Source organism: Aotus nancymaae, unplaced genomic scaffold, assembly GCF_030222135.1.
Source record: "Aotus nancymaae isolate 86718 unplaced genomic scaffold, 86718_ANA_hifiasm-v0.15.2.pri h1tg000057l, whole genome shotgun sequence".
Taxonomy (NCBI): Eukaryota; Metazoa; Chordata; class Mammalia; order Primates; family Aotidae; genus Aotus; species Aotus nancymaae.
Window position 1 is genome coordinate 36,363,191 of NW_026988471.1, and position 111,977 is coordinate 36,475,167.

At 38.7% G+C, this 111,977-nt stretch overlaps 2 long non-coding RNA genes across 4 annotated transcripts; one reads left to right on the plus strand and one right to left on the minus strand.

Moving 5' to 3' along the window:
* Positions 1–13,433: 13,433 nt before the first annotated feature.
* On the minus strand, positions 13,434–66,671 carry LOC135269672 (uncharacterized). The gene is made up of 3 exons (XR_010337918.1): positions 66,455–66,671; positions 19,700–19,824; positions 13,434–13,789 (listed from the first exon to the last, which is right to left on the minus strand). It is a non-coding gene; the product is annotated as an uncharacterized LOC135269672 (long non-coding RNA).
* On the plus strand, positions 51,299–100,333 carry LOC135269673 (uncharacterized). Of its 3 annotated transcripts, none has more exons than XR_010337921.1 (3): positions 51,299–51,432; positions 61,051–61,241; positions 99,415–100,333. It is a non-coding gene; the product is annotated as an uncharacterized LOC135269673 (long non-coding RNA). The 3 variants fall into 3 exon arrangements; XR_010337920.1 differs by lacking the exon at positions 99,415–100,333 and adding an exon at positions 91,591–91,740; XR_010337919.1 differs by lacking the exons at positions 61,051–61,241; positions 99,415–100,333 and adding exons at positions 90,683–90,789; positions 91,591–91,740.
* Positions 100,334–111,977: the final 11,644 nt, after the last annotated feature.

Consider the following 111,977-nt stretch of genomic DNA (forward strand, 5'->3'; position numbering starts at 1 on the left):
ACTTTCCTTTGAAATGCATCAAAAAATAAGATAGATTGATGAATAAAGTGTATATGTGAATTGATGTAAAGGCATGACCAGGTGCAGTGGCTTATGCCTGTAATCCTAGCACTTTGGGAAGACAAGGTGGCTGGATCACTTGAGGCCAAAAGTTTGAGACCAGCCTGAGCAACATGGTGAAACCCCAGCTCTACTAAATATACAAAAATTAGTTGGGCATGGTGGTATATGCTTATAGTTCCAGCTACTCAGAAGGCTGAGGTATGAGAATCACTGCAACCCAGGAGGTGAAGGTTGCAATGAGCCAAGGTTGCACCACTGCACTGCAGCTTGGCAACAGAGTGAGACTGTCAAAAAAAAAAAAAAAAAAGCTGTAAAGGCATGTAGCAAAACAATGATAGTAAAAAATTAGCTATACCATCTGGGTAGTGGGTATATGAATGTGCACTGTAAAATGCTTTCAACCTTGTTCTTTGAAAATTGGCCCAATACAATGTTGGGGTAAAAACATTTTGAGGTCCACTGGGGGAAGTTCAATAAGGACTCGGTATTATGTAATATTTGAGAATTATTTTTATTAGTTTTCTTTGGTGTTTTAATGGTATTTAATGATATTATGGTAAGAACTTATTCTTACGAGAAAAGAGTTAAAATATTTAGTAGTGAAGTGTCATGATGTCTGCAACTCACTTGAAAATGGCTCAACAAAAATTTAGATAATAGGGAAAATAAGGCAAAATGTTACAATTGTTAGTTGTAGACCATGGTTACTAGGGTGTTTACTGTCCTTTTCTTTTATTATAAAATATTGAAAAAGTAAGCAGTAGAAGTAATTAGATATTATGTCAAAGGGCAGAGACTATAAAGTCTGGAAATGCTGTACCTGAGATATTTACAATTTCCAGAATTTCTTTAAAAGGATCAACTTTGGGTTGGTAGCTACAGGGGACTACTGCTAGACCTGGTTCAGAAGGCCAAGTCATCAGCACCCTCTTCTTGCCTTCTGTATTAGTTTATTTCTCTAGAGAGTTCCTGTTTCAGAGTTTAAATGTGAACTTTTTTTTGAGACTGATCCTTTCTCTGTTTCCCAGACTGGAGTGTAGTGGCACCATCTTGGTTCACTGCAACCTCTGCCTCCCAGGTTCAAGGCATCTTGTGCCTCAGGCTTCTGAGTAGCTGGGACTACAGGTGCATGCCACCATGCTTGGCTAATTTGTGTATTTTTTAGTGAAGAGAGGGTTTCACCGTGTTGGCCAGGCTGGTCTCGAACTCCTAACCTCAAGTGATCTGCCTGCCTCGGCCTACCAAAGTGCTGGGATTACAGGCATAAGCCACTGTGTCTGGCCCCTGAATGTGAAATTCTGAGTTCATAATCTTGACTTTTTGTCCTTATTCTGAACTACATTGTTGATGAATCTGATGCTATATCTTTTTCACCACAGATTGAGATCTGGGTTTTTAGTGTCATCCTAGTCATTAAACATTAATGCCTGTACGTTGCTTCACTAGAGATTCGCTAGATGCTTAACAACAAATTTACTGCCAAAAATAAATATAGGTGGGACAGCAGATATAATATAACAAGGCATCTCTCGTTGTTCAGGCTTTTGTTTCTGTTCTGTTCAGTACCCTGAGAAGTGACATAGAAACAGACCGTCCACATGACACTCTGGGCCCAGGGATGAGGTTGGAGGGGACAGATGTACTCACAAAGACCAAGCAATATGGTCACAGTGCTGTGAATGTATTTGGAAAGCAGTATTTGGTATCATTTGATGTTTGTGTCTGTGTCTGGGTACACTTATGGCTATGTGGGTTTGCTCCAGGAACTGGAAGGCCTTTCTTGAAGGAATTATGCTTTGCTTCAATTCATTGAAAACTCCCTGGCTAACATATTTTCCTATTATGGAATCTAACTCTCCGAGGATTTTTGTGGGAAAAATAGATAAATTTCTTGATAAAATGTAAAGATAGTGCATCTCAGAGTATTTCAAGCTGCCTTCTTTTCACCACTCTGTGTGATTCCTGATGAAAAATCAAGTGCCTTCACAACGGACACTCCAGATAAGTTGGTCCCAAATCTAGTTGTCCTCAAGATTTCCTGGAAAGCTATTTTAAAATGTAAATTCCTGGGTCCACCTAAAATCCACAGAATCATGATTTCTGGACAATGGTCCTTGGAATCTGTATTTTTTAAAAAGGTACATGAGTTACTCAGATGGTAAGTAAGTTTGTGGAACTTCAGACCAGTGCCTCTCAAATTTTAGTGTGTGTATGCTTATTAGTCCATTCTTGCATTGCTATAAAGAACTACCTGAAACTGGGTAATTTATAAAGAACAGAGGGTTAATTGACTCACAGTTCTGCAGGCTATACAGGAAGCATGGCTGGGAGGCCTTAGGAAACTTAGAATCATAGTGGAAAGTGAAGGGAAAGCAGGCATGTCATAGTGGAAAGTGAAGGGAAAGCAGGCCAGAGAAGGAGGAATAGAGAAGGGGAAGGTGCTACACATTTTTAAACAACCAGATCTCCTGAGAACTCATTCACTATCACGAGAATAGCAAAAGGCAAGTCTACCGCCAAGATCCAATAGCTTCCCACCAGGCCCCTCCTCCAACATTGAGGATTACAATTTGACTTGAGATTTGGGAGGGGACATGAATCCGAAGCATATGAGTATGAATCACTGGGGTGTCTTGTTAAAATGCAGATTCCGATTCAGTAGCTCTGAGGTAGATTCAAGAGCCTGCATCTTTAACAAGCTCCCTGGTGCTGCTGCTGGTGTGCAGACCATACGTTGAGTAGTGAGGAACTTGATCAGGCCCTGAAATATTTTCCCTAAAATGGGAGTCACATCTTCCTCTGTAGAGAGCCTATTTGGCTAGTGTTCAGCATGTGACAAACTATTCTCACCCTGTTGCTTAATATCTCTTTGCTTTAAAATATTTTGCTTGAACAGCTGATGACTCAGATTAGTGACTATTCACCTTGGTTTGCCCAGCAAGTCCTGGTTTATACCTATTGTCTTGGCATATTAATAATAATAATATTTATTATTTTTTGAGACAGTCTCCATTTCCCAGCCTCAAGCAATCCTCCCACCTCAGCCTCACAAACAGCTGGGACTATGGACATGTGCCACCATGTATGGCTAATTTTAAAATATTTTGTAGAGACTAGTTCTCACTATATTGCCCAGGTTGGTCTTGAACTCCTGGGCTCAAGTGATCCTCCCATCTTGGTCTCCCAAAGTGCTGGGATTACAGATGTGAGCCACTGTGCCCAGCTCTGGCACAATTATTAAAGGACTCTCTGCAACTTGTACTCTTAGAAGTGTCTCCATCTGGAATATAAATTATAAAGTCATCCTTTCTAAATTCACAAATGTTGAGAAGTGACATGATATAATGTACAGAACATAGGTTGTATACCCAAAATCCTGCATAGCTTCATATTCTGGCTTCATTATCCCATATTACATGTACAACCTTGAGCAAGTCAGGCCTCAGTAATCTCATGTGTAACAAAGAAGTGGCTTACTATGAGAATTTATAGAAATGACATAGAAAGTTTCTATTAATAGCACAATAGCTAGCATATAATGGGCACCTATTTATTTAGATCCCTGCCTCTTTATAGGCCAATGAAGTGAACATCTACTCTGCTTTGAAATAGTGAAAATAGAGTGCTGTTATCAACTTAGTATCAGAAGCAGTTGTAATATTAAAATGATGTATTTGCTACACTTGTATTTCATTGAAACCCTCATTAACCTAATATGGAATCTATCTCTGAAACCAATAGTCATATGAGATTTCTATTTTATGTGCACTTCAGCTATGTTAATATACCTAAATCTTGAACTAGAGAAATAAAGATATTAGTATTTATTGAGTTTTAACTGTGTACTAGATGGAGTTGGTTCCAATTGGAACAGGTCACTATCATAGTTGAAAGACAAGATATAAACAAGTTCAATCCACTATAAACAGAAATAGTTAACATACTTCCTTGGGGAATATCTGTATCCAGCATTTTAGATCTAATCGCCTCATAAGAGGATTTAGATATGTCTACGAACAAGAGGATATGGATGGGGAAGGATAAAACTTGGTTATAGTCTTATTGCAATAAAGTCCCCATGAAAACACACCCAACAATTAAACAAATTCGAATAAGATATAATCAATGATTGGCTCCTTTAATGCACCCCACCTAGCTTTGTAGACTTGCCTGGGTAATTTCCTTAAACTTGTAGTAATTTTTTAAAGAATTAGAGTATTTGGGATACTATTTGAGTGTTACAGCAGTGTTTTAATTTATTAGGAAACTACTGGGCATGTGTTCTTACTGAATATTCAAAATAACTTAATGGAGTAAGTTGTACTATTATCTCCATTTTACAGATAAGGAAATTGAGACAAAAAATTCAGTTTCATGAGAGGTCACTTTGAAAGTGAGAGAGAGAGAACTGAGATTCAAACTTGGAGATGTTTAACTCTGAGATCCTTATTCTTAATCATCACATGTTGTTTCTCTGTGTTAATTAATACTTTCCACATTTCTAAAACTACATTTTATTACACCATAATCTCATGTGGTCAAACTTGGGAAATTGGCCCAGGAGCATGGGCTATGTGAGATACATCTAAATATGAAGCAAAGATAGCGATGCGTTGCATTGACTTGGATTTGGGGCAAATAGATTATATTAATTTATTTAACCATTTTATTGAGGTATAATTGAAGTACAATGTTTTAAAGTGTATAATTTTATCAGTTTTGACAAATCTATAAACCTATGAAACTGTCACCATAATCAAGTTAACAATGATTTCTCTCTCTTAAAATTTTTTTCCAACGCCTTTATAAATCCATCCCTTCCTCTGCCAAGATCCACAGGCAACTATTAATCTGCTTTCTGTTACTATAGGTTGGTTTACATTTTTAAGAATTTCCTATAAATAGAATCATGCAGTATATGTTTTTGGGGCCATGCTTCTTTCAATCAGCATAACAATTTTGAGATTCCTCTGAAATCTCAATTTGTTGTGCATATCAGTAGTTTGTTCCTTTTTATTGCTGAGTAGTTTTGCATTACATGGATATACTACAGATTGTGTTACAGGACATTGGAGCTGTTTATATAATATTATATGTAAGACTGGCTGCCTCACTGGGAGTTAAATGGAAACACACTTATCTCTCCCCATGCTGGCCTCTCTATGCTGGCTCCCCACACCCACTCCTATCTGTTCTCTCTATGCAGGCTCCACACAGCCACTCCTGCATTCCTCACTTGACCCCTTCAAAATTTAAAAAGCCCACCAAAGATTTGTCCAACGGCAGCTTAACATTGACCTCCCCAGCCGGTCAACCCACCAGTAGTCCCGCCTGGCAACCAATGGCAGCTCACCCCATCAGCACCTTGACTTTCCCTCACCAATGAAACTGTCTGCTCTTTGTTTCCCTAAAGACCAATCAATTACCTCCACTCCCTATAAAACCCCACACCCTGAGAAGCCCAGCGCGACTTCTCTGGCCCCTTCCTGGACCACAGAACCTCGCCTGGGAGCTGAATAAATTGGATTCTCATTTTCTCACACTGGCCTCAGTTTCCTCATTTTAACTTGGCAATATACCTTACAGCATATATATTAACATAATATATATAATATTAAATATTAGAATATATATTCTCTATATATTCTATATATATAGAATATATTAAAATATATATAGAAAAATATTATAATACATATAGAATATATATTATTGAATATTAGAATATACTAGAATATTCTAATATTCTAATATATCCTAATATTAGAATATTAGGATATACTAATATTCAACATATCTAATATTTAATATTAGATATATTTAAAATAAAATAATATAAATAAATAATATATCTAATATTTAATAATATTGTAGAATATTCTAATATAGAGAATATTAAAATATATTTATAGGATATATATTTTAGAATATATATCTTATATATATATAATAATAGGTGAATAATAGTATCTCATTGTAGTTTTAATTTGCACTTCTGATGACCAACAATATGAGCTCTTTTCATATGCTTCTGAGCCAACTATAGGTCCTTTTAGGTAAAGTATTTAAATGTTTTACTTACTTTAAAAATTAGATTGTTTGTCTTCTTACTGTTGAGTGATAAAATTTTCAAATATATTCTGTGTGCAAGAACTTGTTTGATATGTATTTAGTAAATATTCTCCCCAGGTCTGTGGCTTGCTGTTTTGTTTTCTTAGTGGTGTCTTTCAAATAGCAAAACACTTAAAAGTTGGTTGAAGATCAGTTATTTTTTTTCTTTTATGGCTCATGTGTTTGATTCTAGTCAAGAAATGTTTGCCTACCCCAAAATGTAATTCTTCTGCACTTTTTGTAAAAAATTTTAGTTTTAGGTTTCAAATTTAGGACTGTGATCACTTTGAGTTAACTTTTGTGGATGGTGTGAGATAATGGTCCATATTAACTTTCTTTTCTGAACAGTGTGTCTAGTATCATTTGTTGAAAATACTTTCCTTTTCCCATCGAATTGCCTTAGTATTTTTGTAAAAAAAAATTAATTGACCATATGTATGTGGTTTATTTCTCTACTCTCTATTCTTTTTTATAAATCTATATATCTATCTTTTCACCAGTATCACACTGTCTTTTATTTTATGTATTATTTATTTATTTTTAGAGACAGAGGCTGAAGTGTAGTGGTGCAATCATAGCTCACTGTAACCTCGAACTCCTGGGCTCAAGTTATCCTCCTGCTTTAGCCTTCTGAGTAGCTAGGACTACAGGCATGAACCACCTTGCTTGGCTAATTGAAAAAAAATTTTTTTTCTATAGAGACAGGACCTTATGATGTTGCCCAGGATGGTCTCAAACTCTTGGCCTCAAGCAATCCTCCTGCCATGGCCTCCCAAAGTGCTGGGATTACAGGCATAAGCCATTGTACCCAGCCCATATTGCTTTTATTATCAAATTTTTATAAAATATTTTTTGAAATCAGGCAAGTGTCCCAACCTTGTTCTTCTTTTAACAGATTGCTTTGGCCTTTTGTGTTTTCATGTATGTGTGTATATATATATATGTGTGTGTGTGTGTGTTTTCATATACATACATATATGTATGTATTAGAATCAGCATTTCAATTTCTAAAAAAATTGATAGTGCACTGAAACTATAGATCATTAGGGAAAATCATCATCTTAATGATATTGAATGTGATAGTTACTTTATGTGTCAGCTTGATTGGTTTAAGGGATGCTCAGATAGCTGGTAAACAACATCATTTCTGGGTGTATCTGTGATTGTGTTTCTGAAAGAGATTAGTGTTTAAATCAGTAGGCTGAATATAGAAGGTCTACCGTACCAACACTGGTAAGCATCATCCAATCCATTGAGGCAGCAAATAGAACAAAAAGGTGGAGGAAGGCGAATTCTTTCTCTCCTTGAGCTAGAATACCCATTTTCTTCAGCCCTTGGATATTGAAGCTTAGGATTCTTGGGCTTTTGGATTCTGGAACTTATACCAGAGGCCTCACCCTTCCTCTGGTTCTCAGACCTTCAAGGCTCAGACTGAATTACACCAGTGATTTTCCTGGTTTTTCAGCTTGTAGATAGCATATCATGGGAATTCTCAGCCTCCATACTTAAGTGAGCCAATTCCCATGGTAAATCTCCTCTTATATGTGTCCTGTTGGTTTTGTTTCTCTGGAGAACACTGACTAATACGTTGAGTATTTAAATCTGTGAATATGGCCTATCTTCCCTTTTATTTAGGTTTTCTTTACTTTCTCTCAGCAGTATTCTGTAGTTTTTGGTGTAGACATATTTAACTTGCTTAAAACAATTTTTTGTTGCTATTGTAAATGGAATTTTTAAAAATTTCAGTTTTGAATTGCTGTTTATACATTAGAATGCAATGGCTTAAAAATATCACCCATGTATCTTACTAAACGTGTTTATTAGTTCTAGTAATTATTTTGTGGATTCCCTGAGATTTCCTACATAAATAATTCTATTGTCTGTAAATACTATTTTACTTTCTTATTGATCTTTATTCTTTGTATTTCTTTCCCATCTTTTTTCGTTTTTCTTCCCTCTCCTCCTTTTAAAAATTATTGCAATGGTTTAGGCTCCCAGTATAATATTGAATAGAAGCAGTAAAAGTGGGTCCTCTTGACTTGTTACCAATCTTAGGGTGCTAATATTAAGAATGATGTTAGTTGTAGGTTTTGCATGGATGACTATTATCAGTTTGAGAAAATTTCCTAATATTTTTAGTTTTCTGAGAGTTTTTAAAAAATCACAAATGAGTGTTGAATTTTGTCAAATGTCTTTTCCCCATCTATTAAAATGATAACATGAATATTCTCCTTTAATCTGTTAATGAATGAATTATGTTTGATTGGTTTTCAAATGCTAAAACCAACATTAGTTCCTTGTAATAAATTCTACATGGTTATGATATATTGTCTGTATATTGTTGAACTCAATGTGCTAGTATTTTGTTAAAGATTTTTGAGTCTACTTTTCTCCTTACTTTCCTTCTGTATTTTTGGCCTTCTTGTGGTTATTTTATTTTTCTTTTTGAGAGGTTTTAGTTGATTCAGTGCGAAGGATGCTCTGGAGTGGGCCTTTGGTGCTACATAGTGGAAGCAAAATGTGTACCTTTTAAAAAAAGTAAAAATTTTAAAATGATTCTGTAGGTAAATGCGGGTTGCTTATTGGCCAATGTTCCCAGATAATTACCTTAAATGTTGAGGGGGAATAAACTCTTTACAAAATGTAGCATAAAATTTTTGATTTATCTGTCTAGTAGGATTCCAGTAGGACCATCCATTTCCTTTTATAGGTATTTAGAACAAAAGGCTTGTACAATCAGATTTTAATATGCTTTAGGAAGCTCAGCCTTTTTGTTGTTAGTTCATTGTTCATGATGGCTAATGAATGTTGAGATATATAAACTCTTCAACTTCCCAATTTCGGCTTTATTCTTATAAGGTATAAATTCCAGATTAGCACAGAAACTTGGTGTGTGATGAACATTGCTAAGCAAGTTGAGGTTCATTCCGTGCTAGCGTGCTTGTGGAATTATGAAACATCAGACTCTGTTGCTACTGGAGATGGGGTGTGGGGTTGTCTGAAGATTTCACTTACGGTTAAAAAGAAGTTTTTGGACTTTTAGATAATTATTCTAATCAGAGATAAAGGTATCAGCTAGAGAACCTTGTGTGCCTCCTTGTACACTGCTGAAAGAGAAGTCTGAAGCAATGTGAGCTTTTCAGCTAAGGTGCCAAAGATTAGTCAAGGAAATCAGGAGGTGTGGGGGGAAATGCATGGACTTTTAACTCAGATGAATGTGGATGTTATTATTGGTTTTATCACTTCTAGGCCATGTTTTTCTTTTGGACACTTCGACTTTAGAGCCTCTGTGTTCTTAATATCTACTTACAAAGATCTTTGTGAAAATTAAATAAAACACATGGAAAGCCCTTTGCATATAGTAGCAATGAAATAGATGCTAACTCCTTTATTTTTATAGGTCAATATTTAAAATATTGCAACAGTATATTCACCATTTTTTGAAAATTACTTTTAAAAAGTCAGACTTTTTTGACAGGTCATTTTTCTTCTATTTATGGTGTTGTTTAAGCAGTATTCTTAGTCTCTGTCTCTCTCTCCAGACTGGAAGCTTCAGGAAGACAACAGACTTGTTTGCCCAGCTTCTGGTTGTGTTCCCAGATATTAGCAGAGAAATTGGTACATCATAAGCAATAATGTTTATTCCCTAAGTGACGAAATGTTGTTTGCAAGTCATTCCTTTACAACTGCTGGTCTCTGGAAAGCTTCTTGATTGCTTGTTTTTCCCCAAGAGAGGCCAAGACACCAGAGTGCATTGCAATCAGCAAAGGCTACAAAAATGAAAAACACACAGATGGCCAGAGGTGATCCAACTCATTCTTCTTCATTCCGAGAAAGAACTCCCCAAATAGAATATTTTTTAGATTTAGGGATAGGGCTATTTTGCCTTGTGGAGTGGCTATTAGTTAAGCCAAAAACAAACAAACAAAAAAGTCTTGGTTTTGAATGTTGTGGCTCTCAGCTTTTATAACCCTATTTGCTTTATAAAGGAATTTCTTTCTTTGCTATACATTTCTTGAGGTTAGTGTCTGTTTACTTTGTAAAAATACCTGATGTACAATACAATTAAAGCTGAAGCCCCTTCTGAAAAGTTGACAGTTATTGAGATTCTGACTATTTAAAACATTCAAAAGAGGCTTTAAATAATCACATGTAAATCAGATCTCTACAACAGTGATACAAGAATAAAAAACTGCTTCTGTACAGTGAAACCAAGCGGTCCCCTTTGAGAGGCATGGAGGGATGATGATGGTTAGTTAGTGTAGCTAGCTGGCTTCTTGACTAGCATGGTAAGCCAATTAATAAAGATACACCTGGCATCTGAGTATTTTTCTTCCCATTTTTTTCTTTCGAGAACAAGTATGTTTAAGAAAGCTAGAAAGCAAAAAAAAAGGGGGGGAAAGAAAAAGCAAGGCAGCTCATTTTATTTTATATTTTTCATGATTTGTTCTTAAAGTTTTCTTTTTAGAAAATAAATGCAAGAATGTTTTTGAAACCATCTGAAAAACATGTGTTTCTATTTCCAGCAGGATTGAACCAGGTCTGAGATAATTTTAAGTTTAATTGACAGCTCTTAAGTAGAAAAGCTAAACCTTCAAATCCTCAGCCCTCTCTGCAAGTGGAGTTTTCTTTAAGACTGTCAAATAAATATGTTTGGGGAAGATGGTAATTAAGTGTGAACAGATGGTCGTTTTTAGTTGAGATATTAAGTCTCGGTGTTTAATAGAATGATTTGCCTGCTGGAATCAGTGGGTGTGATGTAGTTTACTGGTTGGCAAGACATCAAGTTTGTCAAAGCTAATTGGGAACCATGATAGAGATTCAAATTCCTTATATGGCTTTTAGGACTGGGGAAGTGTTAGAAGAAGATTACGACACTGCTACTCCATGCCAAAACATTACGCTGTGGCTCTGCAGACTAGAGATTGCCTCACAAGCAGAAATATACTACTTCCAACAAACGCTGTGGTGGAATGAAAAGGACACTGGATGCCTGCTTCCAGTTACTGCTTGCCCTTCCCTGACTTTGTGACCTGGGGCAAGTCTTTGAATCCCTCTGAGCCCCAGTGTCCTCATTTTTCAAATGGAAGAGGGTTAGAATTAAGATGCAATCTAGTTGTTTTCCAAAGCATTGTCCAGCTAGGGAGGTGGTAGCACGTGGTGACTCACAGATTCCCGGACCTTTTTAGATCAAAGAACACTTCTAAGCCTTTGTGCAGGACTGATGTGCTGTGGGTATAGGTACTTTTATGTCCTCTAGTTAGTGAGTGCAAAGTACTCCTGGAAGCTTCCAAGCACCCAGGGTTTCAGTCTGCATTCTTCTCCTTTATATGCACTTTATATTTCAGGTTTTATAGTTTGAGGATTTGAAAGGTAAGAAAGGTGTGAGCTACAGATTTTGGAAGAATCCAGGAGCTGAGCTCATAGCTAAGAATATGTCAGAGGTGTTAAGCAGCTCTGAGGTATGTAACAAAGGCCATTCAGGTGACAGGAGGCCGCGGCCAGAACACTCCCTTCCCCTCCAGCTTATGCCAGCCAGATGGGGGATACATGGAAAGATGGAGATGTGGACAGCATCAGAGATTTTTCAGCTTTCATATCCCAGCTACTCATGCTATGTTACACACACACACACACACACACACACACACACACACACTTAAATAAAGATTTTCTTAAAAATCTTGTGGTCAGAGTGTGCCTTAAAATTTTTGGTTAGCCCAAGGGATGGGTGCTGTTGTGAGGGAAATTTCACAGCAAAGAAAATATTTAATGAAACTCATTACCTGGGGAGCCCATAGAAAGAAGGGGATATGACCTTGGTGCACTAAAATACAAAACTTTACTATTTAGAAACAATTATATATAATTTTACTGAAGGAGAAGGTGGGTCATGTCTTCACAGGCCCAGGGTTTGCCAAGTGTGTAAATCATCTGGGAAAACAGTGCTTCTGATCATTTTTATCCCCAATGTCTGAGGCTCTTTATTGTGAAGTATACATTCCCTATAAGCATTGTCAGGAGCTAGGTCTGTTGTGTAATAAATGAGCACTCATGGACTTAGAGGCAGATGGCAGCTTCCCTGAGAGGAAGCAAGAGACTTGGGGGAGGACAGAAGCACAGCCTGACTCACAATCCCTCATTTTGGTAGGGGAAAGTGAGGGCTCTTCAGAGTGTTTTCCTACCTTCTCGTGGCTGAAATCAGATGAGGCATTGGATTGCTTCACCCAGAGTCTTTGGATACTTCTGTCTGTGTCTGAACAGTGGGCCAGATGGACTATCAGTCAGCCTCGGGTGTTGTTTCTTCTGGTTTCAATTAGACCTGAATCTATCAAGTGTATGGCAAATGCCCAGAATGGGGCAAGGACAAGACGCCTTTCCAGCAGGCAATTTCTGTCCTCATAATCAACGTCCAAACACTTCTTGCTTTGTATACAATCCATCTGACTAGTAACTGAACCTGAAGCTTAGAAGTTCCTCGCAGTTTACTTTAGAACAAGATTTCTCTATTCTACACGCTGTTAGCCCGTCCATGGGGTTGCACAGTAGCTTAGGTTAAGGGGGGATTACAAAGATTTTCCATTTGGAAATCCGAGATGATTGGAAAAATAAATGGCAAAAATCAGGCTTCCAGAATTTACTTTCTACTGAACAATCATCTATATAAATTATTCCCTGTGACTATATATCCAATGTATCAAAAGCATCCAGGTATGGTATGGAAACAGGATTGGCAATCTTACCAGTTAAAAAATAGATATAGGTAAAATATATGTTTTATCTGTATATCTCAAGGTGTGCTTTTTTATTGAGCTTATCTTAAATAATTACATATTTTAATTATTAAAAGAACAAAACCAAAAGCTGGGTGTGGCAGTAAGCGCCTATAGTCCCAGCTATTTGGGAGACTGAGGCGGGAGGGTAGTTTGTGTTCAGGAGCTTGAGACCATCCTGAGCAACATAGCAAGACCTCCATCTAAAGATAAATAAAATAAAAATAAATTTTAAAATGTTAATAAACAAAACTTTAGTTTGACACATACACGTGTCCACTGTCATCTTTATTCATGGATGGTTGCTGATGTTTTAATTTTCACATATATTCCATGACTCCATCCTTTGTGTCTTTCAAATCTCATATCAAATGTCCCTCCTCAGAGGTCTTCCCTGACTAGTTTACCTAACAAAACTTCATCTAAAAAATCTTCACCTCTAGTCCAGGGTACAACTGGACAATTATGGCAGAAGACTACAGTGTGTGTTTTTATTTCTTTATTATTAAAATAACAGAATGCTCCAATTTGTGTCAGGTGCCTAACTGCTCAAATAGATGCTACACTTCCCAGATGGCCTTGTAATTGTGTGCTCACGTGACTAAGTTTGGGCCAATGGAAAATGAGAGAAATGAAAACACATCACTTGCAGTCATCTTCTTATTGATGCATCATGTGTCATGGCTATCCTCTCTTGCTGGGTAGACGTGGTGCATGTGAATTGCTCCGGATGAGTGCATTGGATGAGTACACTACTCTGGGAGATGAACAGGGAGATGGATGACACTTTGGTCCTTGGAGACCCTTGTAGATTCAGCATCTTCCACTCCTGGACAGGTCACCTTTGGGAGCAAAAAATATATAACTTTTGTCTTGTTTGAGCACCAGTATTTTCAATCTCTCTGTTACCGAAATTCAGCTGTACTCTAAACAATTCATTCTCTATCACATCTATTTCATTTTCTTTGTAACAGTTACCCCATCTTTATTTCTCTCATTGATCTGTTTATTTGTTTATTGTCTGTCATCCTTCACTGAAATACAGTTTCCATTAGGACAGAAATTTTATGTTAACTTCTGCATCCCCAGTGGCTAGAACAATGCCTGACACATAATATTTGTTCAATAATTATTTATGAATTAATGAACGATTTAGTAATTAGGTGTATCTGTTATGGGTTATGGGAGAGTGCATGAGACTTCTTTGAGTAGATCCTCAGCAGGTTTATTAACCATGGCAGGTTTATTAACCACTGGGAGGCCACAGAAAGAGGAGCAGGATGCCATGGTAACTCTTATTTATCTTTCACGCCTGTTCTGGGAGAATTTTATATTCTAATAATCTGCCTGGCCATTATTTTGTCTTTACCTGGTTTGTTCTAAGAACTGCCTCCAATGTTTATGTGGTGAGATACCAGAGCAGTGGTATCCAGCTAGTCATTCATTCCATACATATTTATCGAGGGCCTACGATTGGCCAGGTCAAATGGTTGGGGGAAGTGTACCTTTTTATTCTAACATCAGGATCAATGTCAACACATGAAATGTACGAAAAGAGGGTTCGTGTTAATTCACACTTGACAAATCACAGAGTCATACAAATGAGGAACTCAGCCAAGAATGATGTTTACAACTAAATCTGTAACGACGGGAGTCCACAGAGGAGCAGGATGCCATGGTAACTCTTGTTTACCCAGCATGCCTGTTCTGGGAGCTTTTTATATTTTAGGTTGAGATGCATTCTCTCTCACAATGAATCAGGGACACAATCAGGCTCTTATAAGGGCCATATTCAAAAAGTGGTGACATATTTTATATCTGAACTGTACTGACTTGTGAAAGTCAGTAAAATCGTTTAAACTTTCACCATAATTGGTAAGGGAAATAACTAAGCAGGTGAGGTTTATTCAACTTTTTTTTTTTTTTGAGATGGGGTCTCCAGGCTCAAGTGCAGTGGTGCGATCATTGCACTGCTCACTGTAGCCTCGACCCCCACAGACTCAGGTAATCCTCCCACCTCAGCCTCCTGAGTAGCTGGGATTACAGGTGAATGCCACTAAGCCCAGCTAATTTTTGTATTTTTTGTAGAGACAGAGTTTTGCCATGTTGCCCTGGCTAGTCTTGAACTGCTGGGCTCCAGTGATCCACCCACCTCAGCCTCCCAAAGTGTTGGGATTACAGGCGTGAGCCACCAACTTTGAATAATAAATATCATTGGGAGAAAATTAGGGAAGGCAGATTGAGGTTTCTGGTTGAGGAAAATGCCACTTGATTTTAGGGGAAATGATTTATTTTAGAGTAGGCTGTAGATTATAGTGGTCCTCAAAATCTTGCTGTACATAAGAATGTGCTTAACTATAGAAAGGAATAATTACATCATAGGCATTTACTTTTTTAAACTTAAAAGCCTAGAATTTTCCAAGGAAGAAAATAGAAGACATTTCAAGGTAATTTGGTGTGGGTGCATATACTCTCAACAGAAAACCAGTGTTTGTGAATATCATGCCTCAGCACCGTCACTTTAAAAACCTGTCAGGATGTCACTATAAACTTGGAAATGGGCACTTCTAAGTTTTCAAGTTTGAAATGTAAAATATAAACTTTGGTCAATATTCAGGCTTATTGTGTTATACTATTTTCATAATGAGAAAAGTAATGGCAAGGCCTGTACTTTCAGGAAAGGATAGACCTACAGGTCAACAACTAGAAAGTCTTGATATCTTTAGCCCCAAGTTTACTTTTGAATGGAAGTCTTTACTCTGGTCGTGCTGATTTATTTACTTAGCTTTATATGGTGTACGTAAGTTAGGTCGAGGGATTGTTACCCACCTCCTTAATGGTCTGCTTTTACTCCATGTGGCTCTTGTCACAGGGAATGGAAAACAAGTAGAATAGGTGGCTTCTTAATTTTGAATTTTTTCATTAGAAGTGTTTGCAGAGTTATTACCTCAGTTTATAACCTACCTGGTCATTATTTTATTTTTATCTGGTTTGTTCTAAGAACTGCCTCCAATGTTTATATATTCATACCTAAACACACTGAGAGTGGGACATCATAAAAGTTGGTCAGATTTTTGCAGAGTCCTTATTTTATGTGTTTTGTGCACCTTTACTTTAGGTAATTATAGGGATTGCATTTACAGAGTCTGGTGTAATACCATGAAAACAGGCTTATTTCAAATACTAGCTATGTCAGTCAGTTGGAAAGCCAGCATCATTTGCCTTTTTGACAACACATAGGCATTCTTTCAAAACCAGACTGAAGCATTTTATTTTAGAGACTTATGTTGTGTTTTGTGTTCTGAAATCTAGCACCTCTGCGTAATTGAAAATAATGGGACATCTTTTATTGGATTTAGGGAAATCGTTCCCCATGGGATTCCTCACTACCAAATGAGTAAAAGCTTGGTTGAGAACTTTTTTTATATATTATCCTCCTTTAGAAGCAATCAGATAGTGATGAGAAGGACAGAAAGGATATTTTAAAATTGGACTGAAGGAGAAAAAAACAAGTTTGTTAGTTTCATTCTCCATTCTAGTTATTAGAACCAAGTTAAACCCTCACAATCTTATCTTCTAAGGTTTTAATTAAATATTGTACACATCTAAAGTCTTGTAATGGTACTTTAAGTGTCAATGGAGCATGTGAAAGTCTTTGTATAGACAGGTAAAATTTCCATTTCTGAGTGATGAAATGTGATATCACCCTTCACCTTTAACTTGAAGTTAAAACTATCAGATTTTATTTTTTTATAACTTAAGGAAGGTGAAGTTAAGGGACTAAAAGTCTTCTAAATTGTCTTCTACAGAGCCAGAGATTTAAATGTAACTAGTTTGTTGTGATTTATAGTTACAATTATATTTGTGTATATGTATTACTTATCTGTAAAGTGTAATAAATATATTTGCAATTTTAAGAAAAAGAATGTGCTTAAAATGCAGATGTCTGTGCTCACCCCTGGAGATTCAGATTTAGCGAGTTCAGGGCTGGGGGATTTTAAATAAGCTTCCCAGGTGATCTCTGAGCAAGTCATTCTTGGATTACACCTTGAAAAACACTGTCCCAGGAAAATCACTCCATTAGCTGGGAGCCTCTGATGGGACTGCAGAGACCCACTGCAGGTTTTTAGAAGCTTCCTGGCACAAGCTTTCAGGGGACAAGCAGCTGCTTTAGTTTTCCATCCTTCATTAATAGAATCTGGAGCCTACAGTAGCTGGCATGCGAGTTAGAGCTATTTTAAACAAAAGAAAACAAATGATGTGCAGCTGGAAACTGCTACCTTGCAACATAAATTCTGGGGCAGTTTGTATTCAGTTTCTTGCAGATGTGGCAGAGCAATGTGATCGCACTTTCTAAAGCCCATAGTGCTACAGTGGCGACCTACAAGAATCTGACAAGGCTAACGTGCCCTGGGGCATATGCGACCATATTATCTTTTTCTTAAAGTTATGACCATGTAAATATTCAGCATGAGCAAAGCTGAGTGTTTCAGCACTTTATTTCAGTAGAGGCTTTATATTTCTCTAACTGCAGGACAAAATTATCCCTAAATGGACTGTCTATATATTTTTATTTCTCTTCATAGGTAATATTATAGCTGCCATGTTGTATTAAAATTACATCACAGCAACTTTACCTTTCTGGCACTTGTTTGCTCTAGAGTGATACATGCATGTGGAGAAATCTGCAGAGAAGGGCTGTGGCTGATTTGTAATGCCTTCGGAGTCTCCAATCTTTGCCTTTGCTTTACCTCTGGAGCTGCTGAATATGCCCCTGTGGACATATTTATGGAGTGTATCCTCAAAATTCATAGACTGTATCATAATTCTTTGGGTGGTGGTATGGATTGAATGTTTGTATCCCTCCAAAATTCATGTTGAAACCCAATCCCCATTGTGATGGTATTAAGAGGTAGGGACTTAGGAGGTGATTAGGTCACAAGGGCTCTGCCCTCATGGATGGAATTAATGCCCTTATAAAAGAGGGTTGAGGGGGCCTGCTTGCCCCTTCTGCCATGTGAAGACACATAGAAGTTGCCACCTATGAGAAATGGGCTTCACTAGACATTACATTTGCTGATAACTTGATCTTGGACTTGCCAGCCTCCAGAACTGTGAGCAATAAATTTCTATTGTTTTGAAATGACCTAAAGTATTTTGTTACAGCAGCCTGAACAAACTAAGACAGGCTGTGTTTATTTATGGTGCAGCTTTCTGGGTCTTGAATACAGACATTTTGTTTCAGGCCTAGAGTGGGGTTAAAGTATGAACATGTTGACCAGCCATGGTGGCTCACACCTGTAATCCCAGCACTTTGGGAGGCCGAGATGGGTGGATCACCTGAGGTCAGGAGTTTGAGACCAGCCTGACCAATATGGTGAAACCTTGTCTCTACTAAAAAAAAAAAAAAAAAAAATACAAAAATTAGCCAGGCATGGTGGTGTACATCTGTAGTCCCAGCTACTGGGGAGGCTGAGACAGGAGAATTGCATGAACCTGGGAGGCAGAGATCGCAGTGAGCCGAGATCATGACACTGCACTCCACTCTGGCAAACAGAGCGAGACTCCATCTTAAAAAAAAAAAAACAAAAAAAAAACAAAAATGAATGAGCATGTTAAACAAGGCCCATAGATGATTCTGATTCTGGGACAAAGAGTCCACAGATCCCACTTTGTGTTGACACCTAGATTAACACAATAGGGAAATGCAAAGAAGTAGGAACTGTGGTCTCTGCAACTGACACACACAAACAGAGGCAAAAAGGCAAAGACATTCATTACATGCAAGTGATCAAAGAACCCTTAATAATGGCTAACAGTTAGTGAATGCATGTATTAACTCATTTAATGCTTAGAGCTAGCTTCTGTTACTATCCCCATTTATAATGAAGACATTGAGACAGAGATGTTAATTATCTTGCATAGAATTGCAGAGCTATTAAATTACAGGGTTACATTTATTAAGCCAAGTCTGCCCCCAAAGTACTTATTCTAACTCCAACACCATACAGCTTCCAGCTAGTGTGCTTTCTTTCAAAATCCAAATTGTCAAGTATATACTTAGCTGCTTCTTTAGTGAACATACGTATGTATGTATGATAATTCATGTGGCAAAAGCATTTTCTCAGTTTTCCCTTAAAAATGATTTTTTTAAATCCAAAGAATCAATTTATAATAATACATTTGTATTAAAAAAAAATCAAACATATGTTATAGTAAATTCCAGTCAGGTACTATACCTAAGCACTGAGAATATAGAGATTAAGACCCTTGGGGAGCTTACAGTGTAATGGGAAACAGAGCTGGTCACAGTCCAGGATAATACACTGGACAGTCTACAGTTTGGTATTGGTGACTGGTATGGTGGAGAGCAGCTCAGCTTTGGCAGAAGTTCAGGGCAGTAGCTGGAGGTATGTGGGTGGGAAGGCGTCATGAAGCCCATCCATGACTGGATTCAGATTAAAATGATTTAGGAGACTTCAAGGAAGAAGTAAGACCCAGGTGGGATTTGAAGAATGCATTAGAGAGTCCATGAAAATATGAGTGCCTGTTCTGTGCTCCATCCTTCTATCCATCCTCCTTGGATGGCACTTAGATTTCCACACAGCCTTTCCATGCTTCATGCCATGGGACTTTGTAACCCTGGCCACAACTGCCTAGACCAGGGATTACTACCCGACTCAAAGGCAACTGTTTAGAAAGAAGGTGAAAAATCATTCCATTCGTTTGGGGAGTATGAGTGGAAGATGTACCTTGGAAGCAACAGTCAACTGTGTTTGAGGCAGCAAGATGTTAAGCGCACTGCTGTCCAAAGCTTGATCCATGCGTCTGGGCCAAACCAGGAACTGTTTGTTACAGGTATTTGAAAAGGCAAGTACTGAAATGGAAACGAACAGTTTAGACATTTTTGTAGTGATTGAGCATTGTCAGAACATTCAAGCACATGGCTAATATCTATATTAGGGATCTACTGATGCAAAACAAATTATCCCAAAACTTAGTGGCTTTAAACAACAATAAACATTTATGATGTCACACGATTTCTGTAGTTCAGGAATTCAGGATATGATTAGTTGGTTGTTTCTGGCTAAGGATCTCTTCTGAGATTTCAGTCAAGACGCTGGCTGAAGCTGCAGTCATCTGAAGGGTAGATTGAGACAGGGGCGCTGGGGCAGAGGGGATATTTACTTTCAAGGTGACTCATTCAGATGCCAGGTGGTGGGATACCTCAGTTCTTTTCCACACAGACCCTTCCATTAAAGTGCAGGAGTATTCTCATAACATGATGATTGGCTTTTCCAGAGTGAGTAATCCAAGAGCGAGAGGACAAGAAAGAGGCTACAGTGCTTTTTATGACTAGTCTCAGAAGTCATGCACAGTGGCTTCTGTGGTATTCTATTTGTTAGAAGCAAGTAACTAAGTCCAATCACCAGTCAAGGGGAAGGAAGTTTGACTCCACCTTTTGAAGACAGGAGTGTCAAAAAAATTGTGGACATATTGAGCAAGGTCTAGACAAATTCATGTGTTGTGGAACTTGCACAATGAGACACATGGTGTGACTATGGGCATATGTACCACTTATTACTCTATGAAAGTTGAGAAAATTTAAGAAGTAGTCTCGGCCAGGCACAGTGGCTCACACCTGTAATCCCAGCACTTTGGGAGGCTGAGGTGGGCGGATCACCTGAGGTTGGGAGTTCCAGACCGGCCTGACCAACATGGAGAAAACTGTCTTTACTAAAAATACAAAATTAGCCAGGCATGGTGGCACATTCCTGTAATCCCAGCTACTCGGGAGGCTGAGGCAAGAGAATCACTTGAACCCAGGAAGCAGAGGTTGCAGTGAGCTGAGATCACACCATTGCACTCCACCCTGGGCAACAAGAGTGAAACTCCATCTCAAAACAAAAAAGAAAAGAAGAAGCAGTGGTACCTAAAAAACAAAAACAAATTAAAAAAAGAAGTGGTCCTTTATCAGGGAGTGGTTTAAAAGCACTTGCCTTGAATCCTAAAGCCATAGTCTCCTACATTTTTACTCAGAAACCAAGAGAATTTTGAAAATCTATGCACCATCCCTTACACATTTTAAAATGAACACCAGAAAAATTGTATTCTAAGTTTAAAACATATTAAATAATATAATTCTGATATATAAACAAATACTGATATTTGAAAACAAAGGATTACATTTCCCTTTTAAATATATTCAATTGAATCTAAATAACAATTATTTGATATTCATTATCTCCAGTAAAAAACACATGAATAAGCCTTTCTAACATTTGGAAATTGCATCTTTTTTTCTTTTAACTTAGTTTTCCACTTCACCCAGAAAAGATTATCTTACTAAAAACTATTTTTTATTGAAAACCTTTTCCCCATCACCCTATCATAGTTCTCTGCTAGAAAAATATGTATATAAATTGAAATCCTAAGATTACTTTTATTTTCTGTAGTTCAAGGCTCTCCATGTTAAAATTTTGGCCTGAATTGAGTTTCATAACAAGTATTATTAGTATACAATTGATCAAACTATTATAAACATACTGATAAATACTAAAGAAAAAGCAAAGTCTTATTGGAGTTGCATATCTACATGAGATGAGTAGAGCTTTTACTCTTTTTAGCTTGTGATTTTTGTGATTTCATTGGATGAAAATGACTTACTGCAAGAGAGTTGAGCATTAATTTTGTACCTATTTTTCATTTTTATAAATGTCTGTGCTAAGAAATCTTGTTCTCATAAACAAGTAGGTGTTAATATAAGTTTTCTTATTGTAATGGCACCCAAGTCTTTTACTATTTCTGGCTCATATAACCAAAATTACATAAGGAAACATCCCCATGTATCTATAAAATTAAAAATTGTTTTTAATGATCTAGTAGCTGATAACTCAGGTTTAATTTTGTGGAAAATAAAAATTTAAAACAACCCTGCCTTTCAGAGGGATGTGTTATGCAGTCCTTAGAATTATCCACTTTTCGGTTTCTGGGAAAATATTAAAAAATCATCCTTATCCTTGAAAAGTCTTCATCTAGTATGAAATGACTATTAATTTTGTTTGGTACTCTTAAACTTAAAGGTACTCCCTTTAATCCAATATGTTTAGAAAGTATTGGAAAATAGAAATATTGTTCATTTCAATACCATTTTACCAATATGATATTTTTTCAAATGCTTTTGACTTCTCACCTGTTTTAGAAATACACAATGAAAATTTAGCTGATTCAATTTATGAAACACATCTTCCATTTGCCCTAATTGCCAAAGCTAGTTCCCTTTGTTAAATAAATTTGCCAATTGGGCTTACATTTTGTTAGAAAAAGTTATATTTCATTTTTTATTTCAATAAATATAGTGATAAATTTATTATATTTCATACAATTTTATAAAATACATGAAAAATAAATTATATAGTTATCTTATAGATGACAAATATCCTGTCAAGATTAAACTGCTGTCACTAAAATTAGTTTTTACCTTATAAGAAAAAGATAAATCAATATTCTGTTTCACGGTACTTAATTTATTATAAAGCAATATAATGTTTAGCCAAATTTATTACATTTTAAAGGAAGTGATGAATATGATATAAAGCAGGAAATTCCTTCTGTGTATGGATATGTATTTAAGCTTGTTCTCATTATACTTTCAATTCCCTCATTTATTTTTTAAAATATTAAAACCACATTTATATTATGTGTTATATAATTCCACTATGTAATGAATTTGCACATCTCATCCTGTTTTATTTTTCTCTGACTCTTACTCATGTTATCTTACTTCTATTTATGTTTTGTGATTTTTTTATTGTGAGCCCATATTGGCTGTAATTCTATCAGTGGGAAATTTTTGAGGCTGAATTTGGGCATACATTCTCCTAGGAAGGATTTCTGATGCTTCTGCAAGGCACCTGTGGGGATTAACTCTGACTCCATTTTAAATTAGGCATTAGAGCATAGTCCATCTTAAATTGTAAGTCTCTATTTGCAATTTTCAGAATTATTGCAAATAGTATAGATCTAACATGTATATGAAGGCTGACTTGCAGTCATGTATTCACAGGGAATTAAAAAAAACAAAACAAAGCTCCCTCCACCTCCAGATCCCAGGCAACATTCCTTACTGTCTGCTTGTGCATGAAGGGGTTTTCCACCTTGTTCTCTGAAAGTATATTTCTTCCTGGGTCTCACTTTTTGTATATGGTAATCTTACTTATGGCCCCTCTTCCTGCCCTGTTCGAAGGCTGTTTTTTCAGCGCCCTCTACAGGCCAAAGACCTAATTCCTCTGGATTCACACATGCACCCAGATTGGTCTATTCCTGATCTGAGTGAATTTCCCTTTCATTCTTACAGGTTTGTGTAACTATTTGGAATGGACTTTAAAAAATTATCCTTGTATGTCAGGATCCCAAGTATGCCATATTGCCAGAATCAGAAATCTTAGATGTAAATTTTGTCAATGTTCAGACAGTAGCAAATGTTAGCATGATTCGTTTGACTCGTGGATTTTATTTTGCATGGTTTTTATTTTTATGTACAACTTTCCTCAATAACCTGGTTAAAATATTGTTAGGAAGAAAATAGAAGAATTAAAAGATTCCTGGAAGTGCAAAATGATGAGTTGAAAACTTTCTGATTTGGACTTGGGCCAATTATTTTAGTCCTAACTTCCTGTCTGGTCCAGGGATAGGCATGTGATTTAAGCAGGCCAAGCTGAGTCCTTCTGTGGAATTTTAGAAAGAACACTAGGAAAGAGAAAAAAAGTCTCCTTTTTCTTGCATGTTGAACTGCAAGGATGGACTTTTCAATTTTCAGGTGATTGCGTCCTTTGAAAGCCTATTTGTATAGCAGGCAATGAAGCTGAGCAGAGAAAAACAAGATGAGAGACAGATGGAGAAGGAGATCTGACAAGATTGCTTGAGTCTATGAATTCTGGTGTTCCCTAGGCCACATTGCCCCCATCCTTCCCAGGTATGTGAATCAATAATAACTTCCTCCATTTATTTTGTTTATAACTTTTTTTTCGCTTAAGCTATTTTGAATTGAGTTTCTGTGACTTGTAATCAAAAAGTCCTAACCAGTAGAACCGGTCCAATCTAGCAATTCACAGAATCACATATCGTGATTATTTATGCTACTTCACTCAGTTGTTCTCCCTTCTCATGTTTATTAGGTGTTTTTATCCATAAATAGGAGAATATATGCATTTGTTTAAGAAATTATTGAGCACTAATTATGTGCTTCAATCACGCTAGATGATAGTGTTATGAAAAAGAGATAAAACACAGCTTCTGTCCTTGTAGACCTCACTGTCAAAATATAGAATGGGGCATCTGCCTGTAGTCCCAAATACTTGGGAGGCTGAGGTGGGAAGATTGGTTGAGCCTGGGAGGTCGAGGCTACAGTGAACTATGATTACACTACTGCACTCCAGCCTGAGCAACAGAGTAAAACCTTGTCTTTATAAAAATCACCACACACACACACAACCGGATAGAGTGATATGCAATGGTGGGTTAAGTGCTAACATAGAGGTATTGGGAAAGGCCTGTGGCAACAGCTAGCCAGATGAGAGATTGGGGCTGGAGATACTGTTTGATATAATCTTGAAAGAAGACTCAGAGAGCTCCACACAGAATGCAAAGGTGGATTTTGAAGGCAGAGAAAAAGGTTGGGACAAAGGCCTCTAAATATAGACTGGTATGGTATATAAAAGATAGCACTGGTGGAGCATGGAAAATTTAGTATTTAGATTAGTTGAATAATCAGAACTTTTGATATCAAACGGTTGCTACTAGGAGAACCCAAAGTTGTTCTGAAGTATAAAGAATTTTCTCCACTCTGCTTCACGTTCTTCAAGGCGAGTATTTCTGGCAGTAAAGCAACTATGCAGAGTTGGTGCTAGGAGCTATACAGATGCCATTTCAAACTATAGGTGTTTGGCGCCTTGTTTAACAGTATTTTGGAACACAAAAGAAATCTAGTTAATTTCAAGGATTGTACAGGGGAAAAGGAATGATCTTGCAGGCATTTGGAACTGGTCCTAATCAGCCTTAGTATTTTCCTATATTGACCTTAAAATATCAAAGCAAAACAAGACGTGGCTTTATAACTGGTTGATTAAGAAATCACCTCTCAGTGGAATATAAATACAAAATGACTTTGTTCTAGCATTGACTTCATCCATGCTCCATTGAATTTCTTTTCCCATCATTTGATGATATCTTAGGCAAATTCTATAACTTTCCAGTTATCTTTTGTAAAAGCCCTAATCTCACTCCTGTTAAAGTCTCCCCTTGCTGCCTCCTCCCAGTGCAGGCTGTAACCATGGTTCCTAGGACTGGCCTGGGTATGGGGCATGCTCTGCTCACTCCCTTCTCATGGTGTTCCAGCACACACATTGTCCTGGTCTCTGTCAGGGCCACTTCCTCTGCCTCCCTCTTCTAGGATACAATAGCTCAGCTAATATGTGAAGAGAGAAGACTAGGGTAAAAGGGAAAATGTTGTTTTTCTTTTCCTCCAGATAATGTGGATGCCATCTCTCTCTGACGGTTTTGCTTTTTACAAGTGGAACTTATTCCAAAGCTGGTTTTCTATGGAGATCATGGCTGGGGCCCCCAAAATGACAATTTCTTGATGAGGGCGACCCAGCTTTTGCTTGAGCTTCTAAGTCTTCCTCAGCCCACTTGGTTGTATTCCTCAAAGCCTCTTTGGTGTGTCTCTTTGCCTCTCTGAAGTCTCTGAGAAGAAGGAGTGAGGGAGGCTTGGTATAGGACGCTTATATTTGGTAACCCTGGAATGTGGGACTTCTGTTTTCTATTATGAGTTCCAGTCACCAGTTTTAGCACAACACAACGAAAAGTCCAATTAAACATACTTTCACACTGTTGTATTTCAGAGCATATTGTCTTTGGGTTATGTGAATGGGATCCTCCAATTGAACTGGGTTGTTGTCAGTTCTGGTGCTATGTTTTAAAGGCGATATTAAAAAAGGCTTAATCCCCCAACCCACTAAAATTAGAGCAACTAATTAGGGTTGCTAGACAAACTAAGATTAGAATCTTCATCATGGATGTGACATTTAGTAGATTATTGAATACGCGTAGCCTGGAGAATAAAAGATTCAAATGTATGATGCATTTTCAAGTAGCATAAGGATTAGAATTTGTTTCCTGGTGATGTGGTTTGGCTGCGTCCCCACCCAAATCTCATCTTGAATTGTAGCTCCCATAATTCCTACATGTCATGGGAGGGACCCGATGGGAGATAATTGAACACAAGGGTGGGTTTTCCCCGTGCTGTTCTCCGGATAGTGAATAGCTGTCTCGAGAAATGATGGTTTTATAAAAGGGCAGCTCCCCTGCACATGCTCTCTTGCCTCTACCATGTAAGAAGTGACTTTGCTCCTCATTCACCTTTTATGATTGTGAGACCTCCCCAATCATGTGGAGCTGTGAGTCAGTTAAACCTCTTTCCTTTATAAATTACCCAGTCTTGGGTACGTCTTTATTAGCAGTGTAAGAACAGACTAATATACCTGGGAAGTTACAGGGCAATTAATTGTATTCTATGTAAGAATTTTTAAAAATCAGAGCTTTCTAAAATGAACAATCTTAGGAGGTGGAGCGCTTTCTATAATTATATTAAGCATTATCTAAATACCACTTGATAGGAATGTTGTCAAGGAGCTTCAATGATAGAATGGATCATAAATCATGAGTTGAACTTTAAATATCTCTTTCAAACTTTTGGTTCTTTTACTCCAGAGAATAACACAAAATAGCTAACTACTTTAGGCCATAGTCACAATTTGGAAGGTTGGGGGATCAACACTGATTAAGGTTCTGATTCTCAGCTTTTTTTTTTTTTTTCAGACAGTCTCATTCTGTTGCCAGTCTGGAGTGCATTGGTGTGATCTTGGCTCACTGCAACCTCCGTCTTCCAGGTTCAAGTGAGTCTCCGGCCTCAGCCTCCTGAGTAGCTGGGACTACAGGTACATGCCACCATGCTCAGCTAATTTTTGTATTTTTAGTAGAGACGGGGTTTCACCATGTTGGCCAGGATGGTCTCGATCTCTTTACCTCATGATCCGTCTGCCTCGGCCTCCCAAAGTGCTGGGATTACAGGTTGAGCCACTGCACCCAGCCGATTCTCAGCTTTTTATCTTTTCAGCCAAGAAAAAACAATATTTGCTGTTTTTCTTATTTGGTAAAGACAGAATATTTTGATTAGCAGGAATGTATATGTATTTATTTTTAATAGGCGATACACTTTTTCAGGAAATATGCTCACTTAGGTCTACTTTTTAGAGCATAATTTTACTAACATCAAGGCATTTTGGAAACTAGTTCATAATCAAAAGGTTTTATTGGACAAAGCCTCAAAACCAAGGTAATTTCATGGTTTCAGAAAGAGCACTGAGAATTATTGTTCTTCCAATATACACTATTCCTGCTCCTGGTATTTCAGTGCTAATTCTTGTGAAGCAGAGTATAATTAATATTCCATTTGGATTTTTTTGAATCTGAAAAGTTATTTTAAAGCTTAATTAAAATAAACTGGAGACAGTAAACAAACTTTTTGAAAACAGAGAGTTTATAGCCCTATTTATATTTGATTAAAATGCTCTAATAATTAAAACAGTATAACGCTGGTATAAATTGCAAGATGGACAGGAAAGAATAGCTAGCTCCCTTTTGTCTATTACGCAAAAGAACTGAATATACTCTTAAGGAAACATCACAAATCATACAGGAGAAGAGGACTTATTTGTAAATGCTAGTTGCATATACCTACATTGCTAAAAATACAAGAAAGTAGAAAGAAAAAGATTCAGATCCGTATTTCATATCATGTCTCAAAATACATCCTATGTGAATGCATTATTAAGACCCAACACAAATCTAGACTAAAACAGAATATTTTAAATCTGAGGATTAGGAAACCTTTTAAATTAAAAAGTCATAGAAGAGATGACATGGAAAAGAAAAATGTTTCATCATGTAGAAATACAAAACATAAAGAACTTATGCCATTAAGAGGAAAAACTGGTAAAAATAATTGGCAATATGTGTGACAAATAAAGCACTTAATTTCTTTACCACATAGAGATCATTGAAATTCATGAGAAAAATCACTAAAACTAACTAGACAGAAGGCATAGACACACAATTCGCAAAAGAGAAAAATCAAACAGCAAATAAACCATATGGAAAAATGTTCAGCCTCATTAAGTGATATGAATTAAAATGAGGTATAATTTTACCTTCTAAATTATCAAAGATTTAATCATTTTGAAGACTAATGACACCGATGAGAGAGAGAACAAAGGAAAGCAGTTTGGAAATACTTGTCAGGAGCTTTAAAATGTCAGTATTTGTTGGCTTTGTCTTTCGATTTTCAGAAATTATCCTGAGAAAATAATACAAAGCAGAGCAAATGTTTTGTATTTTTTTTGCAGAATATTGGCAATCACAAAAAATTACAAATGACTAAGAAATTAGGCAATAGTTGAGTAAATTATAGCATCTCCATATGACGGAATATTATGATGCCAATATGATTCTTTCTGTAAGCAGTTTTTAGTAATATGGGAAAATGCTTATATTATAAGGCTAAGCAAAAAAGATAATATTATGTAAGCATTTGCAATATGCTTTACAAAAAAGACTGGGGGAGAGTCATCAAAATATTAACAAAAAATTGTCATCAGTGCCAGAGACAATATCGCTCTACTTTGGACCATGTTGGATAAACCCAGCCAAATCCTTATTCTCTGGCTCTGTTTTCTCTCAACATCATGTGGCTTGCCACCCTTCTGTTAACTCATAATTTCCTCCTTCAGACGATAATAAATTTAATTTGATTACCTCTTTCTTTCCATTAATGATATCAGCAGGTAACCTTGATTATGTGTGAGACATTTTGGCTTCTTAATCAGTTTTAGGACTCTCTTTAGATTAAAAAAAAAAAAAAAAAAAAAACCCACACATTTGCAAACCCTATTTGGATGCATTTCTTCAGCATGTGACATTTTATTTTTGAGTTGGATCTACCAGCATTAGTTTTATAGACTATCACCCTCTTGATTGGTTCCCAAATTCTGGGGCTGTATTTATTTGGAGATCACATATTGCTTCGTGCTGTCGACACCACCTGGTATCTCTTGTTCCCCCTACTTACCCACACAACCTTGATTTTTCCTTGTATTGGCTATAGAGTTGAATTTGGCTATTTGGAGAGCTACATGTGTGGGAGGAAATTTTCAAGCAGTATGACCCAGTTTAAAAATTGGGCTTTCCAATCAGTAGTGCAGGTGGGAAGACATCCTTGCTGTTTGCTCATGGCATGCCATGGAATACACCACTTATCTTTTCCAAGACATTTCCTCTCCTAGGTGACATAGATAGGAATCATGGATACATAAGACCTGCCTCCATTTCCCTGATCCAAATAGTAGTGAGGTTAGTTTGGCATGTCTTTTTCTTTGGAAATTCATGCCGACTCCTGGTACTGTTTTCTTTCTGAGTGCTCATCAATTTCTGTTTATGGATCCTGTTTACTAACATTTACTCGGTTAGTTACTAAGATGCAATAGTACTGTTTCCTCATTTCTGAAAATCAAGACATCTGCTCATCTTCAGTTTTGTTCTTCATGTCTTACTCTTCAGGATTTCTCAAGGTTATCATAATCACACCTGAGAGTTATTTTAGCCTAATGAAATGAAATTAATCTGGGTGTAGAGAACTGAATTCATTTAGTGTGGTTAGGTGCTTCCTTTCAAATTTACCTCACATCTAGGTCTTTAGTTCTCTACTAATGATGCTTGTTCCATCTGTCAGATGGAAGATCATTCTTGATGGAAAAGATAAAGCCAAAGTGAATGAAGTAATTGTTTTCTTACGTAATCTGTTTACATTAAAATATATTCTCTAGTAGATTGAAGACCTATTATGTTCTTCTTAATCTAAACATAGTTTGACATTTTCTAGAAATCTTAGGTACTTAATGCTTCCCAGAGATTTATGACAACCTTTTTCTGTGACCTTAGACAAATTGTTTAACCTTGATTTCCTTATTCTTTAAAAAGGAAATAATAGTAGTATCTATATAATCAAGTTATTATATGAAGATTGAATGAGTCAATATTTGTGAAAGGCTTTGAGAGTAAGCACCACCTATTTTTTTTTTTTTTTTTTTTTGAGACAGAGTTTCGCTCTTGTTACCCAGGCTGGAATGCAATGGCGTGATCTCGGCTCACCGCAACCTCCGCCTCCTGGGTTCAGGCAATTCTCCTGCCTCAGCCTCCTGAGTAGCTGGGATTACAGGCACGCGCCACCATGCCCAGCTAATTTTTTGTATTTTTAGTAGAGACGAGGTTTCACCATGTTGACCAGGATGGTCTCGATCTCTTGACCTCGTGATCCATCCATCTCGGCCTCCCAAAGTGCTGGGATTACAGGCGTGAGTCACCGCGCCCGGCTGCTATTTGTTAAATAAATATTCTTAAAACAATAATATCTGTGTTCCCTAGAGAACCCTTGTCTCCATTTTGTGTATGCCATCCCCTATGTTCAGTCATTAAATTATAATAATTGAATGATCAGAATTTATTTCTTCATCAGTGAATGCTATAGAGTAGCCTCAGCTGTTTATGAAGCACATAAAATGTTTCGTTAATTCCTCATTAGTAAACTTTACATTGTTTAATCATTTTAATTGTAGCTCACTAAATTTTCAATGGTGTTTATGAATTACAACTTTTAAAAGTGTTTTTATAATCTTCATTTGTTCTGGCTTTTGAATACATTGTCTTTAAAAATTTTTTTAAATAAGTGATACCATTCTCATTCTTAGAGAAAACAATGTTTAGTATAGGGCTTTTAAAAATCTTCCCCACTGATATATATTTGAATGATAACAAAATGGTTTCACTTATATTTCCTAGGTTGCATATGATTTGTAGCCCTTATTTACAAAATGATTAGTAAGTTTATGTGCTAGAAAGTTCTGATTTTTTTCTGATTATGTAATGTCAATCAATTTCAACTTTTATGTGAAGCATGTTTTTTGTCTGACTTTGAAAAACTGTATATATATATTCCAAACTTTCATTCTTCTATGCCGATTCTCTAACCCTGATTAACTTTAATAACCAGCTGTCATTCCTTTATTATCAACTTAGAAAAATAAGCTAAAATGTATATATTTAGCATTTATATATTTATAATGTAATACCTACATGTCTAAATACAGAAAAATATATATTTTGTCTCTTTTTCCTTTATAGGGTATGTAAAACTCAATGCTGCTTCTGTAGAAGAATGTAAAAAATTTTTAGTGATTTAGAAAATTGTAGGTTTTCTTGAAGCCCTTCAGGCAGAATTTGGCCAAATGAAGAATAGAATATCATATAAACTACTTAGGAAATGAATCATTAGGCTCTATAAAAGTAGGGGAGATATGTCTAAATCTAGTTAGTATGACAACATGGGGCAAAAGGTGCCTGCTTTCTGCTGACATTTCAAGCCCATCTGAGTGAGCCACAAAGGGAAGGGTTAACGACACTTAATACTTAATGCTAACTGCATGGTAATGGCCTCTGTGGAGAATTTGTGCAAAAGTGATCTGGGAGCACATTTAAAGCCCTCCTTTTCTTACTCTAGTCTACCTTGCTAGTCTTATGTTCTGAGACCTCCTTGCAGGGGCCTGACATTTTGGCTAAATTGAAGTATTCTCTACTTTCTAAATCCATCCCATGCCTGCTGCTACCTATAACTTAATTAACAATGAAGCTTTACTAATTAGCAAACTGATGTCAAATTTTTTTTTAATTGGTGAAATTAAATTTGTTAATAAGCATAACAAATGATGGAAAAGAGAGCTTACTGGTGAAATTAAAAATATTTAATATATGTAGATTGGCTAAAATACTTTAAAGACACTGTCTCTACCCTTGCATGAATAGAGTTTCAGAATCTGGCAAGGTTTGTCCTGTCCCCTTTGAGATGGTGCCAAAGGCTTGCTCCCTAATTGCTTCTGTGTCCAGCCATTGGTTTGGGATAGGGTTTCTCAACCTCAGTACTATTGACATTTTGGACTACATAATTGTTTGTTGCAGGGGTGTTGTCCTGTGCTGTGTAGCATGTATAACAGTATTTCTGACTTCTACCCATTCGACACCAGTAGTATACTCCCTTTTCCTCCCTGTGACAATGAAGAATGTTTCCAGACATTGCCAAATATCTCCTGGGGAGCAAAGTCATCCCAGTTGGAAACCACTTGTTTAAGAGGAGTTCTGCTTGCATGATCCTGACTAGAAGAAATAGAATCTGGCCTAAGGTGTGTGGCTACCTTCCTGCAGGAATGTGCCACACAGGGATGGAGGACCTAAAGGATAGCTGTGACTTCCCAAGTAGCAAAGTAGGTCATCTGATTAGTTTGTGCCTGCTATGTTTATGGATTCTTGTGCAGACCATCTCTGTCTGGCATACTAGATCTGAGCCTTGATTTCATTATAACCTAGTAGTGAGGTTGATGGTAGCTAGCCAACCCTCTCCACCACAGACTTCTTTGGTGGCTTCTGTGATTTACCAAAAAAAAAAAAAAAAAAAACAAAAAAACTAAGAATATTGATCAAATTTGATTGATTCACCAAAGACTGTTAATATCTATACAAGAAGTAGATAAGCACTACTTTACTGGAAAGAAATCTTAGTGGAGGCATGCTAGGCCCTGGAGAGCCAATCAATGGTGTGTTGAGATTTAGTAAACCCCATTCTTACTCACAAGAAGTGAAGGCAGTACAAGGGGACTTCCAGTAGTGTCCTCCAGACCAGGGACTACACAAACCCAAACTTTGTAAATTCTGCAGATTTGATAACTTTCCATCTATATTAGTCCATTTTCAAGCTGCTGATAAAGATATACCCCAGATTGGGAAATTTTCTAAAGAAAGAGGTTTATTGAACTTACAGTTCCACGTGGCTGAGAAGGCTTCACAGTCATGGCAGAAGGTGAAAGGCATATCTCACATGGCAGCAGACAAGAGAAAATAGAGCTTGTGCAGGAGAACACTTCTTTTTAAAACCATCAGACCTCTTAAGACTTACTCACTATCATGAGAGTAGGACAGGAAAGACTTGACCCCATGATTCAGTTACCTCCCACTGGTTCCCTCCCACAACATGTGGGAATTCAAGATGAGATTTGAGTGGGGACAGATCCAAATGATATCATTCCACCCCTGGTCTCTCCCAAATCTCATGTCGTCACATTTCAATAACAATCATGCCTTCCCAACAATCCCCCAAAGTCTTAACTCATTTTAGTATTAACTCAAAAGTCCACAATCCAAAGTCTCATCCAAGACGAGGCAAGTCCCTTTCACCTATAAGCCTGTAAAATCAAATGCAAGTTAGTTGCTTCCTAGATACAATGGGGGTACAAGCATTGGATAAATACAGCCATTCCAAATAGGAGACATTGGCCAAAACAAAGGGGCCACAGGCCACATGCAAGTCTGAAATCCAGTGGGACAGTCAAATCTTAAAGCCCCAAAATGATGTTCTTTGATTCCATGCCTCATATCTAGGTCAAGCTGATGCAAGAGATGGGTTCCCATGGTCCTGGGCAGCTCCACTCCTGTGGCTTTGCAGGGTACAGCCTCCCTCCCCACTGCTTTCACGGGCTGGCACTGAGTGTCTGCAGCTTTTCCTGGCACATGGCACAAGCTGTCAGTGGATCTACCATTCTGGGGTCTGGAGGACAGTGACACTCTTCTCATAGCTCCACTAGGTGGTGCCCCAGTAGGGACTCTGTATGGGGGCTCTAACCCCAAATTTCCCTTCTGCACTGCCCTAGCAGAGATTCTCCATGAGAGCCCTGCCCCTATAGCAAACGTCTGCCTGGGCATCCAGGTGTTTCCATACATCTTCTGAAATCTAGATGGAGGTGCTCAAACCTCACTTCTTGACTTTTGTGCACCCACAGGCTCAAGACATTGTGGAAGCTGCCAATGCTTGGGGCTTCCACCCTCTGAAGCAACAGCCTGAGTTGTACCTTGGCCCCTTTTAGCTGTGGCTGGAGCAGCTGGGATGCAGAGCACCAAGTCCCTAGACTGCACAAAACAGAGGGACACTGGGGCTGGCCCACAAGACCATTCTTGCCTCCTAAGCCTCCAGGCCTGTGATGTGAAGGGCTGCTGTAAAGGTCTCTTATATGCCCTGGAGACATTTTCCCATTGTCTTGGTAATTAACATTCAGCTCCTTGTTACTTATGCAAATTTCTGCAACTGGCTTGAATTTCTCTTCAGAAAATGGGATTTTATTTTCTATTGCATTGTCAGGCTGCAAATTTTCCAAACTTTTGTGGTCTGTTTCCCTTTTAAAACTGAATGCCCTTAACAGCACCCAAGTCACATCTTGAGTGCTTTGCTACTTAGAAATTTCTTCTGCCAGATACCCTGAGTCATCTCCCTCAAGTTCAAATCTCTAGGGCAGGGGCAAAATGCCACCAGTCTCTTTGCTACAATATAACAATAGTCACTTTTGCTCCAGTTCGCGTTAAGTTCCTCATCTCCATCTGAGACCACCTTAGCCTGGAACTTATTGTTCATATCACTATCAGCATTTTCATCAAAACTGTTCAACAATTCTCTAGGAAGTTCCAAACTTTTCCACATTGTCCTGTCTTCTTCTGTGCACCTCCAAACTGTTCCAGCCTCTGCCTTTTACATAGTTCCAAAGTTGCTCTCACATTTTTAGATATCTTTTCAGCAGTGCCCCACTCTACTGGTACCAATTTACTATATTAGTCCATTTTCATGCTGCTGATAAAGACATACCTGAGATTGGCAATTTACAAAAGAAAGAGATTTATTGGACTTATGGTTCCATATGCCTGAGAAGGCCTTATAATCATGGTAGAAGGTGAAAGACATGTTTCACATGGAAGCAGACAAGAGAAAAGAGCTTGCACAGAGGAATTATTCTTTTTAAAACCATCAGAGTTCATGAGATGTATTCACTATCATGAGAATAGCATGGGAAAGACTTGCCTCTCATGATTCAATTACCTCCCACCAGGTCCCTCCCATAACACATAAGAATTCAAGATGAGATTTGGGTGGGTACACAGCCAAACCATATCACCAGTACTAGTAAATGAAAAGGACTTGTGTCTTTGAACAGGGCAAAGGGTCCTGGGAGCCAGCTGGCTGTGATTTGTAACTGGGAACAAGAGAAAAAGAATCCAAGGGAAAAGAGCTGGTGGGGCAGCAACAGAGAACTGGGCCCAGCTGAGAAAGGAAGAAATGCCAGAGTCCTCCTGGGTCTCCCCTCTAATTCTCCTCTGCCACACTTGAGATGGGCCCAGTGTCAATCTCCAAGTTCAGTGCTCAAGCAGACTGAGATGCCAGTTTCCTCTTCTTGCAGGTTCTCCCATTCCAAACCCCCCTCATATTGCCTGATGATGAAGGTTGAAGGACAAGGTAGGGAACAGCCTCAGCACTTCCCCCAAACCATCTGCCATTTGCTTGAGCTTCTCTCATTATCTGCTGGGTAGAGATGAGGGACAAACTGAGGTGGGGCTGGTCTGCTTCTCTCTATACCCTAGAGAATGAATCTGGACCTTCAAAGTTGAGAAAGTAAGGTAGTTAGCATCTCTTGGTACTTACTGTTTTAGGGCCAAGTTATGAATTTTAAGGTATCAGTTATATTCCATTCAACATCCTATTACAAAAATATCAGCGCAAAAGCTGAAATTCTCCTTCTTCACACACGCTCTCCAATCTTACCTTCTTTACTTAACTTTCTGTTCTAAAAATCTTTGAAAGAACTAAGCAATGCAGAAAGTAACATAGCAGGCACTGGTGTACCAATTACCCACTTCTACTCAGAATAACCACATGTAGTATATTTTCCCATTTTCTCCCAATTTTCAAAATAAAAGGAATATAACATTATAGAGAAAGATGAAATCTCTTTGTTCATCCCAAACCACATCATATACCTCTTCCTGAAGGCAATTACTATCATGAAGTTGGTGTATATCCTTTCAGTTTTTTAAACTATGTATTCATTAACCAGTAAGCCATACGTATTATTTACTTATATAAATTATATGCTATGTGTTTTGTTCCGCAAATTACTTTTATTCATTGCTATGCTTTTAAAATCTTTGTTAATATAAAAAAACTTCATTCAATTTAAATTCTATGTAGTAATCTATTGTATTAATATTTCAAATTTTGCTTAAGCATTCCCTATTGATGGGCAATTAGATTATTTGCAATTGTCATTGTTCTGCTATATGCAAAAGTACAGTGAACATATTTATGTGACCCTGAACATACATACAAGATTTTCGCTAGAACATATAGCTAAAAGTGAAATTATTTGGTCGTATACATGACCAATTGATTTCTATATTCCAGTATGCAAACTTGTCTTGAATAGGAGTTGTGTGTGTCTGTGTGTGTATCTTATTTCCACATGACCCATCTGGGTCCCCTGTGGTAAATCAGGTCTCCCACTGGTGACTGGAGGTTCTCCTGCAGATCTTGTTTGTGAGTCATTGGGCATCTTAGCTCACTTCATGGTAGGCTGACTGTCAATACTTCCTCCAGCCAACCTGGACAGCAGCTGTGTGCTGGGTGAGTTGGAGCACAAATTGCAGCTCTAGGATGATTTGTTTTCATTATCAGGGGAGTCCTTCTCAACTCTCATTTCTCACAGTGACACTGATTACTTCTCCTTTCCATAGCCTGACTTGAATTCCTGGCTGCTTTGACCATTTCCTGTTGGGAAACCTTTCTCACCTCTCTATATTTCTATCCCTTTTCTGAACCACAGGAATGTTTATCTTGTTCTTGACTACAGTCATGTCTTTTTAGTGCATTAAAGGTATTTGTCTATTAACACTGTGTGAATTTATTTTAAAGGGAGAGCAGCATATGTAGCTTATGGAGGTATTTTGGCCAGAAGTTTAACATAGCCATTTAAACATTTTTGAAGTCTGTCTTTCTAGACCTTTGTTTGTACATTTACACACATGCAGACACAAACATCAACACACACACACATACACATGATATATGTGTATATATAGTCTTAAATGGAATCATGTTATACATATTGTTGTCCAATTTATTTTAATAATATACATTCATTTGGTGCATCTTCTTGTCTCTTTCTTCTTTCCTTCATTTCTTACATAATATTTCTTGATATTAATATAATTAATTTAATCATTGCTTTATTTGTCAACACTTTGTTTTGAATACTTCACAAGTAAAAACTATGCTAATAGGGAATACATATTTTAAGTGTGTATTTGTGTATATACATTTTTTCTCTATATATACAAGTGAAAATGCTTTTGCCATGTAGATTCTCCAAAGTAGAACTTCTGACACAAAAGTCATGACTATTTTAAATTTGAGAAATCTACTAAACTGTCCTTTGTGAAGGTGGCACCGTCTCATTTTTCCAAACCCTAAACTAGCCCTACCCAGACTTTATTACAATGTGACATTCATATAAATAATATTTGTATAGCACCCTGGTATAAATAGATGTTTCTGCCCTAGGAAACAACTGTCTGGGAGCAATCTGGGCCACTGGCTCCTGCTCATTGCCCCAAGAGTGGAGAAAGAAATATCTCAGCACCTGCAACCCATTTGTGGCACAATCATGGGTGAGAAACTCTAGTATAGACAACATGTTAATGTACATCTTTTAACAAGTCCATTTGATGAGTAAAGATTATTTGTCAGTATTATTTTATTTTGCATTCTCCTCACCAGTGAGATTGAGAGTCTTTTCAAATGTCTTTCAGTTATTTGTATTTCTTTCTTTGTAATACCTACTTTGCCTTTTCTCCTTCCTTCCTTCCTTCCTTCCTTCCTTCCTTCCTTCCTTCCTTCCTTCCTTCTTTCTTTTCTTTTCTTTTCTTTTCTTCTTTTCTTTTCTTTGACAGGATATTGCCATTTTGCCCAGGCTGGTATCAAACTCCTGGGCTCAAGCAGTCCACCCACTCCAGTATCCAAAAGTGCTGGGATTATAGGCATGAGCCACCATGCTTGGCCCCTATTTTTTTTTTTTTTATTTCTGATTGATTTGTAGGAATGCATTTTCATATAATGTATATAACTCTTTAAGATATGTATTTTGTCTGATACTTCTTTTAAAATTTGCGCACAGCATATTTTGCGATAAAAATTTTGAATTTCTAAATCATCAAATCTTTCGATCTTTTATGTTTCTGGCTTTGTTTGGGGATTTGGAAACTTTCCTCTATCATCATATTATTTAAAACAATTGTCATTCTTTAACATTTTTATAGTTTTGGAACTTAAAGTCCAACTGAAATTTATTTTAGGGTCCAATTTGAAATTGAAATTTAAGTCAGCTTCTTTTGAAATGGATATCCCAAGATCATTTATCAGCCAATCTGAATTTTACCTTTATCATTCTAAATCTCAATAATTCAAGAGTCTGTTTTGGACTCCCTATTCTTTTCCATAATGCAACACCTATTTCTTCACCAAGACCCCTAATATTATAATATGTTTAGGAATCTCGTGACCACTAAGGCTTGTTTTTCTTCTGTTAAAACTGTAATGTACTTCCTCTATCTCATAACGACCAAGCTAAGCTGCAGAGAATAAAGGCAGCACACGAGCCCACTTTTGGGATTAAATGGACAGGAGAGATTTGGTGCATTGTGATTAAGCTGTAAATGTGATTGGTGAAGAGACCAGAGCACCCTTCTGAAATGAGAACTGATAATTGAGGACTGGTAAGTATAAGCCCTTCCTGGGGTTCCTGTCACATGGCATATGCCCACTGGAATGGCAAAATTGAGGACAAATGTTAAACAAAACAAAACAAAACTAAACTAAACTTTCTCCAGCACTAACAGCTGGTGGGCCTAAGGATTATTCAGGTTAAGTTGAATTGACTTCAAGTTTGAGCTGACTTGACCTGTGAAGTTGTATGGACATCTAATCACCAGAAATCCTCAGATCTGCCTTAATCTAAAATTACCCAGTCACTTCCCTTGAGTCAAGAAGATAAACCAAACTATTCTAGAAAAACCACCACCCCTCTAGGACCTCGTGCATTAATGTAGGGTATGGGCTAGGCTCTGACTCAAACAATGTATTTCTCTCCTGTGCAATAAGGCAAGTGGAAGCTTTGCCCCATGGGTTAATCCAGTCACTTAATTTCTTCTATTGCATCCTCCCTACACCACCCTGTGGAGCACCAAGTCTCTAATTCAGCTCACACACATAGGAAAGGGCAAAAAAAGAAGTGGGGAGTGAAAGCTTTCTTTGAAAAATGAGATGTGAAAGTTGCACATATCACTTCTGCTTCTATTCTTTTGCCAAAATTTAGTCATCAGGCCACCCCTTCATGCCAGGCATGCTGGGAAATGTACATTTAGCTGGGTAGTCACTGTCCTGCTAAAATCCAGTGGGGGAAGTGCTCCCTTGTTAAGATGAAGAAGAGGAAAATGTATTTTTGGAATATTTAGCAATCTCTGCCTCATCTAGCACTATATTTTAATACCTGCACAGGTAAGAAAAATCCATTCACATAATACAAAGTCAAACCATAACCTATATATTTAGATCTGTTTATGTAGAGCTATCTATATTTCATCAATTCTAACATACATGTTTTACACTATAGCAGCTCAGCTCTCAAATTGGAATGTGTCTTCACAATTGATGGTGTCTTATAGCCTGTCAGAAAGCAGTAATGGTGTGGTTGTCATTGCCTGCACATTCATAAACTTAGCCATTTAAAGGTAAGCTCTCCACAGGTGCAAAACCTTTCAAACATTTAAAGGCCATTTGAGAAAGGAATATGAGTATTGGCCTTGCCTTGTAATCTTCTGTTCACACCTGATAAAATCAAGGATATTCCAGCATCAAAAATTGCAGAATGGGTATCAGCTTCTTGGAAGAAAATTCCAGAGAAAAAGGAATGCTCAAAAGAAATGCTGCATCACTAATGCTCTTGATAGCATGAAGAACAGTAATACACAGAAAAAAGTATAAACTTTAATGACTCTGAGTTGAAAAATAAATTATAAGACTTTGAATGTAGATACACAGAATTCTCTATTTAGTGTATTTTTTATGCATGCACAAGACTGACATGTGCTAAAAGTCTATTCTAAATAAATCCAAAAGAGATTTTAGTAACATGAAAACATAGAGTCTATCAAAATAGTATCCCAAACTTGGAAATAGACAAGAGAAACTTTTTTTTTCAGTGCAGTGCTAGGTTTGATTTTCCATTTACTCGAATATTTTATAACTTTATAGAGGCAGAGTTTAGATTGTACATTTAGTCCAGTAGAAATGCAAATCATTTATATCCTGTGAAATGGATAATCCCAGTAATACGGCTATAGCTTTGTCTGATATTAACCAGTTTTTTGCTCTTTTTGTTCAAATTTAACCCAACAATCTAGTAAATCACCTCTATATACACCCAGCTTCTCAAATGCTCTTTGGACTGATTTAACTTCACGCTCATTCTCTCAATAATTTACAAGTTGAATAAAATATTTGATGCACTTACTTTAAATTTGCATGAGAGTTTTGTTCTTCCTTTGACAAATCATAGGACACCTGGCAGCATTTCTTTAGTGGTACATAAAATAATGGCATGACTCACAATTGATGGCATGCTAAGTTCTATGGATTATGGTATTGCTGCTGCATCAATTTGTATGTCATCAGCAAGCTAGTGAACAGGAAATTAGAGTGACCAAATCACAAATGTTGTAGGCATGACATCTCAAAATGTTTTGATGAAGCTTTAGTCTGGAAACATTCTGCAGTAGGCATATGCAATAGGCATATGTCATTATTTTGCCTGCTCAGCATCAGAAATGGATTCCTATGTCTGGGGAATTTCCTATCTGTGATATCCCCTACACATTGAGCTGCTTTCCCACTGCAGAAGGTAACCATGGCAGATACTTGCTTCCCCAGCCTCCTTTGACACTGGAACATAGGTATGTTTACACCATCCTAGACTATAAATTAGAAACTGGTGCCTCAGTCAAGCAGGTTCTTCAGGGAATCCTCTCTAGGGATGGCACGAGCTGTCATAGACAGGGGTTCTTAGGGTGGCCATCACTGAAGCTGGAGCATGGGGCAAATGCCTAGGGTGGGGTTGTGGAGACAGCATCAGTTTTTGACCTGATTTGATGACCTGAGTCCTCTGAGGTTGTGTGTCCTCTTAATCTGCTTCTGCAGCTACCTTGGAAATTCTGTGAGCCCCGCAATCTCCTTTAATAGCTTCTCAGTCTTCTTTAATCAATGAGTCATTTGTATGAAACCGTGAACACCAATGGAACAGATATTGAGACTTGGAGAGCCCACAGGAAGCAATGCTTCATGAATAAATTTGGTTTTCTACCTGCCCAGGTGTATTGATGACTCACACTAACTTTATATTTGAGATGACAGACATTTTAAATTTTAATGTAGTTAAAGGAGCCCAAAGACCTAGAGAGATAGGAATGTTGTAGACAATTTATCATGGGAGGCTGTTTTGTCATTCCCCAACTATGGCCCTCAAGGTGACCTGCAAGGCACTCCGTTACCAAAGCTTTGAGAGCTGTCCTAGCACCTTTAAAAAAACACTGCAGTGGGGGAGAAGATAGCTAATGTAGCCTGGCTGGGGCTAACGACAGTGAAAAAACACTAGTTTCCTAGAGTTTTTCCTGGTTCTCTAACTCTTCCTCTCCTTGATGGTGGCTCTCTGAAGGCCAGTGATGTAGGTGAAAGATAACTGTCTTTGAAGTGGCTTCTTGGTCTAAAAGGGGATATCAGGATCCCCATGGTTCTGGCCCTGAGCTAATGGATGATTCCTGGGGACTTGGAATGTTGCTGTATTTCCCTTAGTCAAGGAGTAAGGATTTATTTGGTCATGGAATAAATGGAATGTTCAGCCAAGCCCACCCCATAGTACACCCAGGGGAGGGGAGAAGGGCAGAGTCTAGATCTTTAGGGTATAACTGGATTAGGCGTCATCAACATCAGGCAGAATTTCCACATCAGCTCCATGACCTATGGTAAGAGCCACTGTGGTAGGAACGGCCAATGAAAAACCTCTGAAACTCCTCCTCCACAGAAAAATTATGAATCAAAAGGGATATTGCATCCCTGGGGAAAGGGCATGAGTTTATGTGGTTCTCCAGCCTTCCTGACAAGTCTTAAGCTGCCCTGTATCTTTTTTAAAAATTCTTGTTCTGCTTAAATCCTCTGAAGCCAGTTTCATTTGCAGTGCCCTAACTGATACTGATACATGATTATTTTGCCAATGACTTGTATAATTAAATCTAAACATAAGAAAAAAGAAGTTTTATTCTTGACAGTTGTGATATCAAAGCTAGGTAACTGAATTTTGAACAGAGAAAATTAGCTCCTGTGATAAAATAGTCATGAACTTCTGCAGGCACTTAGCAGTTTAAGAAGTAACTAAGAGATGGGTTGGACACCACCAGCATATTTTACTTATTTGGACAATGTGTGTGCACACCCATTTATTGGACCACAGGCAAAAGCCCTTAGGTTTAGTCAAAATCAGAATGCTACGTTATGATGGAACAAGAATCTGGGGAAACATAAACAAATCCAAAATCTCTAGGATTGCCCTACTACAAACAAATACTTGAGCTTTATGCTGCCATTCCTGGAAAAATAATAACTAGCTTCTAATAAGCAAATAGTTCTAGGAAAAACAGACATTTGGAAAATACGATTTGCAGACAGACCAGCAAGCATACATTTAGGGAACCATAAAACCCTCTATAATAAATGCAGTTTAATTTTTTTAAAAGGCAAAATCAAATTAGGCTAAAAGAATTAAATAAAGTCTCTTGCTGCAGAAAAGACACTGTTTGTCTTTGTTTGTATGATACTAATTTTTATATTCCTGGGTAAAAGCAAAAAATAAGCTACAGAGGTTTTATGTTTGTTTCTTTGACTGTTGTTTGTTTCAAATCAGTCACCAGCAATTATAGATTCTTTCATATTCACACATTTGTTCATCCAACAGTGTTTTTCAGTGCCTCTCTGTGCTGGGCTCAGGGAAAGTATGACAAAGGCTGGCATATGAGAAAAACATGGTATATTTGGGCAACTAAAAGCAGTCGTTGGAGCACAGAGAACATAAAGGGCTACAGATAAGAAAGGACCAGATGATAAAGTCCTTTGAGACGGCATTGGATAAACCTGACATACAGTGCGTAATGGAAAGACATTAAAATACTTTAAATAAGACATGGGTGCTATCAGCTTCAGGTTTTAGAAAGATCGCGGCTGCCACATGGAGAATGAATTAGAGGACTCAAGAGTAGGTGCACCCATATTGCAGGAGCTTAGGAGAAGGAATGAAGGCAATAATTGGAAGGATTCAAGAATAATGTAGACAGTGAAATTAACAGGAATTTATTAAGTAAGTGTCTGTATGGAGGAAGGTATGAGCTCAGATTCTGACTTGAGAAATAAAATCGTTGGTGGTACCAATCTCAATTGTGAATTATACAAGAGAAACAGTTGGGAGTGATGTAAATGATGAGTTCAGTACTAGGTGTGTTTTATTCCAAGTGCTTGCAGCATGTGAAGGTTAAAATGTCCAAAAGGCTGTTGGATACATAAATCACAAAGAAGAGATCTGAGCTGAAGGCATGGCCTTTGAAATCATCAGCATTATCCCACTGGTGGCTGAAACCAAGGGTTGATGAAAGAATAGCAAAGCATATGGAAGAAAACCTTGAGGAACAGTAAACATAAGTGCTGTGGATAGAAAAAGGGGACTACAAAGATGACTGGAAATCAGTCAGAACCAGAGGTGTCTTGGAGGCCGTGGAAAGAGACTTGCAGGAAGGGTGGGTATCAAGTACGTTACAGACTGAGAAGTAGCCAATGAATTGAGCAATTAGGCTCTTTTCTGTGAGGTTTTTCTGGGGAAGAGAGTCGTGCTGCCTACCATAACAAGGTAGTTTTTCTTTTCCTTTTCTTTCTTCTCTACCATCTCCTCTTTCTGCTTCTTCATCTTTCTCTTCCTCTTCCTTTCCCTTCTCCTCCTAATCCTCCCCTCCTCCTCACTCTTCTTTGCAGATCCTGCAAATTCTTAAGACCAATGGGGTGTTTAAAAATTAAACTATATTATTCACATCCTATAGTTTCTTTTAGTGGAAACACTTTCTCTAATATATCCAAGACAGATTTTTCTTATCTAAGATAATTTGCCCTATCATCTGTGGGTGGTTATTTGTTCCAGGGACAGGATTTAGCAGGGCAGGAAAGCTCCTGAATAACAGGAGTATGGGTGGGGAAAGAAAGAATTCTGTTGCAGTGTCCTAAATATGGGAGTTGGAGGGGATTCAGACATCAGGTTTGGGGAATAAAGAGTATTTGAGTATTGATTTGAGAAAGAAGAGGTGAGAGGAAATAGAGGAGATGAGATTAAGAGCCAGGCAACTGAACACATGCAAAAGAAAGATGAATGTGCAGAAGTCTAGATCTTGAGAGCAGGGGAGAAAGTTAAGTTTTGATGTTGCTAGAGCAGAAACACTTGAGAGTAGATGCCAGGCTGGTGGCCATGGTTGGGTAGAAACCAAGGACCATGGGCTTTTGCTCCCCAAGGGCACTGACTCAAACTTCTCTCGTCTCACCTAGTTTCTCTGATCTTTGCTATTTGGACTATCCGCCACCTAATTTTCAATTTGTTTATTCACTTATTTATTCAACAAATACTTATTGAACGTTTGTAATCGTTATGCATTAAGAAGTGGTTGTTGAACATTCACTATGCATTAAGTAGTAGATATACAGATGGAAAGACAGCATCCCTGGCCTCAAGCTATGCTGTTTAAAGTAGAAATTGAAAGACCCATGAACAGGCCTTCCCCCGACTGTGATGAGTGGTATAGGGGAATTCGGTATGAGTTCTGTTGAGATCCTGAACAGGAGGACACCTGTGTCTTTCTGGGTCATCAGAGAAGCCTTCAGAGAGGAATGAACTTCTGTAGATCCTTCTTCACAGTTTCAGTTGCCTCTTACTTTGAGTAGCCTCTGGGATGTCCTTGCCTGGAGAAATGATCTCTCCTCTCCGCTGCCCTCTTTGTCTTATTGAGGCTTTAGAGAGCATGTCTCTTGGAATTTTCATGTTGATTTTTTGACCTCTCATTCAGACCTCTCATTTTGGTATTTTGTTCTAGTTCTCTATTAGCAGGTTGCAGGTTTTAGATTAGATGATATCTGCTCTACACCTACTTCTTGTGTTACTCCATCTCAGAAACTCATTGCCTTACAACCAGAGAATGAATATTTCATCTTTTTAAGTCTGTTTCATACTCCTGTTGGTGGTGGGGAATTCTAACTTCCTTGTCTCTGGCCAAACCTAATGACATTGATGATAAAGGACTTGGAAATAATAAATGAAATACGGTCACTGTGTGAATGAGGATGATGTCCTCCTAGGAATGTCTTCCTCCAGTTACAGACAACAAGAATCTGGCTCTTAGAACTTCAAAATTAAACATCCAAGTCTACTGATAACAGAGCATTTTAAGTTAGTGGGAATAGTATTTTTGGAAACTAACCAAAATAGTTAGAAAATAAAATGGGTTTATTAGGTGCTTTCAAAAGGTGTACTACAGACATTATTATAAATGAGCTTGTACAAAAATCCACTCTATGTGTATATGTATGTTACTCCACACTATCCCTTTCTTTTTTGACAAGGAGATTTTGTTATAGATTCTGTCTAATGAGAAAATCAGGAAAAGAAAAGGAGATGATGTCCTTATCTCAAAGCTTAAAAACTATATTAATGCATTAGACAGAAAGTTATGTTAGTGCATTTTAATAGATTATATGTGATTCATTTACAGTTATGATTTTATTGTGAAAACTGATTTCTTCATAAAGTAGGTTTCTATGCATTTTTTCCCCAGGAAAAATGAAAATGCATGATAAAAATGATAAATACTATAAATTAGTGACAGCCTTCTGGATCATCAAAAGAAGATTATTTTAAATGTGTAGAAAATGCTAAAATGGGTCTTTTCCTCTTTCAATTTCAAGTGAGGCAACAATATGATAGACATTAGACACCAAAATGGGTGTGAAACAGATTGTCATATGCAGACTTTACAAAAGGAATGCTCAAAAAACAGTTTCACAACTCTGAAACTCTTGAGTGCTTGATTTACTTTGAGAATATAAAAGGGTAAAGAAAGAGGAGACAGGAGGGGCATTATCAGCTGATTTTCTTGGGAGAGAATTATGGCTGTCTGTGAGTTTCCACCTGTCTTCCTCACAGGAAAAAAAGGGGAGTGGAAGGGCTGTTTTCTAATGTCAGGTTGCAGGAGAGGGAGCTTCACAGGGTCATTTGGTGAGTTTTTGGTATAATCCCTTGAAGGGAACTGCAGTTGGAGGGGTCAGGGACTGGTGCCTGGGAAAGCTAAAGAGACCAGTGGCAGCTAGAAGGAGGTGGTCACTTCGTCTCAGCATTTGTCAGTAGGTGGGAAACACGAGTGTTTCTTGTGGACCATATGTAGAGAGAGATGAGGCCAAACTGTCTTAAGTCTGCATTAGGCAGCTTTCAAAAATGACCTATCATGATTCCTATCTTCTGGTATTCATGCCCTTGTGCAGTCCCTTAGAGTGTACGCTGGACCTAGTGGCTTCTTTCTAATGAAGAGAATATGACAAAAGTGATGGGATGTCTCTTTCATGGATAGGTTACAAAAGACTGATTTCTGTCTTGCTGGGCTCTCTATTCCCTTCTCAGCTTGCACGCTTTGATGAAGCAAACTGCCATTTTGGAGAGCCCTACCTGGCAAAGAACTGAGGGTAACCTCCAGCCAGAAGTCAGGAGGAGCTAAGGCCCTCTGTCCAGTAGTCTGTGAGGAGCTGAATCCTGATATTAACTGGGTGAGTGAACTGGGAAGCAGCTCCTTCTCAGTTCAGCTTTGTGATGACTGTGGCCCCAGCTGTATAAGAGACCCTGAAGCACGGTATGTAGCTAAGCCAGGCCTAGATTCCTGGCCTATAGAAAGTGTGAGATAGTAAGTGTGAATTGTTTTATTTTATTTTGTTTATTTATTTTTTTGAGACATGGTCTTGCTCTGTCACTCAGACTGGAGTACAGTGGCACAATCACGGCTCACTACAGCCTTGATCTCCCAGGCTCAAGCGATCCTCCCACCTCAGCCTCCTGACTAGCTGGGACTATAGGCGTGTACCACCACATTCAGCTAATTTTAATTTGTTTTTATAATTCTAGAAATGAGATATTGATCTGTTGCCCAGGCTGGTCTCAAACTTCCAGGCTCAAGTGATCCTCCTCCCTTGGCCTTCCAAAGTGTTGGGATTACAAGCATGAGCCACTATGCCTGGCTGATTGCTGTAAGCCATAATATGGTAATTTGTTACCCAGCCATAGCTAATACAAATTCCTATTCAAAAGGATACCCTGGGGAATGAGGAAGCTCTAACAGTAAGAGTCTGTGTAGAGTGGACCACTCAATAACCAGCACAGAGTGGGAAACAGCAGCGACGGGGACAGAAGGTGTCACTTATGTCAAGGAAGCCCAGCAGAGGAGCCTCCAATGAGTTCTTACAGGCACCCATGAGAGAAATGAGCAAAGTCATCAGCAAAGACTTCCCTTGGCCCTCTTTTCCTTCCTTCATCCCCCAAACCACCCCTAGAAGGGCTGAGGCCCTGGTCAGCAAAGGAGAAGAAAGAAAGAGGAAGTGAGTAGATGGCAACCACACCCCTGAACCCCTCTGCAAGTGGCCTGCTTAAAGCAGCTCCCAGATGAGGAAGGGAAGAAGATTTTGCTCTAACTTGAGTTTAGATATTAATATTTGGGGCTGGACAATTTCTGCTTGTGAATTGAGCTTGCCTTTTGTGACTTAAAATGTCCAGAAAAGCCAGTGTTTGCTTTCAGGGACTGGAGAAAATCATCCCCACTGAGTATATATTTAAAGTAAAGTTGTCTTTTGATACATCACTAATTGTGTCATATGACATGCTGGCTACAAATATATTTTAAGTCTTTGAAAATTGGTAGATTAGTTATGCTGTCTATAACAATATCCCTATCATTCAATTTTTCAATAATTTTAGGCAATAATTTACTATATTATTTTTTATTTTGTTTATGTACCAGGAACATATCAGAATTTTTTAAAGTTCAGGATACAATCTCTTGGGATTTTTAACATAATGCTTAAAAATTAAAATCTGGATGGATGGGTACAGAGAGAATTTTTAAAACAGTGAAACTTTTCTGTATGATGCTATAATGGTAGATGCAAGCAATTATAAATTTGTCAAAACCCATAAGCTGTACAATACCAAGAGTGAACCCCAATTAAAACTATGGGCTTTGGGTGATAATTGATGCAAGTCTATCAGTTGTAATAAATGAATCACTCCGGTGTAGGGTTTTGATAAGCTGTGCATGTGTGAGGGCAGAGAGTATATATGGACTCTCCGTAGTTTCTGCTCTGTTTTGCTGAAAACCTAAAACTGCTCTAAAAAAATAAAGCCGTAGCTGGGCGTAGTGGCTCAAGCCTGTAATGCCAGCACTTTGGGAGGCTGAGGTGGGTGGGTCACTTGAGTCTAGGAGTTCAAGACCAGCCTCAGCAACATGGTGAAACCCTGCTCTACAAAAAATTTTTTTAAAAATTAGCCAGGCATGGTGGCTCGTGCCTGTGGTTCCAGCTACTCAGGAGGCTGAGGTGGGAGGATCTCTTGAGTCTGGGAGCTTGAGGCTGCAGTGAGCCATGATCACACCACTGTACTCCAGCCTGAGTGATAAAGCAAGACCCTGTCTCAAAAAAAATTTTTTTTAATAAAATAAAACCATAAAAATAAATTAACATCTCTCCCTTTTTTGCTGTATATGGAATGAGTTACTAAATATGTAATAAACTTGTAATAATATCCCCAGAGAACAAAGAAAAAGCAGCTATTGAGATAGTTTGGATTCAGCAATGAAAGTAAAGAGAGTTGAAATCTCTGAGGGAGAGTACTTAGGAAAAAGTAAACAATATAACTAGCCTGACAAAATAGAGGAGAAAAGAGAAAACATTTACACAGTTACAGACAGCATTTTTTAATTAGGTGAGGTGGTATGCCAGCCAAATGCATTCTATGTCCTCCTCTGCTCTGTGTCTCAAGAGACTGGCCTCACTGGGCTCTCTTGCCAAGATCTCTTGCCCTTTGGTTTACAGTTGGGTTTGGCTAGTGGAGGAAGGGCACATGGTCATTTGTTGTCACACCTCCTTGCCCTGGCACTGTCTTAAGAGCAGCCATGTTCCTCTGTGGTCACACAGAGTCTGGTGGGCTTTCTTCTCCTATGGTGGCTGCTGTCACCAAGCTCTGATAATATTATTTCCTGTCCCCTGCCTCTTTAAGCCTAGTGATAGTAATGGCTTCTTGCCACTGGTAGTTTTGTGGTTCCTCAATATCCACTGTGGTTCCTTTAATCCTGCCCACACCTCTGTGAAGACTCCCAACACTAAAAATGTCTTTCAAATTCCCAGATGAATGTGCTGTTTCTTTCCTGCTAAGACCCTCATTGACACAGGAAGGAGCCAATTACATTCCTGAAAGATCCAGAAACTGCAATAGTTAATGGTTTTATTATGTAGAAAGTATTTGCTTTCTACATCTATCCACAGCTTAGAATTATACGACCTGCTTACTTTTTGCTTTTTCTATTATTTGATTGCAAGTGTTCCAATAACCTTTTTTCAAGACCTTTTGATTAGAGGAGATTATTTTCAGTTTTGTTGCCAGAGTGGACTCCGAACCATTCTTTCCTTGTTGGACTCTTGTTGAGCTGACGCTTGCTGCACACATTCCACGAAGGCCTTGAATCTGGCCTCTGACCTCCTGAGATCCTTGGCAGTGGCTACTTTTGTTTCACATGTACCTAACCCTGCCATGTCGGGGGAATTTTATGCTTTGAAGTCTGGATTCAGCAACTCTAAGGTGAGTGTGGGAAATTAATAATATGGAAATAAAGTTGAAACCACAAAATTACCTGCTAACCAAAATTTGCTAAAATGAAATTTCCTTAAAACACCAGTGTTAATTCATTCCTCAGATGAATGCCAGGTGTGACAAATGAATCCTCTGTACTGTGGAGGTTGACAGATTCAGACCTTATGGAAAGAGGAACTACAGCCAATCCCAAACCTGGGCCCTTTCCAGAAAAGAAAGCTGTGCCTTCTGGCACAAGACCAAATTACCCAACCTGGGATCTGCTTGTAGGATTTTGTCTTATTAATTTCTATGGCATTTTGCCTAAAATGAGGGGCACAAAATATATGTATTTGGTTGATGTTTCAGATGAATGGAAGTTTAAATTAATAGATCAAAATTCATACTTAGAATTTTAACACCATAAAGATGTGGCTGGTTAATAGCTAATTTAATATAGCTAAAAGAATAAAACTTGTTTAAAAACAGGAAGCTCTACTTTCCAAAACAAACTTTGGTGGTCACTAGTGTTAGTTACGAATTTTCTCTCTCTTTTTCAGGATTGCACTTCCTGCCTCTTTGAGATTAGGCATTGCCCCGTGGGTTGCTTTGGCCAATGAAATGTGAGAGAAAGTGTCAGGTGTCAGTCCTGGGTGAAAACTTTATGCATGAGTGTGCTATGCATCACACTTTGTTTCTGCTGTTATACCCAGCAAGGCTTGTAATAGTGGCCACTGCATTGGCCTGAACCCCTGAGTGAGGGCCAGGGAAGCAGAGTCCGTATCAACCCAGGGTGATCATGGAGCATGAATGAGCAATATAGCTTTGTTGTTTGAGGCCAGTGAAATTTGAGGCCCATGTAACTGAGCCCATGCAGAAGTGACGAGTTCCTGATAACTCCATGCTAAAACCCCAAAAATATAGTCTCATAAAAACACTACGTGAGGAATACAGTAGTCGCCCCTCTTCTGTGGGGGGTACATTTCAAGACCCCCTGTGGATGCCTGAAACCATGAGAGAACCCAACCCTGTATATACTATGTTTTTTTCTATACATACCTACCTATGATAAAGTTTAATTTATAAATCAGGCACAGAGTTTAAAAACTAATCATAAAATAGAACAGTTATAACAATATGCTACCATAATCACTCTTGTGCATTGGAGCCATTATTGAGTAAAATAAAGGTTCCTTGAAGACAAGCACTGCAATACAGTGACAGTTTATCTGATAGTCTAGATGGCTACAAAGTGTCTAATGGGTGGGGAGGCAGACAGTGTGGATCCCCTGGATTAAGAGATGATTCACATCCTTGGTGGGACAGAGCAGGATGACTGGAGATTTCATCAAGCTACTCACAGCAGCATGCAATTTAAAATTTATGAATTATTTATTTTTGGAATATTCTATTTAGTATTTTTGGAACACATTTGACCTCGGGTAGTTGAAACTGTAGGTAAGAGGGGACTACTGTATTATATTTGGGAGTTGCATTTCTGATCAAGAACTAAGCAGCAAATAAACCTAACAATAATAGATATAACCTGTAGGTCTTATAAAGAATTTTACGTGTGAATAGATACATTTATAAAATAGAAATTCAACAGCTATAAAATTTCATTATAATTTGAAAATCTTTTTTATTTTTTTGAGACAGAGTCTCACTCTGTTGCCCAGGCTGGAGTGCGATGGTGTGATCTCAGCTCACTGCAACCTCCGCCTCCTGGGTTCAAGTGATTCTCCTGCCTCAGTCTCCGAAGTCGTGTGCCACCATACCCAGCTAATTTTTGTATTTTCAGTAGAGATGGGGTTTCACCATGTTTGCCAGGCTGATCTCAAACTCTTGACCTCAAGTGATCCAGCCTCCTCTACCTCCCAGAGTGCTGGGATTACAGGCATGAGCCACCACACCTGGACATAATTTAAATAGTTTTATGCAAAGCACACTGATTCTGTAAGAAACCCCAACTCTGCTGTGTCTTTAGTTTTACCTACCATAAATAGAATTTTAGAAACTTGATTTTGTTGTTGTTGTTTCTTTTTGTTGTTTGCCTTGCATTCCTGAGCTTTGAGAAAGTTTGGTAGAGAGCAGGGAATGGAGCTGGCAGGAGGGGAAATGAGTTGATGCCTTCTTTATCTTACGATAAATATTCCTCTTAGGTTCTAAAATCATTCAAACTACTCTCAAAATTGCATTTGTCTGTTTCAAGAAGTCATGGCATCCAAATAGTTGAAGACCTCGTTGAGTATTTTAGTTCTGTACACCTGTGGGGCGGGGATTCTTGACTTGGATTTGGTTGGTCCACTTTCTTAGCAGGTTTATTTTCCTCTTTCTTCTTCCCATTAAACAACAGTGAGTTACGTTTAAGGTGAAGAAGTTGGACCACAGCATGTCCAAGTGCTGTGGGAAGGAGGGAGATAGTGGCCATTGCACCTCTGCTTTGAGGATAATTGTGGGTATTTATTGACAAACAGTTCTGTTTATTTTTTAGCACTAGATGATAAAGACTTAGCTCCCACAAGCCTCCCTGAGTTGGTTCCTAGTTCGGCAGCAGTGTCCTCTTGGAAAGTTACTAGAAACTTCAAAAAAGCCAAAAAAGAGGCCTGAGTGTTCTTCAGTGAAGTACTAGGTTTAATTTTCTATAGGTTCCCTATTTTAAAACTATGCAGACAAAGATTAACTTGTGGATATTTTTCCAAAAAATTATGCAAAAAAATTCTGTCTCATGGAAGAATTATCTCTGAAAAGTTTCTTGCCTGGTAAGACATGAATCAGTTATTTTTTTATTTTTTATTTTTAAAATAGATACCTAGCTTCTCAAAAAAAATTTTTTTAAATTAGTCCTAACATCTTACCGTTTACCTTATTAATTAGTAAGTTAAATAAAATATTTAATGGTATTCTTTTTCTATTTATCTGAGAGTCATGATACTTCATTCTTGCAAGTTATATTTGAAGAGGTCCTGTTTCTGTTATGGGCAATGGGAAGTGAAACACTGGAGCTGTGGGAATAGAAAGGAAGTGTAAACACGGATAGCATGTATTTAAATTTTGTTCTTCTTACAGGACCATGTTCTGCTATGTCATTAAAGCAGACATTCTCTCATTAAAATTTGCAGCCTAATTGTAAATTCTGACATTGGAAAGATACTGCAAATGTATATTGATTTTATTATCAGGGAGGCAGTTGTGGTCAGCATTCTGCTCAGCCCCAGCTCCCATGGCCATATGAGATAGCAAATTAGCAGCTGCTGGAGCCCAGGTAACACAAGGCTCAGGCTCTGCACATCCTGTCTATATCCCTCTTTTGCCACAGTGGACACATGTGTACGTTATGTGTGTTATGTGTATGTATCAGGTCAGTGCAAAAGTAATTGCGCTTTTTGTCATTAAAAGTAATGGCAAAAACCGCAATAACTTTTGCACTGACCTATACCTATGTTATATATCTAATCGACAGAGGTTCCTAGGTCTACCTGCAGAGACCAATGGCTTTAATTTCAGAAAGGGTAGATCAAAGGGAGATGAACTTGTGGGGCATAAAGGAGGCAGAAGACAAACCTAAAAGTTCCATAAAACCTGCAGATGCAAAGTGCCTTCAGTTCAGAGTCAGATATCATCAGTTGGAGCTGGAGATTACTAGGATGTGAGCATCTTCAGAGGTGAGAGACCTGACTTTTTTTTCTGTATTAACATAACTTTTAGAAGGAAAATGATAGAAAAACTGTGGCTGAGGAATGCTTTGAGAGGCTAACAAAAGAATTGAAAAGGAATGAACCAAAAGTGGTCAGAAAGATTTGTCCCCTGATGCAAGATCAACCCTCTATCCTCTGTGCTCTGGAAAGAGCACTAGCTGAGAATGTAGAGGAGTGTGCTCTGCTGTAGACGACTACAGTGGTAACTGAATCAATCTCTGAAGTTCTCCCCAGATGCAAACTAGAAATAACTCTATCCACTGTGCCTCCATCACAGAGAAGTTGAGGCTAGAAGGAAATATCTGTAAAAAGTGCTCTGCAAATTCCAAGCACCACTCAAGTGTAAGTAATTCTATGAGCAGGTGTTTGCAGCAAAGGCAGGCAGGGAAACTGCATTGTCCATCTTCATACTGGACCATGGCAGAAATTTAAGTCAACAAAGCCAAGTTAAAAGCTGAATTTAAAGCCCACATCGATATATAATTCACATACCATAAACTTCATCTGTCTTCAGTCTTTTAGGACTGGAAGTCATTTTCAAATGATCAAAAAACATTCTAGGAAGATAAAAACTAAGCTATTTGAGAGCAGTTTTGCTCAGTGTCTCAGGACAGCAATATCAGCCCTGGGTTTCTGATGGTCAGTGGATTAAGAAAGGTGTTTGTGAACCTTCGTTCCCATAAATGTCATCAAGTCTCTCTTTCACGCAGGGGCTGTATCCAACCAGAGCATTCTGTTTTATTTGGTCTGAGTTTGCTGATGTTCTGTGACAACCAGCTCCGGATGTTTTATAAACAATTAGCCTGACAGTTTGATGAATGAGGGTAACATTTGGGTATCATCTGCACTACAATGAAAGACAGATGATTATTTTTGACAGGATCACCACATGCAATGTAGAAGTGGGGAAGCCAGAGCCCCGAGGCTCATACCGTCTAAAGGAGTAGGGCCAGATCAAAACCCACTTGAGAGTAGGCCCAACAGCCTGGGTGATGGACCTAATTTGGGAATTGGAGGCAAAGCTGCAAAGGCAGGCAGTGCATTTTAGAAGCGCCTATGTTTGCAGTTCCGAATCTGAGTGAAACAAAGAGAAAGAAAGGCAAGTTCAGCTCTGGCAACAGTGAAAGCAACAGGTCAGCCTTGGCCCTGAAATTCATTTTAATTTACAGCATAGTTGTTTATTGTTCTTTAAGTTTTGTGTCCTATTTTATTCCTTAATCAATTTTAAACAATTGATATATAATTCACATACCATAAACTTCATCTGTTAAAATGTACGATTCAGTGGTTTTTAGTATTTTCGCAGATATGTGCAACCATCACTCTCTTTCCAGAATATCCTTTCCATCATCCCAAAAGGAAAGCCTGTACTCATTAACAGTCACTTTCCCCCAGACCCTGGCAACACGAATCTGCTTTCTATCTCTGTGGATATGGCTATTCTAGACTTTCATGTAAATGGAATTATATAGTATGTGGTATTTTGTGTTTGGCTTAAAATTGACTTAGAATAATGTTTTTGAGGTCCATCCATGTTGTCATGTGTATCAATATTTTATTTCTTTTTATGGCAAATTATTTTCCATTGTATGGATAGACCCTATTTTGTTTATCCATTCATCAGTTGATGGACATTTGGGTTGTTTCTGCTTTTTGGCTATTATGAGTAACGCTGCTACAATTATTCATGGACAGGTTTTTATGTTAACATATATTTTTCCATTCTCTTGGGTATATGCCTGGAATAGAAACTGCAGTATAAATGGTAACTCTATGTTTAACTTTTTAAGGAACTATCCATTTGATTTTTAATTAAATCAGGTGAGTATCAGTGTGTCTTCTCATCTCTGTAAAATATCTGAATTCTGTGGGAAGAAGATAGTGATAGTATAGAAATGTATAGACCAAGTGGTTTGTGGAACGCAGTGAGTGGTAACTGCCCCTACAGGTGTCTGAATCTATGACAGCAGCAGAGATGCTGGTTTTTTTTTTTTTTTGGAGGGAAGCATATCCATGTTGCAGCTAAGGAGCAGGCATATCTGCCACTAGCCAGTGGTGACAGAGACAATGATTTGATGGGTGGGGTGATGATTTTTCCTTCTTTTGAGACAGATTCTCGCTCTGTCACTCAGGCTAGAGTGCAGTGGCACAATCTCGGCTCATTGCAACCTCCACCTCCCGGGTTCAAGTGATTCTGCTGTCTCAGTCTTCCTAGTAGCTGGGATTACAGGCATGAACCACCATGTCTGGCTAATTTTTGTATTTTTAATAGAGATGAATTTTACCTTGTTGACTGGACTGGTCTCAAACTCCTGTTCAGGTGATCTACCTGCCTTGGCCTCCCAAAGTGCTGGGATTACAGGTGTGAGCCACGATACCTGGCTGATTTTTCCATTTTTAAAAAAGCATCAGCCAATCCAGAAATGCAGAAATGCATTTTGTACCTATTCTGTATGCAGCACACTGTGTGATTGCTATGAAGGGTGCAAAGAAGTAAAGCACAATGACCTTGTCTCTCTAGGACTGGATGGTCTAGCCCTGGGAACCAGCAACACATGTCCTGCAAAAAAAATTTTTTTTCAGGATTAAAGGAATTAATACATGGAAAATACTCAAAATACTGTACTATATAATATCAAATTGTATAGTATAGATTATAAGTTTTCTAGGGAACAGAGCATTCAGTGTGGGCTGTGAATATATGTGGGGGTCCCATATTCATAGTTTCCTCCAGGAAAGGGTAATGTGAAACTAAATTGGGTCTAATTGTACATATGTTATTCATCTTGAAATGAAAGAAGCATCTACTTTGCTTCCTTTTCCTCCCCCAGGCACTATCCCCAAATTCATAAGACCAGTGAACCCTGCTGGGACAATGATAGGATTTGTTTTGGTCACATGGTAATTTTGAGCAAAATGGCCTGGAAGGCATATGGGCCTTGTTCCAATGTTCTGTGAAGAGCAACGTGTCCCCTGGGCAAGTCACCTGACCTTCTAGACTCTGGTCAGAAAATAGTGGGCTTTTCTGGACACCAGATGCCTCCATGATTTGATTTCTTTCTGGTATATGACTAACGTGGAATGATTTTAAAAATTGCTGTGGACTGAACAGTGTTTCTGTCCTTTTCTGCAGCTGAATCTGGGTACATGGAGATGGAGCTGAATCAGTATTTTTTCTACATTTAATTCAATTCAGCACAGCAGGATCTGGATGAGGCAGGAAATGAGGATGCAAAGGAACCCAGGATGAATGCGAGAGAGACGAAAGTTCTGGTTCAGCTTAAAGTTAAACCAACATGAGGGTTAGATGGGGCATTATGTAAAACAGCATTTTGTTTCTGAATCAGAGACAGAGACATTTTGGGTAAAAGAGATAGGAGGCATTTGAGCTGCTTAGGGGAGTTCTGTTCTAAGGTCATACTTGAATTTCCTAGAAATCAGAGTTCCCATCATTTTCCCAAAGAACACAGTGAGAGTTTGGCCTCCTAGTCACTACTGATCAATTTAATACTGAGCAGTTTGGCAAAAAAAAAAAAAAAAGAAGAAGACAAATCCCAGAGTTCTTTGGATTTAATAACATAGTAATTTAGAGCAGATACATTTAATACCAGTGTTCAAGGCTAGCTACATATGGCATGGAAAATACTTTTTGAGTTGGTCATATCCACACATTGGAAAATAAGTGAATCAATCATAAATCTCTAAGAAGGGCAGAGCCATAGGGGTGGACCTCCAGTTTGTTGGAGGTTCCACATGGAGTAGCCCCCAAGTCACTAGAGTTTGAAGTTCCTTTTGAATGTCTGGAAAGGCCTTTGAAAATCAAACATAAGAGCTATTTTATGAGAGCTTATTATGTGTGCCAAGCACCATTTTGAGTATTTTCCATGTATTAATTCCATTAATCCTCAAAACAATCTTATAAGCATGATGGATGCAAGCTACTCTCAAATCATTCTGAAAAAAAATTTTTAAAAAGAGAGGAGGGAAAGAAAGAGAAGGATAAAGCAGTGGGGAAAATGCTACACAGAAGGAATGTGAATAAAGAGTAAACAGGGCTGGGTACATTGGCTCACACCTGTAATCCCAACACTTTGGGAAGGTGACACGCAGGTGGGTCACTTGAGCCTGGGAGTTTGAGACTAGTCTGGACAAATGGTGAAACTCTGACTCTACAAAAAATACAAAAATTAGCTGGATGTGGTGGCATGTGTCTGTGGTCCCAGCTACTTAGGATGCTGAGATGGGAGGATTGCTTGAGCCCCAAATGTCGAGGCTTCAGTGAGCCAAGATCATACCACTGCACTCCAGCCTGGGCAACAGAGTGAGACCCTGTCTCCAAAAAAAATTTAAAAATGAAAATGAGGAAATGGGATTTATTTGTACAAATCTAGCTCTAAACTTGAAATTATGTCAGAATAAACACTTAACAAAAATACCTCTATGAAGAAGATGTTATTCTTATTTTAGAGATGAAAAAAAACCTGAGGCACAGAGAAGTTAAGGGACTAGCTTTCCCTGATACCAAGTGGTGGAGCTGGGATTTCCAGATCATGGTTTAGGGAGGTTGATAGGGAAACAGAAACACAGAGATAGAAGTACTATTAGTTGTTCAAGTGGTTATTTTGTTCTTTGTTGCCAACTTCATACTACAGACCGAGTATTTGTGTTACCACCCCACCCCCAACTTTACAGATTAAAATTCTCACCCCAAGATGATGGTATTTGGAGCCCTTGGGAGTGATTAGGTCATGAAGGTGAAGCCTTCTTGAATGGGATTAGAGACCCCTCACTTCTTCCACCATGTGAGAACATGGTGAGATAATGGCCATCTATGAACTAGGAAGAGGGCCCTCATCAGATGGCAAATCCTCTGGCATCTTGATCCTGGACTTCCCAGCCTCCAGAACTGTGAGAAATACATTTGTTGTTTATAGGTAACCCAATTTATGGCATGTTGTAAAAGAAGCTCTAACAGACTAAGTCACTCCAGAAGCATAATTTTGATCTCATCACTAAGCTTAGCATTTGGGTGCTTGGGCAAGTCTAGTGGAGAGGCAGGTAGGCTATGGGAAGTGGAGACTATGAGAGCCAGGAGGTGCCTAAGATCTCATCTCATTGATTGCTTCTTAAAGTGTGGTCCTTGTGCTGCTGCTGGCCCAGACACTGTTATCTTTTTATGGCCAGATAAGTGTAGAAAGTATGGGTAAGCATTTAGAATTCTTACAGAAATTTGACATTGCTGCACCTTCCAAACATCATTTTTCTGGTAATTCGTTTTTATTATATTTCACAAAACATCAGTCTACAATGGATTAGGCAGGAGGAAAGAAGGGAAAGATGTGTTCCTTCATTACACATTTAGTTTGAGAAGCACTGATCTAGCCATATTCTCTCTATTTACAGACAGTTTGAGAAGCACTGGCCTAGCCATATTCTCTCTATTTACAGGTGGGACAACCAAGGCTTGGAGAAGTAGAGAGCTGTTTCAAGGTCTCATAATTATACAGTGGGAGAAGAGGATCTAGAACTGGGTCTTTTGCTTCCAGCTTCAGTGCCTAGCAATCTTTAAGGGATCCCATGCCTATTTAGCCCTCACACATCCTAGGCAGCAGCCATAAGGGCAGCCTAGGATCCATCTCTCCTTTATCTGCAAGTTGCCCCTGGGTACCAAAATAGGAACCAGAGCTCTGGCTAAAGACTGCCCAGATCAGTTTTTGTTGGATTCAAGCTCTGGGCTTAGGGAGAGAGAACACCTCTCTGAGAACATTGTTGCTGACATCTCATTGTTCCCTGCCTTTACTGCTCACTTGCTAGTTATAACTTGGAAAAGATTGATCACTGGGTGAGAATAAATAGGAATTCAGGTTATTAGAAACGTTTCCCAAGGATATAGCACCTTTTTAATACCACAGAAGTTCATAAATTTTCCAGCTGTGCCAGAGGCACATGGTTGCAGAGTGTGAAAGCCAACTGGCACTCTAAGTGGAACAAGTGGAAAATTCTGGGCTGTGAAAGCCAAAAGGAATTCTTTACCTTAATTAAGAAAGAGCTCTGCAATAGTGAAAGTCAAGGTAGAGAAGACAAGCTTTGGCATCTGACTTCATTAAAATGAACTCTGCTTAATTAGGATTTAGTTAACATAAATTGGAAAAGATCAAGACCAAAGCCCATTGAACTAGGTCCAGTTTAGGAATTAAAACTGTACAATTCAACTCCTGCCCTTGACGGCAGTTTTACCTTCTTAGATTTATAGGTAACAAACTTGATCCCCTTCCTAAGGGAATGTGCATAAGGTACTTGCTTCTCTATGGGAAATGAACTCAAGGGATTTTGAGAGATTACATTTAAAGGGCAATTTTCATTTACAGTTCTCTGATTCAGTAAGTGTTTAGCTTTGCATCAACCAAAAGTTTGTTTAGGACCACTCTTGGTGTCTGGCTGCTTGCAAAAGTCAAATCAGTAAGCTATGTAGGACAAGATGTTACTCAGATTGAATCACTTCATATTAATGAAATGTTAATAAAGCCAGAGAAAGGGGAATGTTAGAAATCCAAATAAACACCCTTAATGTGATTTGTCTTCCCAAACAGTTCCTTGGATTCTCTTTTCAGTGTGGTCGTGTCTCAAATGCCTTTTAGTGATAACCCTGAATACTCCGCATTTCAACAAGATACAAACATTTCTCTCTTCTGTTCTTATTTGCTGTTTCTGTTAGAAACATGAAAGCCACATCAGCTAGATGGAAATCCTAGAGGAATTTAAGAAGAAAAGATCAATTGTTTGACAATAAACCTGGTAAATCCCATGTGATCAAATAAATGCTTATACATGAAAGCAAGAATATTGTACTTTGAACTGTTAACTATAAAGTTAGGGCTAAAAATGATTGGTCTGGAGGCCTGTTGTTAGGGCAAGTTGTATTTCAACACAAAATCTAAAAAGTCTTAGATGACAAGGCAAAGATCAGTGAACATGTGAGAGCTGACATTTTCTACTACTGAGGTTCTTTTGTTCTTGGCTTAAGAAAATGGATCTGGGATAATCTAATTTTTATAAACTCCTGCAAATGAAGTGGCTTTAGTTACTTTGTGGTTGTTGAAAGGGACTGACCCTTCCTGTAGCTTTGATGTGCAGTGTGAATTTGGGAAACGGAACTTAAGTTTGCCTTTCAGTGCTGAATGGCTAGAAGCACCATTAGCCAGCCTCATGTATCTGTCAGAAAAAATCAGTTCTCCCCTGGTAAAGCCTCTTCTGTCTCGGGATCATGTGAGATTCACCACACAACACTCACTAAACATGAGATCATTTTTACATAATGAGGGAGTGAGAACTGGAACCTGATTTCATACTTTTTTCCCACAGATTTTGCTTTCTAATCTTGTCAGTCATATCTGCAAGGCTGACAGTTACCATGGACTGTGGCCAGGCCTGAGGGAGAATGTGTCATTGCTGGCTGTGTTGGTCATAGCAATGTGTTTGCCTCAGAACAGATCCAGCGTGAACGAACACACAGAAAAATGTGTAAGAAGGCTTGTGACTGAAACAGGCCAAAGGTGAGTGCTGGGACTGTCCATCAGAAATATCCAATGACCAATAACAGGATATTCACACAGTAATTTTACTTTTCAATAACTTATCGAGTTGCCAAGCAAATAATTAATAATGGTTTGTCACTAGTTGGCAACTTCTCAAAAAGTCTATGGTTGAGAAGGACACTCATTTCTCATAACCCCAGTCAGTACTAAATTACAATGTCAATCAGCAAATGTGTCAAGCACCAGAGCATTGTGTTAGCAGCAGCTGAGGCATCAATATGAGTAAGACTTATTTCTAACTCACAAGAGAAGCTCAGAGTCAGTGGAAGAAAAATATGTAAACACGTTTTTCTAATGCAATAAGATGAGGTCTATAATAAATGTATGAAGAAAGTGCTACAGGAACACAGATGGAGGGTTGATTGATTCTGCTTGAGAAAGTCTGAGAAAGTATCAGAGGGAAAGAAAATTTAGCTTCCTGGAAAGATTAGTAGAATTTACCAAAAAAGGAGGCTATTTTAAGCAAAGAAGTGCATCAGATGCAAAGAATGATGTCAAAGATGTGCTTGTTATTTTCAGGGCAGTTTCATTGTCAGTATTTCTGTGTGTTCAAGAGGTATATTCTCCCAATCAATCTAATTTTCAAGACTATTGTCCTACTTTGAACTCAAAATCTAATTTGAATGCAAATTGACCTCTTTGTTTGAATAGTTTCAGACTGCCCCTAGAAACAATGAATGCATTGGTCCCATAGGCGAATGCATTGGTCCACAGGCAGAGAGAATGGAGTTCCAAGTCAGTCAGCTCAAGGTTCAACACAAGGAGGTGGAGACTTCAGACTGGAAGGTGAAGTAGGTTCTACAGTCATTAGCGGCAGAAGACAGCACAGAAGACCAGGGAGACTTCACGCCAGTAGAGGCCAGAAGAAAATTCTCACTGTGGGCTTCAGATTACTCTTTAGTCAAATGAGCTAGTTTGACTAGATCGGTTATTGGCAAACTTTGTTTCCTAGGCCCCGGGGGTTCCATGAAGGTTCTTCAGTGGCTGGTGATGAGAAAGAGTAAGGCCAAGTTGGGAAGGCTAAACCTCCTCCACCCTTCACTTCACTAGAACATTCTGATTTCATTTGTTTTCATATTGGCAATCCACATAAGATATAGTTTGAAAATGGTATATTTTACAGTTCAGAAAAAAAGGAAAACCTTGGAATAGAGAATTAAGTACTGGCTCTCTATGATTCCAAGCCTCCTTTACTTCTTCTGAAATCCTGCAGAACTTGATTTATGCCTCTTTATAATACTCAATTTTACCCTGTGTTATTTTTTATGTTTCAAAGACATGCACTTGTTTTTTTCTCTTCTTTTTTTTTTTTTTTTTGCTCAATGAAGGCAAGTTCATGGTGGCTAAACCTTCCCAGACATTCTGGCCTTCTTCCTGTTCCTCAGATTCATCAAACTCGTGCCCTAGGGTTTTTGCATTTGTGATTTTACTCTCTCCAGAATATGTTTTCCCAGATTTCCATGAAACTTTCTCCTTCACTTATTTTAGGGGCCTTCTCAAATGTGATCTTATCTGATGAACTTTCCTGAACACCTTATGTATAAAATATAACTCGTATTCTCCTTTCACAATCTCACACACACATGAGCCTCTTTATTCTGTTTTAATTTTTCCATAACACTTAACATCACTTGACATATTTTGTATTTCATTATTTGTTTTACATCCATCTCATCCAGTAGAATGTAGATTCCAGGGGCCAGAGACCTTTCTGTTTTGGTCACTGATGTATCCCGGACACCTGGAACAGAGTCTGGCATGGAGTTACCACCCACTCACTGGAAATATTTGAGACTCATTTCCTCTCTAGCCAAGACCTCCTGTTAGATAAAGATAAGATCCCACCCATAGTGACTGACAGTTCAGCCATGTTTTCTTATTGTCTGTAATGTCCAAATTAGTGTGCCAACAAAAACCACCTCCTCTAGTGCTAACAGTCTGGATAGAATTGTAAAGAAAGAGCATGGAATTTGGAGTTGGAAGATTTCGATTCCAGTCTTAACTGTCACATACTAGTGGGGTGCTTTTAGGCAAGTGACTGAATCTCTCCAAGCTTCAGTTTCCCTACCTGTAAAAATGAGGTAATAATTTACCTGGCACATAAGGTTGCTGTAAGAGTTATGATAAGTACAATGTGTGAAGAGTGGTTTGTAATTCGTAATGACCACATTAGATGCGGCTTCTGGAAAATGAAGCAGTGGAGGAGCAGGACTCTTAAGTTGCCCTTAAGTCAATACTAGTACTTCTGGCAACTCCCTAATTCCTCTGGAAATAGAGACAAGAATAGCCCTTTCTGTCTGAAGGTGGAGAAGTGAATCAGATCATCTAACTGAAATGCCTTCCACTTTGATTCATGATTTTATGTTTGTGATGAAATTAGTACAAAATATGGAGCACAGAAAGTATTTTTACTGATACTTCAAGGTTTTCAAATTAATGGTCCCCCTAAACAGTCGTTTTCAGCCCTGTGGAATTATCTGTTGCCATATGTAATGGAAAGACATCTTTATTTCAAGATTTATGCTAATTTCTGTTTCCCCGTATTTATACTATGTGCCTTAGCCCCATAGATTCAGAAAATAAATTACGTATCTATGGAATGCATTTGGCACTTAGTTTGAATTGCCTTTCCCAATAAACTATTTGTATTTATTACCATTAATAGAAGATGCTTGAACGCTCAGGAGGCAGTGTGTTCTGAGGCAATGAACACTGAAAAAGGAGTTAAGAGTTTAAGTTCTTGTCATCATTCTGTCACCAGCTAGCTAAGCAGCCTCGGGCAAGTTGCCATCTCTCTGGGCCTCAGTTTCCATATGCATGAGTATGTGTATGCACCTATTACATATATATTTATATATACTGTATATAAAAGGCGGGGAAAAGTCACATGAAATGCCAACTGCAGATGCAAGAAGAGAACTGCCTTTGCTTCAGAACACACCCTATATGGGCATGTGTGGTAATGGAAATGAGACCTACTGGGCATAGCTTGACTGGGCTAGGACTGAAACAAAAATGAATATGTTTCTCTACATTATAGAAGAAAAAGATACTGATAAAGTGACTTGGGAAGAGAGAGATGCTAGAGAAGGGGCTGTGAGTAGGCAGAGGCAGGCGAGGCAAGGCCCAATAAAAAATAACCAGAGGCTGGGACTCGAATGAAGAAATGAACAGACACTGGGAAGCTCTGAGTGGTGGGAAAGCCCAACAGACTTTTAGAACAGGGATAACTGATGTCTGGTGAGGAGACATTTTCCTGATGGACCAGGAGCAGATCCACTGGACTAATGGACACATTTGTGCTAGATTTGTGCTCTCCTTATAACACACTTAGTCTCCCTCTTCTAGGCCTCGCTCTCTGTTAGATTTTCTCTTTCCTTAGCGTCCTCATGGCTATGCTTGGGGCGTCAAATCCCTGGCTCTCCAGTTGCAATTGCATTTTTAAGAACACCTCCTTTCAGGGGGAGCAGTGGATGACATCGGTGCTCCTGATTAGATCTCCAAAGATCTTTTTTTCTTTTTCTTTGAAACAGAGTCTCACTCTGTCGCCCAGGCTGGAATACAGTGGTATGATCTCAGCTCACTGCAGCCTCTGCCTCTGGGGTTCAAGCGATTCTCCTGCCTCAGTCCCCTGAGTAGCTGGGATTACAGGTGCCCGCCACCATACCAGGCTGTTTTGTATTTTTAGTAGAGACAGGGTTTCGCCATGTTGGTCAGGCTGGTCTCAAACTTCTGACCTCAGGTGATCTTCCCGCCTCAGCCGCCCAAGGTGCTGAGATTATAGGCATGAGCCACTGCACCTGGCCGATCTCTTCTTCGTTACCATTTTTGTATACACTAATTTACCCCTTTGCTGTGCATTTATTTCTACTCACAGCTTCTGAAGCTTTTCGGAGAACTGCTTTCAGGATACCAGGGCCTGTGCGGAGAGCCCATCCAGCCAAAGCACCTAGACATTTATTCTCTATACCCTGCTGTGGCCTTGGTGAATGGCCTACAAGTGAGGTAGGTATGAAAGCCCAGTGCTCTTGCTTTTCTGGCCTCTGGTACAACTTGGAGGCATAACTTACACTCCAGAGGTCCCCTGCAGGATCAGGCCAAGGCTACCCTCCGTAGGACTTGCCTACAATGACACTCTTGCTTGGCTTCCTCCTCTTCCTGCCAGCCTCCCTGACCTTAATTTTTATTTTAGGGTTGGGGGTACATGTGAGGTTTGTAACATGGATAAACAGGTATCACAGGGGTTTGTTGTACATAATATTTCATCACTCAGATATTACGCTTAATACCCAATAGTTATCTTTTCTGTTCCTCTCCCTCCTCCCACCCTCGCCTCTCAAGTAGACTCCAATGTCTGTTGTTTCCTTCTTTGTGTTCATAAGTTCTTATAATTTAGCTGCTGCTTATAAGTGAGAACATGCGATATTTGGTTTTCTGTTCCTGTGTTAGCTTGCTAAGGGATGATAGCCTCCAGCTCCATCCATGTTCCCACAAAAGACATGATATTGTTCTTTTTTATGGCTGCACTCCATGGTTTATATGTACCACATTTTCTTTATCCAGTCTGTCATTGATTGGCATTTAGGTTGCTTCCATGTCTTTGCTAGTGTAAACAGTGCTGCAACGAACATTTGCATGCATGTGTCCTTATGGTAGAATGCTTTATATTCTTCTGGGTATAAACTCAGTAATGGGATTGCTGGGTCAAATGGTAGTTTTGAGAAGGAGTCTTAATAAATCACTTGCTCACAAATCCCAAATCCACATCTCAGGGATCCCAACGTAAAAACACCCTCTATCTCCCGAAGTGGGGGCTTTTAACCCGTTTTAGGTCATAGATACCTTTAATTATCTGATAAAAGGACTGAGCAGTTTTCCTTTTTCAAAAAAATGAGTACTGCTAGGCACAGTGGCTCATGCCTGTAATTCCAGCACTTTGAGAGGCTGAGGCAGGAGGATCACTTGAGCCTAGGAGTTCAAGGCTGCAGTGAGCTATGATTGTGCCACTCCACTCCAACCTGGGCAGCAGAGTGAAACCTTGTCTCAAAAAACAGCAACAAAAACGTGCACAGGCCTGTAACTGGTTTGCATTTGCTCCACAGTCTTGGAAGTGTAAGACAAGTCTCATCCTTGATTTTTGCAAATCATATCTGACTCAGCTTTCCACTCACCAGGTGGTTGAGAAATCCAAGGAGGGCTTTTCTCATTCTTCCTCATTCTTCACTTGAGATCATACAGGAAACCTGGTCCAGAAATGCTGGGAAGGGCCACAGAATTTCAGTTCCATACTCTCAGGGTTTTTGTTCTTCACTCAGGGGTGCTGTTGACAATGTATGGTTCTGCTCAGGGATCTTTGCTCAGCCTCCAGACTGCAGCAGTAGCGTTCAGACTCTCCAGGTGCATCTGCAGGAGGCACACACTCACTCTTAGATGAGGCCTTGATACCTCTGCTATACTCTGTGTGAGCCCCACTACCAGATCTACATGGATAGCACCTCTCCCCTCAGTTTCTATCCAAGATCTGTTTTCAGGAACTACCCCACAGTAGCTTCACAAAGCTATCTCACCCCCACAAACCAGCCATATTCCCTTTGTCTTCCCTCTTCTAGGGTAATTCCATGTCTGCCCTCTGCCTCCAGCAAAGAAGTGGATAGAGGTGGTCTCCAGGGCAGGACTGAGTCCAAAGAGCACTGAAAAGTGAAGCACAGCTATCTCCCTAGAAGGAGGAAGGGAGAAATTGCCCTTTTACTCATCTAAAGACAAAAACTAATTAAGGCAGACGTTAATGTCTCAATAAAATATCTCCCACCCCCATACAATATTGTATATGGCCCTAGGAAGCTCAGAATTCTCAGAACTCCAGGTTGTAAACACCTGACCCAAAGGGAAGGAAGTAAGAAAGAAAGCTGTCACCCATCCTACCTCTACCAGCCAGTGACAAGGACACTCAACTTTAGAATTAAAATGTATCTCCTTGATCTAGAATCTATCTTATGCCCATGGCTTCCCTCTCATCCAGTACTGAAGCTGCTTTACTTGAAAGAGAAAGTGAGGCAAGACTAATAGAACCTTTGGTTTTACCAAAGTACCTCACTAACAAGCAAGGACGTGATGTTGGTTCCACTTTTTACCATGGTTGGCATCATGTTGCCATTATGACAATACTTGTTGAATCTGTTAAAAACAATGTCATTCAGAGGCTTGCCTCATGAATTGGTGAAAAACCTTGGACAAAGTATTTTGGCCAGGTGATACCAGTGATAAACATTCCCAGTAGTCAGATGGTGGCCAGGGACCATCAGCTTCTCATGAATAGGAAACATGTATTATTCATCTTTATATACCTAGCAAAGAGCATAATACCTTGCACTAACATTATTAATAAATAAATGTTAAATGGACCTAATTCATCTCAAGTGTGTGTGTGTGTGTATGTGTGTGTGTGTGTGTGTGTGTATATATATATATATATATATATATTTCACGGAGTCTCACTCTGTCGTCCATGCTGGAGTGCAATGGTGTGATCTCAGCTCACTTCAACCTCTGCCTTCCGGGTTCAAGTAATTCTCTGCCTCAGCCTCCCGAGTAGCTGGGATTACAGGTGCCCGCCACCATGCCAGGCTGATTTTTGTATTTTTAGTAGAGATGGGGTTTCACCATCTTGGCCAAGCTGGTCTTGAACTCCTGACCTCATGATCCACCCACCTTAGCCTCCCAAAGTGCTGGGATTACAGGTGTGAGCCACTGCACCCAGCCTCAAGTGAATTTTATTTGCTGGTTAGCATGAAAGATTATGTCAATAAGCTTTATAAATATCTCCTTTTGGAATAGGAAGATATCTTTATATTTGCACTTGTTGTGTACTTCACCATCCTGAATATAATAAAGTCACATCTCTTTAAATATTTAAATTAAAAGGACTCTGAGTCTTATCCCACTATTGCACAAACATTGTTCATTACCAGAATGTTTCCTCCTATATAAGAACCCTAAACATTTAGTCCAGCCACAAGGTGGTTGCTCCAGTCTTGTGCTTTTATTGGAGTGGGAACCCAGAATCTTCTCTTTCAGGCTAGAGGACTCAGTCTGGGAGATGAGATATTTCAGAAATATCCACCATGTGGCTATTGCTGCCACCATGGCTGGAGACCTGTTATTGTGGTGGAACCAGGCAGCATGAAGGATGCCTTTGTCCAGCTGCTGCCACAGCACATTGTTCCCACCTGTCATAGTCCAAGTTACTCTTCTTGCTCCTAACTCCTTGCCAGGATAAGAACTTAGATGCACCTTCTTGAGCTGGAGGACCCCATAACCACCACTAGAAAATAGTTTTCCCCTATCAAAATTGCCTCATGTGCTCACAATGGTGCAGCTATTTAAATTCACCCATGTCTTAGTCTGTTTGGGCAGCTACAACAAAATACCACAGATTGGGTAATTTATAAACAACAGAAATGTGTTTATCACACTTCTAGAGGCTGGGATGTCCAAGATCAAGGTGCAGGCAGGTTTTAGTGTCTGGTGAGGGCCCATTCCTTATAGATGGAGTCGTCTTGCTGGATCCTTACATAGCAAAAGGGGCAAAGCTCCCTCAGTCTTCTTTATAAGGGATGCAAGCATTCATACCATGCAACCTATGTGCTCACTTCCCCACAGCTAAGCCCCTGTGTCAGAAAGGCTGGGTCAGAGATGATGCAGCATTGTGCCTGGACTTATCTGGGCCCCTGCATTGCTCATCTCCATGGGGCACCATGTAGAGAGAATACATGCTGACTGACATCAATCTGGAATTTCCTATGCCTATCTTCACCTAGCTATTTTTTTCATCTATTTCCAGTGCCAATGCCATACGCAAACTGCCAGAATTATACAATAAATAATGCTAAGATAGCACTTTGTTTCTATGACACTTTATGTTTACATAGTGCTGACATATCTGTCATCTTACTTGATAATCTCTTCCTCACACTAGCCTTCTTATGTTTGGGGACCAGTGTTTATATTCAACCCCATCTTATAATGAAGAATGTGAGAGTAGACCAGGTTAACTAACTTGTCCAAGTCTTATAAGTGGCAGGCCTGGAGTTTGAACATAAGTCTTAGTTTTAAAAGGTGTCAGAACCTTCCTTTAAGATGAAACTGAAAGCAGAATCCCATGTATTGAACAGACAAATATGGAGCTGTTATCATTGGAGGAGTGTGGGATCCCCGTCCTCTCTAAAAACCCCATGTCATATGGTTTGGCTCTGTGTCCCCACCCAAATCTCATCTTGTAGCTCCCACAATTCCCACGTGTTGTGGGAGGGACCCAGTGGGAGAGAATTACATCATGGGGGTGGGTCTTTCCCATGCTGTTCTCATGATAGGGAGTAAGTCTCACGAGATCTGATGGTTTAAAAAAAAAATGGGAGTTTTTCTGAATAAGCTCTCTCTCTCTGCCTGTTGCCATCCACATAAGATGTGACTTACTTCTTCTTGCCTTCCACTATGATTGTGAGGCCTCCCCAGCCATATGGAACTGCAAGTCCAATAATCCTCTTTCTTTTGTAAATTTCTCAGTCTTAGGTAGGTCTTTATCAGCAATGTAAAACAGACTAGCAACAAAGTCTCTAAAAGCTATTCCAGGTCCATCCAAAAGTCTATGACTCTTAACTAATTTCATGTATGCAACTGATGCTGTATTTGATTACCTCCATTTTACAGAAAAGAAAACTGTGGTTTCGAGGTATTAAAATGCCTTTGTTTACTTTCCTTTTGCATCTGTCTGGTTGATATTTGAAAATGAAACTCAGCCTTGGCATGACAGGAAGGAGGAAGGGAATGTGTCTCCATTTGGGTTTGTACATTTGTGACTCTTTTCATGATGTGAAGATAGTTCACACCAGGTAGGTGAACCAAGTCTTCACACCTTCTCCTTTGCCTTTCTTATGCCTGTATTGTTGAGATTTTAGTGGAAGCCACTCTTCAGAAAGTGAAAGCAATGTCTGCTGTAAAGCAGCGTTTACTCATTTGGTCACCAGAAAGGAAGAATACTGTACTAATATTCCAGTGGAAATTTATAAAATATAAAATGATAACAGTCATGGCTGCAAAAATAAATCTTGTTGGTCTCAGCATCACATTTATGATTATGGAGGATTCTTTAGGATTTTATAGAAAAAATATTTAATTGTATTTTTAAATCTAATTTTTCCAGAAGAGAAATTTGTTCATTGTTCATGCTCTTCAAACATTTGGACCATGTAAGAAAGTGATTGCAGATTACAAAGGGAATGCTTCCAGTTTTTGCCCATTCAGTATGATATTGGCCGTGGGTTTGTCATAAATAGCTTTTATTATTTTGTGATACGTTCCCTCGATACCTAGTTTATTGAGAGTTTTTAGCATAAAGGGCTGTTGAATTTTGTCGAAGGCCTTCTCTGCATCTATTGAGATAATCATGTGGTTTTTGTCTTTGGTTAGGTTTATGTGGTGGATTATGTTTATAGACTTGCATATGTTGAACCAGCCTTGCATCCCCGGGATGAAGCCTACTTGATCGTGATGGATAAGCTTTTTGATGTGCTGTTTCAATCGGTTTGCCAGTATTTTATTGAAGATTTTTGCATCTATGTTCATCATGGACATTGGCCTGAAGTTTTCTTTTTTTGATGAGTCTCTGCCAGGTTTTGGTATCAGGATGATGTTGGTCTCATAAAATGAGTTGGGGAGGGTTCCCTCTTTTTGTATTGTTTGGAATAGTTTCTGAAGGAATGGTACCAGCTCCTGTTTGTATGTCTGGTAGAATTCGGCTGTGAACCCGTCTGGACCTAGACTTTTTTGGTTGGTAGGCTATAAATTGCTACCTCATCTTCAGCCCTTATTATTGGTCTATTCAGGGTTTCAACTTCTTCCTGGTTTACACTTGGAAGGGTGCAAGTGTCCAGGAATTTATCTATTTCTTTCAGGTTTACTGGTTTATGTGCATAGAGTTGTTTGTAGTAATCTCTGATGGTAGTTTGTATTTCTGTGGGATCACTGGAGATATCCCCTCTCTCACCACTCTTATTCAATATAGTATTGGAAGTTTTAGCCAGAGCAATCAGGAAAGAAAAAGAAATAAAGGGTATTCAATTAGGAAAGGAGGAAGTCAAATTGTCTCTTTTCGCATACGACATGATTGTATATTTAGAAGACCCCATCGTCTCAGCCCAATCTCTCCTTAAGCTGATAAGCAACTTCAGCTAAGTCTCAGTATACAAAATCAATGTGCAGAAATCACAAACATTCATATACACCAATAACAGACAGAGAGCCAAATCAAGAGTGAATTCGCATTCACAATTGCTACAAGGAGAATAAAATACCTAGGAATACAGCTAACAAAGGAGGTAAAGGACCTCTTCAAGGAGAACTCTGAACCGCTGCTCAAGGAAATAAGAGAAGACACAAACAGACGGAGAAACATTCCATGCTCATGGTTAGGAAAAATCAGTATTGTGAAAATGGCCATACTTCCCAAAGTAATTTATAGATTTAATGGTATCCCCATCAAACTACCAATGACCTTCTTTGCAGAACTGGAAAAAGCCACTTTAAACTTCATATGGAGCCAAAAAAGAGCCCGCATAGCCAAAACAATCCTAAGCAAAAAGTACAAAGCTGGTGGCATCATGCTGCTGGACTTCAAGCTATACTACAAGGCAATAGTAATCAAAACAGCATGGTACTGGTATCAAAACAGAGATGTAGACCAATGAAACAGAACAGAGGCCTCTGGAGCAACACCGCACATCTACAACCATCTAATCTTTGACAAACCTGACAAAAACAAGCAATGGGGGAAGGATCCCTGTTTAATAAATGGTATTGGGAAAGTTGGCTAGCAATGTGCAGAAAGCAGAAACTGGACCCTTTCCTGACACCTTACACTAAAATTAACCCCAGATGGATTTAGGATTTAAATATAAGACCTAACACCATAACAGCCCTAGAAGAAAACCTAGGCAAACCCATTCAAGACATAGGCATAGGCAAGGACTTCATGACTAAAACACAAAAAGCAATGGCAACAAAAGCCAAAATAGGCAAAAGGGATCTAATTAAACTTCAGAGTTTCTGTACAGCAAAAGAAGCAATCATTAGAGTGAACCGGCAACCAACAGAATGGGAAAAAATTTTTGCAATTAACCCATCTGACAAAGGGCTAATATCCAGAATCTACAAAGAACTAAAACAGATTTACAAGAAAAACAAACAAACAAACAAACAAACCCATCCAAAAGTGGGCAAAGGATATGAACAGACACTTTTCAAAAGAAGACATATGTGAAGCCAACAAACATATGAAAAAATGCTCATCATCACTGGTCATTAGAGAAATGCAAATCAAAACCACATTGAGTACCATCTCACACCAGTTAGAATGGTGATCATTAAAAAATTCAGAGACAACAGATGCTGGAGAGGATATAGAGAAATAGGAACACTTTTACAGTATTGGTGAGAGTGCAAGTTAGTTCAACCATTGTGGAAGACAGTGTGGCGATTCCTCAATGATCTAGAAATAGAAATTCCATTTGACCCAGCAATCCCATTACTGGGTATATACCCAAAGGACTATAAATCTTTGTATTATAAAGACACATGCACACTCATGTTCATCGTGGCACTGTTTACAATAGCAAAGGCCTGGAACCAACCCAAATGCCCATCAATGATAGACTGGACACAGAAAATGTGGCACATATACACCATGGAATACTATGCAGCCATAAAAAACGATGAGTCCGTGTCCTTTGTAGGGACATGGATGAACCTGGAAACCATCATTCTCAGCCAACTGACACAAGAACAGAAAATCAAACACTACATATTCTCATTCATAGGAGGGTGTTGAACAATGAGAACACGTCGACACAGAGAGGGGAGCATCACACACCAGGGTCTGTTGGGGGAGGCTAGGGGAGGGATAGTGGGAGGGAGGGTGGGGAGGGATAACGTGGAGAGAAATATCAGGTATAGGTGATGGGGGATGGAGGCAGCAAACCACCTTGCCATGAATGTACCTATGCAATAATCTTGCATGATCTGCACATGTACCCCAGAACCTAAAGTACAATAAAAAGAAAAAGAAAAAGAAAGAAAGTGATTGCAGTACTGGTCAAGCATCCTGCCGTCAACTGAAGCACAATCAGAGATCAAACCTGAATTCCTCCACGACCATCTCCATTTAATTGTGCTGTGACATCCACTTAAATAGTCACACTGATGGAAAACTGTTAACATTGTGCAAGTGAAATGTTACTTTGAAGAAAATTCCTGACATTTGTTTCATTTGGTTTGCTGGTAATAAATTTAAAAAGGAATCTATAGTATTGGTGAGACTCAGGCTGTTTATTGATCCTTTAAACAACATTTTAAAATGTTTAAATGAGATTAAAGAAATTTTAGAAGTTCATGACTTCTGTGTTAATCAGAATAGACTGAGTCTTGCTGTGATAACAGATTCTCAAATCTCAGTGGCTTAACCCAGGAAATTTTTATTTGTTGCTCACATCATAGTGTGATACTGGTAACATGGCTTTCCTGGGTTATTCTCATTTAAATAGAAACTCCGGGATCTGTTCTCCTTCTTCCTTGTAACTAATTCTGCCAACTGGTAATCCTTCCTTTCCAGTGTACAGATAAGGGAGAGGGAGGATGAGGGGGTGGGAAGGATCGCACAAGACCTTTTAGAGACCAGGCCTGGAAGAGAGATGTATTATTTCTACCCACATACCATTGGCCAGAATGCAAGCACATCCCCCTAATATTGTCTGCAAGGGCAATGAGAATATGTGGTATTCCTCTGTTCCTGGAAGGAAGAAAGGAGATGAATGGTCATCTTGGCAACTTCTGCCATGTCTAGTATTCATCTTAGAGATTTCCCTCCTCTCTTCTTTAACTCTGTTTCAGAACACTTTAGTTTCTGAGGGTTCCTGGGACAAGGAATTATGTCTAGCAATTATACAAATGTAAAGTAAAATTATTATATATGATTTATAATAAAAATATATTTCTTTGTACCAATCAACTAAATGCTAAACATTGGAGAAATTTTTGAGCATGTTTCTATAAGCGATAAACTTTTATGCACTTAAAATAAGTGTATATACATTAATATAGTCAATAAAATGAAATGACTCTGTGTTCTCTCTCCATTGTCATCTGGAACAGCTCTGATTTTCATTGATTCTATATTGGAGGGCCCAAGTAAGATTCTTTCATATAAGAATTCCTCTTCTAAAAAAAGGTTTGAGAAGCATTGGATTCACATAGGATGCTCCCTTGGCTCAGGCAAAAGTACCCTCAAGGATCAGAACCATCTTCCACTAAAGCTGGGGGCTAGACAGGATATTTTCACAAAATCCAAAGAGGGAGTGTCATGGACCTCAGGGAGGAGCAAACCTATCACAGAAAAGGGAAAGTTCTCATATCACATCTGTATTATTCTTGGTTTGAGCCCTGAGTCAGCACCAACTGAAGCTTCAGTTGACCTGAAACACTGTGCTTGGCGGCATTTTGGAAAATTAATCAGCTTACATTCAAGAACACTTCCATCCCTGCACATTCATTTTATAATGTTTCACACCCATACATTTGGCTTTGAGGTCTGCTTCATTCAGCTACATATTGGAAAGGCCTGAATTCCTGTCACAGCCAGGATTTTCTTCAGCTCCAGGGATTTGTTTGGTTTTGTGCCATTTTATCCAAAGTTCTATTCCTTCCATCTTATTCAAATGTTTTATTACCTACTCATAGTTATTCTTAAGGGGAGGAAAAAAAAAAAAGAAAAGAAGCTACGAAACTGCATCGCTCTTAAAACAGGAAAACGTTCTGGTTTGAATTTCCTGTCAGATTTTGGGCAGGTTAGTTGGCAACTGGTGATTTGGACACATTTCAGATTTCTGAGTACATTTCACAGAGAGCTTTACTGGCTCCCTCTGGACCCCCATTAGAGAACAGTGCGAGATGCAGGGCTCAGCTCAATCACCCCATTTCATTAGTCAGCTGCTTTTCTGTGCACATCACCAAGTGCGTGATCTTCATCATCAAACAGCTTTTTACTCTGCGAGCTTCGAAAAGGGACTCATCACTATCAGCATTTTACAGTTGTGGGGAAACGGAGCTCATGAAGAAAGCCTGGTTGTCACTGCAGTCCTTGTGATGTCAGTCACTACCTTTCTGTTGTTGTCCTAAGAAGCGTTTTTTTCTTTTTTTGAAATGAAGTCTTGCTCTGTTGCCCAGGCTGAAGTGCAGTGGCACAATCTCAGCTCACTGCAACCTCTGCCTCCTGGGTTCAAGCGATTTTTCTGCCTCAGCCTCCCGAGTAGCTGGGATTACAGGCATGTGCCTCCACATCTGGCTAATTTTTATATTTTTAGTAGAGATAGGTTTTTACCATGTTTTCCAGGCTGGTCTCAAACTTCTGACCTCAGGTGATCCACCTGCCTCAGCCTCCCAAAGTGCTGGGATTACAGGCATGAGCCACTTCCAGAGCCCCTAAGAAGCTTTTTTAAGAGAAGAATTTTTAGATATACAAAAAGATTACAAACTTAGTGGAGTTTCTATATACCTGACTCCCAGTTTACCCTGTTGTTAACATCTTGCATCACTATGGTCCATTTTTCCCTTTAATGAGTCCATATTGTCACATCATTATTATCTAAAGTTCATACTTTATCTGGAGTTCCTTAGTTGTAACTAATGTTCTTTCTGTTCCAGGACATCTGATCCTGGGCCCACATTACATTTAGTTGTGGTATCTTCTTTCCTTAGTCTCTTCTGCCACTGTATTTTTGCTTTGGTGTGTGTAAGTGCATGTGTGTGTACATACACACACATGTACATCACTAGCTTGTGATGTAATATGCAGGTCTTGGCTTGCCAAATGGAAAGCTAGTGGTATAGAGCAAATTATAGTTAACTACTCTTTAAGTTGGTGGCGAGAATTAAAAAGAGAATATTAAGGAATATGTTAAATGTTAGAAGTATTTCAGATGCTAATTTGTTACAATAGAAAGTTGAGAGGAGATAGTTATATTTATAGAAAACTAATAGAAGGTGTCCTAGAGATGCAGAGAATTCAGGCCTAAATGCCATTTAGATCTATAGAGACCTACAGAGTTCCCAAAGCAAGTGATAATGTGTTTCTTCTAGTGTTCATTTCTTTCAGGAATGCTGTTTGTCTTTTGTGACTCATAGCAGCCACTTTTACTGATTTTTTTTAAATGTCAGATGTGGTGAGCTGCCTGGGTCTAGAAAGAGTTTGGTACGTAGATTTGGGCGTCATTGGCTGTTTCCCATGGGAAAGTTAATTGATTAGATTAAAGATGAAAGACTGTTCCAGTCAGCTGTTTAGGCCATACACAGATGGAAGGAATCTGAGAAGGCAGGGTATACACATTTGCCATGATACTTGGTCCAGATAATTTAATATGAATTACCCCCCTTTGTTGGTGAAGGGTTGGGAGTGATAAGGTTGAAGGTGATAAGAAATCTTAAAGTATTTGTTAGTACCCATGGCGTAACCTCTAATTCAACAAACTACTGCACATAGGGTTTCCTTGTAGCCTTTGGGAAAATTAGAGAAGAGAAGGAAAGAGAGAGAGAGAGAGAAGCGAAAGAGAAGAAAAGAGAGAGGAGAAAGAGAGAGAGGGAGAAAGAGAGCGAGAAAGGATGAAAGGTTTCTGGCATGCTGAGAATGAAATGTCTATGGGGTAGACAAGATTTGTCTGAGATAACCCATCTTTTATGTTTCAAGCCAAAGTGAACAGAGTCCCTACACTTAGCAGGTGTCAGTAGACAGGATTTAAGACTGTGTTTTAATTTTTAAAATTAACTTTCTGACCTTAGAATCAAATGGTGGAAGGAATTTTCAAAAACTTTACATCTTTCTGCTTGCCTCCAAGTAGGCGACTCAGTCACACCCAGCTGTTCCTTTTTACTCACTGTCTTCTTGATTTCCTAGGTCTTTTTCATTTTAGCAATTAAAATGACACAATCACTTGGATAGATTACTTGGAAAAATTAAAACAGCACAATGGTCATTGTAAATTGTACAATTGCTTGATTAAACATTGATTGAATAGTTTGTGGCTTATTCAATTCACTCATATTTATTCTCCTTTTCTTCCCTGCCAACTGTTGACTTACTGATTTATGAAAGTAGAGAGGGAAAAAGAAGAGAACAAATGAATCCGTTCTACTATTTGCTAAGTGATCTGGTAATTTTGGGGTAGGCAATGGAATTGAAAAGGTAGGATGATACATTTGTATTCATTCTCTCACAAAATCATGAGGAAAATGTTATTTCTAATTTTGGAATAGCTGCCACCTCCTCTTCCAAGTAATAATAAACACATACATGCACACACGCACGCACACACACACACATAACATCCCTCAAATCTTCAGTTGGGACAGACTTGGCCCTGGTCTCTCAGCACCTCTTCGGCTTTTCATATTTACTTTCAGTTTATAAAGATACATGTGCTGTTTCCAATCTGCTTACGGTTGGTGTTTCTGTTGGGAAAGTAAATGGCAAAAGGACCACGTGACTGCCAAGGGTAAACACTGCTGAAGGCCACAGCTGCTGCTTAAGGGGGAAGGTGTGGCTGGCTGGAAAGTTAACGCAATGTGAGGAGGAGAGGTTAGAGATGGGGTGAGAAAAGAAAGGCCTGCTCCTTCCCACCTGCCTCTGTTCAGGTCCTTCAGGAAGCAGACAACAAGATGGAATTAGGAATACAAAACACTGACTAGGGGGTGATGCCTGTTAAGGATAAACGGAGAGGGAGCAGGAACAGGTGTGGCAAGGCTCAGACCATGATGCGAGTCTCACATTTGTGAAGGGAGAACAGGAAGAAAGAAGAATCAGGCAGAGTTTCAGCCTGCAGGGCAGCTCTGAGGAAGTGTTGACTAGGCTAACTGGGACTTCCAAAGCAACGATTTCTCAGCAGAGCAGGCATGCCCAGCTCTAACAGACTCCTACCTTTGTCCCCTCTCCCCACACTCAATCACTGGCTGGGAGCAGCTCTGGACAAGCATGGCCCTGGTGTGGATGCCGTAATGGACCCCACAGCTGTGAAAGTTGCAGGCTGGAAGATAATTACACTTCTCACTAAAGATTCTCTTTTCAAAAGTTGTTTCCATTTTTAAATTTATTTTTTTGTTTATGTTTAAGGTGTACAACATGCTATTTTGATATGCATATACACACTGAAACAATCACTACAGTCGAGCAGATTCTCTCTTAAAGGGAGATCTGAGCAGCACCTCCTCATGGATGCCACACCCATGAGTCTTATTATAATAGTAACGGCACTTAAAAAAGGCAACAGAGGGCAGTATGCCTGGTCATGTTGCTACCATTTACTGTCACGTAGATGATCACAAGAGGCACAAAACTAAGTTATACTTTCCCTTTAGCTCTTAAAATCCTAAGGCACCTTGCAAAAGTTAGCCTGACCCAGTTTAGTTTTCTTCTAGCTACCACACGTGATCCACAAACCATCTAGAACCATTTGCAGCATGCTGACTCAACTTCTCAGAGCCGGAAGCCCCTTGGCAGGCACGAGAACTATCTCATCTCTCAGATCTGTGTGGAAAGGGAAATTGATTCACTGTTTTCATTCCTTTTTCTTCTTCTGATGTCGTTTCTAAGTGCTGGAGGGTGTTGGCTTTTCTATGACTCAGAAGTATAAATCTTTCCCTAAGGTGGAAGATTAATTTTCAGAATGGAAGAAAGATTAATCTTTCCTAGTTTCATACTTTAAGTATGAGAAATGCTTACACAGGAGCAGTTGATCTGGAATGTTAAGCTGAGGGAGGGAGGCAGGACCATGATTGAGCTATAAACCAAAAGGTGGTTTCTAAACACCACTCCGCAGGTAAATTCAACTTAGGAAAGAGCTTTTCAGATACACGAGGCCATGATAGTTCAATTAGCCTATCACAAAAAATAATCTACTTATTTACTTTGACCAACACATTAATATACCCTCCTTGTTTTCTGCCTCTCTGCATCCAGATAATGAAATTATCTTCATGTGAGCAATAAATTGGAGGCTGATAAGTCAAAGACACAAAGGGATATGAAATTCCACCTGTGGGTTAACAATTGGCCTCTCCCAGAGTTTCAGCTTTTCCAGATGCAAATTCCAGAGTGGGATGAGATATTCCACAGTCCACCTCTGGGGCAACAGCACTTGTAGACGTTCAAGGAATAAACATGATGTAGTTGATGTAAGCAGGTCTATTTCATTTAAATAAGGAAGGTGGCCAAGCTTCCATGGTGAAGGGATGGGGAAAGTGGGTGTTGTGAAGATTGAAAACTGTTCAGTTTTGCTGAGGACAAATTCTGTGTTTTAGATTTCCTGCTGTCCCACTAACCTGAGCTTCCTGGTGTGGGGGCAGGGCAGAAAGCATGTCAATAGAAAAGAAAAGGAGAAAGAATTTGCTAAATTTATTTCAAATCCCGGCTTCACTTCTCATAAGCTATTTTCTACACCCGTTTCTTTAAGATCAAAGTACAGTCATGCAGGGAATTTGTTCCAAGACCCAAGAGGATACCAAAATCGTGGAATGCTCAAGTCCCTAGTAGAAAATGGCACATTTGCATATAACCTATGTACATCCTCCCATATATTTATCATCATCTCTAGATTACTAGTAATAGCTAATGCCATGTGTAAATAGTTGTTATACAAATACTATTTGTTTTCGATTTGTGTTATTTTTTATTGTCCTTTCTCCTCACAAATATTTCTTTGAACAGTTGATTGAATTGGCAGATGGGGAACCACTGACACCGAGGGCCTTTGGTATATGATCCTATCCTTTGTTTGCCACCGATTTCATTCTTTTGTTTTTGTTTTGTTTCTTGAGACAGGATCTTGCTCTGTTACCCAGGCTGGAGTACAGTGGTGCCATCATAGCTCATTGCAGCCTTGACCTGCTGGGCTCAAGTAATCCTCCTACCTCAGCCTCCTGAGTAGCTAGGACTATGGCTACCACATCTGCCTAATTTAAAAATTTTTGTAGAGATGGAGTCTTGCTATGTTGCCCAGTCTGGTAAAAAAAAAACTCCTGGCCTTAGTCAGTCCTCCTGCCTCAACCTCCAAAATGCTAGGATTACAGGTGTGAGCCACAGTGCCTGACCTGATTTTATTCTTAATGACTAAATGGTGGATATCATGGCTTGTAATGGTTTTCTTTCTTTTTCTTTTTTTTTTTTAAGCAGCGGTGCTCTTACTTCATAGAAATATAAAAGTTAGAACAGTGAGGATAGAGAGTCTGAAACTGTCTTTCCAGTTTCTCCTTTAGGCGTCTCCATAGTCCCCCAAGACTTTATGGGACATAGCTTGAAAGTTACTGTTAAAGTGAAAAAAGGTGTTGAGTGTGAGTTTAGGCCTAGAACATAGAGTCTAGTTCTAGACCTATTATTATTTAGTTTTTGTAACCTGTGTAAATAACAATAGCAATAACAGTAGTCATATAGTACCCTGTAAATGCTTATGATTATAAGAAAGGTTGTTATAATTAGTAACTGGATATAATTAGTAACTAGACCTGATTTGGTGACTCACCAGCTCCGTGAACCTGAGCAAGTCATTTATAAGGGAGTTACATTTTTTGATTGTGACATGATGCTTTCTCCCAATCCGTTCCCCTCTCTCTATCCAGAGTGATCTTTCTGAAATGTGAATCTGATCCATGTCACTCCTTTGCATCCACCATGGCTCCGCATGATGTCTAGGATAAAGCCACCCTCTTTAGCATGACATACAGTGGTCCTTGCTCACCTTTCTTGAGTGTCATTGCCTTTACTCTTTCCCTACCCCCACCATACACATGTTATGCTCTGATGCACACTCACTGAATAATGTGAAGCTCCTGTATGTGTTACGCTCTCTCTCACCTCTACGGCTTTGCTCGTACTGTTCATTATAACTGAAACAGATTTTCCTCCCTGTCTTCTTTTCACCTATTTCTTTCTCATCTGAACTGGATGTCACCCTCTAGAATGCTTTCTTCGATCCCCAAACTGAGTTAAATGCTTCCTGTATGTTTCCCTTTACCCTGTACGCTGTGCTGTATTAATAATTACCTGTCCTGTACTGGTTTGTCCCAATTGGCTCTAAGAAACTAGAAACTGTGCCTTAGCCATTGCCATATCCTGAGGGCTTAACACAAGCCCCCCCTATAATGGGTTCGAATATTTGTTAAATGAATTAAATATTATTTGATTCTTCTTTGAACCTCAGCTTCCTCATTCCTTACATGAAACTAACATGTATCTCCCAGATTGTGATGAGGATTACAGGACACAGGATATGAGAAAAAATTTTGCTGACAAAATCACGATACCTGTGTAAGATAGGAGGGGAGGGCTTGCCTACTTTTTGGTCTGCAGTTTCCTCTATACAAGGATTGTCGAACTGTGGCCCACAGGCCAAATCCAAACCACCTCCTGTTTTTGTACCACCCATGAGTTAAGAATGGCTTTTAGATTTTTAGATGGTCAGATACAATCAAAAGTAGAAATGCAAATTGTATGAAATTCAAATTTCAGTGGTCATAGTTTTATTGAGAATTGATTAGTCATGCTCATTTACTTGGCTAAGGCTATTTTTGTATTACAATGGCAGTGCTGAGTACCTATGACAGGCTTTCTTACTCTAAACCAAAACTTCTTCTCTCCCCTCACTGGCCAACCCCTGCTTCGGGCCTGGGTTCTGCTTTGATCCCTAAGCCTTAGAAACACTTGATAATTTCTCAAGTATCTAGAAAGAAACAGTAACTTCCTATTTATGCTAAAACAACCATATGGGTATATACACAGAACATAGGATACTTCTCCAAAGATATTTTGTATTTGTGCATGTATAATATGAATTTCGGAACAAAATTACTGGGTTCTCCTGCAAATTACCTCATTATGCAGGTTATTTGTTAAAGAAAAGCCTCGTTATGGTTTTCTCTGATGAATATCTGAGTGTGAAATTTGTTCAGATGGGTATGACTTTTTCTCTGCATAAGGCTTTCTTTTTCTTTTACTTTTTTAAATTAATGGAAAGAAACTAAAAGTGAAAGCAGTTCCCATTTTAAAAATGAGGTTCTAGGAGCAGTAAAATTAGAATAGATTCAGTTATACAGTTGAAAGTGAAGAGAAAGGGAGAGGGGGAGTGAGAGAAAGAGAAGCTAAGTTCAATGGTCATCTAATGAGAAGATGGGCCAGCTAGAAATACTGTTAGGAAGCTGTGCAGAGAGTACCTCAGGGGTCAGCATGGCTCTGTAAGGGAGAGGCCCAAGGACATTTTTGTGGTAGTTTAATTGCTTCCTGCAGAATCCCTGTAACTCTCTGGCATCTGAACCTCTCCTGTTCTCTCTTCGTTGTCTGTGTGGTATAGCTGCGATTGTACGTGAAAGAAAACTTAATACACCCTATCTAAGCAGAGGAACATGGTGTCCCACCTCCCAGAAAAGAACCCAATGACCACTTGGACCCTAAGCTGCATTCCTGAACTTCTCGAAGGATATAGTAAACAAGTTGTCGGGATCCAGAGATTCATGAAGAGCAGCTTCAACATTGTGAAATACTTTTGACATCTTGGTTTCTCCATTTGGCACCAAATCACACTTTGAGAGAGAACAATGATTTTGACAATGTTATAGACTGGTCTAACCACAAAACCCACCAACTCCTCCCCTCTCTGCCTTCTAAAATTGCCCCAATAAGATATAAAATCCTAACAAATGCAATATTCTAAAATAATGGAAAACCAAATACTAAGGGCAGAGGGGATAGTATAAAACACATATGTGAGCTTTTAGTCTGACCAAGTTCATAACACATGTCGTGTGTATAACCTATAAACTGAAGTTATGCTACTCTGAGTTGGTTTTGGAAAAATTACTTATACTTACATGTATCTGCTACAAAGTATTTAATTTTTTAACTCTTTAATTTGAGGGTTTTTCTTTGATTTAGAGGGTATGCTTAATCCACCTTGAATATTTCTAGTGTTCTCCTCACCTTTTTTTTTTCTTTTTTGCAATGCTTTTAAAAAGAAGTTTACATTATATCAACTAAAAACATGTGCTTCAATTTCTTCTGCCTTGGTACTTCTGTCATAGAACATAGTAAATTCTTGGTGCCAATAAACATTTTCCTTTTAGGGAAAGGGACTAGATTTATGGTACAGAATCCCATTAACCTATATTGAGATGAAGTATCTGGGAAATGCTTCTTATGTAGTGTATCTGTTCACTGGAAGAATTTCTTTGTTTTATGTGTTGAATTACAATTTAGTTCATAATAAAATGATATTTTTTCAGACATCAGTTTTCCAGAATCCATTTTTTTTTCTTTTTGCTAACGTAAACTAAGTAGCATGTAGTTGACTGATTATTAACCAACAATTTTCAGATGTTGCTTCTTTTCTCTCCTAAATGAATCCCTATCTAAACCAGAAATGGGCAACAATTTTACTATTGAAACCCAGAAAACCATACAGGAAGTATCAAATAAGAACACCCCCCCTCTGAAAAATCAAGACAATAAAAGAAGAAAACTAGAAACTAGTTTATCAATGGATTTTTATGTAAATAACACAGAAATGTACAAAAAATAGCAAGCATCCATATTTTCACTTCCCAGTATGAAATATTTATCTTGACATATTCTTATGCTTAAAAAAAAAAAAATACTAGGCTGGGTGAAGTAGCTTACTCCTGCAATCCCAGTGCTTTGGAAGGCTGAAGGAGGAGGACTGCTTGAAGGCCAGGGGTTCTAGACCAGTCTGGGCAACATAGCAAGACCCCTATCTCTACAAAATAATATATTATTTGTATAGAAATATGTGCTTATTATAACAAATTCAAAAAACAAAAAAATTCACTCTGAATCCTACTGCTCAGAAAAAATTCACTGTTATCATGAGAGGGACATCATTTTAGAGTCCATCTTTTTAATGCATATACACTATTTGACTCCTCCAAACCTCAAGTTGCAATTTGGTCCCTGGTGTTGGAGGTGGTGCTTAATGGGAGGCGTTTGGGTTTTGGGGGCACATTCCTCATAAATAGATTAATGCCCTTCCTGGGAGGGAATGAGAGAGTTCTTGCTCTACTCGTTCCTACAAGAGCTGGTTGTTTAAAAGAGCCTCATTCCTCCCACCTTGCTCTCTTGCTTCCTCCCTCACCATATAATCTCTGCAACATTACAATGGTTCCCCTTCATCTTTCACCATGAGTGGAAGTAGCCTGAGGCCTTTAATAGAAGCAGATGCTGGTGCCATGCTTCTTGTACAGTTTATAGAGCCCTGAGCTAAATAAACCTCTTTTCTTTAGAAATTACCCAGTGTCCAAGTGGACATTGCAGTGAGCCAAGATCACGCCACTGCACTCCAGCCTGGTGACAGAGTGAGACTCTCTCTGTCTCAAAAAAAAAAAAAAAAAAAATTACAGAAGATACTTTAATGCAAAAAGTATAATTTTACTTTAATAGAAAAAGAAGCTGGGAGAATTGTTGAACTCTAAATAAATATTCCCTTAGAATAGACAAGATTGGCTGGGCACAGTGGCTCATGCCTGTAATCCCAGAACTTTGGGAGGCCAAGGAGGGTGGATCATGAGGTCGAGAGATTGAGACCAGCCTGGCTAACATGGTGAAATGCCATCTCTACTAAAAATACAAAAAATTGGCTGGGTGTGGTGGCACGAGCCTGTAGTCCCAGCTACTTGGAAAGCTGAGGCAGGAGAATCACTTGAACCCGGGAGACGGAGGTTGCAGTGAGCAGAGATTGCGCCACCGCACTACAGCCTGGGTGACAGAGTGAGACTCCGTCTCAAAAAAAAAAAAAAAAAGTATAAAACAATAATAATTCTTCAGCTACACATTTCAATCTTAGCATTCTCAAACTTCCTCCCACTGCTTCCCAAATTTTGTTACTATTTTTATATTGTCTAAAAATGTAACTTTTATGTTTTTTCTGTAACCATAATTCTCTTAGTTTGATTAGTTCAGTATTTAGCTCAATATATAAATGGATTTAATGCCGATCAGTTTTTTAAAACTTGGATGATTTTATTTCTGTGCTGTTTATTTTGATTCATATTTTAATATTTCTCCCCAAGAGATGCTTATGAATGTTTTATTTCCCAAATGCTGTCATGTTTGAGAAAGTCTGCCTACTGTTTTGCTATAGTCAAATGGCACTCTGGCTGGGTACGATGTTCTTGGATCTTAACTTTGCTTCAGAACATTGTGAGCATTACTTTTTTTGTCTTTGGCATTTACTGTTGTTATGAGGAAGTCTAACTTTTTCCCAGTGTACATGATTTTCTTTTCTGGCTTATTACTTGAAGAATTATTTCTCTATCTTTGAATTTTAATAATGTAACTTGGCTATGCTCAATGTAGAGTGTTTTGTATCAAACTTTTCTGGAAAATACAGGAAAAAACAGCTGCATGTTCAGGCATTATTATTTATTTATTTATTTTGAAATGGAGCCTTGCCCTGTCTCCAGGGTGGAATGCAGTGGTGCCATCTCGGCTCACTGCAACCTCTGCCTCCCAGGTTCAAGCGATTCTCCTGCCTCAGCCTCCCAAGTAGCTGGGACTACAGGTGTGCACCACCACGCCCAGCTAATTTTTGTATTTTTAGTAGAGATAAGGTTTCACCATGTTGGCCAGGCTGGTCTCCATCTCTTGACCTCATGATCCACCCACCTCGGCCTCCCAAAGTGCTGTGATTACAGGCGTGAGCCAACGTGCCCAGTCTTAGGTGTTATTTTTTAACTCTTCATCTCAGGAAAGATCTCTTGCACTATGAATTTGCCTTTATTTCTGTTTTGTTGGGTTTGTTACCTCGAGGGCACCAATTATCTTTGTTTTAGATTGTATTTTTCTCTCTACCATATCTATTACATCATTTCAAAATGCTTTGATCTCTTTTTTTTTTTTTTTGAGACGGAGTTTCGCTCTTGATACCCAGGCTGGAGCGCAATGGCGCGATCTCGGCTCACCGCAATCTCCGCCTCCTGGGTTCAGGCAATTCTCCTGCCTCAGCCTCCTGAGTAGCTGGGATTACAGGCACGCGCCACCGTGCCCAGCTAATTTTTTGTATTAGTAGAGACGGGGTTTCACCATGTTGACCAGGATGGTCTCGATCTCTTGACCTCGTGATCCACCCGCCTCGGCCTCCCAAAGTGCTGGGATTACAGGCTTGAGCCACCGCGCCCGGCCTGATCTCTTTTTAAATGTTATTCACCATGATTAGTTCAAGTCTTTCTTCTATGTCAGTAATTTTATTTACAGCAATAGCCACTGTGTTTCTTATTGTTTCTAAAATATTAATTACCTTTATATGAGATTGTTTGGGACCCCCATTGCTTTCTCAAGTATGCAATCACTTTTTATATCTTGGTAGGTTGTTGTTATCATTGGGCCGTTGAGTCTTTGCTTTAGCTCAATCAAATACTTATTAAGTTATTCTATAGCGTGAAGCAATTTCCTTTGGGTACTTGATGTTTTATTATTATTTAGTTCTTTATCCTTCCTTCTCTTTCTTCCTTATCATATAAAATTTATATAATTGCCTGCCATACCATTTCTTTTTTTTTTTTTATGTTTGTGTGGTTCTGTCTAGACATTCTATTTTCTCTGATGTATGGAAGATTATTTCTTGATTTTTTAAAACATTATGACAATGTTGTTTGCTCCTCAGAGCTACAGGTCGATGCCTGAGTACCCTCGTGTTCTACCCACTCTTTTATAAACCAAGAGAATAGCAACAGAAGGAGAAAGCCCAGCTGGGTTATTTCCGGTGTTTGTTAAAGAATTGAGCCCTGCCATTTTCTGGAACTTTGTTAATGGTCCTGTGGCATGAGGGATACTTTCCTTTCTTGTGGAAATTTAGCCTTGGCTTCTTAGACTGTACAGCTGTGGAGCTTTGTTTTCTGTAGAGTCAGTCCCTATTTCATTCTCTTTTCCCCACCTGCATCTTCTCCTCCAGTTCCTCATTTGGAAAGGAATTCAATTAATTTCTTTCAAGGTTTGAATTCATCAATTCAGAAGTACAACTTCTGGCAGTTTGGGCAGGAGTAAAAAACAAGGCTGTGCACCCTCTCTGTTTCATTTCACCATCTTCAGTATCTTATCTTATTTGCCAGTTTTTGGAGTTCATGCATTAAGCAACCCCCCTTTTCTTGTTTTGTGGCTGCTAGTGGCTTCCCTGTTAGCTTTTAGGTTTTATAATTTTTAAAAATTCCCCTCTCTTCCATTTTGTTAGATACTGCAAAGGGAAATACTGTGACTGAGTTTTAATCTGTAATCTTAAAGTGAAGGCAGGATATGCCAAAAATTATATTCAAGAAATACAACAGATAATTTAGTTGTAAATTCCGTATCATAACCAGTTAAAAGGAAGAAAGTTGGAAGGAGAAATATGATGAGAATTTGAGAGACTATAATTAAAAAAAAAAAAAAAGAGAATAAAAGAATAACAGAAAAGGGAGTGAAATAATTTAAAAAGAGGAAAATTCAGTTCGTTCTGATGATGCTTTGGTGGATAATATTATCTTTTTAGATGGAGGGCATTGGTGTTGGTAATGCATTATCACTGTGCTTTGAAAATCTGGTAGGCTTTTCAAGTTTTGAAAAACAATTCTTCCTGTTCTGGGAAATAGTTTGGTTGTTTTTATTCTAAAACTTTAAAGTTTATGTTTGAAATAAAGTCTTATTTTTCTATGTAACCTTGAAATCTTAACAGATGTTTGAAGCAATGACTTGGATTTTAAAATTTATTTTGTAATGTGAGATTTGTTGACCAATGTGCCAACTATTCTGAAAGTTCCTGCTCTCCTGCATCATAGACTATAGCATTAGAGAGTACTAGAAAGCAGTGAACAGCTAAACTTTGGGAGGGAGGAAATGGTTAGGGTGGTAATAGAATTAGAATCAAGGAGAGAAGTGGGACCAGATACTGGGTGCAGGCAAAAGGTGGGGTTGGGGACCCCAACCTTTTGGTTGAAAATATTTACTAAGGGATTTTATTGAAACTACACAAAGAAGAAAGTCAAGTGTCTAGGTAAAGCTCAGCAACCAGTAGAGCCATAGAGAACAGGAAAAATGTGGATTGAAAATCTGTGCCTATTAAGAAGGTGTGAAACCTAAGATGGCTTGTTCTCTGTCACCTTTATTCTATTTTAACTATGGGAAGTATCAATTGTGAGACAGAAAAACTGCCATAATAAGATACAATATTTCTGGCTGTGTGGAGAGAGACAGAGAAACAGAAAGAGAGAGAAAGAGAATGCACATCTTACTCCTTTGATATCATCAAACTGTCTAATTGACATATTTTCCTCCTTTGACATGTTAGGTATTTCTCAAGATTACATTTGTTTTGAATCAGCATTTACAAATATTTGATTTTTAAATTTTTTTGTGAAATTTAGTGTTTGAAATTGAATTTAAAACTATATTGAGGTAAAACTTACAAACAATAAACCAAGAAACTTTACTCATTTAAAAGATGCTATTTAACGAGTTTTGACAAACATGTATACCTGTGAGACCAACACAATCAAGATACCATATGTTGCCATCAAGACATGGAATATTTCTACCTGCTTTGTAACTTATTTCTTTTTCTATATCCTTCTCAGTGTATTTTTAACTACTCCTAATATTGTAGTAATGAGATATGACAGGGATTTGAATAAAATGGAAAAATATGCTTGTCATTTTAAACATATTAATCAGTTGTTTTCATGTTTGTGCCTGATAACTCTAATATCTGAATTAGTTTTGTCTTTTTCCCTCTGTTTTTTCACACATTAGTCTGATCTTACGGTTTGTTTTTTAAGTTTTCATTGAGTGCCAGACATTATATATGAAAAACTTTAAGTGACAAGTTGAGGCTCTCAATAAGGTTTCCTTCCTCTAGTGAGGGTTTAGAACAGAAAGTGATCAACTTAATCTGTTCTGGCACCATTCTGATTTGAAGCAACATTTTGATCTTACTAAGGGCTAGTCTATTTCTAGTTTACCTTTATTCCTAAGGTGAAGCCCTTCAGAGGTCTTATCTGAAAGCCTGGGTTTATTGGTTTATCTAGGTTCTTCCTTCCTGGTGAGCTCTAAAGTTCTATTATTTGTCTCTCCATTCTATTGAGATGCTGAAAGTCCTATTTATCTTCTCAATTTCTCTACCAATGCTTATAAAATGACAAATGCCTTGGATGAAAAGTACCACTGATTGTCTCCTTCACCTCAGTATTCTTCTCTTCTTTTCAAAATCTTAGCTCTTCAAGTCCTGGCTGCCTTGGTAGCTCTCTGATTACTTCAAACCCACACACACACAGAGACACGCACGCACACATGCACACATACTCACGTGCACACACACACGCACGCTTTTGAGCTGTTTTCTTATTTTGTATTTTAATATGGGTGTCATCTTTCATTCCTCCCTCATTGCCTGATATAAGTGATCACCAAATTCTATTTTGCCTTCTAAATATTTCTCTAATTTTTCCCCTCCCCTCTATCTCTACTACTAAGTTACTATTTCTGTTTGGAACTCAAAATTTACTTTCTTTGAGAAATAATGTCCAAAACAATTGGTAAATTCTCATGCAAGCCTACAAAAGTCATTATCTATTTGAAATGCTGTCACAGCATGAGCTATAAACTCTCCCAACTCCAAGTTCTGAGGCTCTTGATCTCTGAGTCTCTTATCTTTTCTAAGTCTAGAACCCTAAGATTTAGCCCAAACATAAATACCATGAGCCAGTTAGATGAATGAATAAGGGGAAAGAAAGGGATAGAAAGTTAATGTAGGCACCAGTAATATGAGGGAAAAGCTGGCTGAGGAAAAGCAAAACAAAGCATAAGTACTCTAGCCTTCAGAAAGTGTTCTAGGCTACGGTTGTCAGATAAAATATATGCAACATTTGGGACATACTTACAATAAAAATTATTTACATGAAATGCAAATTTAACTGGGCATTCTTTATTCTGTTTGCTAGATCTGTCAATCCTATGCTAAGCTGAAAAAGTAGGATTAAGAAACTAAAGTGTGGGATGTGTAGAGAGTATATAGATAAGAATATATATAGAGAGATAAGAATATAGATATAGATAGTTGGCAAGGGAGTTTTTTTTAATGCAGAAGCTTTATAGACTAATATGGTGCACAGATATGACCAAAACTGAGTCTTCAGTTGCCATATTGTAATTTTGAATGTATGGGGGCATCTTGGCATTCCTAAGAAATAATGCTGCAGGTGACATCAGCAAAATGGTAGAATGAGAGTAGTCAACCTTCATCCCTCCCACAGAAACATTAATTTTGTCAACCACCCACAAGTGAGAGTATCTTTGTGGGAGCTCAGGAGTCCAGCAAAGAGATCCTAGCACTTTGTTTAGAGCAAAATAAGTAAATAACTAAATCCAAGAAGAGATGCATCAAAGAAGGTAAGAACAGTTTTACTTTACCTGTGTCACTCCTCCCCCAGTGTGGCACAGCTCAGTGCTAAGAGAGACTACTTTAGCCCTATTTCTTCCATAGGGGAAAGTCAGAACAGTGAGCGCCCAACTTCCTCAGCTGTGCAGGATGCTGCAGAAGAGATCCACTTCTCCCTTGCCTAGTTCAGAACACTGAGGGAGTCAGTAAGACTGAATAATCTGGCGGTAGCTAGGAGCAGGGAAAAGGGGCAGAGCTCACAGCAACCTGGGTATGGAATTCAGCAAAGAGCCACAGTTTCTATTAACTACCTCCCAAATTCCATCAGGAGGGCCAGCCACAAAGCATATAGAATGCATAATCTGCATACCTCCTGACTAGCCCATGTGTGCCTCCAACCTTCTGCATGCCCTCATAGCTGGTACCCTGAATGCACCCACATGGATAGCATGCACAAGCTTCTGCAGATTGTGCATGAACACATGAAGACAACTGACTTGATTCAGGATTGGGCAGAGGTGATTAATCTTGAATTTTTCAAGGCACTTCCTAGGGAAGATGAACAGGAGACTCACAGTGCACCTGGCCTGAGTTTTGCAAAATCAAGAGAAGGAATATGCTGTAATTTGAACAATGGTGTCCCCTTGAAAATTTATGTTGAAACTGAATCCTCGATGCAATAGTACTAGGAAGTTTGGCCTTTGGGAGATGATTAAGTCATGGGGACTCTTCACACTTTAATGGGATGAGCACTCATAAAAGGGGTCAAGGTTTATAGGAGTTCTCTTTTGTCCTTCCATTCCTTCTGCCAGATGAGACTTCTCCTACGGAGAATGGAGCAAGACAATGTCATCTTGAAGCAGAGAGCAGCTCTTATCAGGTATCAATCCTGCTGGAGCCTTGATCTTGGACCTCCCAGCTCCAGAATAATGAGAAATAAATTTCTATTGCTCATAAATTACCCAGCCTAAGGTATTTTGTTATAGCAACACAGAATAAGATAACATATTAATATAATCTTGAGACTTTTCTACCCTACTCAAAAGGGAACAAGGGAAGTGGAGCAGAGGTATCTATAGAAAAGTTCTGAGAGACCACCAGAATCCCTATTTAAGTTGACTAGTGAAAGTCTTTCTCTTTTGAAGTTAGTCAGTGAAGACTGGAAGAGGTAACTACTTTTTCAAATGTGAAGACAGTAGTGAAAGACTTCAAAGAATGCAAAAAATCAAGGAAACGTGACTTCACTAAAGGAACACAATAACAATTCAGTAACCATTTCAAAGAAATGGAGATCTATAAATTGCCTGATGAAGGATTCAAAATAATTGTTTTAAGGAAGCCCAGCAAACCATAAGAAAAAACAGACAACTCAATGAACTCAGAGAAAAGACAAAAACAAAATTAGAATTTAAATAATGTGATAGAAATTATAAAAGAGATGCAAGCAGAAATTCTGGAACTGAAGAATGTAATTAAATAAAAAATTCAATAGAGAGCTTCAGCAGCAGACTTAAGCAGAAGAAAAAAGTCTGTGAGCACAAAGACAAATTAGATAAAATTATCCAGTTAAATAAGAAAAAAACAATAAAGAGTGAAGCTTATTAGATTTATGGGACATCATCAAGTAAATGAACTAATATATACATTGTGGAAATCTCAGAAAAAGAGGAGAGATAGAAAGGGGACAAAAGCTTACTTAAATAAATCATGGTTGAAAACTCCCCAAATCTTGAGAGAGAGATGAACATCTTGGTTCATGAAGCTCAAAAGTCCCCAAACAGGAAAACCCAAGGAAGATTATAATAAGACACATCACATTATAATAAATTTATCAAAAGTGAAAGCTAAAATTTTAAAGGCAGCAAGAAAAAAGCAGGTTGCAGTATTCAAGGGAACCGCCCCATAAGGCTATGAGTAGATATCTCAGCAGAAAGCCTGCAGGCCAGGAGAGAGTAAGATAAAATATTCAAAATGCTAAAGGAGAAGAAAAAACCCTGACAATCAAGAATACTATACTGGCAAACCTGTCTTTCAGAACTGAAGGAGAGATAGACTTTCCCAAGCAAACAAAAGCTGGGCTTCCTCAGCTTTGCTACTATGGCTGTCTCACAAGAAATGCTAAAAGGAGTTCTTTAAGCTTAAAGGAAAGAATGCTAATAAGTAACACAAAAACATAAAAGGGTTCATATGTTTGCTCACTGGTAAGTCTATAGTCAAATTTGGGATGCTGTAAAATTGCAATGGTAGTATATAAATCACTTTTCTAGTAAAAAAGTTAAAAGACAAAGTATTAAAAATGCAGTTGCCCTATTGTCCAAAGAAATTTCTCTATAAAGAGGAAGTGCATCCTTATATTAAAACAAAACAAAAGCTTAGACAGCAGTTCAGAAATACAGTCTGATAGAATAGAAAGTCATAGACAGGGAAGCCTGGTTCTGTCTTTTTCCCCTACTAGATACTCTTTTCCTATATTGGATGAGTCTTTAACTTTTCTGATCTGTTTTCCCATCCATAAAAGAAAGGAAAAGATACAGAAGATGGGTGCATTCTGGGGTCACCTGAGGATCTTGTTAAAATGCAGACTCTGACTCAGAAGGTCTGGGGTGGGTCCCAGATCTACATTGCAATAAACTCCCAGGTGATGCTGGTCCATACTTAGGTTAATACTACTACATATTAATCCCATTCCTAAAGGAGATCATACACAAATCACGGTATCAATACTCCTGGTTGATAAAAATTCTGGACAAAGAAAGGTTATATTCAGTCAATAAAGGCAATATTAAAAAAAAAAAATGCAGTTGACCTTTGGATAATGCAGAGGTTAGTGCACTAATTCTTCCCCCATGTCATCAAAAATTTGCATATAATTTTTGACTCCTCCAACACTTAACTACTAATAGCCTACTGTTGACTGAAAGCTTTACTGATAACACAAACAATTGATTAACACATATTTTATATTTTATATGTATTATATACTGCATTCTTACAATAAAGTAAGCTAGAAAAAAGAAAATGTTAAAAAGAAAATCCTAAGAAAGAGAAAATATATTTACCATTCATTAAGTAAAAGTGTATCAGCATAAATGTCTTCATTCTTCTTGTCTTCATGTTAAGTAGGCTAAGGAGGAGAAGGAAGAAGGGAGGTTGGTCTTGGTGTCTTAGAGGTTGCAGAGGAGAAGGAGGTGGAGGAGCAGGTACACGTGGTGTTGCTTTTATTGAAAAAAATCCTCATTTAAGTGGACCTATGCAGTTCAAATTTGTGTTGTTCAAAGAGAAATTTTAACTATATAGCTATAATAGATTGTTAATAGATACACAATGTAAAAAGATGGAAATTTTGACATCACTAACATAAAATATGGGGATGGAGAAGTAAAAGTGTAGAGCTTTTGAATGCATTTGAAGTTAAATTATCAGCTTAAAATAGACTGTTATAACTATAAGATGTTTTAGGTAGGCTTCATGGTAACCCCCCCCACCACACACACACACACACACACACACACACACACACACACACACACGTTCTAATATATACACAAAAGACAGAGAAAAAGGAATTTAAGCATATGACTACAAAGTATAATCAAAACAAACAGGAAGAAACCAAGAGAAGAAGAAATAATTGAAGAAAAACAAATAAATAATTAAATAAATGGCATTAGTAAGTCTTGTCTATCAATAATTATTTTAAATGTAAACAGATTAAATTCTCTAATCAAAAGAAGATTTTTAAAAAAAATCCAAGAATATGCTACCTACAAGAAACTCACTCTAGCTTTAAGAATACACATAGCCTGAAAATGAAGGAATGAAAAAAGATATTTCATGCAAAAGAGCAGAGATGACTGTATTTATATCAGTCAAAGTAGACTTAAATCATAACTGTCACAAGAGACAAAGAAGGTTATTATTTAATATATAATGATCAAAGGGTCAACTTATCAAGAGACTGTAATAATTGTAAATATGTATGCACCCAACATCAGAGCATGTAAGTATATAAAGCAAATATTAACAGAACTGAAAGGTGATATAGATAGCAATGCAATAATATTAAGGGACTTCAGTACTCCATTTTCAATAATGGATAGATCATCCAGACAGAAAATCGGCAAGGAAAGAGTAAACTTAAATAACACCATGGACTAAATGGATGTATACAGAACATTCTATTTAACAGCAGTGGAACATAACAGACATATACAGAACATTCTATTCAACATTCTTCTCAAGAATACATGGGACATTCTCTAAGAGTCTCAAAGAGAATACTGGGTCATAAAACAAGTCTTAACAAATTTCAGAAGACAGAAATCATATCAATTATCTTTTCTGAACACAATGATATGAAACTAGAAATAAATAACAGAAGGAAAATTGTAAAATTCACAAATATGTGGAATTTGAGCAACACTCTTCTGAAAAACCAATGAGTCAAAAAAGAAATTAAAAGAAAAAAGTACTGGAGATAAATGAACATGAAAACACAACATAGCAAAACCTATGAGATACAGCAAAAGCAATTTCAAAAGGAATATTTATAGTGATAAACACTATTTTTTTTTTAAAGAAGATCTCAAATAAACAACTTTAGTGTTATACTTCAAGAACTGGAAAAAAGCAAAAGAATGAATGAAGCCAAAATTTAACAGAAGAAAGGTGGTAACAAAGATTAGACCATAAATAAATAAAGTAGACTAGAAAAACAACAAAAAAAGATATATAACGTAAGTTGGTTTTTTGAAAATGTAAAAAAAATGGAAACACCTTTAGCTAAACTAGCAAAGAAAAAAGAGAGAAAAGTTGACTAAGTAAAATTATAAGTGAAAGAGACATTGCAACTGATACCACAGATATACAGAGGATCATAAGAAATTATTAGCAACAATTATACACCAACAAATTGGATAACTTAAAGAAATAGTAAATTTTAAAACATATCACTTATCAAGATTGAATCATTAAGAAACAGAAAATCGGAACAGGCCAATAATGAGAAAGGATATTCAATCAGTAATTTTAAAAATGTCTCCCAACAAAGGAAAGTACAGAACCAGGTGGCTTCACAGATGAATTCTACTAAACATTTAAAGAAGAATTAAAACTAAGCCTTCTCAAGCTCTTCAAAAAATTGAAGAGGAGAAAACACTTCCAAACTCATTTTACAAGGCCAGCATTACTCTGATACCAAAGCCAGAAAAGGATGCTATAAGAAAAGAAAATTACAGGCCAATATTTCTGATGAACATAGATGAAAAAAGTCTCAACAAAATATGAGCAAACCAAATTCAGCAGCATATTAAAAGCACGTATACCATGATCAAGTGAGATTTATTCCTGGAATGCAAGTATGGTCCAACATATAAAAATCAGTCAATGGAATATACCACATAAACAGAATGAAGAATAACAATCATATGATCATCTCAATAAATGCAGTCAAAACTTTGACAAAATTCAAACATCCTTTCATGATAAAAACTCAACAAATTAGGTATAGAAGAAATGTACCTCAGCATAATAAAGGCCACGTATGACAAGTCCACACTAAAACCATATGGATTAAAATCAATATGGATTAAACACTTAAATATAAGACCTGAAACCATGAAACTTCTAGAAGAAAATATAGGACAAAAGCTTCTTGACATTGGTCTGGGCAATAATTTTTTTTGATATGACCCTCAAATGCACCAGCAACAAAAGCAAAAATAAACAAGTGGGATTGCATCAAACTAAAAAACTTCTACACAGCAAAGGAAACAATCAACATAGTGAAGAGACGACCTATGCAATGGTAGAAAATATTTGCAAACCACATATCTGGTAAGGCCTTAATATTAAAAATATATAAGAAACTCAAAACTCAATAGTAAAAACAAAAAACAAAAAACAAACAAAAAAAAACGCCACCTAGATAACTTGATTTTATAAATGGGCAAAAGAACTTAATAGACATTTCTCATCTAAAGAAGACAAGCCAAGAGATACCTATGTGTGTATCAGTGGCTAAATTGATAAAGTATGGTGTGTGTATATAAATAATATATACCCCATACTTATATATATATACACACACATATGTATATACACACACATATATAAAGTGGAATACTATTCAACCTTTAAAAAGAAGGAGATCCTGCCATTTGCTAAAACATGGATGAATCTGTAGGATATTATGCCAAGTGAAATAAGCCAGACACAGAAGGACAAATACTGTATGATCTCACTTATATGTGGAATTTTTAAAAGTTGAACTCAGAAAAGCAGAGGGTAGAATGGTGGTTCCAGGGTGTAAGGACAATGCCTGCATTGTACTCAAGTATAGGCCAAGGTATACATCTGGCACAGCATGCCAGAGTAGGACTGGAGTGCAGACATGTAATCCTGTGCATTATATAATCACAGCTATGTAGCCATAACATGGGAAGGTTCATCACCTGGCTCTGAGTCACCATTGTCTGTGAGGTGCATAAATGCTGCACCGACAGTGTGAGTGAGCTGCTGAATAAAGCCATGTCACCCACCTGTGGTCTCTTGAGTGTTCTTTCAGCTACCTGCCACCCCAGCGACTCTCCTCAGACCTCAGCTTGGACTGGAACCTAACACAGGAGCTCTGGGGGTGGTAGTGGGGAGATGTTGGTCAAAGGGTGCAGGGTTTCAGTTTTGCAGGATGAGTAAGTTCTGGAGATGTAATGTGCAGCATGGTGACTATAGTTAATGGTGTATTATATACTTGAAATTTTCTAAGAGAGTAGATCTTAAGTGTTCTCACTGAAAAATGAAAAGGTAACTACATGAGCTGATAGACAAATTCATTAACTTGATTGTGGTAATTATTCCACAATATATACATATATCAAAACATCATGATAAACACTTTAAATATATACATTTCTTTTTGCCAATTATGCCTCAATAAAGCTGAGGGGAAAAAGTGATAAGCTGCCATCTATTAAATTTTCTCCCAAGTAATCCGTTACATGTTTGTGCTAGGAAAATATATCACTGTGAGTTCAAAAATTATGTAAGTGAATTGAACTCTGCTAGCATAATCTGATGAGTAAAATCCATTTTACTGTATGAAGAAATGTTTGTGAAGACTAGTGAATGAATAACTTGGACTAGGTTTTCCCTAGCAAAAGAAACTATCACCTGAATTGTTCTCTTAATGTTGTCCATGTCTGTTTTTGTAACAGAGAGCTGGTCAAACCGCTGAGTGATGTCTGAACGTGTTATCACTCATCACAGCATTATGGATAGTGGAATTAACACAGGAACTCAGAGGGGAAGTGATCAGACCTTAGAGTGAGAACAAAGCAATGTCTTAAAAGATGTTTCTGCCACTGTCAGGGGCTGTAGAATCTTTTAGAGGCTCAGGCCTTAATTTACGAGTGAGTGCAAATCAGATACTGTTTTTAAGTGTCCTTTTAAGAAAACTTGCCAGAAATGTCTTCATAAAACAGAGAATCCTTTTGTAACGCAAACCACTCCAAATTTGGGAGAAGGCAATGACAGAGAATTTCAACATTCTGCCAAAATCAAATTATTATCTGAATAACTTGGCCCTTTAGTGAGAAGACTAACTCAGTTAAACAAAAAAAGAAATCTGTAGCCCTAAGTAGAAACATTTACTAGATGTCAGCTGGTCTTGCACCAGCAGCGAATTTCTAGCCTGGGCTAACTTTGTCATCACTTTTAGGGAGGATCACTGAAGATCCCTGAGGATCCTGGAAATTGATCATCAGCAAACTGATGGCTTCTAAAAGTGAAAAGAGTTGAGAGCAGTGATCTTCAAACGATTGCTGCACATTACAATCACTTGTAAAATCTTTTAAAACATGATATCCAGAGACTTTTAAGGGCCATACCAATTAAAACAGAATATCTGAGGCTAGGACTCCAGGCAGCAAATTTGAAAATCCCTCAGGTGAATCCAATGTGCAGCCAAGATTGAGAACCAGCAGCTTTAAGCAGAGCAGGAATTCTCATCCTAGCTACACATTAGCATCGCCTGGAGAAAATTCAAAGAAATACTGATGATCAGGCTTCACTAAGAACAATGCAGGTAGAGTGTGCACATGATAGGGCCCAGGAGGTGTTCAACTGATGCCTTAGTGAGTATAGGCAGTAGTTCTCAAAATGTGGTTCCAGAACCAGCAGCATCAGCATCACCTGGGACCTTGTTGGCAAAGCAAATTCTCAGACCCTGATCCTACACCTACGGAACCAGAATCTCCAGGAATGGGGCCCCAGTTTCTGCATTTTAACAAGCCTTCTAGGAGATTCTGATACAAGCTGAAGTTACATAACCACTAGGATAGTGAATAAGAACATGTTCCTGCAACTAGACTGCCTGGGTTCAAATCTTGCCTCTGTTACTTGCAGAGTAACATGGGCAACTAAACTTTTCTGTGCCTCAATGTCTCTTTCTGCCAAATGGGAATAATAATGGTTGTCCCCACAGAAGGTTGTTAAAAGAGGCAAATCAGTGACATGTGAACAGGGCCTGGTATATGGGAAACATTACATAGTGTTTGTTAAATAAGCATGTTAATGTGCTGTTGTTCTAAAGAGATGTGAGTCTTGGATGATATTCAGTAGGTGTTATTTTTTTACCGTAGCAGACCCTTGAAGAAGGATAGTTCTTGTGATCTCCTGACTGGTACCCTAAAGTTCTGTTAAGCCAATGGACCAGCAACCTTCACAGGCAGGATTTTCAACTAGAAAGACTATCTTCTCTGCAGGCAAATTTCTGCAAGAATATTATTTTACGGGGAAAAATATGAACAACTGTAGGTAATTTCACAGACTGTAGGGCTTGTCTCCTATTTGTAAGTGATTTCTTACATATTTACTCCTGATGGAAATGTGGAGGTGGCTAAGTCAGGTCATAGGAAAAAGCAGGTCAGCTGTGTTTCAGTGGCTTTCAGAGAAGATGGAGGGAAATGGTCTCTTTTCAGCAGCAGCTGAATCTGTGTTAGCAGACAGAGCCTTGTTTCATGAAAGTGCATTCCCAGGAATTCCGTTGAAGAATGTAAGAGACCAGCCGGAATGAAACTGGATGCTTTAGGGTCCTGAGGGAAATGTAAATTCAGCAGCTTGTTCTCAAGTTATGGTTCCAGAACCAGCAGCATTGATTCTTCTAAAGAATTGAGAGTGCATTTTGGCTGTGATATCTTTGTACTCTTAAGAAATCCTGCTCAAGGAGATGAAACTTGACTAAGAGCATTCAGTTGCCTTCCAGAAGGCTCCCTTGAGGACCAGGACTCTTTCTGGATGCACCCAAATAATCTGTTTTTCATGATGGCAGGCCCTCACCTGACAAACTGGACTTTCCCCAGAGCTCATTTGTAATATTTTTCCTGAATCTTAGTTGTGTTTCCCTATTAGCAATGTTATGTATTTCTATATCACAAATACTAAGTGCTGCCTGTAGAACCTAACCTCCATTTATACTATGGAACACGCAGCCCATCACGTATCCTTGCCCTGGTCTTCAGCCTCTGAATATTTTAATAAAAATTACTCTTTCCTCCTTAAGAAGAAGGACCATGTTCTTTAAAAGCTTAGCACAGTTCTTAATAATTGGTTGCTTTTCTTGATGTTTCTCTGTTTACTTTGGCTGCCCAGAAGCTCAGACTTAAATAATTTAAGAGTCTACTTACCTTGTAGCGGATACATTAATTATTCCTTTTATGTGGTTTCCGTTGTCTTTATTTATTATCTCTATTTAAACCTTTAAAAGAGTATAGGATATCAATTTATGAAAAGAAAAATTTTTTTTAGTTCAATTGAAATCCTGTTTTGTACCAAACTATATTTAATGCCCCTATATGGGTTCTAAAACTCTGCATGATTTAAAGCAGGGGTTCTTATTCTGGTATGTGTGTGTGTGTGTGTGTGTGTGTATGTGTGTGTACATACCTCAAAGGAGTCTATAATTTATATAGAATACATAATTTATCTGTATGTATACAAATACATATGCACACACACATACATACATATATAATACTTTATAACATATATTTTATATATTAAATATATTTGCAGATACATACACATATATTGTGCGTGTGTGTGTGCGCGCGCGCACGCCTGCACTTTTGGAGAGAGAGCATCTCTAACTTTTATTACTTTATCTGAAGAATTTATGACTCTTCTCTTGCCCCTCAGTGACCCGTTAAAAATTACTGGCTTAAAGGGACCTGGAAGTAAATATTCAGGAATAGGAATGCACACAACTCTGCCCTCAGTTCTTCCTCCCTAGTCAGTAAACATCATTGTCATTCATTTTTGGCCTCTTTTAGGAATTGTTCTTCTGACCAAGCAAGTAGATGAATTGCTATAAATGGAGCCAGTTCAAAGCAAGGCACAACTGGTGGTTTTAGATACCAAAGAAGGCCCACAGTTCAATTATAACCCGGAGGAGGTCAGAGCTCAGCAGGTGAATCTTGCTTCTGAATGAAGCTGGGGCAGAGGGAGCTGACTTGCCTTACTTTTACTGGTTTCCCCCAGGGAAGGCTGGGTAACAGGTAGGGTGCAGCTCCACGAAGATGCCTACTGATTGTGCTGGGCCAGGCTGTGCATAGGAGTTGATGGGGCAGCAGGATGGTGGGCTAGAGGAAGCTGTGGGCACCCGTTACACTCAGGGAGCTGGATGTCAAACCACGGAAATGAAATCTATCAGAGTATCAATGAGTCATAGCAGCAGCATGTTCTGAGTTCATGCACAGTGTTGTTGCCAGGAGACCCAAGACGGTGTTTTCCAAAGAGGCTTAGTTGGAGTGAGTCTCCTGAGCTGGCTAAGGGTGCACCATAAGGTAAGGGGCATGGAGCACATGCGTCATCACCTTCCTCCTCCTCTCCAACCGCAGAAATACAGCAATGATCTGCTTAATAGTAAGACAGGTGGCAGCAGCAAGGGCACACTAAGTCACTATTTCTCTTGTTTCCATGTAAGAGGAACTTGGCAGTTTTTACACTTCTGTCCCCTCATTCCCGCCTCTCCAGAGGAGGAGTGACTTCTGATTGGGGAACTTGGGAGCAATGCTTGAGGATGCAGGCTTAGTCTTCTCTGCCCTCGAACTTTGGGAACAGCCTGCCTCAGAGGCCATGTATTCAGGTCTCTTTGATTCCTTTGTACCGTATTTTTCCCTGAGAGGACTCCTTCATAGGAGACTTGGGGCTGTCCAGGTGCTGCTGTGGATACACTTAATTTTGGGATGTAACACTGGCATACTCATTTGGTCCTCACATCTAAGTCACAGTCTCCAGTAGCTTTACCAGTAATAAAACTGATGTTTTGATCTCCACTTCTTTAACCAGAACTATTGGTTCTGATTATAGATCAGTAAGACAGGATTGCTTTGTATTGGTCCTTTAAAATTCCAACAATTTCTTTTGAAGGAAGGGCTCTCTTAGTTTAAAAAATCTTAAGACAATCTGATCTCAGTCCCTGTGGGTGGTTAGCAATATTTAGGGTCATGGGAGCTGGCTGACATCAGTAGGCAACAGATCTTGGAGAAATGAGGGGACAGAGGTGGAGCAGACAAAGAAGGGGTCACCCTACCCCAGCAGTTACAGAAGTCCCCAAACTTCACCAACCTGATCTTCCAGCTTGAACTGCCTCCCCATGTCCTCTCTCCCCAGCCAGATCTGATTAGAGAGATGCTAACCAGAGAGTGCCTGACCCAATGAACATCTAACTGATATATTGAACAAGTAGAATTTAATCTGGTATAATCACAAAGTCATTTTTTTCTCATCACTGTTCCAGCAAATGCCATCTTGGCCACTTTCTCCTGACTCTTGCCTTTGGGTAAAATCTCACAAAGACATCCTCTTTTTGATTATTCTTAGATAATAATGAAAAAGTCCTCTAGTTACATCTAGCCACACACACACAAAATCTTATATGTAATAAAAATGCCCAGACCCATATAATAGTAACATTTAGAGTAGAAGCTCTGCTCTCCTCTGTGCAGGCTGGCTTTCTCCTAGAAATGTGTATGAAGTGGGGAGGGGAGGCATATTTCTATGGAGCATGTTTACCCCTCTCCTTTAACTTCCTAGGTTGTCTCGATGACCTAGGGCTGAGGCAGGAGAACAAGAAGAGATAGGGAAAGTTCTTGCTTGGTGGTCTGGTGCTGGTCTCCTCTGGCCAAGGGTCCTTAAGAGATTCTTTTGCTGGGTCCCACCAACTACCTCTTCTAGTCTTTTCTGCTGAGGTCACTATACTATTTCCAGAAGGTACTCCTGGGTGGGGTCACCTTTTAAATTACCCAAGTTGACAGTCCTACTATCAGTTCTACATCTTGGAGTCACATACCAGTGGCCTGACATTTAAATCAGAGGAGGCTTCAGCTAACATCCTCTTACAGGTAGTGGCAGAGGGTTGGTGGCCTGGGTGTGGCTGGCTGCTAGAGTGTGGAGCTGGCAGAGGTTTTGCTGGTGAGATGCTGCCAGGGGCTTGGAGGAGGAAGTGGGTGGAAGTGTGGGCCTTGCCCTCTCTCAGCTTGTGATAGCCTTTCTCATTCCTCGCTGTTGACTGCCCACTCTTTTCTCTTGCATCTCTCAGGCCTTGCCTTCTTCTTTGCAGTCACAACATCCACATCATGTTTTCCTTTTTTTTTGTAGGAATTTTGGCTTCTTGGTGGTACCAGCCTGATACTTTTGTTCTAATCCAGCCACATCTTCCCCTTTCACTTGCTAAACTGAGAGTATTTTGGGTGAATTTGAATTGAGCAGAAGTTGCCTTGGCTATCTATGTACCTAGGGATATTGATTGGGAAGTTCATGTGAACTGATATGCAGACATATGAAAGGGTCTGCTGGGCAGAAGGAGCCAGGGCAGGACAGAAGTTACCAAGAGGATGGGAGAAGGGAGGGGCTGCCTTAGGGAAACACAGGGTCTGCCTGCCAGGAGTCCACAGGGTGCAGCAAATGGCCCAATTGTGATAGACAAGAATTACACAGAGGGAGTCAGCCACTGTGAAGTTCTAAAGCATGTAAACATTCCAAGCAAAACAATAAGGATTGTGAATATCGACTCAATAATCCTTCCTGTTCTAGGATTCTGGGAAAACCCATTCTACCAATTCCCTACAAAAAGTTTCCTAATCACTCAGAGAATAGTGTATTCGCCTGAAAAAAACCCAGTTATTCCTTATCAGCAGGCTTGTGCCACCAGCAATGTTAACAATGCTTTCCCCTAAAGATGTGCAGGATTATGAGCCATGGAACAGATGTTTGAGGTTTATGACTACCTCTGCTTAAGCCTGATTTCTTTCAGGTGCCTTCTAATATGCACTGACTGCATTTGCTAGAGGCTCCTGTCTTAACATAGTCTCTTAATTTCCCTTCCTTTTGACTATGTGGTTCCAGGAATGCTTGGATTTTAGTAAAATCCTGGCCTTTGATTAGGGCTGAAACTGTGCCTACTCCTCTAATGTTACATGGCAAATTAAATATCCCCAAACTTCAGCTTTGATGTGTTTGCTTTGATGAACTCTTCTCATTATGGGTTGATAAGGTTAGGCTTTGTGTTTCCACCCAAACCTCATCTTGAATTGTAATCCCCATAATCCCCACGTGTCAAGGGAGAGACCAGGTGAAGGTAATTGAATCATGAGGTTGGTTTTCGCCGTGCTGTTCTCGTGATAGTGAGTGAGTTCTCACGAGATCCGATGGTTTTATAAGGGACTCTTCCTCCTTTGCTAGGCATTTTTCCTTCCTGCCGCCTTGTGGAAGAGCTATCTTGTTTTCCTTGCACCTTCTGCCGTGATTGTAAGTTTCCTGAGGCCTCCCTAGCCATGCCGAACGTGAGTCAATTAAACCTCTTTTCTTTATATAATTACCCACTCTCGGGCAGTTCATTATAGCAGTGTGAGAACGGAGTAATACATGCATCAAAGGGCAATTCATGTCCTGTCTCTCCTGGGTTGGATTCCTGGCACTAAAATCAGGTTTGCTGGAGTTAGCATTATTTCTTCACTGTAGAAAAGAAAAACAAGGACAGGTGGTTGCATAAAGGCCCCAGTGATTAATAGAAACCACCTGTAAAAACTCAAAGTCAAAATTTTCTTTAAAGGAAAGGAGTGTACACATCATGGTTATTTAAGTTAGCTACCATAGCAGACATGACTTGGATATCAATGATTGGCTTCAGCTACCCAGCATGTTCTTAGGGTCAAAAAGTTGGGCAGTGGCCTCTGCCAACTTGTTATTAACAAGATATCCTAATATTTTGAACAACATTGCTATACTTCTATTTCTACCTTAATGAAAACAATGACATCACTTACACTTTTTAAACACTAGCCCTGAACCCAGCACAGAACTAAATATTTTATGTGGATTATCTTGTTTAATCTTCACAATAACCCTATGAAATAGCTGCTGCTATTCTCAGGATTGGATGAGAAAACAAAGGCTGAGAGAGAATTAATTTGCCCACAGTCATATAGTTTGTAATTGAGTCCACCAATGACTGTTGTGACTCCAAAGTCCATGTCTTAGTATTGCCTGGCTGAGTTATTCATCGGTTGAGTAAAAGGTATCTTCTAAGTTTGTGTGTGTGTTGGTGGCGGTGGGTGGGTGGGGTGGGGGAAATGTTTTTCCTTCCCAGATGTTTCAGTTAGCTATCACAGTGATTTATTAGGTTTCACAATTCCATGGGCTGTTCCTGTGCTCTCTGTGGTGCTGACTGCATCGGTGGGAGCTCAGCTGGGGCACCTGAGTTCTCCAGGTGGCCTCTCTCTGTGAGTGGTGTCTCATCTGGGGCATCTCCATATGGCTTCTCTCCAGCAGAATAGCCTAGTCTTTCTCACAACATGGCAGCTGGGATCCAAGGAGGAGGTTCCCAAGAAAACAAACCCCTTTTGCAAGTGCTTATTATAAGCCTCTACTTGCTAAAGTGTCATTGGCCAAATCAAGTCACATGATCAAGCCCTGATTCAATTGCAGGAGAGAACTTGATATTTACCATGGGGTAAATATCAGGAAGTGTCATTCACTGGGGAAGCCACAGTAGAACGATCTGCCTCATTAGTAATAGTAGTAATAGTAATGATGCCCTTCATTTATTGAGCACTTATGTGCTAGTCAGTGTGTTATAGGCTTTACAAAATTGTTTTAATCATCATAGTAACTCAACGTATCAGCTTGCTTTTATTCCCATGTTATAGGAGAGGAAACTGAGGCTCAGAGACTAACCTGATAAAATGACAAGAGTGAATTTAAACACTGATCATTCTAAGTTCCCAATCCAACAGGTAGAAGTATGGTATACAGAAAATAGAAAAAAAAAAAAAAAAAAAAAGGAAGAATGTATTTTTCGTGTAATGATAGAATTACATGGAATTTAGAAGTGAAAAAAATGTACTAGTCAATGACTTTCATGCTGAGTGGGAAGCGTATTTGGGGGGCCTTCCTGCCTCAAGACTGACTTTCTTGTATTTGCAGCCAGCCTTTCTAATTCTGGTATTTTGAATGGAGAACAGTCAGTAAACAAAATTGGGTATAATTAGGCTAATCAAAATGTGAAAGAATATAATGTGACTTTTCTTTTAATCAGCCTCTTGTTTTAATCTTTGGCAAAATGAGCTGGTCTTTCCTCTGGCTCTGTTTTCAAAAAGTTCTGCTCCAAACCATTTGGGAAGCAGTGAGCTGGAGAAAGAATGAAGGGGAAGGAGATATACCCTATAATAATGCAGATTTCAAAACATAGCTTAGATTTTTGGAAAATCCCTTCATGAGCATGAAAAGTGCAACAACTATGTTCAGATGCTTTTGCCAGCTGAAAACCACCATGACACTTGAGATCAGTTGCAAACGTTCTCTCCTTCCCCACCAGCACCCAGGGCTGTGGTCCAGGCAGTGAACACAGTGTTTAGCCTGTCTCAGGCCTGAGGGTGTATGAAGTATGGGCATTGTTGGGTGAGTTTGGCTGGGAGGGCAGTGCTTCAATGCAAGGGAATCATGTGGAAAGATTCATGGAAACTTATATTAAAATATGATACCTCCAAAAATAATTTCTTGCAAGCAGCAAGAATTAATGCATTGTGAAACAAACAGAGCTTTCACTATTAACTTCAGGGAAGAAAAAAAGGGAGGGTGGCTGGCTCAGTGGAAAATATCGGGCTGTAAGCTGTGATTTTGGGTTTTTTTTTTTTCCATGCTAGATGGCACTAATTGAAGAGCTTAGTTGTTTGGGGAAGGAGTTTTAGGGGAGTATAATATTTGACCATGTGATTTTTGGTGCATCATGGGGTCCCTATTTTATTTTCACTGTTTACTCCACCATTGTTTTGGTCTTTGAGGTAATTTTTAATTTTAAGCTGATTGCATGGTTTTTCTGGATGTCAACACTTGGAGAAAAGGCTGACTTGGAAGGGCTGCAGAAGTGCTGGGGTGGGTGTTGACAGATCCGACTGACATTTGCATGGTATTTCCCTGTGACCCCACCCCACCACCCTTCATCACCCTAGTGGCAGTGGTTTAATGATCCAAAGATCCTGGAAAAGAGTGTTTCTCAACCATTTTCTTTCAAAGGGAAGTCATGGAGGAAGGAGCCATTTTATCTGAGCAAATAGCAAATTCTTACAGGAGCTTATAATGGCTGTCCATTCTCCCTCTCCACCCTCCAAAATAGACCTTGTGGTGTGAAATGAGGACAGCAAGTGATTCATATGTAGGTGGGTTTATAATTCATTTTAGAAATAAAGCTGAGCCTGTAAATGACAGTCCAGGAAAAATAAGGAAGAATGAGTAGCTTTAAGGGCACATCAGATGACTTAGGCCAAAATTAAAATATTTGGTAGACTTAAAATAAGTCTATATTTATTTTTTGAAGGTAATATGCAATTAAAGTTTCCTCTGTGGAACAGTCACTTAAAATAGTTTTGTAACATATTGTGAATTTGTGGAGGGATTGTATGCTTTGGTCTCATCAATGGTCCTATAAAAAAGACTTGACATGTAATATTGACAGTGACAGAACAGAGGCTCAGATTCTGCCACTTTCCTAAAGTCACGCAGGTTGTAAGTGACTTGAATTTGGAAATTATAGCTCTAAAGCTCATTTTATTTTCATTAAGTTGTACAGCATCTCACTCTATAAGACTGTGTAATGATGATAGCCATGGACCTGCTCACTCATGATCTGGGTGGTGAAAAGAGTTTTGGATTTAGAATTACAAGAGGTAATTGGATTAGAGCCTCACCTGATATTACTTTGGGTGACTTGAAGCACGTCACTAAAATTCTCTGAACCTCAATTTTATTATCTGTAAATTTGAAGGAGATATCATTTATAAAGTCCAAAAATCATGAGTGTAAAAGTTCTCTGAAGATGGTAAAATGCTCTACCATGATATACTATTATTAGGCACAGACTATTATTTATTAGGCACAGCAATAGACTAGGAGCTAGGGGAAATTCAGAAGGCTTTTTTATAGCCTGCCTGACAACCTTTTTATTTTCCATCTGCTCAAGAAGCTCTAAGCCCTAGTCACACTGAACTTTTAAATTTTTCCTTACACAATTTGTTCTCTCATATCTCTGTGCTTATGCATAACGCCCCTCTCCTATAATCTCTTATGCATTTTTTAGAGGCTTTTTTTCAGCTCTACTGGGTAGAGTTTTTCCTCTCCTAGGCTCCTTTGCACTTTATTCACAACTCTAGAATAGCACTCCCTACAGTGTGTTGTAATTCATCTATTTATATATATGCTTCTGCCCCTTTCTGAGCTATGAGCTTCTCAAGGAGAGATGCTGCCATCTGTATTAAATGTGCCTGGTACATAGTGGACATCCAAAGGCTTGCTCAGTGAATGCATGACTAGAGGTATAAGAATTACTGTCCTGACTCTCATATTGAGGATCATGACAAATAGACATGAAACTCTAGCAAAGTACACAGGACAAAGGATTCTGTGATGTAGGTGCAAACCCTTAGCAATGCATAAATTCAGAAGAGCAGGAGATCTTTGAAAGCTAAAGGAATCAGGGAAAGTTTCCTTGAGGATGTGGCATTGCTTAATGATAAGTGATGAACAGGGAAATCATTAAACCCATCAGAATTCCTTCAGGGAGAAAATCCTGTTAATTTGGAAGGTCCTCTGTGGTAGATGCTAAATACTCAAGGCAACTGCTTGGGGGCAAAACTGTTCTGTAAGAGGAAGAGCATTTAGCTGTTGTTCTAAGAGATAAAGGATGAGGAAAGTGAGAATGTAGGTGGATTGAGGAGGATAGCTGAAGCCCACACACCCAAATCTCAATGACATTGACTAAATCCTGAAGTGCTTGAACTGAATGGGTTTTTTAAATGGAAACAATGAATGGACTCAAACCAGACATTCCTGGTGAATATAGGAACATGGATACAAAGAGAGAACCAAGGCACAGCTATTCAGAGAACATGAGATGGCCTTCTTGGGGTTCAAAGACATAGATTTGGGGTTTGGGTCAGGTTTAACCAAATCTCTCAGGATTGGAGCTGAGGAACAGAGAAAAGGGGAAGCTGATATGTGGATGATAGTATCAAAATGAGTTGAATCTCCAAAGCAGAGAATTGACCTTAAGGAATCATCCAAGTTAAAGCAAAATTATACCTTAATCCTCTATATAAACATTCCGTTAACCACTGCCCCTTAGACCCATAGTTTATAAATGTCAGTCTGCCCAGCATGTTAATGAAGGAAAAGCTTTCACCTAAACACTGGCAGTGTGAGTTGTTCATGATACTAAATTCATTTAATTTACAGAACTATATTTTGTTATTTTTCTAACATAATTTTTTTTTAATGAATTGATGGCTTTTGATGTCTTTACATGGCAAAATTAAAATGAGTCAACTTCATGTTCATCTTCTAAATTTCTTAGAAATTTTACCGGTCTATCAAATCTAAAAGCCGAAGAACCACCTCTTTTAATATGACCCATAGTATAATTTTAGTTAGCTAGTTTGCCCTGAATAAAATGGAAGATTTATTTTTAGTTCCTAAATTTATTATTGGTGATCATGGTTGGTGTGGCTTTTTAAGGCAATGCCTTTTTGAGTCACATCATTCATAGCCTCTTCAAATTAAAATTTGTGAGTAGATGCACTGCCACAGGGTCCCCCGAATGCTGTCTGCATACGAACAGGGTTTGGTTTTGTAGTCAGTATGCCATTCAACAAAATGAACCCTGCAGTTAGTAAAACAATACCTTGCATTGTATTATTACAAAGCAGTGTTTATACAATGATTACATATTTTCACTTACATAATTATGAAATGCACAGTTGTTACTGTGCTGCATGGTAATTAGTCACAAATGGCACACATTTCATGTAAATGTGAATGCATTACAATTCCTGTGACTTTTCCTGTTAGGGCTAGCTTCATGAGCATGTGACCTGTATAGTCCCACAGGGTCCCCTTGCTCAAGAGGGCCCTATGTTTGGTTTAAGGTGCTGTGGTTGCTGTCTTGAAATTGTTCATAATTTTTAACAAGGGGACTCACCCCACACATTTCCCCTTTACACTAAGCCCTACAAATTCTGTGGCCATATCCAATTGGGATTGCAAGGATTCAAGCTGGGGTGTGAGGTAGAAATAGAAGGACCAGGTAGAGAGGGAGGGAGCAAGACTGACTCCCCTTAGACATCTCAGGAGCCTCTGCCTCCAATCCAACCAGAAGGGCTTCTCCTGTTACTTAGAAGGTCTTGGCTCTTTTATTCCACAGGAACAAGGAAGAAGAATTAGCTTTTCAGAAAATGAAAAGTTTTAGTTAGGCCACAGTAAGCGGGAGCTGGAAAATGCTATGGTTTTGTGTTAAACATTGGATGTTGGAAACATTGTTTGGTCCCAGATTTCATGTGTTGGAAACTTAATCTCCAAATTCATATGTTGATTGGAGGTGGGACCTTTCAGAGGTAATTAAGATTAGATAAGGTCATCAGGGTTGGAGTCCCCATGATGGGACTAGTAGCTTAATAGGAAGAGGAAGAGAGACCTGAGCTGGCATGCTCTTGTTCTCTCATCGTATGACGGTGAGAAATCAATGTCTTGTATTTATAAATTACTCAGTCTGTGGTATTTTGTTATAGCAACAGAACATGAACTAAGACAGAAGGTTGACAGTGAGGAGAGAGGCTATTGTTAGTAAGAAATACCTGAAAATGTGGAAGCAGCTTTGGGACTGGGTAATACATAGAGGCTGGACTCTGAGAATAACTCACAGTGATCACGTGGCCTAGTAGGTGCCTTCAGGGAAAATGGAAGTACTTGAAGGGATAAATAGTGGCGGTGAGATAGGCAGTGTACCTCACTCTCCCCTACTCTTCCATAGCATCAGCAGTGAAGGTGATATTGTTTCTTACGGTTTTTGTGTTGGTGGATTTCTTTGTGAAGCTCAAAAGAGTGCCAAGTTCTGAACCCAGGTTGATTCAACATGAAAATAAACATTGTTTATGCAGGCTCAAGGAGCCAGAAGACAGGGGCAGGGGTATGGGACGGGGGATAGTGTGCAACTGGGCTCAGAGTGGTGTGTCCTCAGTGAGAATTCTAATTCTGCCTAATCTTCCCTGTGAGGTCCTGAGAATGAGTGTACAAGGCCCATAATGTGGTCCCGGAGTATGCTGGGGATGGTGGGTGTTCCCCACACTTGAGCAGAATGAAGCCTGTGTAAGCTGTGAAACAGCTTCAGAGATTAGTCATCCTTGCTCAGACTTGGTAAAGCTTTTGCATTGGTTAGGTTGATGTTTCACTTTTAACTCATATAGAAGACTTCAGACACTATTGGAAATAGCACTTTTATCATTAGCTATGTTGCCATTTTTATCTTTTCAAGTTTCTTCTCTCTCTCTCTCTCTCACCATATAAGTATACTCAAAGCATTACCCTTGCTATGAGGTTAACCTAAGACAGAGTGTATGTTGCCAGCTATAGGCCAAAACTCTGGGTAGGGGTGTGAGAAAGAAATATTTTGGCAGCAATATAGCTTAGGAAGTCAATATTTTTTACATAAGTGACAGTAAATATTTACAAATTCAGGCTGCTGTGAGTGTTCAGATTTTGAGTGAAAAGCAGTCTCATACACCGATATTTACTTTGAATATGTTCTCCTTTGTTTTCAGTAACCGTGACTAATTCCCCTTTTCACAGGATGGAGAGCAAGTTGGCTCTCGATCTAGCC